At 39.6% G+C, this 126,488-nt stretch overlaps 1 protein-coding gene across 1 annotated transcript; it reads left to right on the forward strand.

Moving 5' to 3' along the window:
• Positions 1-12,196: 12,196 nt before the first annotated feature.
• SOGA3 (SOGA family member 3) lies at positions 12,197-93,243 on the forward strand. The gene is made up of 6 exons (XM_053710709.1): positions 12,197-13,012; positions 13,533-13,757; positions 59,070-59,228; positions 69,636-69,707; positions 84,416-85,591; positions 93,133-93,243. The coding sequence occupies exons 1-6, from the start codon at positions 12,236-12,238 to the stop codon at positions 93,241-93,243; spliced, it is 2,520 nt and encodes an 839-aa protein (XP_053566684.1). The 5' UTR covers positions 12,197-12,235.
• Positions 93,244-126,488: the final 33,245 nt, after the last annotated feature.

Below are 126,488 nucleotides of genomic sequence, written 5' to 3' on the forward strand. Positions count from 1 at the left end.
TAGTGAAGCCTTTAACGACTCACACTGTCTTTTTACTGCCTCAGTATTCCATTTAAAATATGCTTTCCACTCTTCTGATGTAGGGTTGTTCTTTTTTGAAACCTCTATTAAAACATTACTTAGGGTATTTATTTTATCCAGGTTCCAAGAGCCACCCTCTGGCCATATATTGGACCCTTTGTTTTGAGTTAGTCTGAACCATTTAGTATGATACGTATTACAAAAAAAGACCATGGTGTTGATTCATATATTCTGCTGGGGAACCCTTTGGCCATTTAGGATTAGTGGAACAGCCTTTAGAGGAACTATGTTCCATTTTAAATTGACTTTTTACTTTTTACTATTTTTTTTTTAATTTCACTTGGGGTTTTTACTTACAATTAACACAAATTCTTAAAAACTAAAACAACAAAAAACAACAAAACAGAACAAAAGAGAATTGTATTGTATCTGGGGAACCTCCACCCCAACCTGGCAACACTACCTCATGTGTTTGCCCTCAAAGGAACATTATACACTCATTTTTTCTTTGCATAAATGTTTTGTAGATGATCTATTTATATAGCCCATAAAGTTTTTTGTTTTTGTTTTTTTTAAATGTATAGTTTTGCTTATTTTCAAATAACACTGCTCTGACTTTCAGACTCCCCACAGTTTTATGAGAATACCATCAGTTACCTACTCCAACTTGCTCCTGTTTATGTCCTTTTCAACAGAGCAAACTGAGAGCTCTGAGTAAGTTTTTAAACAGTTTTATACTTGATTTTTATATCAGTACCTGTGCATCTTATTTTTTATAGTAGTGTCTATTACATACAGTTAAATGAAAATGAGTGTATATGAGTGTATACTGTCCCCTTAAATGACTGCTGCAGTCTTACATCTACCCAGGATAGCCCCTTCCTAATATTAACAATGTTTTCTTCACTGGGAATACTATCAGTGCTCACACAAGAAATAAAGCTGTCTAATCAGGACTTATCCAAGAGGTTTTCCTAAACATATAATCAGAACAGGTAACTATGTGTCCTTTTAGGGTGTCTGCCAGGTCACAGTTTCGGATATAGGTTTGTCACAGTTCCCCTTGCATTCAAACACTGACTGGTTAACGTCTGGTGGGACTTGCAGTCAGGTTGGGGCGGCTAGAACTGTAAACCCAGTCTCCTAATCCCAGTTGCCTTTAAATAGACACCCTCCTAGGTCACAAGTTTTAACTTTTTTACAAAAACTATTTACACAATACAACACATAACATTAATAAATCAATAAACAAAGCCTCTTAGGATAGCGTCACCCAGAACGCCAAACAGCTCTGACCCCTTACCCAGAGACACTCAATTACTGTTAAACTAAAAACAAAAATGTTCTTACCATTCAGAAGACCGGTCTAAATTGAGTGTCCCTGGAGCAGAAAGTCTTTGCTACTTGGACTGCTGTCTGAGATTTTGCCATCCTGCCGACTATGCCATGTGTTGGTGATATACTCACCCTGGACTGAATAACTCCTTCAGACCAAGACAGGTTAAAAAGAGTTTGTTTATTGATTAACACACTGCAGTATGGAGAGAAACAATACAAAGTTTTCTCTGAGGGGGTCAGTCCCCTTCCCAGGTATTTATACATTCCACATCTAGGCTATTTACAGTTTATGATTAACTAGCTAAAAAATGCAAGGGTTTTAACAAATATGGTTACATCATAAGTAAATAACAGTTACACATCAGAATTGTGTTTGACAATACATGAAAAAAAAAAACAAAGGTCAGGGATGAACTAGATACATTCCCAATGTTTACCATGAGTTGTGTACATACATTCATATATTTGGCATATCAAGATAACCAGGATTTAAGTATTTACTGATACTAGCTGGAATGCAAGAACTTAAACAAGGATAGAAAAAGATTAGATTTAGAAAAAACAAACAGACACACTCAGAACTAAATACATTTTATGGCCCCATTAACCAGAGTGGCCGCTCCTGACTAATAATGCCCACATACAAATTAACCCATTCAGACCTCACAAGGCACTGCAAAAAACAGAGACAGATATTGCTTATTATTTTCAACACAAAGAAGCAACTACATCAAAATGATAGAATTTAGTAAATGTATGCAAAGAAGACCAAGTTGATGCTTTGCAAATCTGATCAACTGAAGCTTCATTCTTAAAAGCCCACGAAGTGGAAACTGATCTAGTAAAATGAGCTGTGATTCTCTGAGGCGGGCCTGACCCGACTCCAAATAAGCCTGATGAATCAAAAGCTTTAACCAGGATGCCAAGGAAATGGAAGAAGCTTTCTGACCTTTCCTAGAACCAGAAAAGACAACAAATAGACTAGAAGTCTTCCTGAAATCTTAAGTAGCTTCAACATAATATTTCAAAGCTCTTACAACATCCAGAGAATGTAAGGATCTCTCCAAAGAATTCTTAGGATTAGGACACAAAGAGGGAAAAACTATTTCCCTATTAATGTTGTTAGAATTCACAACTTTAGGTAAAAACTTAAATGAAGTTCGCAAAACTGCCTTATCCTGATGAAAAATCAGAAAAGGAGACTCACAAGAAAGAGCAGATCATTCGGAAACTCTTCTAGCAGAAGAGATAGCCAAAAGGAACAACACTTTCCAAGAAAGTAGTTTAATATCCAAAGAATGCATAGGCTCAAAAGGAGGAGCCTGTAAAGCCTTCAAAACCAAATTAAGACTCCAAGGAGGAGAGATTGATTTAATGACAGACTTGATACAAACCAAAGCCTGTACAAAACAGTGAATATCAGGAAGCTTAGCAATCTTTTTGTGAAATAAAACAGAAAAGAATGCCAGGAGAATTTATGAAAAGAACACCATGAAATATAAGTCTTCCAAACTCGATAATAAATCTTCTTAGAAACAGATTTACGAGCCTGTAACATAGTATCAATCACTGAGTCAGAGAAACCTCTATGACTAAGCACTAAGCGTTCAATTTCCATACCTTCAAATTTAACGATTTGAGATCCTGATGGAAAAACAGTCCTTGAGACAGAAGGTCCGGGCTTAAAGGAAGTAGCCAAGGTTGGCAACTGGACATCCAGACAAGATCCGCATACTAGAACCTGTGAGGCCATGGTGATGCTACCAGAAACACAAGCAATTGTTCCATGATAATCTTGGAGATCACTCTTGGAAGAAGAACTAGAGGCAGGAAGACATAAGCAGGTTGGTAAAACCAAGGAACTGCTAACGCATCCACCGACTCGCCTGAGGATTCCTGGATCTAACCACCAAGTCAGAGAGAGTCGAACATTGAGATTTATGGATATTAATTGTGATATTCTTGTATAATCCCTGCACCATTGATTCAGCATACAAAAGCTGAAGAGGTCTCATATGAAAACGAGCAAAGGGGATCACGTCCGATGCTGCAGTCATGAGACCTAAAACTACCATGCACATAGCCACTGAAGGGAATAATTGAGACTGAAGGTTTCGACAAGCTGAAACCAATTTTATTTGTCTCTTGTCTGTTAGAGACAGAGTCATGGACACTGAATCTATCTGAAAACCTAAAAAGGTGACCCTTGTCAGAGGAATCAAGGAACTTTTCAGTAAATTGATCCTCCAACCATGTCTTTGAAGAAACAACACTAGTTGATTCGTGTGAGATTCGGCAGAATGTAAAGACTGAGCTAGTACCAAGATATCGTCCAAATAAGGAAACACTGCAATACCCTGTTCTCTGATTACAGAGAGTAGGGCACTGAGAACTTTTGAAAAAATTCTTGGAGCTGTCGCTAGGCCAAATGGAAGAGCGACAAATTGGTAATGCTTGTCTAGAAAATAGAATCTCAGAAACCGCTAGTGGTCTGGATGAATCGGAATATGAAGATATGCATCCTGTAAGTCTATCGTGGACATATAATGACCTTGCTGAACAAAAGGCAGAATAGTCCTTATAGTCACCATTTTGAAAGTTGACACTCTTACAAAACGATTCAAAATTTTCAGATCCAGAACTGGCCTGAATGATTTTTTTTTCTTTGGGACAATGAATATATTTGAATAAAACCCCAGACCCTGTTCCTGAAAGCTCTAGATCTGAAACACACTTCAGAAAAGCCTGAGCCTTCACTGGATTTGCTGGAACGTGTGAGAGAAAAAAATCTTCTCACCGGAGGTCTTACTTTAAATCCTATTCGATACCCTTGAGAGACAATACTCTGAATCAATTGATTTTGGACAGAATCTGCCCAAATGTTTTGGAAAAATTTTAATCTGCCCCCCACCAGCTTTGGTTTCTTAAAAGGCTTGGATTTATTCCAACTTGAAGGTTTCCAATTGGAACCAGATAACAGAGAACCTTTGAAAAGATTTCCTGTGAGGAAAACCATAGAATCAATAGGTGATACTCTCTTCACATCCCTCTGACAAACACTGTACTCTGAGAGGAATCGGGCTTCAAAATGCTGAGAAGCGCATGTCAACTTAGAAATCTTAGCACAAACTTACTTCACCAACTCTATAGTAGGCAAAGTTTGTAAAAACTGAATTGTGGGTGTGGTGAGGGGTGTATTCATAGGCATTTTGAGGTTTGGGAAACTTTGCCCCTTCTGGTAGGATTGTATATCCCATACGTCACTAGCTCATAGACAATTACATGAAAGAAAATAGCAATTAGAACAATAAGAAATTCTGTTTAATTAATTGATCTCAGCCAACAAGTTTAAAGTTTTTACTCTTTTTTTTTTTTTTATAAAACATGGTACCATGCTGCTGAATTTCCATGGTTAAACATAAGTTTAAGAGCAATAATATTGCAAGAGTGTGTCTCTAGAACAAAACAAAAAAACGCATAGCCCACAGACCACATGCTGTCAAAGATATGATGTATATGAACAAGTGAACCAGTGGCGGACCTAATGAACAGACATCCCTGGTGCAAGATTTTTTTTGGGCCCTCCTATAAAAAAAGTAATTTTAAGGGACATGAAACCAAATTTTTTTCTTTCATGGTTCAGAAAGAGCATGCAATTTTAAACAACTTTCCAATTTACTTCTATTCATTAATTTGCTTCCTTCTCTTGTTATCCTTTGCTGAGATGTTTATCTAGGTAAGCTAACAAGCAGCAAATAACCTAGGTTCTAGTTGCTGATTGGTGGCTGCATATATATATATATGCCAATTGTCATTGCTCACTCATGTGTTCAGTTAGAAACCAGTAGTGCATTGCTGCTCCCTTAAAGGGACACTGAACCCAAATTGTTTCTTTTGTGATTTAGATAGAGCATGACATTTTAAGCAACTTTCTAATTTACTCCTATTGTCAAATTTTCTTCATTCTCTTGGTATCTTTATTTTAAATGCAAGAATGTAAGTTTAGATGCTGGCCCATTTTTGGTGAACAACCTGGGTTGTTCTTGCTGATTGGTGGATAAATTCATCCACCAATAAAAAAGTGCTGTCTAGAGTGTTGAACCAAAAAAAAGCTTAGATGTCTTCTTTTTCAAATAAAGATAGCAAGAGAACGAAGAAAAAATTATAATAGGAGTAAATTAGAAAGTTGCTTAAAATTGCATGCTCTAACTGAATCAGGAAAGAAAACATTTGGGTTCAGTGTCCCTTTAACAAATGATATCGAGAGAATGAATCAAATTTAATAATAGAAGTAAATTGGAAAGTTGTTTAAAATTGTATGTTCTAGCTAAATCATGAAAGAAATTTTTTGGGTTTCATGTCCCTTTAATGGCGCATCTGCATATTCATGGATGCAAGCACACATACACACATATACGCTCACATGGATATACACAATCACATATTATTACTATTATTTAGTTAATTATAAATATTAAACTATAACATTTATACAATTATAAGTAACTGTTAATAAAACAAATATTATAAAAACACATACACTTATATTTATTTACATAATATTAAACAAATCCCAGCACAATAGTAAGAAATCTAGAAATAAATGTATCAATCTACTAATTTATTATTCCATAGACAAAAAAATATAATGTTGGAAGCAGAATAATTCACATGGGACCCAACCATTCACACTTTCACTCAAACAAAACACCAAACTTAGACCCCCAAGACGCACCAAGGGGGACCTCAGTCAACAGCTGTCCAGGGTTAATAGCAAAAGCCAGGCTTATTAGTTTAGAAGCAAGTGTTCAGACACAAGCATATAAGCAGTCACTTGTTCCAATCTGTTCTTGTTATGCATGCATCAGTCACAAATAAATAGCCTGCAATCTTTCTTATGTTTGGAGAGTCAGAGACACGTACAGGATTAAAGTAGCTCTCATCCTATTGGAAGTTTTCAGCCAATAGGAATGCAAGGTACCCCAATATAAAACCGGTACCTGCATTCAATCTTCAGTGTGCGGCGGACGATTGCATGAAGAAGACCCTCCACGCTGGATGTCTGCACGGCCGCCGTCCCAGCTCCGCTCTGCGCCACCTTTGCTCTGCGCCACCGGGATGAAGAAAGAAGATGGCCCCGCGCTGGATGAAGATGGATCCGCCTGGAAGAGGACCTTCCCCGCCAGACTTCAGGAATGGTGAGTACCTTTGTCGGGGTTAGTGTTAGTTTTTTTGTTTGTTTTTTTGGGGTGTTTTTTTTTTTTAGATTAAGGCTTATTTTATTTTTTAATGGGCAGCAAAAGAGCTGTTTGCCTTTGCCCACACAAATGCCCCTTTAGGGGCAAAGGGTAGCTTAGGTTTATTTTAGTTAGGTCTTTCTTTAGGGAGGGTTGGGTGAGTGGGGGTCAGGGCCGCCATCAGGGGGTGACAGGGGTGACTCCTGTCAGGGGCCCAATGGGCCAGGGGGCCCTATGAGGCAAGAACAACTAAAAAAAATTAATTTTGGCAGCCACCAGTGAGAACTACAGCTAATTGAGAATTGGAAATGTTATTACAAGGAGTAAAGTATTAGCATTTGAGAGGATTTCTGAGTGTGCACTAAACCACTATGCACAGTGTGAGACAGACTTGACACTTTGTTTGTACAGTGTGTGCCTGAGTCAGACAGCATTGCAGAGGAGGTAGGACTTACTTAGCAAATGTTTTTTATTTCTTTGTGCAATTTCGTATTGTAATTTCAGTGTGGTAGTAGTTGTATGGTGGGGCCAGGGCAGGGTCGGCTCCAGAACGAATGAAATGGGGGGGGGGATTTTTTTTAACGAGGGGGCACGCATTTACAAAGCATGTATGAGAGTCAAAATAAGAGCAGACCTACATATTCTGCAGGAAAGTGGCTGGCTTATCCCCCACTATTAACATTTGGAGAATATGTGCTAAATCACTAGGTAAAAGAATTAAGTCTAAATCCTATGCAGTGCACTAAAACAGAGCCATTAAAATTGAGACCCCCAGTGCAATAGCTCCTTAAAAACAATTCCCCCCTTAAACACCATGATCCAAAACCCTTAAAGGGACACTGAACCCAAAAATGTTATTTCGTGATTCAGATAGAGCATGCAATTTTAAGCAACTTTCTAATTTACTCCTTTTATCAATTTTTCTTCACTCTATTGCTATCTTTATTTGAAAAAGAAGGCATCTAAGCTTTTTTTGGTTCAGTACTGTGGACAGCACTTTTTTATTGGTGGATGAATTTATCCACCAATCAGCAAGAACAACCCAGGTTGATCACCAAAAATGGGCCGGCATCTAAACTTACATTCTTGCATTTCAAATAAAGATACTAAGAGAATGAAGAAAATTTGATAAAAGGAGTAAATTAGAAAGTTGCTTAAAATTGCATGCTCTATCTGAATCACAAATGAAAAAAATTGGGTTCAGTGTCCCTTTAAACTCATTCTCAAATCTCAATCATGTCCCCTAAACAGCCATGCACCTCAAACCCCCCTATGCAATTAACTCCTTTGTTTGCAATAGCAGTGAGGAAACTAGGTTTTCAGGTACTGAAAATTGTGTAGATTAGATTTAGCTATACCTGTTTCACAATAACGAATGGATATCAGGCTACTTAAAAAAAAAATGTACTGTGAACCTTTAAGAACCTATAAGAATATGATTGTATCATATAAATATAAGTCTATAAATGGCTACCGGCTTCTATCGATGCCTCAAAAGTGCACTGTGATCTTAGGCCCGGCACAGTGCACTTTTGACGCATCGATAAAAGCAGGTAGCCATTTACAGACTTATATTTATATGATACAATCATATTCTTATCATGGTCTATTGTTTAAAAAAATTAGTAACTCACGATGTTTAGGTAAAATTAATAGGGTTAAGACAAGTCCAAAAAGTCTCTAATTAACTTCCAATTCCAAATAAGAGGTTAAGACACCGAGCTCCTTGCAGATGCGTGATGCAACCTCACAGTTCGGCAGCTAACTCTGCCCCCAGCATGCAGCATTACATAACAATTCATTATTTTATTTATTATTTTTAAAGTGTATATATATATATATATATATATATATATATATATATATATATATATATATATATACAAAACACGGAAGGGGACTGCACTCTCATACCGGACCGGGTACACATCCCATGACCCTGTAACATGCTCAGCCCTGGGTGCTCACGGGCACTCACAGGAAGCTGTGCTGTCCCCAGAGTCAGGCAGTTAACTCCAGCCTGTGCACCCTTCCCTTGTTCTCAGTTTGTTTGGATTTGTGAGCTTGCATTGAGTGGCTGTTTTAGGGTCCCAGGTATTGGAAAGGACCTTGATGTGGTACCTGGGCTTGTCCCATTTGGCCAAATGCGGTAACTAACCTTTCCATGTTTGCTTTTAAATCTTAGCTGAGAGCTTCTAAGTGAGTGCTGGACTTTCTCTGTGTTATATATATATATATATATATATATATGTATGTGTGTGTGTGTGTATGTATGTGTGTGTATATATATATATGTATATATATATATATATATATATATATATATATATATATATATATATATATATATATATATATATATATATATATACACACACATACATACACACACACACACATACATATATATATATATATATATATATATATATATATATATATATATATATATACACATATATATATATATATATATACACATATACATACATACACACATCACACATACTTACACATACATAGTATACACACACATATTTACACATACATACACAAATTTATATACACACACATTTACACCCACATACATATTTACAGATACTCATGCACACATACTTACACACACATTTATACACAATACACATACATACAAAAACACACACACATGATGGTTGGGTTCAGGGTGGAGGAGGAGACTCCTAAGACTACCTACTGGCTGGGTAATAGAAGCACATTAACAGTCAGTGATTGACTGAAACAAGCAGCAGCCTATGTGCAGCTCCTCTCATGCAACTGCTCCACCTGACTTGTAGTTGCCTGCAGTCAGTGCAGGGCCTATAAAGTGTGGGGCCCTAAGCAGAAAGACAGAACAGGGCCCCTACCCAGAACAAAAAATACTTCAAAGAAATGAGACAATGCACTATGAGCACAGATATACATCCACACTCATATATATATATATATATATATATATATATATATATATATATATATATATATATATATACAGTATATATATATATATATATATATATATATATATATATATATATATATATATATATATACATACATACACACACACATATACATACACTCTATATATATATATATATATATATATATACACACAGATACAGACACACACATGTACACACAGATACAGACACACACAGTACACAGATACACACGTACACACAGACACAGACAGTACACAGATACACACATGCACACACAGATACACACATGCACACACAGATACACACATGTACACACAGATACAGACACACACAGTACACACAGATACAGACACATACAGTACACAGATACACACACTTCAACAGTACACATAGATACACATACCTCAAAGTTGTCCTGTTTTTTTTCCCACTGCCCTAAAAATACTGGAATGTATTGGCAGATCTACATGAGCTCCTGCAGTGATCCATCAATCACTGCGTAGAATGTTGCAATCTAGCATTTCTAGGGCAGTGGGGAGGCAGGAAAAATTGGAGGAAAATAGGCAAATCAAATAATGAAAAAAACATTGTCAGTAAATTGTCAGTAAAATTCATATATATTCATGTCCCTTTAATGAAATGTTCTAATCTAGTAATACATATTTTACAAATTGACACCTTTTACTTAAATCAACTAAAGCTGCAATAAAATATTTTTTTCTGATTGTAACCTATAAATAATTAATCTTGTGCCAGAGTGCTGTCAGATGTAGGCTCACTGGTGTTTATTTAAAGGGCAGTGAATGTTCACTTAAAGTAACATTTTTATTGTTAAGCTTTAATGGTGATAGTTTTCTTCTACATTAAAAAACAAAAATATTGAAATAAAGGGGAAAGAAGAAAGAAAAGGACTCCAGAGAGAATGAAGTGCATAAATCAAAGTAAATATGGTGCAGTTTGCCTGGCCCCCTGCATACTACATACTAATTTAGATAAGTGTAGGACCTCATTTATATTACAATCCTCTCACTGGCAACAGCAATGGAAAAATGTATAGATACTCAAGGAGATTTTCAAGTTGTATCCTTAGATGTGAGATTATATATTTTAAAACGAAAAGTATAGCTGTTTAGCTGCCAGTCATAAAAGCTTCCTCAATCCCACACCCACCCATAAAGTTAACTCAATTGATGCTTCAGTTATAAAATGAAATTTCTGAATAGATTTGCAAGAAATATTTCTTGCTTCAGGCTGTGGGTGCTGGCTGTCGTCAGGATTTCTAACTAAGCAGCTGGCACCAAAGCCTTAAAGGGACACTGAACCCATTTTTTTTTCTTTTGTGATTTTTTAAGCAACTTTGTAATGTACAGGTAGCCCTCAGTTTACGCCGGGGTTAGGTTCCAGAAGGAATGGTTGTAAATCGAAACCGTTGTAAATTGAAACCCAGTTTATAATGTAAGTCAATGGGAAGTGAGGGAGTTAGATTCCAGGTCCCTCTCAAAATTGTCATAAGTAACACCTAAACATTATTTTTAAAGCTTTGAAATAAAGACTTTAAATGCTAAACAGCATTTTAAACCTAATAAAATAATCACACAACACAGAATATATAATTAAACTAAGTTAAATGAACAAAAACATTTGCTAAACAGCATTATAAACCTAATAAAATAATCACAAAACACAGACTTTACTTGCATTTTTCTGCAAACAGTTCTTTCTATGCATTTTAATCTCGACTGATTTATAGACAGGAAGATCTTGTTCTTTTGAAAACCGCTCGATAGCTCAGGTCTAGTTACACAAATTAATTTCAGCTTGCTTGGCTTGCATATCTTTGCTGCAACACAAGCGGACAGCTCCACCTACTGGCTATTTTAATCAATGCACTGCTTCTCAATGCTTTTCAATAGCAGTCACATGACTGAGAAAAAAGGTTGTTATTCTGAAACGGCTTAAATTGAACCGTTGTAAACCGAGGGCCATCTGTACTTCTATTATCACATTTTCTTTATTCTCTTGGTATCTTTATTTGAAATGCAAGAATGTAAGTTTAGATGCCAGCCCATTTTTGGTGAACCTGGGTTGTCCTTGCTGATTGGTGGATAAATTCATCCAGCAATAAAAAATGTGCTGTCCAGAGTACTAAACTAAAAAAAAAAGCTTAGATGCCTTCTTTTTCAAATAAAGATAGAAAGAGAACGAAGAACAATTGATAATAGGAGTAAATTAGAAAGTTGCTTAAAATTGTATGCTCTATCTGAATCATGAAAGAAATAAAAATGGGTTCAGTGTCCCTTGCAATGAAGTGCTTCATTATGAATATACACTATGCATACAACAAATATCAATTTTAATTTTCCTTTAATTAATTCTCCTGCCATTGTTATGGTAACATAATATATTAAGAGGAGGTAAAAATAATTTGCATTGCTTAGATATGGTGGTGTTACTCATCTCTGGTGGTTTTGAACAATTGTACATTTTGAATCTATATTTATGTTCTCAGTCTCTGTAAAAATCAATACATACAGAAGCATTTCCTCTTCCGCTGACTCCTACTAACTGTCTGCGCCCCTCCCTTTATCTGCTTCAGCGATCTGGGTGGAGATTGACCTTTAGTGATGGATATCTCTCTGGTTCATCTGCTGTCAGCCTTGCTCTGATCCGGAGAACACCATGAGCCAGCCAGCCGGTGGCGCTGCTGCATCCAATCTGACTGCGGCTGAGCCTCGCCTGCATCCTGAGGGAAGCAGCACTGTCGGGAAACAACAGCGGGCTTCGTCACCAGCCAGACCCAGGGACATTACCGGCAAACCGGGAGGTACTGCCAGTGCCAGGTCCCCCACCTTATCTAAGAAGCAAGTGGTGAAGCCTGGCCGCTCTCTCAACCACAACATCAGCAGCAAAGGAGACAAGCATCAAGGAGCTGTCCAGGCTAGCGGTGGTGCTGAAATCTCAACATCCAGGGCGGAGGCCGCTTGCGGGGGGAAATCATTACCTGGGGAGCTGGAGGGCTACCGCGGGAACCCCTCCGACCTCTCACCTGCGAAAACGGAGCCTGCCAGGGTGGCCACCCCTGAGCAAACAGGGGAGGGATCCCCAAAGGCCACTAAGGCTAAAGGGAAAACCTCTAAGGGAGGGGATGGGGTACAGTCTTCCCAAGCACCCTCCGCTGCTGCAGTGGGCAAAAGCCCGAAAAAACAAACTAGTGGAGGGGGGTATTGGAAGGAGGGCTGTCTGCAGTCTGAGCTCATGCAGTTTCATTTAAAGAAGGGCCTGGCAGTTGCAGGACAAGCTAAAAGCAATGGGTCTAAGGCCAGCGAGGCCGAAACCCAGGCCCAATATGCTCAAGAGCAAGCTGAAGATGATGAATGCAACCCCGGTGGTGCAATGGGTTTTCAAGATATGCGAGATGAATTGGAGAAATTGAGAGATGAGAATGATTTCCTGAAGGTGAGGGGGCTGGTGGTGGTGACTTCTATTGTCTCTGCATGCGGTGATGTAATCTGTGTCTACACAAAGTAAAGCTCTCCGTGTAACAATGCAACAGAGTGGCATGGCTATGTCTATTCATTTACCTTATTGAAGTTGTTTTAGTTTTTGTGTTTTAGAATCTATCTAACTCTGCTTCCTTAACTTTTCATAAAATCGTTGATTATTGGGGATTTTCTGTGCATAAAGAGTTCCAGTTTATCACAGACTTTCCCTCCCTGAAAAAAAGGTTGCTTTTTAATATATCACCTTGTTTTAGTGCAGCCGGATGTGCACATCTTTTTGATAGAAATTGTTAGCAGACGCCATTCCCCTGAGTACCATAACTGTTAAAGTTTAACCATTTGGTTGCCATCAAAAGGGTAAAAGTTATTACTCTGTAAAATATAGTGCAAAATATGTTGAACCCTTCTGCATGCATATTGTCCTGTATGAGTATCCTGTTAACCTTCGTTTTTATTGTGTTACTTGCTTCGAGAAGACTGAGATAGAAGAGATGAGAACAGAGATGGACGAGATGAGAGACACCTTCTTTGAGGAAGATGCCTGTCAGCTGCAGGAAATGCGCCACGAGCTGGAAAGAGCCAACAAGAACTGCAGGATCCTGCAATACCGCCTCCGGAAAGCTGAGCGCAAGAAACTCCGCTATGCCCAGACAGGGGAGATTGATGGGGAGTTACTGCGTAGCCTGGAGCAGGATCTCAAGGTGACCACATCAGGAATAGTGGGGTAGTGTTTAAGCTAAAACTGCAGTCATTAAAGAAGTCCTTTTTATAAATAAAGTAGGCACTGATATGCTATGCTGACTAGCTCATGTAAAGTGAAAGTTCCATCAATTATTCAGTATACTCAATGTGAAGAGAGCTTTTAGAGCTATACTAAAATACCTATCAAACAACTGCAAATGCAATGCACAGTCCATTATTAATATATTATAGAATAGTATGTGTTTAGTAATGATTGATATACATCATTACAATGATTTTGTGCTGCAGTACCAGAGGGTGTTTTTTCAGCACAGGGACTCTCTTTTTAATAAAAGCAAGAAACTGCAATATATGATACCCCTTAAAGGAACACTAAACCCAATTTTTTTTCTTTCATGATTCAGATAGAGCATGCAATTTTAAGCAACTTTCTAATTTACTCTTATTGTCAAGTTTTCTTCGTTCTCTTGCTATCTTTATTTAAAAAGCAGGAATGTGATGCATAGGAGCCGGCCCATTTTTGTTTGAGAACCTGGGTTATGCTTGCTTATTGGTGGGTAAATGTAAGCCTCCAATAAGCAAGTGCTATCCATGGTGCTGAACCTAAAATGGGCTGGCTGCTAAGATTTACATTCCTGCTTTTAAAATAAAGATTGCAAGAGAATGAAGAAAAATGGATAATAGGAGTAAATTAGAAATTTGCTTAAAATGTCATGCTCTATCTGAATCATGGAAGAAAAAATTGTGTTCAGTGTCCTTTTAAGGAATTGTAGAGAAAAATATCACTCCATTTAAACAGAAATAGTGCCTTGTTTTTTATTTACCTATCAAAACTCTCTCTCTCTCTCTATCTATCTATCTATCTATCTATCTATCTATCTATCTATCTATCTATCTATCTATCTATATATATATATATTAGTAGGCAACCCACAGCATTGATCTAGGCCCATTTTGGAATATTTCATGCCATTAAAAACTTTGGGTTTCTCCCTGAAATAACTTACACACAACTTGTGCATTCATAAGACAAAAGGTTGTAAAAACTTCTATGGGATCCCCTTCAGAAATAGCAGACATGCATGGCTTTGCCATTGCTTTTTGTTATTTAAAAGACCCCTTATTGCAGCTGCACACCACACCTCTGATATTCTCGACAGTGACGGGGTTAATCAAGTAGCTTGTAAGGTTAATTTTAGCTGTAGTGTAGAGATTACCCTCCTACCTGACACCTCACACCTCCTGATCCCTCCCAAACAGCTCTCTCCCCCCCCCCCCTAACCCCCACTGGTCACCACAATCTTAGGTACTGGCAGTCTGCCAGTATGCAGTTTTAGGGCTTTTTTATTTGATTGTTTTAGTAATATTATTTTTTTTCACTGTAGGGATCCTTCCTCAATCCTCTCACCTCCCAGATCCCTCACAAGCAGCTCTCTAACCCTATATCCTCTCATTAGAATCCACCATCTTAGGTACTGGCAGCTTTCTGCCAGTACCCAGTTTGTAGCATTTGCCTTATTTTTTTTACAATTATTTATTAATGAAAACTTTTTTTCTGTAGCGTAGAGTTCCCCACCTCTTCATCCATACGATCATCAGATTATCAATAGGGCCTCCTCCCCCTTTTCTGTAGTATAGCAGCCCATCCCTCCCACTCCCTCAGCAATAGGTATGCTTGGCAAAGTACTCTGTGACATAGAATATTTGTCCATTTGGCTTACGGGGGTTAAATATAAATTAAATTTGACCCCTTTAGAAACAATAAAGGAAACAAACTACTTTAATATTACTTTATGAAGAACCCATTAATTCCATGATGTAATTTTGAACAGTTGCCTATATTGTCTAGTTCTAGTTCTTAAAGGTCAGATAGAGTATATCATTTTAAACTATTTTCCATTTAAACTATTTCTCTCTCTCTCTCTCTCTCTCTCTCTCTCTCTCTCTCTCTCTCTCTCTCTCTCTCTCTCTCTCTCTCTCTCTCTCTCTCTGTCTCTCTCTCTCTGTCTCTCTCTCTCTCTCTCTCTCTCTCTCTCTATATATCTATATATATATATATATATATATATATATATATATATATATATATATATATATATATATATATTAGTAGGCAACCCACAGCATTGATCTAGGCCCATTTTGGAATATTTCATGCCACCGTTATGCCACCAAATGCAACCATATTAAAATATTGTTAAAAACTTTGGGTTTCTCCCTGAAATAATTTATACACAACTTGTGCAGTCATAAGACAAAAGGTTGTAAAAACTTCTATGGGATCCCCTTCAGAAATAGCAGACATGCATGGCTTTGCCATTGCTTTTTGTTATTTAAAAGACCCCTTATTGCAGCTGCACACCACACCTCTGATATTCTCGACAGTGACGGGGTTAATCAAGTAGCTTGTAAGGTTAATTTTAGCTGTAGTGTAGAGATTACCCTCCTACCTGACACCTCACACCTCCTGATCCCTCCCAAACAGCTCTCCCCCCCCAACCCCCACTGGTCACCACAATCTTAGGTACTGGCAGTCTGCCAGTATGCAGTTTTAGGGCTTTTTTATTTGATTGTTTTAGTAATATTATTTTTTTTCACTGTAGGGATCCTTCCTCAATCCTCTCACCTCCCAGATCCCTCACAAGCAGCTCTCTAACCCTATATCCTCTCATTAGAATCCACCATCTTAGGTACTGGCAGCTTTCTGCCAGTACCCAGTTTGTAGCATTTGCCTTATTTTTTTTACAATTATTTATTAATGAAAACTTTTTTTCTGTAGCGTAGAGTTCCCCACCTCTTCATCCATACGATCATCAGATTATCAATAGGGCCCCCTCCCCCTTTTCTGTAGTATAGCAGCCCATCCCTCCCACTCCCTTAGCAATAGGTATGCTTGGCAAAGTACTCTGTGACATAGAATATTTGTCCATTTGGCTTACGGGGTTAAATATAAATTAAATTTGACCCCTTTAGAAACAATAAAGGAAACAAACTACTTTAATATTACTTTATGAAGAACCCATTAATTCCATGATGTAATTTTGAACAGTTGCCTATATTGTCTAGTTCTAGTTCTTAAAGGTCAGATAGAGTATATCATTTTAAACTATTTTCCATTTTAAGTTTATTATCAAATTTACTTATATCTTTTGGTATTCTTTGTTGTGAAAAAGCATACCTAGGTAGGATTAAGAGGAGCAATGGGAGCTGATTAATAGCTAAACACATATGCCTCTTGTCTTTGGCTCGCCAGATGTGCTCAGTTAGGTTGCAGTAGAGCACTGCTGCTCTGGAGCTGACCTTTTAGCTAGGAATGCGCATTCAGATCTTTTGTGAGGATCCGAATGTGGAAGTAGGCGGCCGCTCATATCTATATAGCCGGGTTGATTCTGGTGAAAGATCTCCACACTAACATCTGAATGCACATCTCTCTACCTTTAACAGATTTGCAGGGGTTAAATACACTGTTATATGCAAGGAACAGGGCAATAATAAAATGCTGTAACACAGAGAATTTTGTTTTTGCATTTATATGTTCCTTAAAGGGACACTGAACCCAATTTTTTTCTTTTGTAATTCAGAAAGAGCATGCAATTTTAAGCTCTTGCTATCATTATTTGAAAAAGAAAAGCTTTTTTTTGGTTTCAGTACTGTGGACAGCACTTTTTTATTGGTGGATGAATTTATCCACCAATCAGCAAGGACAACCCAGGTTGTTCACCAAAAATGGGCCGGCATCTAAACTTACATTCTTGCATTTCAAATAAAGATACCAAGAGAATGAAGAAAATTTGATAATAGGAGTAAATTAGAAAGTTGCTTAACATTTCATGCTCAATCTGAATCACGAAAGAAAAATTTTGGGTACAGTGTCCCATTAAGTGAACAAATATTTTGATACATTTAGTTTTTAAAAATGTATGTTTGAAAGGTTATTTAGGTTTTTCATGTTAGTTCATCCTTGGCTATATTGCGCTCAACAAACAGTGAAAGAAAAAATACTCTACTCTAATTTTAAGATGATGGAAAACTGCATGTTTATACATCAGATTAATATCAAGGGACTGGCTCCTCAGTTATGAAGCCAGAATACAATAAGGGTAACATTAGTATATAAGCTAATACTACATTTACATATTTTTTTTTTACTTGAGAGAAATGGTTTTAGTACTGCAGACATATATTAAAAACTTTAGCCTTGAGAGTCCCAATTAATAATTCTATTCCCACCACCTTGGCCATTTACACTTATTTTATTTTTTGGATAGACAAAAAGTAACTATGTACCAACTACAATAACATCAATGCAGACAAATGCAGCATTCATTTCACAATTATTTTTCTAAAGCAGTAACAAATCTATATGGACTTTAGGAGCCTGTTAAACATATTAAGGAGCCTGTTAAACATTCTTGTATATACTGAATCATTAAAAAAGGGAACCAGAAGTAACATTTTCAAATGAGGTTTTATATAATTATAATTGGACAAGAAAATTGGTTTCAGCATATACCAATATTATCAGTCTCATTTTAAAAAAGGAGATTCTCATCTTTCTAGCCTCATGGATAATTTGATTTATTTTTAATGGGAGAGAAGTTATCAGTGATATATAATTTTCTTTTAAATTAAGGTTTGTACTTGCCTCTAAGTTTTAAGTAGGGGGGGGGGCTCTATTCATGCCCAAAAGCAGGAATATAAAAGCTCCTGTTAAACCCCCTTGCCTCCCACTTTCTAAAGTTTCATAATGATTTTTTCTAAACCATTAAGTGTAACTTTCACTGAGATAAATATATGTATTTAGGCTAATAGTTGAAGAAGGGCTTCTTCCTCTGTTGTATAAGTAGTGAATTCCTGTCCTGTTTGGGATGATCCAGAATATATATTTATTTGGATTTACCAAGACCATATTTTAGAAAGGTCTGGATATATAAGAACAGGATTAATAGGAAATGATACATTTTTGACATTGGGCTAGATTCACAGAGGCTCATTAGGCTGCCAAGAATACTTCCCCGTAAAGTGAAGGTCAATTTTCATCAATGAGTGCCCGGTTTTTAAAATTATTTTTCAAAACAGGGGCACTTTCATTGATGAAAATTTACATTGCACTGGATTTGAAGAAATACTTACCTTTTACTTCTGCAAAACCGGATTGCCGATCTCAGCCTCAGTTCCTCTGTACTGACGTCAGAAATGTAAAAACCGGCTTCCTCTAATCATGGCTTGCACCCCAGAGCATCCAGCTCGTGATGCCCGGCTGTGATAGGAGGAAGCCAGTTTCGTCATTGCAATGTGGTCTACAGCAGGAAGAAGAAGGAGGGGGATCGTTGATCCGGTTTTGCAGAAGTAAAAGGTAAGTATTTCTACAAATCCAGTGCAATGTTAATTTTCATCAAAGAAAGTGCCCCTGTTTTTAAAAGTATTTTTAAAAACCGGGCACTCATTGATGAAAATTGACCTTCACTTTAAGGGATGTTCATGTTCAAGCTTCATTGAGGATCACAAATTTTCAAGCCAATCACCAGTGAATGTTCCTGCCATTAATATCTATAGTTATAGATATGATAAATGGCTCAGTACATGACTTGCACATTAAACATGAACCGCTAACAATACAGAAAAACAATAATTACAATTAATTAAATAGCAACATCTCTATTTTGGCAGATGATACAAAGTTGTGTAAGGTGAATAGTGCATGATGTAATTGCTTTGCAAGAGAATTTACAATTGGAGGAATGGGCTGGTTAATGTCAACTGATATTTAATACTGGTAAATGTAAGGTTCTGCATTTTGGAAGTAAAAATTTGCAGGATGTCTACTATTTAAATGTGACTATACTTAGCAAAAACAGAGGAGGAAAAGGATTTATGTGTACTAAATAAAAAACAAGCTATGAATCAGTGCGCAATACAAGGCAGCCACTTCTAAGTTTTTAGCATGTATTAAAAGAGGCATTGATGCAAGGGAAGAAAGCATAAATCTGTTGCTATATAGATCCTTGTTAAGACTCCACCTTGAGTATGGAGTGCAGTTCTGGGGATCAATTTAAATAACATTTTTTTTAAATTAGATATCTCTCACAATGTTTTTATAGGCTATTTGTGTATATCTAAGTATAAGAACATATTAAATTACAACAATATTCCATTGCAGATTGCAAAGTTACAGACACATAGGTTCCTTGGTATATGCTTGTATGTAGTATGGTGGGCAATCTCCTATATTTAGATACAGGTACTCACACTCTTCAGAGCTAAGTCAAACTCTAGGATTACAGCACAATATTAAATACTCTCAGGCATTCAGGTCCGCTTCTTTCAGCATTTATTTAAAGCAATATTAAAAATATATTATATATTAAAATAAAAGAACATACAGCCACTTTATATGGTCACTCAGTCAGGTAACGTGTATAGAACTCTGCCCGCTTTCGGGTTGTTTAACACAAGACTTGGTAACCAGTTCTGGTAAGTAAAACAGAGTCTATCGCGTGTCCTGTTTTTTAACCTGTAAATCCCTTTCTTGTGGCTATGTCCCTCACATCCAACGCCATTTTAATTGTGCAGAATAAAAGGTCTTTTGAATCCCTCTTACCTAATTTTTTGGTTTATATGTGGTATTTTGTTTGTGCACTGTGTGTAATAATATAACACTATTTGTATTCATAGTGTGAGGGGGAGTTAGGGTGTGTGGAACTCAGAATACAGGAACTAATAAACAGAACAGTGAACATCTTTTTAAAGCTTTACTGATTGATAAGCAAAAGAACAGTTGGTAGTTTAACTTGAAGTACATATTAACAGCCAAATTGAACATAGGCTTTATGCAAAACACTAAAGTCCAATACAAGGTTCAGAATACTTTAAGTACATTGCAGTATCTGAGTCCAATAGATACAGATGGTTGAATTGAACAATAAAGGGTGTTGTTGACACAGAATACCTGATAGGTGCAGCTGTTTTGCAGAAGGCGGTCACTAGTAAGGTAGACACAGGTTTCTTAACAGGCACAGGATACCCAGCAGGCATAACAGATAGGTACCGCTGTTTTGAAGAAGGCTGTTACTGGTAAGGTTGACACAGGTTTGTCAGCAGGTGCAGGATACTCAGCAGGTACTGTTGGTGAGATTGTCAGGGAATACGAGATAGGTACAGCAGGCACAGCTGGGTTGAGGAAGAATGTCACTGGTATGGTAGACACAGGTTTCTCAGCAGGCACAGGATACCCATTGGGTACTGTTGGTGAAACTGTCACGGAATAACAGATAGGTACAGCAGGCACAGCTGGTTTGAGGAGAGCGGTCCCTCGTATGGTAGTCACCCGAAACAGGTTATTCTGCTTGGCTTTCTGGAACCAGGTGAGCATACGTAGGTGCAAGGTAAGTATGCTTAGTCTTTGAAGCAAGGAGAACATACACAGGTATCAGGTAAATATTCTTGTTCTCAGGAGCAAGGTGAGCATACAAAGGTATCAGGTAAGTATGTTTTGGTCTCAGGAGCAAGGTGAGCATACACAGGTATCAGGTAAGTATGCTTTGTACTCTGGAGCAAGGTGAGCATTTATAGGTATCAGGTAAGTATGCTTCGGTAATGAGTTCCACAATTTAATTGCTGTTACAGTGAAAAAACGTTTACGTTGCTGGAGATTAAATCGCAATTCCCTCAGCCTTAAAGTGTGACTCTTGTCACAAGCAATTTTCTTGGAACAAACAGCTTCCATAATCTCTGTATATGGGCCTTAAATATATTTATATACAGTAATCATATCACCTCTCAAGCACCTTTTTTTCTAGAGAAAACAAATCTAATTTGGATAACCTCTTCTCATAGCACTGCAATGTATACCATACTCAAGGTGAGGTCTTACCAGTGATTTATATAGTGACAAAATTGTGCTTTCCTCCCTTGCATCAATGCCTCTTTTAATACATACTAGTATCTTATTAGCTTTAGATGTCAATGCCCTGCATTGTGCACCCATCTTTAGCTTGTTATCTATTACTACTCCCAAATCCCTTTCCTCCTCTGTCATGGTTAATTATGCTACCCTTCACTAGTGATGTTGCGAATAGTTCCCGGCGAAAATAGCATGTTCGCGTTCGCCACGGCGGGCGAACATATGCAATGTTCGAACCGCCCCCTATTCGTCATCATTGAGTAATACTTTGACCCTGTACCTCACAGTCAGCAGGCACATTCCAGCCAATCAGCAGCAGACCCTCCCTCCCAGACCCTCCTACCTCCTGGACAGCATCCATTTTAGATTCATTCGGAAGCTGCATTCTTAGGGAGAGGAGGGACAGTGTAGCTGCTGCTGATTAATAGGGAAATCGATAGCTAGGCTAGTCTATTCAGTGTCCACTACAGTCCTGAAGGACTCATCTGATCTCTGCTGTAAGGACAGCACCCCAAAAAGCCCTTTTTAGGGCTGCTTTTTTTTCTGTGTAATCTAATGTGTGTGTGCCAGGCTCACAGCATATACTGTGCCCACTTGCCCAGTGCCACCACTCATATCTGGTGTAACAGTAGTGTAAATTTAAAAAAAAAAAAGTTTTTGACTGTGAAACATCAGTCTGCTTGTGTAATCTAATTGCAGTTGCCTGCCTGCCAGCGTGTGTGCCAGGCTCACAGCGTATACTGTGCCCACTTGCCCAGTGCCACCACTCATATCTGGTGTAACAGTAGTGTAAATTTAAAAAAAAAAAACTTTTTTGACTGTGAAACATCAGTCTGCTTGTTTAATCTAATTGCAGTTGCCTGCCTGCCAGCGTGTGTGTCAGGCTCACAGCGTATACTGTGCCCACTTGCCCAGTGCCACCACTCATATCTTGTTTAATAGTAGTGTACATTTAAAAAAAAAAAACTTTTTTGACTGTGAAACATCAGTCTGCTTTTTTGTGTCAGGCTCACAGCGTTTACTGTGCCCACTTGCCCAGTGCCACCACTCATATCTTGTTTAATAGTAGTGTACATTTAAAAAAAAAATAACTTTTTTGACTGTGAAACATCAGTCTGCTTTTTTATGTCAGACTCACAGCGTATACTGTGCCCACTTGCCCAGTGGCACCACTCATATCTTGTTTAATAGTAGTGTAAGTGTACATTTAAAAAAAAAAAACTTTTTTGACTGTGAAACATCAGTCTGCTTTTTTGTGTCAGGCTCACAGCGTATACTGTGCCCACTTGCCCAGTGCCACCACTCATATCTTGTTTAATAGTAGTGTAAGTGTACATTTAAAAAAACAAAAAACTTTTTGGACTGTTAAACATCAGTCTGCTTTTTTGTGTCAGGCTCACAGCGTATACTGACCAAGCATCTTTTTCCATCTCCCGGTTCCTAAAATCCATGCCATATACACGTCCCCTGATAGGGGACGTAACAGGGATTAAACTGATAAGAATAGTACTACTTAACACACGACTCATATCTGGTGGCACAGTAGATTGCATGCGCAGTGCCCCAAATTTGAAGTAGGAGGACCGACCAAGCATCTTTTTCCATCTCCCGGTTCCTAAAATCCATGCCATATACACGTCCCCTGATAGGGGACGTAACAGAGATTAAACTGATAAGAATAGTACTACTTAACACACCACTCATATCTGGTGGCACAGTAGATTGCAGACGCAGTGCCCCAAATTTGAAGTAGGAGGACCGACTAAGCATCTTTTTCCATCTCCCGGTTCCTAAAATCCATGCCATATACACGTCCCCTGATAGGGGACGTAACAGGGATTAAACTGATAAGAATAGTACTACTTAACACACCTTATAATAACACAGAGAGAGGCAACGCAGAGAGAGGAGTCTGAAGAAGAGAAGTCAGAGGAGGAAGGTGGCTTTGAGGAGGTGGAAAACCAAACACAGTAGGCGTCCCAGGGGGCTTGTTGTCACCTTTCAGGGACCCTTGGTGTTGTAAGTTGCTGGGTGGAGGAAGAGACCTTCAATGACATCAGTGAGGACAAGGAACGGGACATGGCTAGCTTGGTATCCAACCTTGTGCAAATGGGGAGTTTGCGGTTGTGCAAATGGACTGTTTACGGTTGTTTGCGGTGCGTTAAACGGGGAGTTTGGTCTGTCACTGTGAAGCGTGCGTAACCCTTACACTACCTGATCGATACAACATCATACCTGATGTTTTAAAGCACGCTATTCCAAACAATTTAGGAATGTTAGGTGATTTATGCCCTTTATGGATTAAAACCAGACTCTGCATCAACTATGTAATTTTCCGTGGGAGTTTTGCCATGGATCCCCCTCCGGCATGCCACAGGGTGTTAGTCCCCTTTTAAACAACTTTTCCATCACTATTGTGGCTAGAAAGAGTCCCTGTGGGTTTTAAAATTCGCCCGCCTATTGAAGTCTATGGCGGTTCGCCCGTTCGCAAACGTTTGCGGAAGTTTGCGGTTTGCGAACGCAAAATTTTATGTTCGCAACATCACTACCCTTCACACATTTTAATGTACCTATATGTACTTCATAGATTTTCTGCCATTTATGTACTTAAAAAACCTTTTAGCCTCCTTTGCAATTAATCTTTCATTTTCCGTTTTGGCTGATTTAAAGGGATAATGAACCCACATTTTTTTCTTTCATGATTCAGATAGAGCATGCAATTTTAAGCAACTTTCTGATTTACGCCTATTATCAATTTTTCTTTGTTTCTTACGAGTTGGCCCATCTTTGGTTCAGCACCTGGGTAGTGCTTGTTGATTGTTGGCTAAATGTTAGATACCAGTGTTAAATTGCAGGAAAAGGGGCAACTTAAATAATGAAAATACATTGCAATTTTTTTCATTTCACACGATTAAGTATTTTATGTTTTTCATATCCCTTTAAAATACTCATCAGTTCTTATGTTTAGTATATTGGTTGCCTTTGTAGCCTAATAATTTTCAAGATCTAGAACCTCTTGTGGGGTAATATCAAATCTGATGGTGGGGACTCTCAACCCAATCTAAATACGAAAGGTGACTGTATTAAAGATGGATGAACAGCTAATTTTAAGGTCCTATCATGCAATAAGTCATTATAATACATATATTTATACTGGTACTGTAGCATTATAATAGGTAGATAAAAGTATGGTTTTATTCCTAAATACTGTATGAACATATTCAGTGTAACAGTGTTATATTTATTTTAGTTTTTACTAAGTATTTGAATCATAAAAGAGGACATATGTGTTTTATGTCTCTTTAACATTCCAAGTGTGGGGCAGTACTTGACAAATGTACATATCATTTAGGAGCCAGTAAGTATTTGAATACAGATGTGTAGAATAATCCAATGAGTTTGCAGCCAGGAGTAATAGTCTAGGAGCTGTGGTTCCTAGGATTTGTCAAGCTTGATTGTGCGTGCTGGACTCATTCTGCAAGAGAAGCAGGTTATATTTTTATGACATTTTGTTATATTTATCTTATATCCCAAAATTATTCAGTAAGTGTCCAGCATTGAAATATCACACAAATAGCAACTTTCTAATGTAATCCGCCTGAAAAAACATAATTTATGCTTACCTGATAAATTTGTTTCTCTTGTAGTGTATCCAGTCCACGGATCATCCATTACTTGTGGGATATTCTCCTTCCCAACAGGAAGTTGCAAGAGGATCACCCACAGCAGAGCTGCTATATAGCTCCTCCCCTCACTGCCATATCCAGTCATTCGACTGAAACAAGACGAGAAAGGAGAAACCATAGGGTGCAGTGGTGACTGTAGTTTAATTTAAAATTTAGACCTGCCTTAAAAGGACAGGGCGGGCCGTGGACTGGATACACTACAAGAGAAATAAATTTATCAGGTAAGCATAAATTATGTTTTCTCTTGTTAAGTGTATTCAGTCCACGGATCATCCATTACTTGTGGGATACCAATACCAAAGCTAAAGTACACGGATGAAGGGAGGGACAAGGCAGGAACTTAAACGGAAGGAACCACTGCCTGTAGAACCTTTCTCCCAAAAACAGCCTCCGAAGAAGCAAAAGTGTCAAATTTGTAAAATTTTGAAAAGGTGTGTAGCGAAGACCAAGTCGCAACCTTGCAAATCTGTTCAACAGAGGCCTAATTTTTAAAGGCCCAGGTGGAAGCCACAGCTCTAGTAGAATGAGCTGTAATCCTTTCAGGGGGCTGCTGTCCAGCAGTCTCATAGGCTAAGCGTATTATGCTCCGAAGCCAAAAGGAGAGAGAGGTTGCCAAGCTTTTTGACCTCTCCTCTGTCCAGAGTAAACGACAAACAGGGTAGATGTTTGACGAAAATCTTTAGTAGCCTGTAAGTAAAACTTCAAGGCACGGACTACGTCCAGATTATGCAAAAGACGTTCCTTCTTTGAAGAAGGATTAGGACACAATGATGGAACAACAATCTCTTGATTGATATTCCTGTTAGAAACCACCTTAGGTAAAAACCCAGGTTTGGTACGCAGAACTACCTTGTCTGAATGAAAAATCAGATAAGGAGAATCACAATGTAAGGCAGATAACTCAGAGACTCTTCGAGCCGAGGAAATAGCCATCAAAAACAGAACTTTCCAAGATAAAAGTTTAATATCAATGGAATGAAGGGGTTCAAACGGAACTCCCTGAAGAACTTTAAGAACCAAGTTTAAGCTCCACGGGGGAGCAACAGTTTTAAACACAGGCTTAATCCTAACCAAAGCCTGACAAAATGCCTGGACGTCTGGAACTTCTGCCGGACGCTTGTGCAAAAGAATAGACAGAGCAGAGATCTGTCCTTTTAAAGAACTAGCTGATAAGCCTTTGTCCAAACCCTCTTGGAGAAAGGACAATATCCTAGGAATCCTAACCTTACTCCATAAGTAACTCTTGGATTCACACCAATAAAGATATTTACGCCATATCTTATGGTAGATTTTCCTGGTGACAGGCTTCCGAGCCTGTATTAAGGTATCAATAACTGACTCGGAGAAGCCACGCCTTGATAGAATCAAGCGTTCAATCTCCATGCAGTCAGTCTCAGAGAAATTAGATTTGGATGATTGAAAGGACCTTGTATTAGAAGGTCCTGCCTCAGAGGCAGAGTCCATGGTGGAAGAGATGACATGTCCACTACGTCTGCATACCAGGTCCTGCGTGGCCACGCAGGCACTATCAGAATCACCGATGCTCTCTACTGTTTGATTTTGGCAATCAGTCGAGGGAGCAGAGGAAACGGTGGAAACACATAGGCCAGGTTGAAGAACCAAGGAGCTGCTAGAGCATCTATCAGCGTTGCTCCCGGGTCCCTGGACCTGGATCCGTAACAAGGAAGCTTGGCGTTCTGGCGAGACGCCATGAGATCCAGTTCTGGTTTGCCCCAACGATGGACTAGTTGAGCAAACACCTCCGGATGGAGTTCCCACTCCCCCGGATGAAAAGTCTGATGACTTAGAAAATCCGCCTCCCAGTTCTCAACGCCTGGGATATGGATCGCTGACAGGTGGCAAGAGTGAGACTCTGCCCAGCGAATTATCTTTGAGACTTCTAACATCGCTAGGGAACTCCTGGTTCCCCCTTGATGGTTGATGTAAGCCACAGTCATGATGTTGTACGACTGAAATCTGATGAACCTCAGTGTTGCTAACTGAGGCCAAGCTAGAAGAGCATTGAATATTGCTCTTAACTCCAGAATATTTATTGGGAGGAGTTTCTCCTCCTGAGTCCACGATCCCTGAGCCTTCAGGGAGTTCCAGACTGCGCCCCAACCTAGAAGGCTGGCATCTGTTGTTACAATCGTCCAATCTGGCCTGCGAAAGGTCATACCCTTGGACAGATGGACCCGAGAAAGCCACCAGAGAAGAGAATCTCTGGTCTCTTGATCCAGATTTAGTAGAGGGAACAAATCTGAGTAATCTCCATTCCACTGACTTAGCATGCATAATTGCAGCGGTCTGAGATGCAGGCGCGCAAATGGCACTATGTCCATTGCCGCTACCATTAAGCCGATTACTTCCATGCACTGAGCCACTGACGGGCATGGAATGGAATGAAGGACACAGAAAGCATTTAGAAGTTTTGATATCCTGGACTCCGTCAGGTAAATTTTCATCTCTACAGAATCTATAAGAGTCCCTAGGAAGGAGACTCTTGTGAGTGGTGATAGAGAACTCTTTTCCACGTTCACTTTCCACCCATGCAACCTCAGAAATGCCAGAACTATCTCTGTATGAGACTTGGCAATTTGAAAGCTTGACGCCTGTATCAGGAAGAGCTACAAATTGGTAATGCCTGTCTAGAAAGGCAAACCTTAGGAACCGATGATGATCTTTGTGAATCGGTATGTGAAGGTAGGCATCCTTTAAGTCCACTGTGGTCATGTACTGACCCTCTTGGATCATGGGTAGGATGGTCCGAATAGTTTCCATTTTGAATGATGGAACTCTGAGGAATTTGTTTAAGATCTTTAGATCCAAGATTGGTCTGAAAGTTTCCTCTTTCTTGGGAACCACAAACAGATTTGAATAAAATCCCTGTCCTTGTTCCGTCCGCGGAACTGGATGGATCACTCCCATTACTAGGAGGTCTTGCACACAACTTAGGAATGCCTCTTTCTTTATCTGGTTTGCTGATAACCTTGAAAGATGAAATCTCCCTTGTGGAGGAGAAGCTTTGAAGTCCAGAAGATATCCCTGAGATATGATCTCCAACGCCCAGGGATCCTGAACATCTCTTGCCCACGCCTGGGCGAAGAGAGAAAGTCTGCCCCCACTAGATCCGTTTCCGGATAGGGGGCCGTTCCTTCATGCTGTCTTGGGGGCAGCAGCAGGCTTTCTGGCCTGCTTGCCCTTGTTCCAGGACTGGTTAGGTTTCCAGGCCTGTCTGGAATGAGCAACAGTTCCCTCTTGTTTTGAAGCGGAGGAAGTTGATGCTGCTCCTGCCTTGAAATTTCGAAAGGCACGAAAATTAGACTGTTTGGCCTTTGATTTGGCCCTGTCCTGAGGAAGGGTATGACCCTTGCCTCCAGTAATGTCAGCAATAATTTCCTTCAAGCCAGGCCCGAATAAGGTCTGCCCCTTGAAAGGAATGTTGAGTAATTTAGACTTTGAAGTCACGTCAGCTGACCAGGATTTAAGCCATAGCGCCCTACGCGCCTGGATGGCGAATCCGGAATTCTTAGCCGTTAGTTTAGTCAAATGAACAATGGCATCAGAAACAAATGAGTTAGCTAGCTTAAGTGTTCTAAGCTTGTCAATTTCATTCAATGGAGCTGTCTGGATGTCCTCTTCCAGGGCCTCAAACCAGAATGCCGCTGCAGCAGTGACAGGCGCAATGCATGCAAGGGGCTGTAAAATAAAACCTTGTTGAATAAACATTTTATTAAGGTAACCCTCCAATTTTTTATCCATTGGATCTGAAAAAGCACAACTGTCCTCAACCGGGATAGTGGTACGCTTTGCTAAAGTAGAAACTGCTCCCTCCACCTTAGGGACCGTCTGCCATAAGTCCCGTGTAGTAGCGTCTATTGGAAACATTTTTCTAAATATAGGAGGTGGGGAAAAGGGCACCCCGGGTCTATCCCACTCCTTGCTAATAATTTCTGTAAGCCTTTTAGGTATAGGAAAAACGTCAGTACACACCGGCACTGCATAGTATCTATCCAGCCTACACAATTTCTCTGGAATTGCAACTGTGTTACAGTCATTCAGAGCAGCTAATACCTCCCCAAGCAATACACAGAGGTTCTCAAGCTTAAATTTAAAATTAGAAATCTCTGAATCAGGTTTCCCAGAGTCAGAGATGTCACCCACAGACTGAAGCTCTCCGTCCTCATGTTCTGCATACTGTGACGCAGTATCAGACATGGCTCTAACAGCATTAGCGCGCTCTGTATCTCTCCTAACCCCAGAGCTATCGCGCTTGCCTCTTAATTCAGGCAATCTAGATAATACCTCTGACAGGGTATTATTCATGATTGCAGCCATGTCCTGCAAGGTAATCGCTATGGGCGTCCCTGATGTAATTGGCGCCATATTAGCGTGCGTCCCCTGAGCGGGAGGCGAAGGGTCTGACATGTGGGGAGAGTTAGTCGGCATCACTTCCCCCTCGACAGAACCCTCTGGTGATAATTTTATAGATAAAGACTGATCTTTACTGTTTAAGGTGAAATCAATACATTTAGTACACATTCTCCTATGGGGCTCCACCATGGCTTTCAAACATAATGAACAAGTAGGTTCCTCTGTGTCAGACATGTTTAAACAGACTAGTAATGAGACTAGCAAGCTTGGAAAACACTTTAAAACAAGTTTACAAGCAATATAAAAAACGTTACTGCGCCTTTAAGAAACACAAATTTTCCCAAATTTTGAAATAACAGTGAAAAAATGCAGTTACACTAACGAAATTTTTACAGAGTATGTAATAAGTTAGCAGAGCATTGCACCCACTTGCAAATGGATGATTAACCCCTTAATACCAAAAACGGAATAACAAATGACAAAAACGTTTTTTAAACAGTCACAACAACTGCCACAGCTCTACTGTGGCTTTTTACCTCCCTCAATATGACTTTTGAAGCCTTTTGAGCCCTTCAGAGAAGTCCTGGATCATGCAGGAAGAAGCTGGATGTCTGTGCCTGTAATTTTTGCTGTGCAAAAAAACGCTAAAATAGGCCCCTCCCACTCATATTACAACAGTGGGAAGCCTCAGGGAACTGTTTCTAGGCAAAATTCAAGCCAGCCATGTGGAAAAACTAGGCCCCAATAAGTTTTATCACCAAACATATGTAAAAAACGATTAAACTTGCCAGCAAACGTTTTAAAATACACTTTTATAACAGTATGTATCTCTATTAATAAGCCTGATACCAGTCGCTATCACTGCATTTAAGGCTTTACTTACATTACTTCAGTATCAGCAGCATTTTCTAGCAAATTCCATCCCTAGAAAAATATTTTAACTGCACATACCTTATTGCAGGAAAACCTGCAGGCTATTCCCCCTCTGAAGTTACCTCACTCCTCAGAATATGTGAGAGCAGCAAAGAATCTTAGTTACTACTGCTAAGATCATAGAAAACGCAGGCAGATTCTTCTTCTAAATACTGCCTGAGATAAACAGTACACTCCGGTACCATTTAAAAATAACAAACTTTTGATTGAAGAAATAAACTAAGTATAAAACACCACAGTCCTCTTACGACCTCCATCTTAGTTGAGAGTTGCAAGAGAATGACTGGATATGGCAGTGAGGGGAGGAGCTACATAGCAGCTCTGCTGTGGGTGATCCTCTTGCAACTTCCTGTTGGGAAGGAGAATATCCCACAAGTAATGGATGATCCGTGGACTGGATACACTTAACAAGAGAAATTCTGTTTACACTTTTTTGTCTAACTCAAAGATTGGCTTCACAAAGCATGCACAAGGTACTAATCTAAGAGCCTTTCATTAGTATGTACATTCTAGGCCTCCATTTAACAATCCCCAGGCAGACATCTACACCCCTGTCTGCCCAGCATTGTGGCTAGCGGGCAGCAATACATTGCCTGCATTTATCATTACTCAAGCCGCTGCTTGTGTTAATGCTGTCCCATACTTGTGTGGCAGCCAATTGTATGCAAGCAGGGGCTGTCGATCGCCTTGGTCAGAGAAGTCCAGGGATTGAGAAATGCCACTTTGGGCAAAATGCATCATTCTGCGAACGGATAAGATTCACATGTTTTGAACCTGTCCACATTCCATCATATGTTCCCCATATTTACCATTATACAAACAAATGTTTGCCCCTTACCCTCATGCAATCAATTGCATGAAATTAGTGCTTCTCAATAACCCTGGTTGAATGAATCCAGGGTGCATTTCATTGCCATATCCAAGTTGGTGAGAGGGTTTATCAAGCTGCTTTATAAATATCAGTTGCAGGCTTGTACATTTGATTGAGGCATTTGCCGCATGATTAATCTTGCCCTTTATAGCTGGCATAGCAGGTTAAGAAGCAGCGGTCCCCTTAACTACCAGCTTCAGCCAAAGGGGGCTAGTTATCAAGCCGTCTACTTTTCTGGCTTCGCCGGCCCAATACGTCCGCCTAAGCTCGCCTACCTTCGCCGCCGCGGACCTTGAATACGTTCGCCTAAGTTATCAAATAAAGCTGTCAAAAAGCCGTGGGGCGATGAGCAGCGGACTGTGAGAGTTATCACTCATCCGATCTCGCTGCCCTTCGGCTTTTTCCCAGCTTTATTGCTAGCCTGTCACTAAGCACTCACACTAAACTACACTGTTCTACCCCCTATACCGGCGCCCCCGGAGCCCCCCGCAACTAAATAAAGTTACTAACCCCTAAACCGCTGCTCCTAGACCCCGCCGCAACTCTTATAAATGTATTAACCCCTAAACCGCCGCTCCCGGACACCGCTGCCACCTACAGTATACCTAGTAACCCCTATCCTGCCCCCCCTACACCGTCGCCCTCTATTATAAAATTATTAACCCCTATCCTGCTGATCCCGCACCTCTCCGCAACTAAATAAATAGTTTAACCCCTAAACCGCCGCTCCATGAACCCGCCGCAACCTATATTAAACCTATTAACCCCTATCCTGCCCCCCCTACACCGTCGCCACCTATAATAAATTTATTAACCCCTATCCTGCCCCCCACTACGCCGCCGCCACTGTAATAAAATTATTAACCCCTAAACCTAAGTCTAACCCTAACGCCCCCCTAACTTAAATATTAATTAAATAAATCTAAATAAATTAACTCTTATTAACTAAATGAATCCTATTTAAAACTAAATACTTACCTTTAAAATAAACCCTAATATAGCTACAATATAAATAAGAATTATATTCTAGCTATCTTAGGATTTATATTTATTTTACAGGTAACTTTGTATTTATTTTAGCTAGTTAGAATAGTTATTAAATAGTTATTAACTATTTAATAACTACCTAGCTAAAAGAAATACAAAATTACCTGTAAAATAAATCCTAACCTAAGTTACAATTAAACCTAATACTACACTATCATTAAATTAACTAAATAAACTACCTACAAATAACTACAATTAAATACAATTACATAAACTAACTAAAGTACAAAAAATAAAAAAAGCTAAGTTACAAAAAATAAAAAATTAAGTTACAAACATGTTAAAAATATTACAACAATTTTAAGCTACTTACACCTAATCTAAGCCCCCTAATAAAATAACAAACCCCCCAAAATAAGAAAAATCCCTACCCTATTCTAAATTAAATAAATTTCAAAGCTCTTTTACCTTACCAGCCCTTAAAAGGGCCATTTGTGGGGGCATGCCCCAAAAAGTTCAGCTCTTTTGCCTGTAAAAGAAAAATACAACCCCCCCCAACATTAAAACCCACCACCCACATACCCCTAATCTAACCCAAACCCCCCTTACAAAAACCTAACACTAATCCCCTGAAGATCATCCTACCTTGAGTCGTCTTCACTCAGCCGAGCCACCGATGGAACTGAAGAGGACATCCGGAGCGGAAGAAGTTAATCCTCCAAGCGGCGCTGAAGAAATCTTCCATCCGATGAAGTCATCATCCAGGCGGCGCTGAAGAAGTCTTTGATCCGGCCGATGTCATCTTCCAAGAGGCGCTGAAGATGTCTTCTATCCGGGTGAAGTCATCTTCCAAGCCGGGTCTTGAATCTTCCTTCCGCCGACGCGGAACCACCTTCTTCACCGACGGACTACGACGAATGACGGCTCCTTTAAGGGACGTCATCCAAGATGGCGTCCCCTCAATTCCGATTGGCTGATAGGATTCTATCAGCCAATCGGAATTAAGGTAGTAAAAATCTGATTGGCTGATGGAATCAGCCAATCAGATTGAGCTCGCATTCTATTGGCTGTTCCGATCAGCCAATAGAATGCGAGCTCAATCTGATTGGCTGATAGAATTTTCCTACCTTAATTCCGATTGGCTGATAGAATCCTATCAGCCAATCGGAATTGAGGGGACGCCATCTTGGATGACGTCCCTTAAAGGAGCCGTCATTCGTCGTAGTCCGTCGGTGAAGAAGGTGGTTCCGCGTCGGCGGAAGGAAGATTCAAGACCCGGCTTGGAAGATGACTTTACCCGGATAGAAGACATCTTCAGCGCCTCTTGGAAGATGACATCGGCCGGATCAAAGACTTCTTCAGCGCCGCCTGGATGATGACTTCATCGGATGGAAGATTTCTTCAGCGCCGCTTGGAGGATTAACTTCTTCCGCTCCGGATGTCCTCTTCAGTTCCATCGGTGGCTCGGCTGAGTGAAGACGACTCAAGGTAGGATGATCTTCAGGGGATTAGTGTTAGGTTTTTGTAAGGGGGGTTTGGGTTAGATTAGGGGTATGTGGGTGGTGGGTTTTAATGTTGGGGGGGGTTGTATTTTTCTTTTACAGGCAAAAGAGCTGAACTTTTTGGGGCATGCCCCCACAAATGGCCCTTTTAAGGGCTGGTAAGGTAAAAGAGCTTTGAAATTTATTTAATTTAGAATAGGGTAGGGATTTTTCTTATTTTGGGGGGGTTTGTTATTTTATTAGGGGGCTTAGATTAGGTGTAAGTAGCTTAAAATTGTTGTAATATTTTTAACATGTTTGTAACTTATTTTTTTATTTTTTGTAACTTAGCTTTTTTTATTTTTTGTACTTTAGTTAGTTTATGTAATTGTATTTAATTGTAGTTATTTGTAGGTAGTTTATTTAGTTAATTTAATGATAGTGTAGTATTAGGTTTAATTGTAACTTTGGTTAGGATTTATTTTACAGGTAATTTTGTATTTCTTTTAGCTAGGTAGTTATTAAATAGTTAATAACTATTTAATAACTATTCTAACTAGCTAAAATAAATACAAAGTTACCTGTAAAATAAATATAAATCCTAAGATAGCTATAATATAATTATTAATTATATTGTAGCTATATTAGGGTTTATTTTAAAGGTAAGTATTTAGTTTTAAATAGGATTCATTTAGTTAATAAGAGTTAATTTATTTAGATTTATTTAATTAATTATTTAAGTTAGGGGGGCGTTAGGGTTAGGGTTAGACTTAGGTTTAGGGGTTAATAATTTTATTACAGTGGCGGCGGCGTAGTGGGGGGCAGGATAGGGGTTAATACATTTATTATAGGTGGCGACGGTGTAGGGGGGGCAGGATAGGGGTTAATACATTTAATATAGGTTGCGGCGGGTTCAGGGAGCGGCGGTTTAGGGGTTAATACATTTATTATAGTTGCGGTGGGCTCCGGGAGCGGCGGTTTAGGGGGTAATAACTTTATTTAGTTGCGGCGGTGTAGGGGGGGTCAGATTAGCGGTGTTTAGACTCGGGGTACATGTTAGGGTGTTAGGTGTAGACAGCTCCCATAGGAATCAATGGGATGTCTGTCAGCAGCGAACTTGTACGTTCGCTATGGTCAGACTCCCATTGATTCCTATGGGATCCGCCGCCTCCAGGCTGGCGCTTTGAAAACCAGGTACGCTGGGCCGTAAAAGTGCCGAGCGTACCTGCTAGTTTTTTGATAACTAGCAAAAGTAGTGAGATTGTGCCGTACTTGTGTGCGGAACATCTGGAGTGACGTAAGAATCGATCTGTGTCGGACTGAGTCCGGCGGATCGAAGTTTACGTCACAAAATTCTACTTTTGCCGGTCTCGAGCCTTTGATAACTAAGGCGAATCAGCCTCGCCACAAATACGCTGCGGAATACGCAGCGTATTTGAGGTTGACGGCTTGATAACTAGGCCCCTAAGGCTCTCCAAAGCTACATTCTCAGCTTCTCAAATGGAGCCCATTTGTACTCTATTGCTTGTTAATCAGGTGTTTGCACCAATTAGCAGGTGGAATTGTCACCATGGGAGTATAAATGGTGTCAGTCTCAGAGTTTAAAAGGGCTATTGCTTACAAAAAGTATGTTTTTCACTAAAATGTGCTTTTATGCATTCATTTTTGTATCTTTTAAATGCAAAAGGTGCCACTAAACCAATATGTGATGTATTCATATCATTCACTAAACATACAACTAATTCCAAGCATTATTGAGGGTACCAGGGTGTTGTTGTTTTTTCTAATACCCAGTGGTCAGAAGCTGTTTATCCAGCACTGAATCATATTTGATTGTCCCACTTTGAAATCACTTTCTTGTGACTTATTTCATATAGAATATTCTCTTTGCATTGCATATAGTGTTCATTTTATGCTTGTTTTGCTCATTTTAAGATGCTGATAAATGCAAAGCCTTACTGTCCACATCACTGAGCAAAACAAAGCTTATCAATGTAATTTTCCTTACATGGATCACATGCTGTTTCAGAATCCTCATGAAAAGAAACTCAAGTAATATATTTTTTCTATAGTCCGTGGGAGACTAATGAAAATCACTTGCTGAGATTTCTACTGTTTTATTTAGTTTAGTAGCTTACAAACACAAAACCATGGGCAAGATGATGTAAGAAAATTATGTTAAGAAATTCTTTTGCCTGGTTTGTTCCTTTGCTGCAAGTTAAAATGTAACCACACCATTACACCATTTTCTGTAAGCACAAATCCCCCTTTACTTAAATGCGATTGTCTTTCAAACTCTAGCGTAAGAACTTATAATGCTATTATACCTTCTCTCCCAATGCAACCTTGTACCCAACCATCACACCAAACCTCTGTTCCAATGATTCGAACGTCTGTAATGTTGTGAATCCCTTGGGTAGGGAGGATCAAATTCTGCAGTGCCCAAAGGTGCATTTTAATAAAAAAAAATGATGTGGAGGATTCCCCAGTAAAATAATGGCTAATGTGTGCTGTTGAGGGAATAGCATAAAACAATTAATACTTCCTGTTTAACAGCAATACAAATATGTTAAGTAGTTTATTTATTGTTCTATTACTACCTGTCACAGCCTCACAAAGGGGCTGCGGTCTTTATAGGAAGGCAAATTAGTAGCTTCCTCAAGCCCTGTAGAGAACTTTTGATGCAAACTCGTGTCACAGTAGAACTTAAATTTTACGGTGGATCCCTTATATCACTGAAGTCAATGTAAACATGGATAATTTCTAAGTGCTCATTTTGCATGAACACAAGTAAGTTGATTGCTATTTTTAGCACAATCTGTGTTTTTTTATGTTTAAATTTTAACTTTTTTTTCACTAAAGGAGCACTTTTTCATATCCCTTTACAGAAAACAGGAGGTACCAGAAACAGTTAAACCTCAAGCATAGTTATGGTCTAATAAAAAAAAAAACAGCAACATTTTAAGCACAACAGACTATTTTGTCCATTACAAAGATAGCACTACAAACTGCACCACATCTCATCATCCAGTACACAAATGTTTAGAGGAGATCCTTCCAGCTGCAACACCACTCAGGGATGCAATTACAGTCTCTCAGTGTACAAACAAAATAATGTAAGGTGTGCATAAGTGATCTGGCTGTCACAGCCAACACTGCCACATAATAAATAAGATATACATGCTACAACCTAAGTTAAAACTAAAAAAATACTTTATTCATACAGCTTAAAAATGAGCACAGTGGTAAAAACTGCAGTTTGACATATTTCACTCCCTCTGCTGGGGCTTCCTAGTAGTCTATTCAGAGTAATAAAGTTTGTTCCTCTGCCCAAACACCAAAGATTAAAGCCTAAGGTAATATATTTTGCTTTAGGAATAGAAAAGAGTTACTCACCTTATCACTGAGACAAGGATGCTAATTAGAAAAATAATATATATTTTAGTTCTTGTATATTTATATATGTTTGTAATGGAAACACAATGCTATCCTGTTATGGAATACTCACTAGTTATAAGAAATTTATTAATTTTGTATTATTTATTAAATAATAATACGTAGGCTACAAGGAATTAGTCACCTAAACAAATGTATCAAAAGGTGGGTCCAACATTTAAATGTAGATTTCTCCATAAAAGAGGAAGCAAAATACACTGGGGTTTGGGGTGGACTATGGAAGGTCAGCATAAAGGTCACATTCCTGACAGATACAATAGCCGAATTACACCCAGCCCAGAAAGGATTACATAAAATGCCTCTTGTAGCATCTCACAAACTATCACTGGTATATTACTTTACACAACTCTACATATGGGCCTTACACAAGATTACCATTGAGAATATCTATCTATCCAAAATCTAGTAAACAGCCTCTTTGGGACTTTACTTGCATCCAAACACCTCCAAAAGTTAATATGCCCGACTTTCAGTAGCGGTTTTTAACTTAGCGTGGAGGCAAAATTTCTATAGAACTGTTGTGACCACTTTACACTAGTGGTATATATAAGGTGCTACCTACCACCAAGCCTCACCATATGTTATTGCACACTTAATTTAGTGCTCAAACAAAGCGTCCATCTGCATCTACATAGCAGACCTGATAATCGGGTTTAGCGATATATGATAGTAAAGTTCAGAGTACGCGGTACAATTATATACTTTGTGATTTAACTATATTGTGGGGCTAAGCTGTTAATTCCAATGATACTAAGGCTCTAGCAATGGTCAAAAGGAGTGGTTGATAATATAAAAGTTGTCAGTTGTGGGTAAACAGTAGACCTGATAATCGGATCTAGCAACAAAATATCACCAAGAAAGAGTAACACAGTGCAAATATGCACATCCAGATCTTATATTAATTCATGCAATACGCGTGTAACTCTTTAAATTGCTACGATCCTACTTACAGCTAAGACTTAACAGTGCTATTCACAGCCGCCTATATATGGTAGCTGCTCCAACAGATTATAAATCACCTATGCTTGGTATCACTAGTACTTTCTAATTATAACACAGTGCAACCTCGGGGTACACATTGTGGACATGTGATTTAAAACGTTACGTATACCTAATTTAAAGTGTCATATTATGATTGAGCTCATCGAAGAGTAAAACTATTATACCTGTGAGAAACTACATTAAACATTAAGTGAACCAGAGCTGACGTTAAAGCCAAAAAGCCACTTATATATTGTATATACCTTAATAAACCACTAATTATATATGTTCAGTATCACTAATAATTGAAAACCATAATACAGTGTAACCTAAGGGGACACATTTAGAGTATGTGTGATAGAAACCGTTACGTATACTGAATTCAAGTAGTCTTATTATGATTAGGCTTATCGATGAGTCAAATTAATATAGGCACTCTTCCTACGGCTGTATCAACCACTAAGTGTAACTATGCAAGTCACATTTCACTAGTCAATGTGTTTATTCTAACATATCTATACAATCATATTACCTTTCATTGATCGTATTTTTGGTTTAATTTGTGTTTGTGAACACTTCACTCTTGCCTATACAAATGGGTCTGTGTAATATGCTGAATGTATGGACTATGGGAATCTTGCTACCTACACTTCCCCTCTTAGTCACTATACTAATTTTGTCATAGGGAATATTTTGGACAGACCTACACCGGTCCAGTATTGCACTAGATAGTATAATTTTGTTTGAGGTCAATCCTCTTTTTTAGATAGATTTTGGTGCAATCCTTGAACCATTATTTGGTGTATATCTGCCTAAAAATCCCTCCTACTCTATTCTGAGTTTCTATGGTATACATTCTGGGGTCATTGTGGATATACAGCCGTTTATTATTTGTTTGTGTTTTAATCTAAGTATTAATCACTACTTATATAGTAGTTTTTTATCATTTTTTTTTTAATAATAAATGTTAAGTTTTAATATTATATACCCACTGAATAGCCACTTATACCAGTCTCCCTTTGCGAGTGCTCTATTTTCTGTTCGCTTGTCTCCTATTTTTTCTCAAATTAATATACCCTTACATGGGTTATATTGAGACTGAATTAAAAACACCAATTAAATACTACCAATCTTGAATTTCTATGTACAGGAGGGGTGCTAATTTGAAATACTTGGAATATTCCACGAATGACATACAAGGGGCATTGACTACAAAAATATACTATCATTTGATTTTTATAAAAGTACATGTTTCTTAATCCCCACAAGTGGGACTTTGGTACTTCCAAGTAACCAGGAAAACTTTAGAACATCAAATAAACCTTGTGAGAGTTGTACTCTATAAGCACTTATGTACTGATATAGGTTGTGAAAGTTCATCCTTGCAATTGAATGCGTATCACTAATAGAAGCTTTATATACACTATTTAACATCCAGTATTAGTCCAATACCAATATTTGAATTAATAACCCAGAGTGAATCTTTATGGGAATAGTGCTCAATGTTCCAAGCTAATTATGAGATAGTAATACCCTATAAGCACCCATGTACTTATATCTTAGTGATAGTTCATCTCTGTAATTGATGAGCATATACTACTAAATTAAGCCCTATGTAAATCTCCTAACATCTAGTTTATGGTAATATAAATATTTGAATCAATAACTCAGAGCTAATCTCTGTGGAAATAGTGATTTTATTATATAATACCAAACATACCATAAATAAGTGAGTTTTCTGCTTAGTCCAATTCTCTGATGGTTGATGATACCCCTTTCATTTGGCTTCTGGAGTCTTACAACAGTATGGTAATACCCTGTACACAATATATATGCACAACAGCCTAATAATATTATTTGGATAGACACTATTATTCTATTCCTATATTAGAATTTTGAATCCTCCACGTGTTTTTAAACTTTTCAGTGTGTTTTTTTTTTTTTAACATATGGTGTTAATAAAAGTTATGTTTTAACTGCACAAGCAGTTGCCTTCTGGAAAAGTACAGTTCTTACTACACGGAGACAGAAGTGCTATAAAGCGCAATCCTTTTCTTGCCTAAGAGACTCTTCTTCTCTTAGACATTACTTTGCAACATCCAAAACCCTGTTTTTTGTATTTCCAACAAATCAAATAAACAACAAGTGTTCAGCCTACACTCCAAGGGGTATATTTATTAATGTGCGAGCGGACATGATACAATGTAGCGTATCATGTCCACCGCACATCAATAAATGCCGAAAGCATACGCTGTCGGCATTTATCATTGCACCAGCAGTTCTTGTGAACTGCTGGTGAAATGCCGCCCCTGCAGATTTACGGCCAATTGGCCGCTAGCAGGGGGGTGTCAATCAACCCGATCATATTCGATTGGGTTGATTTCTGTCCGCGGCCTCAGAGCAGGCAGACAAGTTATTGAGCAGTGGAAACAGAGCTTGATAAATTGGCCTTAACACTCTGTTTCCAGTGCATTGCACTCCAGCACTTTTCTTCACCACAATAAAACACCTCCCTTATTACTAACTTATCAAAACCTTTATAGCCTCAGAAAACTCCATGTGAGCTTAATCAGACTCATTAACTCAGAGAGAAAGAACCCAGTAAAATCTGGACTGGATCCAGTACATTTACTCACCCTGATAGTGAAGTGGCGAATCTGCCCATCCTTTTATTTTTTCTGAATACTCCACTTCAGGCAACCCATAATAGACAATGAATAAACATGTTAGTTTAAACACAGTCTGTATATTCTGTCATATTAGGGCAGTGATTTCTTAAAACACTTGGTCCCAAATGCACCCCATCCACAACTCTGCGCAGTCACAATATATAAACATAACCATAAATATCTTCCTGATACCTGAAAATGGGTAGATTGTCCCTGAAACATCAATTCAAGAAAAATATTTTTTTTCTTTATTGTCACAAATCCAGTGAGTGCAGTAATTTTAATGATTAACTATTTTTGTACTGGCACCCTGGTGGATGCTATAGAGTTATGCCCCCCATTTATCAAAGCTTCAACTCTGAAATCGCCCAAATTTCGAGTCAAATTCCGTGCATCTTTCGCAATGCAAAGTTATGATGCTGTCAAATAATAAAAAATGCATGTGAATCCAGCAAGATCAAATGTTCATCGCCAAGCTTTAATCAGCGTCTTATTTCAGAGTATTTTCCGCATAACAATTGACAATCCGACAGATTTAGAAGTTATCAAGCCTTCAACTTGCTTGTCCACGTCACAATGCCTTGAAATCTACTACCTAAGAGCTTGCGAATACTAGGAAAATAATGCTAAGAGATACGTCCCCAAAGTAAACAGTAGCGTTGGCTATAAAAACCTAGCATCACATCTTTTATTGTCAGATTTTAGTAAGCAGCTATCTACAGTTAAGCAGTCTTCAACATGAATATTTTCATGATATTTTTTTATTCATGGATAATTAATTTTGTCGATGAGAAATCTTAAATGCGAATGTCTCACTTTAGTTATAAAAATTATAATAAATGTATATATATAATTACCTTAAAAATTGATAAGAAAGGAGAAACGAAGCTTCACACATTTGCATTATGAATAAACATTACAATATGGCTGATATAGTTAAAAATACATGTCATGTGGTAAATATCCGATTAATTTAGAATGTAGCGTTGATAAATTAGGTATTTGCGTCATCAATGTACCCAGAGTTCTCAAGAAATCGCTGCTCTTCACGTCTGAATTGATGTGAGGTAAAAGAGGCTCTTTTTTGATAACTTAGGGTGCTGAATTGGCACCTACTCACCGCGAATAACGGCTCAAAAACCTTAGCTCTATGCTCATTTAAATTTGACACTGATAAATGGGGGCCTTAGTGTGAGTGCCAACCAACGCTAATGAACTGTGCAGCATTAGTTATGAACACATACTCTCTCCTAGTTGCATTTCCATTCAAAGAAACATTCTAGTGTAAACATAAAATATACTTTATATCTGTATATGTGATTAAAACAATTAGTCCAACAGCAAAGACTGGTATAAATAGTATGAAGGTGTTGAATTAGATTTAGGGTAATTATCTTTTAATCTGAGACTTTTTTTGTATAAAGTTTTTATTATTGTGCGTATTTGGGATAATTAAATATCTTTTTAATAAGGGCCTTTAATGAATATATGTATTTATTTGTGCAACAGTTCTAAATTCATTAATTGTCTTTTTATCTTTTTTGGGTTTGAAGGGATCTCATTTTACCAATTATTTCCTCTCTTATCACCATTGTCTTTACATGTAACATGACTATACCTAATGTGCATTAACCAACTAACCCCTTTAAAAAGACTACATAAAACCTTGCAGTCCTCACATATACTTACAACTCTTAAAGTCCTCTTTTCTTCACAATTGCATATTATTATAATTTTCTGCTAACTTCAGCCCTTGACAAAATAGCCTTTTGTACTATAGCTAGCTCCCCAAGCCAAGCAGATTTTCCCAACAACAACACACGAAGCTTAAATGCTACTTGTGATAAATTTCCCCTTACTACTAAGTGACAGTGAGGGAAATCTTGCGCCTCAGCTTACTTTTTTTTCATACTAGTTTATGCCACTCTCTTACTCCTCACTACCATCTTCCTCCTAGCACAAGTTTTGCCATAGACTTCAATAATAATATTGACTCAATTTAATATGAAATTATTTGCTACCACTACAATTATGTCTTCTCCTTAACCCCTTAATGACCACAGCACTTTTCCATTTTCTGTCCGTTTGGGACCAAGGCTATTTTTACATTTTTGCGGTGTTTGTGTTTAGCTGTAATTTTCTTCTTACTCATTTACTGTACCCACACATATTATATACCGTTTTTCTCGCCACTAAATGGACTTTCTAAAGATACCATTATTTTCATCATATCTTATAATTTACTATAAAAAAAAATATAAAATATGAGGAAAAATTGAAAAAAACACACTTTTTCTAACTTTGACCCCCAAATTCTGTTACATATCTACAACCACCAAAAAACACCCATGCTAAATAGTTTCAAAATTTTGTCCTGAGTTTAGAAATACCCAATGTTTACATGTTCTTTGCTTTTTTTGCAAGTTATAGGGCCATAAATACAAGTAGCACTTTGCTATTTCCAAACCACTTTTTTCCAAAATTAGCGCTAGTTACATTAGAACACTAATATCTTTCAGGAATCCCTGAATATCCCTTGACATGTATATATTTTTTTTTAGTAGACATCCCAAAGTATTGATCTAGGACAATTTTGGTATATTTCATACCACCATTTCACCGCCAAATGCGATCAAATACAAAAAATCGTTCACTTTTTCACAAATTTTTTCACAAACTTTTGGTTTCTCACTGAAATTATTTACAAACAACTTGTGCAATTATGGCATAAATGGTTGTAAATTCTTCTCTGGGATCCCCTTTGTTCAGAAATAGCAGACATATATGGCTTTGGCGTTGCTTTTTGGTAATTAGAAGGCCGCTAAATGCCACTGCGCACCACAAGTTTATTATGCCCAGCAGTTAAGGGGTTAATTAGGGAGCTTTTAGGGAGCTTGTAGGGTTAATTTTAGCTTTAGTGTAGTATAGTAGACAACCCCAAGTATTGATCTAGGCACATTTTGGTATATTTCATGCCACCATTTCACCGCCAAATGCGATCAAATTGAAAAAAAAGTTAAATTTTTCACAATTTTAGGTTTCTCACTGAAATAATTTACAAACAGCTTGTGCAATTATGGCACAAATGGTTGTAAATACTTGTCTGGGATCCCCTTTGTTCAGAAATAGCAGACATATATGACTTTGGCGTTGCTTTCTGGTAATTAGAAGGCCGCTAAATCCTGCTGAGCCTCACACGTGTATTATGGTTAGCAGTGAAGGGGTTAATTAGGGAGTTTGTAGGGAGCTTGCAGGGTTAATTTTAGCTTTAGTGTAGAGATCAGCCTCCCACCTGACACATCCCACCCCCTGATCCCTCCCAAACAGCTCCCTTCCCTCCCCCATCCCACAATTGTCCCCGCCATCTTAAGTACTGGCAGAAAGTCTGCCAGTACTAAAATAAAAGGGTTTTTAAAACAAAAAAAATTTTTTTTTAGCATATTTACATATGCTAGGGTGTAGGATCTTCCCTTAGCCCCCAACCTCCCTGATCCCCCCCAAAACCGCTCTCTAACCCTCCCCTCTGCCTCATTGGGGGCCATCTTGGGTACTGGCAGCTGTCTGCCAGTACCCAGTTTGCAAAAAAAAGTGCTTTTTTTATTTTTGTTTGGCTTTTTTCTGTAGTGTAGCTTCCCCCCCCACACAGACAAACCCCCACCACCTTGCTGATCTTTTTTTTTTTTTTTAAATATTTAGACATTTAAACATTTAAACATTTTTTATTAATACATTTTCTGTAGTGTAGCGGTTCCCACCCGCTCCCTCCCCGTGCACGCGCCCGCCCTCCCGTGCACGCGCGCGCGTCCGTGCGCGCCCCCGCTCATCCCCGCCCACGATCCCGCCCCCCTGCACATAACCAGGGCCATCGATGGCCGCCACCCGCCTCCCGGTCCGGCTCCCACCCACCAACGCAGGGAGCCACCGATCTCCGGTGCAGAGAGGGCCACAGAGTGGCTCTCTCTGCACCGGATGGCTTAAAAAGGTTATTACAGGATGCCTCCATATCGAGGCATCGCTGCAATAACCGGAAAGCAGCTGGAAGCGAGCAGGATCGCTTCCAGCTGCTTTCCACACCGAGGACGTGCAGGGTACGTTCTCAGGCATTAACTGCCTTTTTTTTGAGGACGTACCCTGCACGTCCTCGGTCGTTAAGGGGTTAAAGGGTCACTGAACCCAAATTTTTTTCTTTCGTGATTCAGATACAGCATACAATTTTAAGCAACTTTCTAATTTACGCCTATTATCAATTTTTCTTCGTTCTCTTGCTATCTTTATTTGAAAAAGAATGCATCTAAGCTTTTTTTTTGTTCAGGACCCTGGACAGGACTTTTTTATTGGTGGATGAATTTATCCACCAATCAGCAAGAACAACCCAGGTTGTTCACCAAAAATGGGCCGGCATTTGAACTTATATTCTTGCATTTCAAATAAAGATACCAAGTGAATGAAGAAAATTTGATAATAGGAGTAAATTAGAAAGTTGTTTAAAATGTCATGCTCTATCTGAATCGCAAAAGAAAAAATGTGGGTTCAGTGTCCCTTTAAGAATAATTACAACCATTTAGAGTTAGGTCTTTTGCACCTGTTTTGGAGGATAAGCTCTATGTCCTCTTGCACCTACTCTTATGCCCATCCTCACTCACATTTAGCTTCTTTCTTAAAAGTCTCACATTTCCGTCATCCATAAAATATTCACTAATCAGAGCTATCTTTAAGAAACCTTCACTTGATCCAGTTCCCTCTTCCAGCTTCTTCTCAATATCTTTCTTCTGCCTTGCCTCTAAGCATCTTGAAAATTCTTTTTACAGTGTCTCTCTTCAAACCCTATTCTTCACTCTCTGCAATCTGATTTTCACCCCAACCACTACACTAGTTGACAAATGAATTCGTTTTACAGCCAAGTCTAAAGACAACCTCTCTCTATTAATCCTCCTATCCACAGCCTTTGATACAATTGGCCATCCTCTCTTCCCTCCAATCCTTATGTATTTGTGATACAGCTCTTGTTGTTTACTTCATATTTATAACTTCAGTGCATCCTTTCCCCTCACGCACTGTCCCTCTTTACCACTTTCTATTGGAGTGCTTTAAGGCTCAGTTATAGGTCACTTTCTTTTTTTTCAGTCTACACATCTTTACTAGTTTCCTTAAGCATTGCATATACGTTTTATTATCATCTCAATGATGAGGTCACTCAAATCAACTTATCTGCACCAGATAACATATCCTTTTCCTTGCTGTCTTGTGTCACCAATTAGTTATTTAATGTTTCATCCTGGATGACCTCGCATTACTTAAAGCTTGATGAAACAGCCTTGTTAGATGGCTGAGAAACACGTCACTGTGTATATTTAATAAAATATTTTAAATTAATGCTTGCTTGAGAAACTGTTGTCTCTAAGCACATTGGTTGAGCTTGCTGAACGACTTTTTGAATTTGTTCCTGCACCTATGATGCTGTAAGCTGGTTCCAATCCTGAACAGACGTGGGCCAGTCAGCTGGGTGGCTGAGAAGTCCCAGACTGTGTTTACAGCACCTGGAGGTGCGCTCCTAAAGTGAGTTTTATTCTTATATTTGCCCTAAAGATTTTACTAAGACTGTGCTAGGCCATGTGGTGCCCCTGTTTTGTCTAATTACAGTGTTTACATGGATGAGGTGGGCCAAAACCTTTTACAAGTAGCTGCCTGTGTTTAACATCATCAAAGAAGAATACATTTGAAGAAATTGTTTCCCTATAAGGACTATTTTTGATTTGTATATAAAAAGACTAGTAATAAAAATTTTGCTCATTTATTTTTTATTTTTTTCTTGGGAGAACAGCCCTTATGTATACATACACTTGGGTTTGATGTATATTCTATTAGAGATATTTAAAACTGAGCTTCTTCAATGTTGCCCTTCTTCCTGCACTCCAAATCTCAATTATTGTGGATATCATCATCTTAACTGCTGCCTCTGAACTTTTTTGCTTTTCAAGTTTGTAGATAATTACTAGTTCAAAGGTGGATTGTATTTTGATTGGTTGTAAGGGAAACAGAACAGCCTACCTCACTGGCTACACTTCTCACAAAAGAGCAGCGGTACTATGTGCTAATAAAAGGGAACTGATGGAGGTGGCGCCTACGGCAGTCTGGTGTGTATAAATAATTCAATGAGTTATAAATTCTAAATAAACGTCTAATACTCGTTAAAGTTCATACAAAAAGTTTAATTAATTGATTATACCAAAAACAGTAGTTAATAAAACAATATATTTAAAAATTGAGACACCGGTGTCTTAAATATTCTATTATTAATAGTTCATATAGTTAAGCATGTTATTAAGTATAAACATATGCACTCTCATGGTTGCATCTATAAAACGAGTTAAAACTGTGTTTAAAAGAACCATTCACATATACCAATTCATATTCTAATATAAATACAATGCTGAGGAACAGACTCACATATAAACACAATGAGGTGAAATATATACACTCTTATGTGTCAGCTTAAAGGCTCACAAAGTAATAAGTGACGGCTAATGAGTTCATACAATCATATGAGAGTAATCTGCACTGTTTATCTGATTTAACGAGTCTTTTGGTGAAAGTATTGTGTGTTTATTTCCCAAAAAGGTGAAAACTAAAGTTTTCGAGTTTCACTTGTTTCACTTTTTAGTGTTTAGTAATAACTCACCCAGCCTTCTGGCACAAACGGCACAGCTTTAGCTCACCTACTTTCTGTATGTGCGTGTTGGCTGGGACTTCTGTGTGTGTGGTCTGAGTAATCAATCAATTGGTGATCTACGCGTTTCGGCTCATAGAAAGCCTTTGTCAAGATGACCAAATTCCAGCTCCTCCTTCTTATTTAAAGGGTATTCTGTTAACCCTTTGATAGGTTTACTTTCTTGATGATGGTAATTGATACCAGCTGTTTATATTGTAGGATCCCTGTCTAATATGGTTACGCTGCAGTGGACTGATTAGCCTTACTGTACTATTGACACAATGTATAGTATATATAAATATGAGAATACAAGATTTAGTTACATATTTTTGTATCTGTATAACAACAATTCATCAACTTAATATCATTCACTTTTTTGTTACATAACCAGCTACAGTTTAGCAGAGTTTCTAACCTAGCGAATACACTGAGAACATGACATTTTATAATAAACTTTATAGATTAGAAGAAATTTAAACAAAATTAAAAAAAAAAATTGATGATAATTAATAAGTATTCTTGATAAAAACGAGTCATATAAATGCCATTTAAAAAAGAATCATATACGGGCAATTTAAAAATATAGGCAATTTAAAAAATATAGGCAATTTAAAAAGATTTTTTTTAAATACATCATTAGTAACATATAAATTGGTTTAAGTTTGCTGTGACAATTTTTTTTTTTTTTTTTTGTGCTGTGACAAAACATTTTTTTGCGGTGTAACTTCAATTTAATTTTTTTTTGGAAACTTTAAAAATGACCAAAATGTTACCAGGACAAGAAGGACGTTTAGGTATACTTATTGGAAATTCATTAAAAGTTGACTTTATATTCGATTATTAAATATATTAAATAAGTAAAATTGAGATCAAGCTCACTGTTAAGACCTGTGGGAGATAATGTCCCAAAATTATAAATTAACTCTGCCTCTTGTTTTTAAAGTTTCTGTTCCATATTTCCTCTCCTTCCATCTTTCAGTATTTTTCTGACACCCCAGAACTTCTTTGCTTGTACCCTCCCCTGATGCTTTTCTTTAAAATGTCTATATAAAACTGTATCAACCCTTCCCCAGTGACTGTATTAATGGGTCTTTTAGTAGGAGGTGCCAATGTTTATTGTTTATTCTTTTGAACATTTTATGTTGTATTAAATACGTTGTTATTATTGGTACTTCTAGATCTGTATGATTTCTTTTTTATATGATTCGGTTTATTATTTTCCTCTAATAGACTTTATCTATGTGTTTACTTTCCTCCACAGTTCTCTCGATCTTTCTAATATTTATAGCCCTTTTGTTCAAATCTCTGTACCAAGACTTTAGATTGTTCTTCATATTCAGAAATATCTGAGCATTTTTTTCATATTCGTAATAACTTGCCCTTGGGTATATTCTTTTTCCAGTTTTAGTATTGGCAACTTCTGGAGTCTATGTAATTATTTGAGTCTACGTTTTTAAAATTTTTTTCTTGTCTTTATCTGTCCATTCAATATCTCTACTTCTATATCCAAGAAATTAATATTTTGTTGACTACATTCATGCGTAAAACCCAAACCAAAATCATTACTATTCAAATCATCTATGAACATATTTAGTAGTTCCATGTTGCCTTTCCAAATCAGGAACATATTGTCAATATAGCGCTTATAGAGCACAAGGTTTGTACCCCATCAAGAACATCTCAGAAAATCATTCTCAAATGCCCCCATAAACAAATTCACATAGCTGGGTGCGAATCTTGTGCCCATAGCCGTCCCCTTAATCTATAAAAAATTGTTGTCTTCAAATTTAAAATAGTTTTTTTTAAATAAATTCTATACATTGTAATAAAAAAAATGCCCTGTGTATTTGTCATATTCTCATCATTCCCAAAGTATGAATTAATTGCTTTTATGCCTAAATTATAATCTATATTGGTATACAAAGAATTAACATTACAAGTGACCAGAATATAGTTGCTTTCCCATTTAATATTTCTCAAGACGTTAAGAAAGTGTGTGGAATCTGATAAATAAGATATAAGCTCTTTAACATAATTTTGTAAAAAAAAATCAATATACTGTGATAAATTGGATGTAATAGAATCAATGCCAGATATTATCGGACGTCCTGGTGTCATTATAGACATTCAAATTATAGGGAATACAACTATCCCAATTATAGCGAGTATAATTCACAATACCAGAGGTATGAACAAAGGGATTACCACAAAGATAGACCTAGACAATTCACTGAGGGATATCAAGGGCATAATGACAATAATAGATACAATAATAGAGATAGGGAGTACAATGAACATCAAAGAAGAGAGGTCAATAAAAAAAGGACAAACACAAAACAATTGGAGGGTTCCAATTCACAACAGGTATGAGGCATTACAATACGAGAATTAATATACTGATCATTCTCCTTCTAGACTAGGAACATCCGTGAGTTTTTTAGAAGGAGTTTGAGAAAGAGCCCACGACCCCTCAAAAGGGAAAAGGAGAAGAGAGGGAATAGAAAACTGACTAACAACAGATCAGAAAGAGAGACCCCAAATAAAGGTATCTTCAATATCAGTGATACCATAAGGAACAAGAGAGTATACTACACAAAGGATTATCATTAAAGATCTACAATCACAAACTGATATAGTAAGTAAACAAGCAGACAAAGGTGGAGGGGTAGTGATCATGAATAATACATATTATCTTAATGAAGCATATAGATTGCAAGGGGACATCACAACATATAAGAAATTGAGAAATGACCCAGGTGATTATTATCAATTACAACTTAAAGAACTGTTAGAGGGAGCTGTATCACAAAATCTAGTTACTGTTTCAGAATATAAGTTTCTACTGATCAAAGATTTCAGAACACCATTTTTTTTATTTTCTCTCCAAAATACACAAAAATCTAGAGAACCCACCAGGATGTCCAATAATATCTGGCATTAATTCCATTACATCCAATTTATCACAGTATATTGAATTTTTTTTCTACACAATTATGTAAAAGAGCTTCCATCTTATTTATCAGATTACGCACACTTTCTTAACGTCTTGAGAAATATTAAATGGTAAAGCAACTATATTCTGTTCACTTGTGACGTTAATTATTTGTATACCAATATAGATCATAATTTAGGCATAAAAGCAATTTAAATTTTGAGAATGATGAGAATGTGACAAATACACAGGGCAATTTTTTATTACAATGTATAGAATTTATTTTAAAGAAAAACTATTTTAAATTTCAAGACAACTATTTTTTATAGATTAAGGGGACGGCTATGGGCACAAGGTTCGCACCCAGATATGCAAATTTGTTTGTGGGGGCATTTGAGAATGATGTTCTTCCTGGGGTGCGAACCTTGTGCTCTATAAGCTCTATATTGACAATATGTTCCTGATTTGGAAGGGCGACATGGAACTACTAAATATGTTCATAGAGGATTTGAACAGTAATGATTTTGGTTTGGGTTTTACGTACAAATATAGTCAACAAAAAATTAATTACTTGGATATAGAAGTAGAGATATTGAACGAACAGATAAAGACAAGAACATTTTTAAAAAAATAGTCTCAAATAATTACATATACTCCTGAAGTTGCCATCACGAAAACTGGAAAAAGAATATATCTAAGGGCCAGTTATTATGAATACGAAAACAATTCTCAGATATTTCTGAATATGAAGAGGCAGAGTTAATTTATAATTTTGGGACATTATCTCCCACAGGTCTTAACAGTGAGCTTGATCTCAACTTTCTTATTTATTTTATTTAATAGTCAAATATAAAGTCAACTTTTAATGATATTCCAATAAGTATACCTAAATGTCCTTTTTATCCTAGTAACATTTGGGCCATTTGTAAAGTTTAAAAAAAAATTGTAAAAGTTGCATCGAATTAGTTACACCCAAAAAAATGTTTTGTCACAGCAAAAAATTTTTTTTTTTTTTGTCACAGCAAACTTAAACCAATTTATATGTTACTACTGAAGTATTTCAAAACTCCCCTTTTTTAAATTGCCTATATTTTTAAATTGCCTTTCTAAATGGCATGTATATGACTCATTTTTATCAAGAATACTTATTAATTATCATAAAAAAATGTTTTGTTTTTAAATTTCTAGTAATCAATAAAGTTTATTATAAAATTTCATGTTCTCAATGTATTCGCTGGGTTAGAAACTCTGCTAAACTGTAGCTGGTTATGTAACAAAAAGTGAATTATATTAAGCTGATGAATTGTTATACAGAGATAAAAATATGTAACTAATTCTTGTATTCTCATAGTTATATATACTATACATTGTGTCAATAGTGCAATAAGGCTAATCAGTCCCACTGCAGCGTAACCATATGAGACAGGGATCCTACAATATAAACAGCTGGTATCAATTACCATCATTAAGAAATTAAACTTATCAAAGGGTTAACAGGATAACTTTTAAATAAGAAGGAAGAGCTGGAATTTGGTCATCTTGGCAAAGGCTTTCTACGAGCCAAAACGCATAGATCACCAATTTAAGCTTAACATGTAAGGCCAGTGAGTGGCCACAGCACGACTCCCAGGACCTCATTATCGGCTAAGAAGTAACTCTAAAATACACAGAGGAAGCAGACCGATTGAGCGGTAGGAGCCTGGAGCCATCTGGCTTTTTTTCAGCAGACTAATCAAAACAGTGCGCGCACTTGGATACACGTGGTGATTGGCTGTTGAGCACCCACGTGTTTACTCAGACCACACACACAGAAGTCCCAGCCAACACGGATATACAGAAAGTAGGTGAGCTAAAGCTGTGCCGTTTGTGCCGGAAGGCTGGGCGAGTTATTACTGAACACTAAAAAGTGAAACTTGAAAACTTGAATTTTCACCTTTTGGGAAATAAACATGCAAGACTATCACGAAAAGACCTGTTAAATCAGATAAACAGTGCAGATTACTCTCATATGATTGTATGAACTCATTAGCCGGCACTTATAACTTTGTGAGCATTTAAGCCGACACATAAGAGTGTATATATTTCACCTCATTGTGTTTATATGTGAGTCTGTAGATTCCTAAGCATTGTATTTATATGAATTGGTATATGTGAATGGATCTTTTAAACACAGTTGTAACTCGTTTTATAGATGCAACCATAAGAGTGCATATATTTTATAATTAATAACGTGCTTAACTATATGAACTATTAATAATAGAATATTTAAGTTTTTAAATATATTGTTTTATTAACTACTTCTATTCGGTATAATCAATTAATTAAACTATTTTTTGTATGAATTTTAACGAGTATTAGACGTTTATTTAGAACTTATAGAAGTTTATTAAGAACGCATTAAATTATTTATACGCATCAGACTGCCGTGGGCGCCACCTCCATCAGTTCCCTTTTCTTAGCTTGTAGATAATTACTGTTTTTTAAACCTTAAAAATATCTCTAAAATCTGTAATTTCCTCACACAAAACTCACAAGATTCTAATTCATTCACATATCATTTCCCACCTTGACTATTGCAACTATTCCCTCTGTGGTTGCTCAAGCTGCTCCCTTCCCCACTGTAATTCATGATGAAAACCATTGCCAGACTCGTGTTCTTCATCCATTGCTAGTCCCTCTACTGGCTTCCTTTAGCAACAAGAATACAATGCAAAATATTGTCCCTAACTTAAAAACACTTAGCTAACACTGCACCCTCCTATATCTATACCTTTGTCTGCAAATACTTTTCTGCACACCCCCTCCACTCTACTCATATCCTACTTCTCTCCTCATCTATATTATTTCTTTCACAAACTCCTGTCTGCAAGGCTTTTCTACCATGTTACATGTTCTGTCGATTTCCTCGCTTACCAAGACTTGCCACCAACTTTAAACACATATCTTCAGTGATGCGTACAAGACGTTTATCTGCTTTTCTAAGCTCTGAATCCCCCCTCCCTCTCAACTTTGCCATATACTTTATTTAAAATGTAAGCTCTTGAGTATATACCTGTATGTACTAATGTACTAGCACTGCATACTATGGGCTACATTATGAGTGGAGAATTATTTTGCACTCCTGCTCACACGTTAACTTCGGTAGACGGACACAAAAAGTGGATCCTCGATTGTGTTTATGTATAGGTATATATATATATATTTATAGGTATATCTATTTCAAAATACTTAGAACATGTTCCCCTATGTGATAAACATTGGAATGTGAAATATTTACATTAAATGCACATTATAGCTCTTTAGTAAATATATATATACATAAACATATTTAGACAAGTGTTTGTATCTCTATGTTAAAGCTCTTTGCAGACCTCATATCTTTTATCCCTTTTAACTTTTTAATACATTAAAAAAAAAAGTTTCTATTAGACGGTGTTAATATGAGTGTAACTGTACTGTTAAATGTATTTTTGATGTATTTTGTGCAACTTTTTTTGTCTCGTTAACCAGAGCTCTGAAGTCATGCTAACCCAAAGCGTGTTAAATTTGATTGCGCTTAAAGGGACAGTCTAGGCCAAAATAAACTTTCATGATTCAGATAGAGCATGCAATTTTAAACAATTTTCCAATTTACTTTTATCACCAATATTGCTTTGTTCTCTTGGTATTCTTAGTTGAAAGCTTAACCTAGGAGGTTCATATGCTAATTTCTTAGACCTTGAAGGCCACCTCTTTTCAGAATGCATTTTAACAGTTTTTCACCACTAGAGGGTGTTAGTTCATGTATTTCATATAGATAACACTGTGCTCGTGCACGTGAAGTTATCTGGGAGCAGGCACTGATTGGCTAAACTGCAAGTCTGTCAAAAGAAATGAAATAAAGGGGCAGTTTGCAGAGGCTTAGATACAAGATAATCACAGAGGTTAAAAGTATATTAATATAACTGTGTTGGTTTTGCAAAACTGGGGAATGGGTAATAAAGGGATTATCTATCTTTTAAAATAATAAAAATTCTGGTGTGGACTGTCCCTTTAAGCGAATGCTTTTACTTTCAACTCGTAATACGCAAGCACAAAAAGCAGAGAAACACCCCATATCGCTTGCACGCTACAGTTAGTGGGCCACTTTTAATCTAGCCCTGTGTTTGCTCTTTATAAATAAATTCACATAACAATAATAATCATGCTAATAAAAATAATAAAAGACTTTTAGAGAAAAACAATTTCAGGGGTGATAGTTTGCATTTAAGCATATTTTTGGATCTGCTGAGTATGAACATAAATACCAATTAAATAGATACTGTACTCAGAAGATTATATTAAAGGGACAGTCTACACTAAATTTGTTATTGTTTAAAAAGATAGCTAATGCCTTTACTATCCATTCCCCAGCTTTGCACAACCAACATTGATATATTAATATACTTTATAATATTTAAACCTCTAAATTTCTGCCGGTTTCTAAGCCACTATAGACAGCCTCTTATCACATGCTTTTTTATTAGCTTTTCACAGCAGGAGACTGCTAGTTCATGTGGGCCATATAGATAACAATGTGTTCACGCACAAGGAGTTATTTAAAATTTAGCACAACACAGTACTAAATGCAAGTCAATAGATAATACATTAAAAGTCATGTGATCAAGGGGCTGTCAGAAGATTCTTAGATACAAGGTAATCACAGAGGTAAAAAATATATTAATATAACAGTGTTGGTTATGCAAAACTAGGTAATGGATAATAAAGCGATTATCTTTTAAAACAATAAACATTTTATTGTAGACTGTCCCTTTAAAGTGAATGTCAAGCTAACACTATTACCTAAACTGAAAGGATAGCAGTTAAAAAACGAATGAGTTTCATTCATCAAATCATTAGTAGATACTTATCTTCCGAGATATTTCACTCTGAACGCTATAGGGATAAGAGCCGAAGCTCCGGTCGCCATTTACAGCAATTGATTGACAGATGACTCATCTGCAATCAACAAATCGAAATCGGGAAACAACGATTTGCAGATGAGTCATCTGTCAATCAAATGCTGTAAATGGCGACCGGAGCTTTGGCTCTTATCCCTATAGCGTTCAGAGTGAAATATCTCTGAAGATAAGTATCCACTAACGATTTGATGAATGAAACTCATTCGTTTTTTAACTGCTATCCTTTCAGTTTAGGTAATAGTGTTAGCTTGACATTCAGTCAACACCAGAATTTTTGTTGTTTAAAAAGATAGATAATCCCTTTATTACCCATTCTCCAGTTTTGCAAAATCAACACTGTTATATTAATACACTTTTTACTTCTGTGACTAATTTGTATCTAAGCATCTTCTGACCGTCCCTAATCACATGACTTTTAGTTATTATCTATTGACTTGCGTTTTAGCCAATTAGTGCAGTGTCTGCCACTAGCCATGGGCGTGATCACAATGCTATCTATATGGCCTACATGAGCTTGCTCTCCCCTGCTGTGAAAAGCTAATAAAATAGAGGCAGTCTTCAAGGGCTTAGTAATGATCATATGCACCTTCCTAGGTTTGCTTTCAACTAGAATACCAAGAGAACAAAGCAAAATTGTTGATAAAAGTAAATTAGAAAGTTTTTTAAAATTACATGCCCTATTTGAAAAATTAAAGTTTTTTTTTGGACTTGACTGTCCCTTTAAGTAAAATATTTGTAAATTGAAATTTAAACTAATACAGCCATATCAGTTTTGTACTTCCTACTTTTGCTCGTTGGCTGATAGGCACTCCCTACTAATGTTCATTGGGTGATAGGTACCTCCTGCTAATGCCTATTAGTTAAAATGTACTTCCTGCTAATGCTCATTGGTTAAACTTCTTGCTTATGCTAATTGAGCATTTGTATGCAGTAAGTCAGAAACCAATGGTTGGATGTGCACAATTTAGGCCAGTATGTTATTTTAAATTTGATTTGATTTGACACTGATCTTAATTTATATTCATTCAGGTAATACAAATCTCAGCATGTTCTAATATTGCTCTTTCATATACAGGGAGTGCAGAATTATTAGGCAAATTAGTATTTTGACCACATCATCCTCTTTATGCATGTTGTCTTACTCCAAGCTGTATAGGCTCGAAAGCCTACTACCAATTAAGCATATTAGGTAATGTGCATCTCTGTAATGAGAAGGGGTGTGGTCTAATGACATCAACACCCTATATCAGGTGTGCATAATTATTAGGCAACTTCCTTTCCTTTGGCAAAATGGGTCAAAAGAAGGACTTGACAGGCTCAGAAAAGTCAAAAATAGTGAGATATCTTGCAGAGGGATGCAGCACTCTTAAAATTGCAAAGCTTCTGAAGCGTGATCATCAAACAATCAAGCGTTTCATTCAAAATAGTCAACAGGGTTGCAAGAAGCGTGTGGAAAAACCAAGGCGCAAAATAACTGCCCATGAACTGAGAAAAGTCAAGCGTGCAGCTGCCAAGATGCCACTTGCCACCAGTTTGGCCATATTTCAGAGCTGCAACATCACTGGAGTGCCCAAAAGCACAAGGTGTGCAATACTCAGAGACATGGCCAAGGTAAGAAAGGCTGAAAGATGACCACCACTGAACAAGACACACAAGCTGAAACGTCAAGACTGGGCCAAGAAATATCTCAAGACTGATTTTTCTAAGGTTTTATGGACTGATGAAATGAGAGTGAGTCTTGATGGGCCAGATGGATGGGCCCGTGGCTGGATTGGTAAAGGGCAGAGAGCTCCAGTCCGACTCAGACGCCAGCAAGGTGGAGGTGGAGTACTGGTTTGGGCTGGTATCATCAAAGATGAGCTTGTGGGGCCTTTTCGGGTTGAGGATGGAGTCAAGCTCAACTCCCAGTCCTACTGCCAGTTTCTGGAAGACACCTTCTTCAAGCAGTGGTACAGGAAGAAGTCTGCATCCTTCAAGAAAAACATGATTTTCATGCAGGACAATGCTTCATCACACGCGTCCAAGTACTCCACAGCGTGGCTGGCAAGAAAGGGTATAAAAGAAGAAAATCTAATGACATGGCCTCCTTGTTCACCTGATCTGAACCCCATTGATAACCTGTGGTCCATCATCAAATGTGAGATTTACAAGGAGGGAAAACAGTACACCTCTCTGAACAGTGTCTGGGAGGCTGTGGTTGCTGCTGCACGCAATGTTGATGGTGAACAGATCAAAACACTGACAGAATCCATGGATGGCAGGCTTTTGAGTGTCCTTGCAAAGAAAGGTGGCTATATTGGTCACTGATTTGTTTTTGTTTTGTTTTTGAATGTCAGAAATGTATATTTGGGAATGTTGAGATGTTATATTGGTTTCACTGGTAAAAATAAATAATTGAAATGGGTATATATTTGTTTTTTGTTAAGTTGCCTAATAATTATGCACAGTAATAGTCACCTGCACACACAAATATCCCCCTAAAATAGCTAAAACTAAAAACAAACTAAAAACTACTTCCAAAACTATTCAGCTTTGATATTAATGAGTTTTTTGGGTTCATTGAGAACATGGTTGTTGTTCAATAATAAAATTAATCCTCAAAAATACAACTTGCCTAATAATTCTGCACTCCCTGTAGATTATATACAATTTTTCAGTAAATTGCTCATTTAATATAATTTTAATTTCTTCAATGAATATTTTAAATACTAAAAAGAAAAAGAAGAATTAACCCCTTAACAAAAGTGACGTACCATGTACATCACCAGTCGTTTCCTTGTTTATAATAGTACAGGTCCCCAGGGTATGTTGCTGGTCCTTAAGGGGTTAAACAATTTTGCACATTTGCTACATCTATGTTACTAGTTTATTAATATGAAAACGTAAAGGGATATGAAACCCAAATATTTTATTTTGTTACTCATATAGAGCATATCATTTTTTTTAAATGTTTCCAATTTACATCTAGTATCAAATTTGCTTCGTTCCAACGATATTCTGTGTTGAAGAGATACCTAGGTAGCATCTGGAGCGCTACATTGCAGGAAATAGTGCTGACTTCTAGTGCTCTTGCAAATGGATCACATTCTTGCTGCCATATAATGATTCAGAAATTGGGAGGCTTCTAAGCTTACATCCCTACTTTTCAACATAAGACACCAAGAGAATGAACACAAATTGATAATGAAAGTAAATTAAAAAGTTGTTTAAAACTGCATGTTCTCTCTGAATCCTGAAAGAAAAATGTTGTTGTTGTTTTATTTTTATCTTTTTAAGAGATATGTAAGTTGCTATACTTTTATACAGCATTATTAAAGATATTTTTATCTCTTTTGTTTCTTTTAATTGAACACTTGTGCTAACCCTAACTGCAATGCATTTTCTTGTAGGTAGCCAAAGATGTATCTGTAAGACTTCATCATGAACTAGAAAATGTAGAAGAAAAGCGCACCAAAACTGAGGAGGAAAATGAGACTCTTCGTCAGCAACTCATTGAAGTAGATATAACCAAGCAGGCGTTACAGGGGGAATTGGAAAAACTGAAAGAGGTCAGCATTAAGCAGCTATACTGTGATATCTAATAATTGCTTCTGAATTACCATTACTTTGTAATGATCTTAATTGCAAAATCAGTTTGCTCCGTCCTCTGTTATGCTGGATCATGCATATTATTTTCATATTACATATAGCATTTGGTCGAAAAGTGACCATGAACTCTCAATTTTATTATGTTTTATTTTAAAACAGCATAATGAAAATGTAATTTATTTCTATTACATTTCTACTTTAAATCAATATCTTTATTCTAAAATTGATGTCATTACCAGGAACTTGAAGGTTTATAGTGTTGTGTCTTGACCCAGGTAGGCTTTCGTATAGTTCAATAATAACATAATCCTAAAGGATATCCAAACTGTTAGGAACTACAGATTCTTCCTTAAGAAAATTTGACACAAATGTCCAAACATGGTAAAAAAACACTTTAGCAGTTACTATCATACAACAAGAGGGGATAAATCACCTTGTCAGAGAACCCCTTGTTCTGTAGAATGAACTTTCATAACAATGGTCAGTGTAAATACTTTCATGCTTTGGTTATGAAATGGCCCCTGAGACAGAAGAATGAGGTATTGTGGAAGTAGTCAGTGATCCTACATTCTTTCCATCTAATCTCAAGGAAGGAACGAAGAATCTTTGTAAAATATTGTATATATGTTCCTCAGAGTCAAGTCAATGAGGTAGGGTGGTAAATCACTGAATTGTTTAATGACAGCCAGGGAAGATAAAACCATTGCCCTGTGTGGGTCACTGACATCCAAGGGGTAAAGCTCTTGGGTGTGACCAGCAGCCATTGAGTAAAATTACTGCTCTTTGTATTTGACAGAATCTGTGATGATCTTAGAGGGCCCTCTTCATACTAGTTTGCATGTCATTGAATATTTTTGCGGAGGGCAGCTGGGAAACCTAGTTTTGCCTTATTGGTTTTCTGGAAATTTGTACATATGCTTTAAAGGGGCAGTTTACTCAAACATTTTCTCCCCTTTAATTTGTTCCCAATGATCCACTTTACCTGTATTTCTATTGCCCTTATATTGGCATTTGAAATAGTTGATTTAGCCTGTGGTATCCCCACTTATCCTGAAAGTTTTTGGTCTTAAGGCCAAGCTGTGTAAACACAGCCAGCAGAAGAAATTACACTCCCAGTGGGTTATAGAAGAGATAAGGTAATAAAATGTTAATTTTCCATGATTCTCTCCAAGTACTGGCGATTGGTGTATGGACAGATATAAGATAAAGAAGCATGTATATGTACACAATGTGATAAAGTAATGAGATCTGATTATACCTACAAGCTCAACCCATTTTATTAGGTTGTGGCCTCAAAACATAAAATCAGATATTTCATATACACAAATAAACCTTAAAAAGTAATGTCTGTAAATAAATAATTATGCAGCAGCAAAATGTTATATGATTAAATTAATGGGGTCATATTTATCTAAAGACTGCTGCTCCATAACCTGTTCGCCTGCTCTGAGGTGGCGGACAGAAATCGACAGAAATCAACCCGATCGAGTTGATTGACGACCCCAGCTAGGGGCTGATTGGCCGCAAAGCTGCAGGGGGCGGCATTGCACCAGCAGTACACAAGAACTGCTGGTGCAATGATAAATGCCGATAGCGTATGCTGTTGGCATTTAACGATGTGCAGCGGATCATGTCCCCTTGCCCCTTAATAAATAGGCCCCATGGTCTTAAATGCAAAATAAAATTGTTGACAATCCCTCTACGTAAACTAAAGAGGTGGAATTAGAAATGGGCTATTGAGCTGTTTCATAATGATTACAAAATCTTTGTAATGGGCTTCACCTTGGATCTTTTTGGTTTACAGCAAAAGGATTATAAAAACGTTGTATCTGTTAAATTAATAATAGATAACCTTCTGTATATTTTTACCTACTCTGGCCAGTGTTTATACACCACATACATATCTAACTTTCACTTAAAGGGACAGCATACGCTGTCAGCATTTAACATTGCACAAACATTTCTGGTTAAATGCTTGTGCAATGTCAGCACAGGGGATGTCAAACATCCCGATCAGATTGTGATGATTGCAGTCCAAAAAGGTTTGCGGACGACCGATGCTTAGATTGCAGCATCCGTTGCATGATAAATCTACCCCTTAGTGTCTATAAAACAATGGGAGCTGCCATGTTATAACTTAGGTTACCTTCGCTGCTGTGGCCAATTAGGGACAGTTATAAATAGGTCACTAGAGTGTGCAGCCAATGGCTATGTGTAATATGTAATATAGCAGTGATCATCACTTCCTTTTCTAACAGCAACTGAAAATCTCACACTTTCAGAATGGAATTACAGGAAAATGGGACAAAATAAATAATGCAAGTATATTGCAGAGTTGTTTTTATTTATACAGTTTACCATTTTATATTACCATCTCAAAGTGTTTAATGTCCCTTTAAGTTTGAGCATGATACATACATACTAGTGAGACTGATTGTATGCTCTGTGATTTGCTTCAGGGAATTTTTAAAAGAACTGATATATTATAAAATGTTATATAGTTGCAGGCATTGTTAAAATGAATATCTTATAAGTTTTAATATCATTATGCTGCAGGCAAATAATGATACTTTTCTACTGACGACTATACTGACAATTTTATCTATTTAAAATACAGACTAAAACTGACAAACAAAACTGTTCTTGGAAATTCATACTATTTTCTATTGTCTTGCCTTTTCCCTCTATTTCTTTGTCTGTCTCAATTACCTACTTTACTCTGTTTCTAACTTTATCTGTTTTTCACTCTTATCACTAAGTAATCCCTGAGTATCTGACTCTCTGACCCTGTATCTTTCTCATTATTACCCATAACTATTTATCTCCTTCCTGTTTCTTGTGTCATTCTCTTGTGTATTTATTCCTGTTCACTTCCATGGCAACTACCTAATATTACAGAATCACGAAATCCCTCATGCGAACAAAGGATGTCTCTTTCAAATGATACATTTACATAAAATGAATTGACTGTGGAATACATTTATATTTATAGGCAATGAGAGCTATTTTTTTCTCACAGAGTTTTTTAGGACACTGTTTTCACTGCAGCTATTAGTTCTAGTTATAACATGCACATTAGACACAGAAAGGAACTTTATCACTCTTTAATTCAATTTTGACACGGATTCCATTATGCATTTAACAAGTTGGTCAAGGCATGCTGGTTTAACATGAAGAAACAGCAGTCATTTTTACTGGTATTGGAATTCTCATTTGTTCTGTGTTTAAAAGCTGGGGATCCAAATATAAAATGCAGGAATAAGCCAGAAAGTAAGATATAAATCTATGTTACATGTCCCTTACTAGAATTTCCTAATAGCTGTACACATGCCTTCCTTGTAGATTTTTTTCTACACAGCTCAGCTTTTCTCCGGGAGCAGAAAAGAATACTAGTCCCAAATTTTATGCCACATATTACCCACACTCCAACTATACATCTCCCTCTTAAAGGGATACTAAACACAATTTTATTTTTCATGATTCAGATAGAGCATGCCATTTCTCCTGTTAAGTGTGGTCAGTCCACGGGTCATCATTACTTCTGGGATATTATCTCCTCCCCTACAGGAAGTGCAAGAGGATTCACCCAGCAGAGCTGCTATATAGCTCCTCCCCTCTACGTCACCTCCAGTCATTCTCTTGCACCCAACGAATAGATAGGATGTGTGAGAGGACTGGTGATTTTAATTAGTTTATTACCTTCAATCAAAAGTTTGTTATTTTATAATAGCACCGGAGTGTGTTATTCATTCTCTGGTAGAATTTGAAGAAGAATCTACCTGAGTTTTTTCTATGATTTTAGCCGGAGTAGTTAAGATCATATTGCTGTTTCTCGGCCATCTGAGGAGAGGTAAACTTCAGATCAGGGGACAGCGGGCAGATTAATCTGCAAAGAGGTATGTAGCAGTTTATTATTTTCTGACATGGAATTGATGAGAAAATCCTGCCATACCGTTATAATGTAAACTCAGCCTTAAATACAGTAGATGTATCTGGTATCAGGCTGTCATGTATGTATATTTTACACTTCAGTATTCTGGGGAATGGTACTTCACTGGATTTATACTGTATGCATAGACTTAACCTAATTTGCAGGGACTTGCAATAGGTTTTTAAATAACAATTAATTTATTGAGGTTAAACGTTTTTTGCTGGCATGTAAAATCGTTTATTTCTCTGAGGTACTGGGTGAAAAAATGTTTTGGGCACTGTTTTTTCCACTTGGCAATAGTTTTGTTTAAATTTAAACAGTTTACTGATCTCTCTCACTGTTATGTGTGAGGGGGAGGGGCCATTTTTGGCGCTTTTACTACGCATCAAAAAACTCAGTCAGAGGTTCATTTTCTTCCTGCATGATCCGGTTCATCTCTACAGAACTCAGGGATCTTCAAAGCTTGTTTTGAGGGAGGTAATCATTCACAGCAGAGCTGTGAAGATTGTAGTTGACTGTGATAAAAAACGTTTATTTGTGTATTTTTTCTGCTGTCAGGGTTAGTTATCCTTTGCTAATGGGAACAATCCTTTGCTAAAATTGTATATTTCTTACAAAGATTTGATGCTATAATTTATTTATTTCAACTGTCATAATTTTTTCTGTGCTTCTTATAGGCACAGTTCGTTTTCATATTATTGTAAATTACTTGAAAAGCATTTCCAAGTTGCTAGTTAATTGCTAGTGTGTTAAACATGTCTGATTCAGAGGAAGATACATGTGCTATATGTGCTAATGCCAAAGTGGAGCCCAATAGAAATTTATGTACTAACTGTATTGATGCTACTTTAAATAAAAGTCAATCTGTACAAATTGAACATATTTCACCAAACAACGAGGGGAGAGTTATGCCGACTAACTCGCCTCACGTGTCAGTACCTGCATCTCCCGCTCGGGAGGTGCGTGATATTGTAGCGCCGAGTACATCTGGGCGGCCATTACAAATCACATTACAGGATATGGCTACTGTTATGACTGAAGTTTTGGCTAAATTACCAGAACTGAGAGGTAAGCGTGATCACTCTGGGGTGAGAACAGAGTGCGCTGATAATATTAGGGCCATGTCAGACACTGCGTCACAGGTGGCAGAACATGAGGACGGAGAACTTCATTCTGTGGGTGACGGTTCTGATCCAAACAGACTGGATTCAGATATTTCAAATTTTAAATTTAAGCTGGAAAACCTCAGTGTATTACTAGGGGAGGTATTAGCGGCTCTGAATGATTGTAACACAGTTGCAATACCAGAGAAAATGTGTAGGTTGGATAGATATTTTGCGGTACCGGCGAGTACTGATGTTTTTCCTATACCTAAGAGACTTACTGAAATTGTTACTAAGGAGTGGGATAGACCCGGTGTACCGTTCTCACCCCCTCCGATATTTAGAAAAATGTTTCCAATAGACGCCACCACACGGGACTTATGGCAAACGGTCCCTAAGGTGGAGGGAGCAGTTTCTACTTTAGCTAAGCGTACCACTATCCCGGTGGAGGATAGCTGTGCTTTTTCAGATCCAATGGATAAAAAAATTAGAGGGTTACCTTAAGAAAATGTTTGTTCAACAAGGTTTTATATTGCAACCTCTTGCATGTATTGCGCCTGTCACGGCTGCAGCAGCATTTTGGTTTGAGTCTCTGGAATAGACACTTGAATCATCTACACTAGATGAGATTACACACAAACTTAAAGCCCTTAAGTTAGCTAACTCATTTATTTCAGATGCCGTAGTACATTTAACTAAACTTACGGCTAAGAATTCCGGATTCGCCATTCAGGCACGCAGAGCACTGTGGCTAAAATCTTGGTCAGCTGATGTTACTTCTAAATCTAAATTGCTTAATATACCTTTCAAAGGGCAGACCTTATTCGGGCCCGGGTTCAAAGAGATTATCGCTGACATTACAGGAGGTAAAGGCCATGCCCTGCCTCAGGACAAAGCCAAAGCTAAGGCTAGACAGTCTAATTTTCGTTCTTTTCGTAATTTCAAAGCAGGAGCAGCATCAACTTCCTCTGCACCAAAACAGGAAGGAGCTGTTGCTCGCTACAGACAAGGCTGGAAACCTAACCAGTCCTGGAACAAGGGCAAGCAGGCCAGGAAACCTGCTGCTGCCCCTAAGACAGCATGAATCGAGGGCCCCCGATACGGGACCGGATCTAGTGGGGGGCAGACTTTCTCTCTTCGCCCAGGCTTGGGCAAGAGATGTTCAGGATCCCTGGGCGTTAGAGATCATATCTCAGGGATACCTTCTGGACTTCAAATCCTCTCCCCCAAGAGGGAGATTTCATCTGTCAAGGTTGTCAACAAACCAAACAAAGAAGGAAGCGTTTCTACGCTGCGTACAAGATCTTTTATTAATGGGAGTGATCCATCCAGTTCCGCGGTCGGAACAAGGACAAGGGTTTTACTCAAATCTGTTTGTAGTTCCCAAGAAAGAGGGAACTTTCAGGCCAATCTTGGATTTAAAGATCCTAAACAAATTCCTAAGAGTTCCATCGTTCAAGATGGAAACGATTCGAACAATTTTGCCCATGATCCAAGAGGGTCAGTACATGACCACAGTGGATTTAAAGGATGTTTACCTTCACATACCGATTCACAGAAATCATTACCGGTATCTAAGGTTTGCCTTTCTAGACAGGCATTACCAGTTTGTAGCTCTTCCATTCGGATTGGCTACGGCTCCAAGAATCTTCACAAAGGTTCTGGGTACTCTTCTGGCGGTACTAAGACCGCAAGGAATTTCGGTAGCTCCGTACCTAGACGACATTCTGATACAAGCTTCAAGCTTTCAAACTGCCAAGTCTCATACAGAGTTAGTACTGGCATTTCTAAGGTCGCATGGATGGAAGGTGAACGAAAAGAAGAGTTCTCTCTTTCCACTCACAAGAGTTCCCTTCTTGGGGACTCTGATAGATTCTGTAGAAATGAAGATTTACCTGACAGAAGACAGGTTAACAAAGCTTCAAAATGCATGCCGTGTCCTTCATTCCATTCAACACCCGTCAGTAGCTCAATGCATGGAGGTGATCGGATTAATGGTAGCGGCAATGGACATAGTCCCCTTTGCACGCCTACATCTCAGACCACTGCAATTGTGCATGCTAAGTCAGTGGAATGGGGATTACTCAGATTTGTCCCCCACTCTGAATCTGAATCAAGAGACCAGAAATTCTCTTCTATGGTGGCTTTATCGGCCACATCTGTCCAGGGGGATGCCATTCAGCAGGCCAGACTGGACAATTGTAACAACAGACGCCAGCCTACTAGGTTGGGGAGCTGTCTGGAATTCTCTGAAGGCTCAGGGACTATGGAATCAGGAGGAGAGTCTCCTTCCAATAAACATTCTGGAATTGAGAGCAGTTCTCAATGCCCTTCTGGCTTGGCCCCAGTTAACAACTCGGGGGTTCATCAGGTTTCAGTCGGGCAACATCACGACTGTAGCTTACATCAACCATCAGGGAGGGACAAGAAGCTCCCTAGCAATGATGGAAGTATCAAAGATAATTCGCTGGGCAGAGTCTCACTCTTGCCACCTGTCTGCAATCCACATCCCGGGAGTGGAGAACTGGGAGGCGGATTTCTTAAGTCGTCAGACTTTTCATCCGGGGGAGTGGGAACTTCATCCGGAGGTCTTTGCCCAAATACTTCGACGTTGGGGCAAACCAGAGATAGATCTCATGGCGTCTCGTCAGAACGCCAAGCTTCCTCGCTACGGGTCCAGATCCAGGGATCCGGGAGCGGTTCTGATAGATGCTCTGACAGCACCTTGGACCTTCAAGATGGCTTATGTGTTTCCACCCTTCCCGATGCTTCCTCGATTGATTGCCAGAATCAAACAGGAGAGAGCATCAGTGATTCTAATAGCACCTGCATGGCCACGCAGGACTTGGTATGCAGATCTAGTGGACATGTCATCCTGTCCGCCTTGGTCTCTACCTCTGAAACAGGACCTTCTGATCCAGGGTCCATTCAAACATCAAAATCTAACTTCTCTGAAGCTGACTGCTTGGAAATTGAACGCTTGATTTTATCAAAACGTGGGTTTTCTGAGCCAGTTATTGATACCTTAATACAGGCTAGGAAGCCTGTTACCAGAAGGATTTACCATAAAATATGGCGTAAATACTTATATTGGTGCGAATCCAAGAGTTACTCATGGAGTAAGGTTAGGATTCCAAGGATATTGTCTTTTCTACAAGAAGGTTTAGAAAAGGGTTTATCCGCTAGTTCCTTAAAGGGACAGATTTCAGCTCTGTCCATTCTTTTACACAAACGTCTGTCAGAAGTTCCGGACGTTCAAGCTTTTTGTCAGGCTTTAGCTAGGATCAAGCCTGTGTTTAAAACTGTTGCTCCGCCATGGAGTTTGAACTTAGTTCTTAATGTTTTACAGGGTGTTCCGTTTGAACCCCTTCATTCCATTGATATCAAGTTGTTATCTTGGAAAGTTCTGTTTTTAATGGCTATTTCCTCGGCTCGAAGAGTCTCTGAGTTATCTGCCTTACATTGTGATTCTCCTTATCTGATTTTTCATTCAGACAAGGTAGTTCTGCGTACTAAACCTGGGTTCCTACCTAAGGTGGTCACTAACAGGAATATCAATCAAGAGATTGTTGTTCCATCTTTGTGTCCTAATCCTTCCTCGAAGAAGGAACGTCTGCTACACAATCTAGATGTAGTCCGTGCCCTGAAATTTTATCTACAGGCAACTAAGGATTTTCGTCAAACGTCTTCCCTGTTTGTCGTTTATTCTGGCCAGAGGAGAGGTCAAAAAGCTTCGGCTACCTCTCTCTCTTTTTGGCTTCGTAGCATAATACGATTAGCCTATGAGACTGCTGGACAGCAGCCTCCTGAAAGAATTACAGCTCATTCTACTAGAGCTGTGACTTCCACTTGGGCCTTTAAGAATGAGGCTTCTGTTGAACAGATTTGCAAGGCTGCAACTTGGTCTTCTCTTCATACTTTTTCCAAATTTTACAAATTTGACACTTTTGCTTCTTCGGAGGCTGTTTTTGGGAGAAAGGTTCTTCAGGCAGTGGTTCCCTCCGTATAAAGAGCCTGCCTGTCCCTCCCGTCATCCGTGTACTTTTGCTTTGGTATTGGTATCCCAGAAGTAATGATGACCCGTGGACTGACCACACTTAACAGGAGAAAACAAAATTTATGCTTACCTGATAAATTCATTTCTCCTGTAGTGTGGTCAGTCCACGGCCCGCCCTGTTTTTTATGGCAGGCTAAAAAATTTTTGGATTATACTCCAGTCACCACTACACCCTTGGGCTTCTCCTTTCTCGTTGGTCCTTTGGTCGAATGACTGGAGGTGACGTAGAGGGGAGGAGCTATATAGCAGCTCTGCTGGGTGAATCCTCTTGCACTTCCTGTAGGGGAGGAGATAATATCCCAGAAGTAATGATGACCCGTGGACTGACCACACTACAGGAGAAATGAATTTATCAGGTAAGCATAAATTTTGTTTTTAAGCAACTTTGTAATATATTACTATTATCAATTTTTCTTCATTCTCTTGCTTTCTTTATTTGAAAAAACAGAAATGTAAGATTAGGAGCCAGCCTATTTTTGGCCTACATTTAGCCACCAATCAGCAAGCACTACCCAGGTCCTGAACCAAAAATGGGCCGGCTCTTAAGCTTACTTTCCTGCTTTTTAAAATAAAGATAGCAAGAGAACAAAGAAAATTGATAATAGGAGTGAGTACATTACAAAGTTGATTAAAATTGGGTTTAGTATCCCTTTAATCTACTTTATCCAATACATGCTTTTTTATGGGTTCATGAGCTAGCTTTTTTTGTGGCCGTTAAAGTACTTCTAGTTACCAACCACTGCCGTAGCTATGATGCAAACATTGGGTTCTATGTAAATCTGTTGAAAACCAGAACACAAACTCTGTGGATATGTAAATGTGCACAATAAGTTATGTTACTTCATCACTACTATAGTGGAAGTATTTTCTCCCTTTTTTTTTTATAAATCTTTTTATTGAGAGTAAACGTGAATACATCCATCATCACGACCAAACCTTGCCATGATAATTACAATCAAAGATACAGTAATACATTGATCTTTACAGATACCTTATTAGTCATGACATATAAGGAGTCAAGGATACCATTATATAGCAGGTTTTCAGCACAAGTGCAATACTTTTCTTCTCTTAAGTGCATATAACATTCATATCTTCACATGTTTCTCCCTTTTTTTTTAGTTTATTATTTCTCAAGTGTGTATACTGCTGAGAAAACAGATGAGTGGTAAATTTAGATGACTTATTTAAGTTGGTAAAAAAAATTAAATATGTGACAAACTAGAAGAGAGGCACAAAGTTTATTGTTATTTTTTAATTTGTGTATATATATTAGTTGTCACTCAAAAGAAGAGGAAGTAAAGATGCACCAAAAATAGAGAAGAAGTCTCAACAGACTCCAACAGAGGTATGTAAAATATGAAGTTTTCATTCTTTATTGTTGTCTTTTAAACATACCTACACAATGTTCCTTCCTTGTGTCTTGTATTATATGATTGTATGGTAAGTTATATAATTAATATACTTTGTACAAGGAATTGATGAATGTCTGTCATATGATATTAGAATTGTAGTACAAATGTTTCCTTGACATTAGATATATCATTTGAATGTTTCTAAAGAACAGATGTTGACATTTATATACTGCATTTGAATTGTTATTGATTTAGATCAGGGGTTTTCAAACCTGTCCTCCCTAACAGACCAGATTTTCAAGATATCTGAACTGGAGCACAGGTGAAATAATCAGCTGATTAATAAATATGGTTACTAACCTGCTCTCACTCAAGGTAATCCTGAAAATCTGGCCTGTAAGGGAAGCCTACGGATAAGTTTGAAAACCTCTTATTTATATGTATATTGAAGTATATTAGAACCAACTTCTAACAAATCTGCTGCAACATTTGCCTATTCCCACGGTGTGTGCTGCAGAGATACTAGTGGTACAGTAGTATTAGATGTTCTATAAATGTGCATTGCTACAATTTTTTCATTTACCCTTCTAATTTTTCCAGCCCAGGTACATTTGTGTATATTTATATCTGCTATATTTCTTGGCTTAAAGTTTTGCATTATTTAAATGTGCCCATGCATTTAGTCTGTAGTAGCTCAAAATAAATTAATTTGGCTAGATCAGGGATGTTTAAGCTTTTCACTTGGGGGGAGGGGTGCACAGGGGCATTTGTTTGCCATCAGAGAGCCAGATATAAAGGCTGTACCCCCTAGTTCTATCTGCTAAACATATATACTTTATTTAGTTTGTAGAAGTGCAAAGACAGATACAATGCATTGAATGATTAAATTAAAGGGACACGGAACCCAAAATAAAAAAATTGATAATAGAAGTAAATTAGAAAGTTGCTTAAAATTGCATGCTCTATCTGAATCATGGAAGAACATTTTTGTGTTTAGTGTCCCTTTAACCCTTTGAGTGCTAAGATTTTTTAAGTTTTTTTTATTTTTTGAACAAATTTCTCCAACATTGGTGTGTCCGGTCCACGGCGTCATTCTTACTTGTGGGAATATCTCTTCCCCAACAGGAAATGGCAAAGAGTCCCAGCAAAGCTGGCCATATAGTCCCTCCTAGGCTCCGCCCACCCCAGTCATTCTCTTTGCCGTTGCACAGGCAACATCTCCACGGAGATGGTTAAGAGTATGTGGTGTTTAGTTGTAGTTTTTTATTCTACTATCAAGAGTTTGTTATTTTAAAATAGTGCTGGTATGTACTATTTACTCTGAAACAGAAAGAGATGAAGAATTCTGTTTGTGAGAGGAAGATGATTTTAGCAGACAGTAACTAAAATCCTTTGCTGTTTCCACATAGGACTGTTGAGATGAAGTAACTTCAGTTGGGGGAAACAGTTAGCAGACTTTTCTGCTTAAGGTATGACTAGCCATATTTCTAACAAGACTGTGTAATGCTGGAAGGCTGTCATTTCCCCTCATTGGGACCGGTAACCCATTTTCTTAGTCTCAAGCAGAATAAAGGGCTTAATATGGGCTATAAAACTGGTAGACTCTTTTATGGGCAAAATCGATTGCTTTATTTGGGCATTTTATACATGTTTATGCTGGTATTTCACATTTATAAACTTGGGGAACGTTTTTTAACGTCAGGCACTATGTTAGACACCTTTTCCAGTCAGGAAGGGCCTTCCCAGTTGTAGGCTGAGCCTCATTTTCGCGCCATTACTGCGCAGTTGTTTTTGAGAGCAAGACATGCAGATGCATGTGTGAGGACCTGAAATTAGTTGGAAAAGTTCCTAGAAGGCGTCATTTGGTATCGTATTCCCCTCTGGGCTTGGTAGAGTCGCAGCAAAGGCTGTAGCTGGGACTGTAGAGGGGTTAAAACTGTAACCGGCTCCGGTTTAGTTATTTTAAGGGTTAAAGCTCTGAAAATTGGTGTGCAATACTTTTAATGCTTTAAGACACTGTGGTGAAATTTTGGTAAATTTTGAACGATTCCTTCATATTTTTTCACATATTCAGTAATAAAGTGTGCTCTGTTTAAAATTTAAAGAGACAGTAACGGTTTTGTTTTAAAACGGTTTTTGTGTTTTACTGACAAGTTTAAGCCTGTTTAACATGTCTGTGCCTTCAGATAAGCTATGTTCTATATGTATGAAAGTCAATGTGTCTCCCCCTTCTAAATTATGTGATAATTGTGCCAAAGCGTCCAAAACAAGTAAGGACAGTACTGTCACAGATAATGAAGTTGCCCAAGATTATTCATCAGATGAAGGGAGTAGACATGGTTCTACATCATCTCCTTCTGTGTCTACACCAGTTTTGCCCACGCAGGAGGCCCCTAGTACTTCTAGCGCGCCAATGCTTATTACCATGCAACAATTGGCGGCTGTAATGGATAACTCCATAGCAAATATTTTATCCAAAATGCCTGCATATCAGAGAAAGCGCGATTGCTCTGTTTTAAACACTGAAGAGCAGGAGGGCGCTGATGATAATTGTTCTGTCATACCCTCACACCAATCTGAAGGGGCCATGAGGGAGGTTTTGTCAGATGGGGAAATTTCAAATTCAGGAAAAATTTCCCAACAGGCTGAACCTGATGTTGTGACATTTAAATTTAAATTAGAACATCTCCGCGCACTGCTTAAGAAGGTGCTATCTACTCTGGATGATTGTGACAACCTGGTCATTCCAGAAAAATTATGCAAGATGGACAAGTTCCTAGAGGTTCCGGTGCACCCAGACGCTTTTCCTATACCCAAGCGGGTGGCGGACATAGTGATTAAGGAATGGGAGAAGCCCGGCATACCTTTTGTTCCCCCTCCTATATTTAAGAAATTATTTCCTATGGTCGACCCCAGAAAGGACTTATGGCAGACAGTCCCTAAGGTCGAGGGGGCAGTTTCTACTCTAAACAAGCGCACTACTATTTCTATTGAGGATAATTGTGCTTTCAAAGATCCTATGGATAAAAAATTGGAGGGTTTGCTTAAAAAGATTTTTATACAGCAAGGTTACCTTCTTCAACCCATTTTGTGCATTGTTCCTGTCACTACAGCAGCGTGGCTCTGGTTCGAGGAACTAGAAAAGTCGCTCAGTAGAGAGACTCCATATGAGGAGGTTATGGACAGAGTTCACGCACTTAAGTTGGCTAACTCTTTTATTTTAGAAGCCGCTTTGCAAATAGCTGGATTAGCGGCGAAAAATTCAGGGTTTGCAATTGTGGCGCGCAGAGCGCTTTGGCTAAAGTCTTGGTCAGCGGATGTATCATCCAAGACAAAATTGCTTAATATCCCCTTCAAGGGTAAAACTCTCTTTGGGCCAGAATTGAAAGAGATTATCTCAGACATCACTGGGGGAAAGGGCCACGCCCTCCCACAAGATAGGCCTTTCAAAGCCAAGAATAAGTCTAATTTTCGTTCCTTTCGTAATTTCAGGAACGGACCGGGCTCTAATTCTGCATCCTCTAAGCAAGAGGGTAATACCTCACAGACCAAACCAGCCTGGAAACCGATGCAAGGCTGGAACAAGGGTAAGCAGGCCAAGAAGCCTGCCGCTGCTAACAAAACAGCATGAAGGAGTAGCCCCCGATCCGGGACCGGATCTAGTGGGGGGCAGACTCTCTCCCTTTGCTCAGGCTTGGGCAAGAGATGTTCAGGATCCCTGGACGCTAGAAATAGTTTCTCAGGGTTATCTTCTGGAATTCAAGGAACTACCCCCAAGGGGAAGGTTCCACATGTCTCACTTATCCTCAAACCAAATAAAGAGACAGGCATTCTTACATTGTGTAGAAGACCTGTTAAAGATGGGAGTGATACACCCAGTTCCAACGGCGGAACAAGGAATGGGATTTTACTCAAATCTGTTTGTAGTTCCCAAAAAAGAGGGAACTTTCAGACCAATCCTGGATTTAAAGATCCTAAACAAATTTCTCAGAGTACCATCGTTCAAGATGAAAACCATTCGAACGATTCTACCCACAATTCAGGAAGGTCAATTTATGACTACCGTGGATCTAAAGGATGTGTATCTACATATCCCTATCCACAAAGAACATCATCAGTTCCTAAGGTTCGCCTTTCTGGACAAACATTACCAGTTTGTGGCCCTCCCATTCGGGTTAGCCACTGCTCCAAGGATTTTCACAAAGGTACTCGGATCCCTTCTAGCGGTTCTAAGACCAAGGGGCATTGCAGTAGTATCGTACTTGGACGACATTCTAGTACAAGCGTCGTCTCTTTCAAAGGCAAAGGCTCACTCAGACATCGTTCTAGCCTTTCTCAGATCTCACGGATGGAAGGTGAACATAAAAAAAAGTTCCCTGTCTCCGTCGACAAGAGTTCCCTTCTTGGGAACAATAATAGATTCCTTAGAAATGAGGATTTTCTTCACAGAAGTCAGAAAGTCAAAACTTCTAAACGCTTGTCAAGTTCTTCATTCTATTCCTTGTCCTTCCGTAGCTCAGTGCATGGAAGTAGTAGGATTGATGGTTGCAGCAATGGACATAGTTCCTTTTGCGCGAATTCATCTAAGACCATTACAACTGTGCATGTTGAAACAGTGGAATGGGGACTATACAGACTTGTCTCCAGTGATTCAAGTAGATCAGAAGACCAGAGACTCACTCCGTTGGTGGCTAACCCAGGATCACCTATCCCAGGGAATGAGCTTCCGCAGTCCAGAGTGGGTCATCGTCACGACCGACGCCAGCCTAGTGGGCTGGGGCGCGGTCTGGGAATCCCTGAAAGCTCAGGGACTGTGGTCTCGGGAAGAGTCTCTTCTCCCGATAAACATTCTGGAACTAAGAGCGATATTCAATGCTCTCAGGGCTTGGCCTCAGCTAGCAAAGGCCAGATTCATAAGATTCCAATCAGACAACATGACGACTGTTGCGTATCTCAATCATCAGGAGGGAACAAGGAGTTCCCTGGCGATGAAAGAAGTGACCAAAATAATACAATGGGCGGAGAATCACTCCTGCCACCTATCTGCGATCCACATTCCAGGTGTGGAAAACTGGGAAGCGGATTATTTGAGTCGTCAGACATTACATCCGGGGGAGTGGGAACTCCACCCGGAGATCTTTGCCCAGTTGACGCAACTATGGGGCATTCCAGATATGGATCTGATGGCGTCTCGTCAGAACTTCAAGGTTCCTTGCTACGGGTCCAGATCCAGGGATCCCAAGGCGACTCTAGTGGATGCACTTATAGCGCCTTGGACCTTCAACCTAGCTTATGTGTTTCCACCGTTTCCTCTCATTCCCAGGCTGGTAGCCAGGATCAAACAGGAGAGGGCCTCTGTGATTTTGATAGCTCCTGCGTGGCCACACAGGACTTGGTATGCAGACCTGGTGAATATGTCATCGGTTCCACCATGGAAGCTACCTTTGAGACAGGACCTTCTTGTTCAGGGTCCATTCGAAACATCCAAATCTGGTCTCCCTCCAGCTGACGGCTTGGAGATTGAACGCTTGATTCTATCAAAGCGTGGGTTTTCAGATTCCGTGATAGATACTCTGGTTCAAGCCAGAAAACCGGTAACTAGAAAGATTTACCATAAATATGGAAAAGATATATCTGCTGGTGTGAATCCAAGGGATTCCCATGGAATAAGATAAAGATTCCTAGGATTCTTTCCTTTCTACAAGAAGGTTTGGATAAAGGATTATCTGCGAGTTCTCTAAAGGGACAGATTTCTGCTTTATCTGTCCTACTACACAAACGACTGGCAGTTGTGCCAGATGTTCAAGCATTTGTTCAGGCTTTGGTTAGGATCAAGCCTGTTTACAGACCTTTGACTCCTCCCTGGAGTTTAAATCTAGTTCTTTCAGTTCTTCAAGGGGTTCCGTTTGAACCTTTACATTCCATAAATATTAAGTTGTTATCTTGGAAAGTTTTGTTTTTGGTTGCTATTTCTTCTGCTAGAAGAGTTTCTGAGTTATCTGCTCTACAGTGTACTCCACCCTATCTGGTGTTCCATTCAGATAAGGTTGTTCTGCGTACTAAGCCTGGTTTTCTACCAAAGGTTGTTTCCAACAAAAATATTAATCAGGAGATAGTTGTACCTTCTTTGTGTCCGAATCCAGTTTCAAAGAAGGAACGTTTGCTACACAATTTAGATGTAGTCCGTGCTCTAAAATTCTACTTAGCAGCTACAAAAGAGTTCAGACAAACTTCTTCTCTGTTTGTCGTCTATTCTGGTAAAAGGAGAGGTCAAAAAGCAACGTCTACCTCTCTTTCCTTTTGGCTTAAAAGCATCATCCGATTGGCTTATGAGACTGCCGGACGGCAGCCTCCTGAAAGAATCACAGCTCACTCCACTAGGGCTGTAGCTTCCACATGGGCCTTCAAGAACGAGGCTTCTGTTGATCAGATATGTAAGGCAGCGACTTGGTCTTCACTGCACACTTTTGCCAAATTTTACAAATTTGATACTTTTGCTTCTTCGGAGGCTATTTTTGGGAGAAAGGTTTTGCAAGCCGTGGTGCCTTCCGTTTAGGTGACCTGATTTGCTCCCTCCCTTAATCCGTGTCCTAAAGCTTTGGTATTGGTTCCCACAAGTAAGGATGACGCCGTGGACCGGACACACCAATGTTGGAGAAAACAGAATTTATGCTTACCTGATAAATTGCTTTCTCCAACGGTGTGTCCGGTCCACGGCCCGCCCTGGTTTTCTAATCAGGTCCGATGAATTATTTTCTCTAACTACAGTCACCACGACACCCTATGGTTTCTCCTATTTTTTCCTCCTGTCCGTCGGTCGAATGACTGGGGTGGAGAAAGCAATTTATCAGGTAAGCATAAATTCTGTTTTTTTTTAAGTTTTTTTTTTTTACCTTTCCAATGGTGGGTCTTGGGGGTTTGTAGCTGCTTAGATGCCTGAGATACAGGTTTCTAAGCAGCATGCCCCCTGCTCCTATACATTGTTAAGTATAAATAAAGTTGCGCGGTGACGTCATCACGTTATTGTGCGTGACATCACCACACAAAACGGGAAGCCCCGGCGATGCCTGTCACTCTACAGGCACGATCGCCGGGGTAGGATCGGGTGGGAGCCCCCTGATCTCTCTCAAGGTGGGAGAGTGCTAGTGACGGCTCTGAGCCGTCATTAGCACCAGAGTGGGAAACTCTGTGACTGCTCAGAGCCGTCATTAGCACCACAGTGGGAAACTCTGTGACGGCTCAGAGCCGTCATTCGCACTCAAAGGGTTAAAGGAACAGTCTAGTCAAAACTAAACTTGATGATTCATAGTTTAGATAGAGCAGGCAATTTTAAGCAACTTTCTAATTTACTCCTATTATCAATTTTTCTTTATTCTCTTGGTATCTTTATTTGAATGTAAACTTAGGAGCCGGCCCATTTTTGGATCAGCACCTGGGTAGCGCTTGCTGATTGGTGGCTATATTTAGACACCAATCAGAAAGTTCTACCCAGGTGCTGAACTAAAAATAGGCGGGCTCCTATGCTTACATTCTTGATTTTTCAAATAAAGATAGCAAGAGAACGAAGCAAGATTGATAATAGGAGTAAATTAGAAAGTTGCTTAAAATTGCATGCTCTGGGGCCGATTTATTAAGTGTCTGGCGGACATGATCCGCTGTAGCGATCATGTTCACCAGACATCGATAAATGCCGACAGCATACGCTGTCAGCATTTATTATTGCACAAGCAGTTCTAGTGAACTGCTTGTGCAATGTGCCCCCTGCAGATTCGCGGCCAATCGCCTGCTAGCAGGGGGGTGTCAATCAACCCGATCTTATGAGATCGGGTGGATTGATGTCCGCCGCCTCAGAGGAGTCCTTAACTCCTTTTTGCGGCGAGCCTGAAGGCTCGTGCGGAAACGGAGGTATACAGTCCCATTAGGGCAGTGATAAATCGGCCCCTCTATCTGAATAATTAAAGTTTAATTTTGTCTAGATTATTCCTTTAATGCTCCTCGTCTGGGCAAGATTCTGTAACAAACAGATATATCTTTAAAAGATTTGGAACATCAAAATTAAACTTGCATAATTCAGATAGTGTATGTAATTTTAAGACAATTTTAAATTAACTTCTATCAAATTTGCATTGTTCTATTGGTATCCTTTGTTGAAAAACATATGTACATATCCTCAGCAGCTGCAATGCACTACTGGGAGCTAGCTGATGATTGATAGCTACACACATTTTATCTCTTGCCTTTGGATCACCAGATGTGTTCAGCTAGCTCCCAGTAATGTACTGCTGCTCTCTGACTTATTTTGACTGTGTGTTTAATCCATTTAAATGGGTTAAACACATGGGGGTGACTCATAATCTTTTGGCTGAGGCCAAAATCTTTTTTTTTTCTTTCATAAAAGTAAGAAACGTGCTCCTGTGCTTTTGTTTGTCTAATGCCCTACAGGAGACAAAGTGGCAGCCCAAAGGCTAGGGGGCGCTAGCACTATGAGTATAAGTACTGCAGTGCTTTTAAAATATTGCAATATTATGTACTGTCCCTTTAACATTGTTCTGTTCTACTGCTGTTCTCAACAGATTACTAGTTTAAAATCTCAGACACTAATAGATTTAGCAGTCTAGATAATTAGTAGCCAGCTCTATTACAGTTGAAATGTATCACATTTACCAGATAAGTATTTCTGTCCCCCATCCACTCTGCTCTGTTTTCTCTTGCAAGATGTATCGAGTCCACGGATTCATCCAATACTTGTGGGATATTCTCCTTACTAACAGGAAGTGGCAAAGAGAGCACCCACAGCAGAGCTGTCTATATAGCTCCTCCCTTAGCTCCACCCCCCAGTCATTCTCTTTGCCTACTCTAAGTACTAGGAAGGTTAAAGTGAGTATGGTGAGATAAATGTTAGTTTTTATTTTCTCAAGCAAAAGTTTGTTATTTTAAATGGTACCGGTGTGTACTATTCACTCTCTGGCAGAAAAGGAATGAAGATTTCTGCAAGGAGGATGATGATCTTAGCACTTTGTAACTAAGATCCACTGCTGTTCCCACAGAGGCTGAGGAGTACAGGAAAACTTCAGTTGGGGGAACGGTTTGCATGCTATGCTGCATTGAGGTATGTTCAGTCAATTTTTTTCTAGACAGACTGTGATAATTCTAGAAAAGGCTGGCAGTATCCCCATGAGGGAAGGGTAAGCTGTATTCAGACACTTAGTATGGAATCCCAGCTTGCATTAAGGGCTCAGTTGTTACTCGTGACACTTATAGAAAAAACGTTTTTTTATTAAAAGATTAACGTTTTGAGGGACTTTGAAGGGTCATTATGGCTTATTTAAGGGTTATTAACCCACATGGCTAGTTTTGAAACACTTAGGTGTGTTTCTTTTAGGCCCCACTAACATTGAGTGAGGTGGGAGGGGCCTATTTTCACGCCTCGGTTGCGCAGTTTCTTTTACACACAAGACATCCAGCTGCTTCTCCAGAGGGTCCTACTGTACTTGAAGGCCTAAAGGAAGCTTTCCCCCCACAAATCTATCCCTAAGGGCAGGTAGGCGCCACAGCAGAGCTGTGGCAAGGTGCTGAACGTTTTTATACCGGTTTTTGACGTTTTGTCAATCCGGTTTTTCCATTAAGGGGTTAATCGTTTATTTGACTGGTGGGGCAATCTTACTAAGGCTTTGTGATTCCACTGTAAAAATTTCGAAAAGTTTACTTCTTTTTTTAACTGTTTTGCAGAGTTTGTGCATCTTTTTTTCTCTTAAAGGCACAGTACCGTTTTTTTCTAAGTATTATTTACTTTGAATAAAGTGTTTTCCAAGCCTGCTTGTTTCATTACTAGCCTGTTAACATGTCTGATATCAAGGAAACTCCTTGTTTAATGTGTTTAGAAGCCATTGTGGAACCCCCTCTTAGAATGTGTCCCACTTGCACTGATATGTCTATAGATTTTAAAGAGCATATTATAGCACTTAAAAATATAGCAATAGATGATTCTCAGACAGAAGGAAATGAGGTTATGCCATCTAGCTCTCCCCAAGTGTCACAACCAGTAACGCCCGCTCAAGTGACGCCAAGTACCTCTAGTGCGTCGACTTCGTTTACTTTACAAGACATGGCCACAGTTATGAATACAACCCTCACAGAGGTTTTGTCTAAACTGCCTGGGTTACAAGGAAAGCGTGACAGCTCTGGGTTAAGAACAAATGCTGAGCCTTCTGACGCTTTAGTAGCCGTATCCGATATACCCTCACAATGTTCTGAAGTAGGGGTAAGGGATTTGCTATCTGAGGGAGAGATTTCTGATTCAGGGAAGACGCTCCCTCAGACAGAGAAAATTTTTGTTCATCAAGGTTTTCTTCTCCAACCTATTACGTGCATTGTTCCTGTAACTACTGCAGCTGCTTTCTGGTTCGAGGCTCTAGAAGAGGCTCTTCAGATGGAGACCCCATTAGAGGATATTATGGATAGAATTAAGGCCCTTAAGCTGGCTAATTCTTTCATTATAGATGCCGCTTTTCAACTGGCTAAATTAGCTGCAAAGAATTCAGTTTTTGCCATTTTAGCGCGCAGGGCGTTATGGCTTAAGTCCTGGTCTGCGGATGTGTCATCAAAATCTAAACTTTTAAACATCCCTTTCAAAGGTAAGACCCTATTCGGGCCTGAACTGAGATTATTTCAGACATCACTGGAGGGAAAGGCCATGCCCTCCCTTAGGATAAAACAAATAAAATGAGGACCAAACAAAATAATTTTTGTTCCTTTCGGAACTTCAAGGGTGGTCCCACTTCAGCTTCCCCTGCTGCAAAGCAAGAGGGGAATTTTGCCCAATCCAAGTCAGTCTGGAGACCTAACCAGGCTTGGAACAAGGGTAAACAGGCCAAGAAGCCTGCAGCTGCCTCCAAGACAGCATGAAGGATTAGCCCCCGATCCGGGACCGGATCTAGTAGGGGCAGACTCTCTCTCTTCGCTCAGGCTTGGGCAAGAAACTCCCCCTCCCAAGGGGGAGATTTCACATTTCTCAATTGTCTGCAAAGCAGACAAAGAGAGAGGCTTTCTTACGCTGTGTAGAAGACCTACATACCATGAGATTGATCCAACCAGTTCCAAAAGCGGAACAAGGGCTAGGGTTTTACTCAAACCTGTTTGTGGTTCCCAAAAAAGAGGGAACTTTCAGACCAATCTTGGATCTCAAAATTCTAAACAAATTCCTCAGAGTACCATCATTCAAGATGGAGACTATTCAGACTATTCTGCCTCTGATCCAGGAAGGTCAATATATGACTACCGTGGACTTAAAGGATGCGTATCTGCACATCCCTATTCACAGAGATCGTCATCAATTCCTCAGATTCGCCTTTCTGGACAGGCATTACCAGTTTGTGGCCCTTCCCTTCTGGTTGGCCACGGCTCCCAGAATTTTCACAAAGGTGCTAGGTTCCCTTTTGGTGGTTCTAAGACCGCGGGGCATAGCAGTGGCGCCTTATCTAGACGACATCTTAATTCAAGCGTCGACTTTCCAGCTAGCCAAGTCTCACACGGACATCGTGTTGGCTTTTCTAAGATCTCATGGGTGGAAGGTGAACATAAAAAAGAGTTCTCTCTTCCCTCTCACAAGAGTTTCCTTCCCAGGGACTCTGATAGACTCGGTAGAAATGAAAATATTTCTGACCGAGGTCAGGAAATCAAAACTCATAACCACCTGCCGAGCTCTTCATTCCATTCCTCAGCCATCAGTGGCTCAGTGTATCGAGGTAATCGGACTTATGGTAGCGGCAATGGACATAGTTCCTTTTGCCCGCCTACACCTCAGACCACTGCAACTTTGCATGCTCAAACAGTGGAATGGGGATTCTGCAGATTTATCTCCTCAAATACATCTGGATCAGGAGAACAGAGATTCTCTTCTCTGGTGGTTGTCTCAGGACCACCTTTCTCAGGGAATGTGTTTCCGCAGGCCAGAGTGGCTCATAGTAACGATAGATGCCAGCCTGCTGGGCTGGGGTGCAGTCTGGAACTCCCTGAAAGCATAGGGCTTATGGTCTCGGGAGGAAACTCTCCTCCCGATAAACATTCTAGAACTGAGAGCGATATTCAATGCGCTTCAGGCGTGGCCTCAGTTAGCTGTGGCCAAATTCATCTGATTTCAGTCGGACAACATCACAACTGTAGCTTATATCAATCATCAAGGAGGAACACGGAGTTCTCTAGCGATGATGGAGGTGACCAAAATAATTCGATGGGCGGAGACTCACTCTTGCCATCTTTCAGCAATCCATATCCCAGGGGTAGAGAACTGGGAGGCGGATTTCCTAAGTCGCCAGACTTTCCATCCGGGGGAGTGGGAGCTCAATCCGGAAGTATTTGCCCAGCTGACTCAGCTATGGGGCACACCAGAATTAGATCTGATGGCATCCCGTCAGAACGCCAAGCTTCCTTGTTACGGGTCCAGGTCCCGGGATCCCCAGGCAGTACTGTGAATCCAAAGGTTACTCATGGAGTAAGATTAGGATTCCTAGAATATTGTCTTTTCTCCAAGAAGGATTGGAGAAGAGATTATCAGCTAGCTCCTTAAAAGGACAGATATCTGCTTTGTCTATTCTTTTACACAAACGTCTGGCAGATGTCCCAGACGTTCAGGCATTTAGTCAGGCATTAGTCAGAATCAAGCCTGTTTTCAAACCTGTTGCTCCGCCATGGATCTTAAACTTAGTTCTTAAAGTTCTTCAAGTGGTTCCGTTTGAACCTATGCATTCCATAGATATTAAGCTTTTATCTTGGAAAGTTCTGTTTTTAGTGGCTATCTCTTCGGCTCGAAGAGTTTCTGAGTTATCTGCTTTACAGTGTGACTCACCTTATCTTGTTTTCCATGCAGATAAGGTGGTTTTGCGTACCAAACCTGGATTCCTTCCTAAGGTTGTTTCTAATAGGAATATCAATCTGGAAATTGTTATTCCTTCTCTGTGTCCTAATCCTTCTTCCAAGAAGGAACGTCTGTTACACAATCTTGTTGTGGTTCGTGCTTTAAAGTTCTACTTACACGCAACTAAAGATTTTCGTCAAACATCTTCGTTGTTTGTTGTCTATTCTGGTAAGCGGAGAGGTCAAAAGGCTATGGCTACCTCTCTTTCTTTTTGGCTGAAAAGCATCATCTGTTTGGCTTATGAGATTGCTGGCCAGCAGCCTCCTGAAAGGATTACTGCTAATTCTACTAGAGCAGTGGCTTCCACATGGGCTTTTAAAAATGAGGCTTCTGTTGAACAGATTTGTAAGGCGGCAACTTGGTCTTCGCTTCATACTTTTTCCAAATTTTACAAATTTGATACTTTTGCTTCTTAGGAGGCTATTTTTGGGAGAAAGGTTCTACAAGCAGTGGTGCATTCCGTTTAGGTACCTGTCTTGTCCCTCCCTTCATCTGTGTTCTAAAGCTTTGGTATTGGTATCTCACAAGTATTGGATGAATCCGTGGACTCGATACATCTTGCAAGAGAAAACAGAATTTATGCTTACCTGATAAATTTATTTCTCTTGCGATGCATGGAGTCCACGGCCCGCCCTGTCTGTTTAAGACAGGTAGTATATTTTTATTTAAAAAACTTCAGTCACCTCTGCACCCTATAGTTTCTCCTTTTTCTTCCTAGCCTTCGGTTAAATAACTGGGGGGTGGAGCTAAGGGAGGAGCTATATAGACAGCTCTGCTGTGGGTGCTCTCTTTGCCACTTCCTGTTAAGAAGGAGAATATCCCACAAGTATTGTTTTTTATTTCAACTACATTAGTTCCTATATTTATTCCTGCAGTGTTAGTTACTTATATCACTAAGTATTTAGGAATAATTATTTGTATTTATTTTACATGTGAAAGAGTAAAATGTATTTATTTTATATGTGTATTAACTTTTGATAAACTGTCTAGAACTTGACTTCATTCACACCCATAAGGTGATCTCTACTATCATCCAATGACATAGTACAAATTCCAAGAACTCTCTGATTGCCCATATGCTTTGTTTTTTCAAGTACACCCAGAAACATATGGTTACAGTTACTTACACTGAAGTTGGATACAGATGTCGCCTCACTTTCTTTTGACATCATATTATAGTTGACCTTTATATTACTTGCACAAGGCATTTTTTCAGTACATAATTCTAAAAATCTGTAATTAATAACAGAATTCTTCTTTTTTTTTTTTTTTTGCAAATAACAGTTTGTCCTAAAATAGGACACATTTTTTTGTGAGAATGTTGAGATATCAGTATTATGTACACATAGATGAAATTTGCACATTTTAAACTAGTATGCATATATTAACCCCTTGGTGACATCCACCCTACCCTGTAAGTTGGCTGTTGTTTTCACTGTAAGTGCTTTCTTGAGACCATGATATTGCTGAATGCCACCTGCAAAATCCCTTAAAGTGATGATAAACAAGAGAAAAAACAGTTACTTTGTGCTTGTAGTTTTAATATGTTTATTTGCTGCATTTTCAAATTAGGATACAAAAATATCGGTGTTTAATGTCCCTTTAATATTATGTAAATTAATGTACCAACGTGAGTAACCAGGACAGTATATTAAAATGATCTTGTATAAATGTACAATATAAAGAAGGTCATTTAAAATACTGCATGTCTAAACTTTAAGGTGTTCGAACTTCATAGACGTTATATATGTTTATATTGAGATTTTACTTATTTATTTTTATAACAAGGAGGACAGTGAAGATTTGAAGTGTCAGTTGCAATTTGTCAAAGAAGAAGCAACATTAATGAGAAAGAAAATGGCCAAAATTGACAAGGACAAAGACAGGCTTGACCATGAGCTACAGAAATACAAATCACATTATGGAGATCTTGATAGTCCTTTGCCAAAAGGAGAAGCCAGTGGACCTCCTACAACGAGAGAAGCTGAACTTAAACTCCGACTTCGATTAGTGGAAGAAGAAGCTAATATACTTGGCAGAAAAATAGTGGAACTAGAAGTAGAAAATAGGGGTCTGAAAGCAGAACTGGATGATCTCAGAGGAGATGATTACTCTGGAACTTCAGATTCACTTGTGAGGGAGCAAAGTGAGTCAGTCTCTGAGTTAAGACAACACCTTCAGCTAGTAGAAGATGAGGCTGAACTTTTGAGACGGAATCTTGCTGACCTAGAAGAGCAAAACAAACGAATCAATGCTGAGATGAACAAGTACAAATTTAAATCTGGAACCCATGAAACCAATCGACACAATGACAACATCAAAATGGAAGCACTACAGGAAGAATTAAAAAATGCACGCTTGCAAATTAATGAATTGAGTGGAAAAGTGATGCAACTCCAATATGAGAACAGAGTACTGATGTCCAATATGCAACGGTATGATCTTGCTTCTCACTTAGGCATCCGAGGGAGTCCTAGGGACAGCGATGCTGAGAGCGATGCAGGAAAGAAAGAAAGTGATGATGATTCCCGCCCTCCTCATAGGAAACGTGAAGGGCCAGTTGGTGGTGAAAGTGATTCAGAGGAAGTCCGCAATATTCGCTGCCTCACTCCTACCAGATCTTTTTATCCTCCAACAAGTGTGTGGCAAAAGAACTTTGCTGAGAGGCAGCAGGTTAAAGACATCCGCTCTGAAGCCGAGCGCCTAGGCAAGACAATTGACCGTTTAATTTCAGACACAAGCACCATCATCACAGAAGCCAGGATTTATGTAGCAAATGGAGATCTCTTTGGACTGATGGATGAGGAGGATGATGGTAGTAGGATAAGAGAACATGAGCTTCTTTATAGGATCAATGCTCAAATGAAGGCTTTCAGGAAAGAGCTACAAACATTCATTGACCGGCTAGAGATCCCAAAATCCTCAGAAGACAGAGGTGCAGATGATCCTCTCTCTGTTAGCCAGGTATGTGACTACATTTTTATGGCATATATTTTCTAAGATTTGATATGCCAGGGCCTATTTTAATGTTCTTCTAAGCATGAATGTGCAGTCATAATTTACTGTCTGCGCTCTAAATTCCTATAATGCCATCATAATACATTTGAAAAATAATTTTAATCCTTTAGAATATGTCTACAGCAGATCATGTTTACATTATTCTATACAATCATCAATTTAATCAAATATATTCTCAAAGGAAAGTAGGTTGTAGAGACCTCTTTTCTTGCTGGCTCAAGGCTAGACTCCCACGCACAGACATTCTGCTGAAATGGAAGCACTACGTCAAAAAATAGCACTATTTGGTGTACTACATCAGTTTACACTAAAATTTCACACTCTGCATAGCGATAGAAGTGAGGTTGCACCACTTGCATGTCAGTAAAAGTAGCCCTGTTTAGTTTAAATAGTTTAAACACAGTAAATATAAACAGCTTTTACAAGGGGGTGTTGTTCCTTTCACCCAGTAAGCAATAGATACTTAAGTAGTAGTTGTACACAAACATACCTCTCATGTTAGTTTATTTATAAATGCAATCAGTTTTCGCTTAACCCTTTTTCATGAAAATATATATTTTAACATTTCATCTGCAGTTCTTTCATTTACTTAATATAAAACATTTGAGCACTATGTCCCTTTAAAAACAGGTTAATTATATCAGTAATATGGCCAGATGATCATGCACAAAAAACAGTTAAATTACATTTTATTAAATTCAAAATGGTACACATAATATTATATCATCATTAAGCCTTGCTGAAAATTAATTTAGATAAAGATGTGACACATTCAGACAGCCCATAGCTTATATGTAGTGCTGTAGCTTGTGCTAACATGCGTAGTGCACCAGGTATCCCTGATAATGTAGTACCTGTAGTGCCCACTGACATGGCATCCAGGCTTCATACTGTAGATTTAACCAAACTGGTTAAAGTTGTCTTTGTCAGAAAATCAGCCAACTTTCTAGTACAAGTATAGCACGATAACTACCCACATAGGGGCCAATTTATTAAAGTGCGAGCGGACATCATCCGCTGTCTGCATTTATAATTGCACAAGCATTTCACTAAAAATGCTTGTGCAATGCCGCCCCCTGCACATTCGCGGCCAATCAGCCGCTAGCAGGAGGTGTCAATCAAACTGATTGTATACCATCGGGCGGATTGCTGAATTTTTCAGTGATTTCAAGTCACATGTTCTTCTTCTACAAACTTGCTGCATGTAATACTTAGGAATATACCTGTCGCCTAGATTACAAGTGGTGCGCTAACTGTAAATATCTTTTTTTTTTTTTTTTTAGGCTACCTAGAGCGTCTTCAGCCTCTCTAGCATCACCAGTCCTTATGTTATGAAATACTATTTAATAACATAAGGACTGGTAAGGCTAGACAGGCTGAAGATGCTCTAGGGAGCCTAACAAAAACCCATACTGCACTTGTGCTACAGTTAGCGCACCACTCGTAATCTAGGCGTGTGTGAGTGATGATATTTAACACATACAGATGTCAAGTTAATTTGTGCAGGGAGAGCAAGTTACAAACAATTATGACATTGTTAATACATTCTGACGCAATCAAATACTTTTTTTAAATTAATTAAAATGCAACAATAGTATACTTAAACGCAATCATAATATTACAGTTAAAATGACATAGCATGAAATAAAAAATAAAAACTTAATGAAATAACAACATTACAAATATAATTTTTACTATATGATTTTTTAAAATTTTATTTTTGCTGTGTCCTAAAGGCTTTGTGCAAATGTTAAACTGAGCAAACGCTTTTTAGCACTTATAAGTCACAATAAGGTTAATGTAAGTCTGGTTAATGATCAGTCAATGTCAGATCATTTTAAAGTTGTTTTTAGGTTTTATTTGGGGCATATCTTTGGCTGACTTCATCTAAATTTTCTACATTTTGTTTCAAAAGCTCATTCAGGAAGTCGGAGGGAGCACATCCCTTAGTTTATATACTTTGAGACTCCAAAATTTGAGGGCATAGTTGCAGAATTGCAACAGAAATAATAATATGTCAGAGTTGTTTTGTTGTTATTTTTTTGGGGGAGTTTTTAAACCTCCACCCAGTGTGTGGTTGCCTTTCTCCTACATCAAAGTAATATTAGGTTTGCAAAGAAAAAAACGTTTCAATCAAAATGACTGAAGCAAAATAAGGCCTAGATTTGGAGTTCGGCGGTAAAAGGGCTGTTAACGCTCCGCGGGCTTTTTTCTGGCCGCACCATAAATTTAACTCTGGTATCGAGAGTTAAAACAAATGCTGCGTTAGGCTCCAAAAAAGGAGCGTAGAGCATTTTTTACCGCAAATGCAACTCTCCGATACCAGAGTTGCTTACGGACCGCGCCGGCCTCAAAAACGTGCTCGTGCACGATTCTCCCATAGGAAACAATGGGACTGTTTGAGCTGAAAAAAAACCTAACACCTGCAAAAAAGCAGCGTTCAGCTCCTAACGCAGCCCCATTGTTTCCTATGGGGAAACACTTCCTACGTCTGCACCTAACACCCTAACATGTACCCCGAGTCTAAACACCCCTACCCTTACACTTGTTAAGCCCCTAATCTGCCGCCCCCGCTATCGCTGACACCCTGCATATTATTATTAACCCCTATCTGCCGCTCCGTAAAACGCCGCCACCTACGTTATCCCTATGTACCCCTAATCTGCTACCCCTAACACCGCCGCCCCCTATATTATATTTATTAACCCCTAATCTGCCCCCCACAACGTCGCCGACACCTACCTACACTTATTAACCCCTAATCTGCCGAGCGGACCTGAGCGCTACTATAATAAAGTTATTAACCCCTAATCCGCCTCACTAACCCTATCATAAATAGTATTAACCCCTAATCTGCCCTCCCTAACATCGCCGACACCTACCTTCAATTATTAACCCCTAAACTTCCGATCGGAGCTCACCGCTATTCTAATAAATGGATTAACCCCTAAAGCTAAGTCTAACCCTAACACTAACATCCCCCTAAGTTAAATATAATTTTTATCTAACGAAATAAATTAACTCTTATTAAATAACTTATTCCTATTTAAAGCTAAATACTTACCTGTAAAATAAATCCTAATATAGCTACAATATAAATTATAATTATATTATAGCTATTTTAGGATTAATATTTATTTTACAGGCAACTTTGTATTTATTTTAACCAGGTACAATAGCTATTAAATAGTTAAGAACTATTTAATAGTTACCTAGTTAAAATAATAACAAATTTACCTGTAAAATAAATCCTAACCTAAGTTATAATTAAACCTAACACTACCCTATCAATAAAATAATTAAATAAACTACCTACAATTACCTACAATTAACCTAACACTACACTATCAATAAATTAATTAAACACAATTGCTACAAATAAATACAATTAAATAAACTAGCTAAAGTACAAAAAATAAAAAAAGAACTAAGTTACAGAAAATAAAAAAATATTTACAAACATAATAAAAATATTACAACAATTTTAAACTAATTACACCTACTCTAAGCCCCCTAATAAAATAACAAAGCTCCCCAAAATAAAAAATTCCCTACCCTATTCTAAATTAAAAAAGTTACAAGCTCTTTTACCTTACCAGCCCTGAACAGGGCCCTTTGCGGGGCATGCCCCAAGAATTTCAGCTCTTTTGCCTGTAAAAAAAAAACATACAATACCCCCCCCCAACATTACAACCCACCACCCACATACCCCTAATCTAACCCAAACCCCCCTTAAATAAACCTAACACTAAGCCCCTGAAGATCTTCCTACCTTGTCTTCACCATCCAGGTATCACCGATCCGTCCTGGCTCCAAGATCTTCATCCAACCCAAGCGGGGGTTGGCGATCCATAATCCGGTGCTCCAAAGTCTTCCTCCTATCCGGCAAGAAGAGGACATCCGGACCGGCAAACATCTTCTCCAAGCGGCATCTTCGATCTTCTTCCATCCGGTGCGGAGCGGGTCCATCTTGAAGCAGGCGACGCGGATCCATCCTCTTCTTCCGATGTCTCCCGACTAATGACGGTTCCTTTAAGGGACGTCATCCAAGATGGCGTCCCTCGAATTCCGATTGGCTGATAGGATTCTATCAGCCAATCGGAATTAAGGTAGGAATTTTCTGATTGGCTGATGGAATCAGCCAATCAGAATCAAGTTCAATCCGATTGGCTGATCCAATCAGCCAATCAGATTGAGCTCGCATTCTATTGGCTGATCGGAACAGCCAATAGAATGCGAGCTCAATCTGATTGGCTGATTGGATCAGCCAATCGGATTGAACTTGATTCTGATTGGCTGATTCCATCAGCCAATCAGAAAATTCCTACCTTAATTCCGATTGGCTGATAGAATCCTATCAGCCAATCGGAATTCGAGGGACGCCATCTTGGATGACGTCCCTTAAAGGAACCGTCATTAGTCGGGAGACATCGGAAGAAGAGGATGGATCCGCGTCGCCTGCTTCAAGATGGACCCGCTCCGCACCGGATGGAAGAAGATCGAAGATGCCGCTTGGAGAAGATGTTTGCCGGTCCGGATGTCCTCTTCTTGCCGGATAGGAGGAAGACTTTGGAGCACCGGATTATGGATCGCCAACCCCCGCTTGGGTTGGATGAAGATCTTGGAGCCAGGACGGATCGGTGATACCTGGATGGTGAAGACAAGGTAGGAAGATCTTCAGGGGCTTAGTGTTAGGTTTATTTAAGGGGGGTTTGGGTTAGATTAGGGGTATGTGGGTGGTGGGTTGTAATGTTGGGGGGGGGTATTGTATGTTTTTTTTTACAGGCAAAAGAGCTGAAATTCTTGGGGGCATGCCCCGCAAAGGGCCCTGTTCAGGGCTGGTAAGGTAAAAGAGCTTGTAACTTTTTTAATTTAGAATAGGGTAGGGAATTTTTTATTTTGGGGGGGCTTTGTTATTTTATTAGGGGGCTTAGAGTAGGTGTAATTAGTTTAAAATTGTTGTAATATTTATATTATGTTTGTAAATATTTTTTTATTTTCTGTAACTTAGTTCTTTTTTTATTTTTTGTACTTTAGCTAGTTTATTTAATTGTATTTATTTGTAGCAATTGTGTTTAATTAATTTATTGATAGTGTAGTGTTAGGTTAATTGTAGGTAATTGTAGGTAGTTTATTTAATTATTTTATTGATAGGGTAGTGTTAGGTTTAATTATAACTTAGGTTAGGATTTATTTTACAGGTAAATTTGTTATTATTTTAACTAGGTAACTATTAAATAGTTCTTAACTATTTAATAGCTATTGTACCTGGTTAAAATAAATACAAAGTTGCCTGTAAAATAAATATTAATCCTAAAATAGCTATAATATAATTATAATTTATATTGTTGCTATATTAGGGTTTATTTTACAGGTAAGTATTTAGCTTTAAATAGGAATAAGTTATTTAATAAGAGTTAATTTATTTCGTTAGATGTAAATTATATTTAACTTAGGGGGGTGTTAGTGTTAGGGTTAGACTTAGCTTTAGGGGTTAATCCATTTATTAGAATAGCGGTGAGCTCCGATCGGAAGTTTAGGGGTTAATAATTGAAGGTAGGTGTCGGCGATGTTAGGGAGGGCAGATTAGGGGTTAATACTATTTATGATAGGGTTAGTGAGGCGGGTTAGGGGTTAATATCTTTATTATAGTAGCGCTCAGGTCCGCTCGGCAGATTAGGGGTTAATAAGTGTAGGCAGGTGTCGGCGACGTTGAGGGGGGCAGATTAGGGGTTAATAAATATAATATAGGGGTCGGCGATGTTAGGGGCAGCAGATTAGGGGTACATAGGGATAACGTAGGTGGCGGCGATTTGCGGTCGGAAGATTAGGGGTTAATTATTGTAAGTAGCTGGCGGCGACGTTGTGGGGGGCAGGTTAGGGGTGAATAAATATAATACAGGGGTCGGCGGGGTTAGGGGCAGCAGATTAGGGGTACATAAATATAACGTAGGTGGCGGTCGGCAGATTAGGGGTTAAAAATTTTAATCGAGTGGCGGCGGTGTGGGGGGACCTCGGTTTAGGGGTACATAGGTAGTTTATGGGTGTTAGTGTACTTTAGGGTACAGTAGTTAAGAGCTTTATAAACCGGCGTTAGCCAGAAAGCTCTTAACTCCTGCTTTTTTCAGGCGGCTGGAATTTTGTCGTTAGAGCTCTAACGCTCACTTCAGAAACGACTCTAAATACCAGCGTTAGAAAGATCCCATTGAAAATATAGGCTACGCAAATGGCGTAGGGGGATCTGCGGTATGGAAAAGTCGCGGCTGTAAAGTGAGCGTTAGACCCTTTAATCACTGACTCCAAATACCAGCGGGCGGCCAAAACCAGCGTTAGGAGCCTCTAACGCTGGTTTTGACGGCTACCGCCGAACTCCAAATCTAGGCCTAAGAGAATTGTTTAAATAGAGTTATTGTATTTCCCTTACTTAGACTGGAAAATAAGTTATTGCTGCATTAGTCCCACACAGAATATTCCTTTCAGTAGTCTTTGATATCTTTTAATGGATCAACATATTCATAAATTAAGGTTTTGTATTCCATAAGCTTTCAAGACTGCACAGGTCACTTCTGCCTCCATTTAACCTACATCTGAGGACCTTCAATGCTTGAAAGATTATAGAATACAAATCCTTGATTTATGGATAAGTTGATCCATTAAACCGTATCACAGTCTTCTAAAATGAAAATTCTTATTTAGAATGGATTTAAATTACAGCACTGTGAAGGATTACTTGCTTAATATTATTAGTGCATTTTAGTGTTTTGGCCAGATATAATATACAGCTCTGCAACCCACTTATGTGGGCTCCTTAGCTTCCAACTCTAAACCTATTTATGTAGTTTCCCCTTATTTGTAGAAATGCATACATTAATGCACACTAGCATACCATTTCTGTAGATACAGCACCACAGTCTTTGAATGGATGTACTTGGTGCTACTATGTATTACAAAGAGAATATGCAACATGGAGGAATTGATTGCACAGCTGCATCATTTGTTATGCCATCCATGCATCTAAAAGAAAGGACCCTTAGGCAGCGGCCAACGTTGCTTGCACAGCTACATCATTTGTTATGCCATCCATGCATCTAAGAGAGAGGACCCTTAGGCAGTTGCCAAAGTTGTTAATAACATATTTGCCCCTTGGTACAACAATTAGGCTTTATAATTATGATTAACTGAAACAAAGGGATTTGTTTAGGATTAGGTCTTTTTTTAACAGACCGATGTGTTTATACATTGAGGTTCCATTCAGATCTATTTCTTATGTCAGGCACCAAGAAATCAAATATATCAGGCAAATATTCAAGTATTTCTTATGTGTATGAATGATATATATTAAACAATATAATTGCCTGTGATTTTTCCTGCAGCAGCTTAACAGGTCATGTCCATTGCATTACTGTTCTCTTGTACATGTGTATAATCGTTTTCTGACAGTACTGTAAGTGAATAAATCTTTTCTGTTTCTGTATTTACCTTTCCAGATGTTCCAGCCTATCATTTTACTTATCCTCATCCTAGTATTATTTTCTTCCCTTTCCTACACCACTATATTTAAGCTTGTCTTCCTCTTCACTCTATTTTTTGTCTTGTAACCATCGCATTTCGTGTTTTTTTTTGTGTAGTTATTGTTTTCAGTTTTGTTTATTTTGTCCATTCACAAAGATAAGAAGTAAAAGAAATATAGTTTCTGCAAGAGCTACTATTAAAGAAAACACTGAAGACTTATTTGTTCAACTCAAAAATACAACCTTGCTTCTGCTGTTACAGGTAAGTTATCTAAAATGTCATGTGCTATATAAAATGAGATGACTGTTGTTAGTAATGGAATTTATTTGCAACAAAACCGGGTGGGGCAGAAATGACAACCCCTCTTTTTTGTCATAATAATCTATACATTGGAAGAATATTGAAAACAGAAATGTATTCAGTTGATATGATTTCTCTGCTATTGTCTATCAAATAAAAAATAATCTTTAACCCCTTAATGACCACCGCACGTTTCCATTTTCTGTCCGTTTGGGACCAAGGCTATTTTTACATTTCTGCGGTGTTTGTGTTTAGCTGTAATTTTACTCTTACTCATTTACTGTACCCACACATATTATATACCGTTTTTCTCGCCATTAAATGGACTTTCTAAAGATACCATTATTTTCATCATATCTTATAATTTACTATAAAAAAAATTATAAAATATGAGGAAAAAATTGAAAAAAACACACTTTTTCTAACTTTGACCCCCAAAATCTGTTACACATCTACAACCACCAAAAAAACACCCATGCTAAATAGTTTCTACATTTTGTCCTGAGTTTAGAAATACCCAATGTTTACATGTTCTTTGCTTTTTTTGTAAGTTATAGGGCCATAAATACAAGTAGCACTTTGCTATTTCCAAACCATTATTTTTCAAAATTAGCGCTAGTTACATTAGAACACTAATATCTTTCAGGAATCTCTGAATATCCATTGACATGTATATATTTTTTTTTAGTAGACATCCCAAAGTATTAATTTTGGTATATTTCATGCCACCATTTCACCGCCAAATGCGATTAAATACAAAAAATTGTTCACTTTTTTACTAATTTTTTCACAAACTTTTGGTTTCTCACTGAAATTATTTACAAACAGCTTGTGCAATTATGGCTTAAATGGTTGTAAATGCTTCTCTGGGATCCCCTTTGTTCAGAAATAGCAGACATATATGGCTTTGGCGTTGCTTTTTAGTAATTAGAAGGCTGCTAAATGCCACTGCGCACTACACGTGTATCATGCCCAGCAGTGAAGGGGTTAATTATGGAGCATGTAGGGAGCTTTTAGGGATACTTTTAGCTTTAGTGTAGTGTAGTAGACAACCCCAAGTATTGATCTAGGCCAATTTTGGTATATTTCATGCCACCATTTCACCGCCAAATGCGATCAAATTAAAAAAAACGTTAAATTTTTCACAATTTTAGGTTTCTCACTGAAATCATTTACAAACAGCTTGTGCAATTATGGCACAAATGGTTGTAAATGCTTCTCTGGGATCCCCTTTGTTCAGAAATAGCAGACATATATGGCTTTGGCGTTGCTTTTTGGTAATTAGAAGGCCGCCAAATGCCGCTGCATTTCACACGTGTATTATGGCTAGCAGTGAAGGGGTTAATTATGTAGCTTGCAGGGTTAATTTTAGCTTTAGTGTAGAGCTCAGCCTCCCACCTGAAACATGAGACCCCCTGATCCCTCCCAAACAGCTCTCTTCCTTCCCCCACCCCACAATTGTCCCCGCCATCTTAAGTACTGGCTGAAACTCTGCCAGTACTAAAATAAAAGCTATACTTGGGCTTTTTTTTTGTTTGTTTTTTTGGCATATTTACATATGCTGCTGTGTAGGATCCCCCCTTAGTCCCCAACCTCACTGATCCCCCACCAAACAGCTCCCTAACCCTCCCCCTCTGCCTTAATGGGCGCCATCTTGGGTACTGGCAGCTGTCTGCCAGTACCCAGTTTAGTAACAAATGTGCCTTTTTTTTTTAAAAAAAATCCCTTTTCTGTAGTGTAGCTTCCCCCCCCCCAAGACCATCCCCCCACCCCTTCCAGATCCCTTAGATGTTTATTTGTAGCATTTATTTTATTTTTTATTTTAACTTTTCACACACAACTTTTCCATAGTGTAGCGGTTCCCTCCCGCTCCCGCCCCGTGCACGCGCCCTCCCGCCGCCCCCCGTGCACGCGCGCGCTCCCGTGCGCGCTCCCGATGCTTCCGCCCCCGATCCCGCCCCCCTTCTCTTCATTGATCACATCGATGGCCGCCCACCCGCCTCCCAGACTTGCTCCCACCCACCAACGATACCGGCCACCGATGTCCGGTGCAGAGAGGGCCACAGAGTGGCTCTCTCTGCATCGGATGGCCAAGGGGGGTTATTGCAGGATGCCTCCATATCGAGGAATCACTGCAATAACCGGAAAGCAGCTGGAAGCGAGCAGGATCGCTTCCAGCTGCTTTCCAGACCAAGGACGTACGCCACACGTCCTCGGTCATTAACTGTATTTTTTTTGAGGACGTGTGGCATACGTCCTTGGTCATTAAGGGGTTAACATGAGATAAGCTTACCAACAAGATTGTTTGCTAGGATTGTAATTCTGCATAAAGCGTATGCAGTACTATTATTATATATTACTACTATAGTGCTGATACTATATTATTTTGCTAATTAACATATTTACGCTTATAAACTATTAAAATGGAAGTTGGTTATAAATTGTTAAACTGTAACAACTTTCAATTTTAATAAAATATTTATATAGGCAAAGTAGTTGGATTTATTCTTTAGCCACATTGGTTTGGAACCGTAAGAGGCATTTCCTTCTCATGTGCGCTTCATTTATTAGACCTAAATGCAAACATGATGTGCTGCTTAAAGGTATATGGAAGTCAAAATTAAGTTTTCACTATTCAGAAAGAGTATACAATTAAAAAAAACAAAAACATTTTATTATATTATCAGGTGTATCTCTTTCTCTTGGTATTTTGTTACAACTGAGTTCCCTTTTGATTGACATTCACATATTACTGACAGATGTTTAAAGGGACACTGAACCCACATTTTTTCTTTCATGATTCAGATAGAGCATGCAATTTTAAGCAACTTTCTAATTTACTCATATTATAACATTTTCCTCATTCTCTTGGTATCTTTATTTGAAAAGCAAGAATGTAATTTAGATGCCGGCCCATTTTTGGTGAACAAACTTGGTTGTTCTTGCTGATTTGTAGATAAATTCACCCACCAATAAACTAGTGCTGTCCAGGGATCTGCACCAAAAATTGTCTCCTTAGCTTAGATGCCTTCTTTTTCAAATAAAGATAGCAAGAGAACGAAGAAAAATTGGTAATAGGAGTAAATTAGAAAGTTGCTTAAAATTGCATGCTCTATCTGAATCACGAACAAAAAAATTTGGGTTCAGTGTCCCTTTAATTTACACTGCCACTCCGTCTTAGCAGTTTATAATGGGTAAGATAATAAAGGACCAACCTGAAGTATAATTGCCCACTGCCTGATTACTTAGATAGTCCTGAAAGAGACTGTGTTTTGCTTTGTAATAATGATTTCATTTCAACTTATTTTGAGGGCCATAGCTGCTCATTTCAAGGGATAATAAGAATGCCTGATGTGCTACAGTTTTATATAGTGATAGTAGTAGACCAGACAAGGTTAAGAAGGCAGCTAAGGAAGAGGAAATGCAAACAAAATTCATGTTGGGTTAAAAATGATGAAATATAGGGAATATGCTGTAATTCCACATCAAATTAAGCACAAAACTGATATGCCAAAGTTAACAATGCATCAACATAGTAAAATGTAGGCCAAGTCGCTGTAACATACTCTCTGTTGAGATTAGTTTGATGCAAATCGATTCTTGTGTTATTTGAGTGTACTACTGGTAATCCGCCTTACAACTCTATTCGACCAAATTAAAATGTATGAAACATTCAACTGGTTCGCTTACGTCTCAACTGATGCAGTGAACCTGATTTTTAATCTGTCACCTTTGAGCATGCGAATGCCATAGGATTTAAAGGGATGTTACTAGACTATAAAAGGGTGTGTCTAACAACACAGAAAGATTTAGTTATATGCGCTTTGTCCTCTCATACAGCCATTAACAATAAACATCATTAATGCCTTTAGATTTGCAATACTCCTTTAATAAATATATATAATATATATACACAAAAGTAAATTTATGTAAGATTTATTGTTTATACTTGTGTAAAAATAGCTATTAAAAGGACACAACACGTTAACCAACTAAATATTACCTTAAAGGGACAGTATACTGTAAAATGTTTTTCCTTAATGTGTTTACAATTGCTTTTTTTACCAACTGCAGAGTATAAAATGTATGAAAATTAGCTTTTTAAGGTTTATTTGTGTATATTAAAGCTCTGATTTTGTGTTTTGAAGCCACAACCTAATAAAATGGGTTGAGCTTGTAGGTATAATCAGATCTCATTACTTTATCACATTGTGTTCATATACCTGCTTCTTTATCTTATATCTGTCCATAAACCAATCACCAATACTTGGAGAGAACAATGGAAAATTAACATTGTATTACCTTATCTCTGCTATATCCCACTGGCAGTGTAATTTCTTCTGCTGTCTGTGTTTACAAAGCTTATCTATAGCTTGGACCTGCGGCCACAAACTTTCAGCATAGGTGGGGATACCACATGCTAAATCAACTATTTCAAATGCCAATATAAGGGTAAAGGAGCTACTTGTAAACAATTTAATACACCCCAGCAGGTAAAGTGGATAATTGGGAACAAATTAAAGGGGAGATCATTTTTGAGTAAACTGTCCCTTTAAAGGGCCATAATACCCAAATGTTTAAACACTTGAAAGTGATGCAGTATAGCTGTAAACAGCAGACTAGAAAATATCACCTGAACATCTCTATGTAAAAAAAAAAGTTATTTTACCTTAAAAGTTCCTCAGTAGCCACATTCCATTGTAAAGGACTTCTTAGCAGCATATTAGTATGTCTGTCCTGGGACAGCTAAGGGGATGAGCCTTGTGCACTCTCATATTATTTCCCTATTCAGGTTAAAGGAAGCTTACTATGAAATCTCATGAGAGTTAAGTCAAATCTCATGAGATCACTGTAAAATAGTTCATGACCTCAGCACTGCTGATGCTGATTGGCTGCTGTTCATTTCTTCATTTATTTATTTTTTTTACCTGCAGCTGGGAGCAGCTGAGTATAACTTTTTACACAAAACTTACTCTGCTGAGCTGAGGAGATTGTGAGGTAAAATATCTTCCTTTTTTACATAGAGATGCTCAGGTAATATTTTCCTGTCAGCTTTTTACAGTTATACTGCATCAGTTTCAAGTGATTTAGCATATGAGTATTATGTCCCTTTAAAGAACTGTTCTTATTCATAAACAAGAAAAAAACGTTGTAAGTAAAATGGCGTACAGAGTAAAAACTGTATGAATACACGAGTCACGTGATGAGGACCATACACAAAGGGGCCTATTTATCAAAGCGTCAACTATGTTGCATTCGCCGGCGTCAATACGCTCACCAGATATCGCCAAACATAGCTGCCGCGGACCTGAATACGATCTCCTTATTTGTCAAAAACACACGCGTCAAGTACGGTGCGAAGAACATCAGACTGGTGTTAACTAACAGTCATCAATGTTCGGGTTTTCCCAACTTTATTTTTATACCATTTCATTACTGTCCATGAACAAGCACATTTCTCTAAAGCTAATCTTTTATTTTTCATCTGTTAATGTACAAGAAATAGCTACATTTATACCTCAGCAAACAATATCTCAAAGAAAGTTATTTTTTTTATTTTTTTTTAATCCTTTATTTATACAAAGAACACAACATATACAACCAATGTCATCTATGCTTCATGAGGACAAATCAAATAAAGGTGAGAAATAATCAGATCTTTAAATATTTGTAATTCGTGTCCTCTGGCATCTCACTTGTCCAGGTCTCTCATATTGGTGCTGGTGCTTAGGCTGCATATTTGCACTCTCAGGTTTTTATATTTAACTCTACAACACAGTCCCTTACATTTAGGGACAGAAAGAGGGGGCATGGGGAGAAGAAAAATAAAAATAAAAAAATGGAAAAATAAAGAGGAAAGGGAAAAGCAATATTAATGTACAAACTCCAACAACAGTATCTTAGGGATGAGGAACTCGTAGACTCCCCACCCAACTTGGGGTCTTTCTTCTCCATTCCCTCAAAAACTAAATTTGTCATTGCCACCGCGTTGTTCCCCAGGGCACCGCACCGCAAAGAAACTCTCCACCCCTACAAGGCAATCACCCTCCCGTCTATAGCCCGTCTCTTTGAGCTTGGTCTATCAGCCATTCCCCCCGCAATTGGGCCTGCAAAATGTATTCAGTGTTCCTTATCGGGTAGATCAACTGCCTCTGTTGTAATTTGCTTAGGGATAGTATGTATGGTTCCCACTTTCTCATGATATGTTCTGTTTTACCCTGAAGATCTCCCAATATGTCAGCTTGCTCATATACTAGTTGTTGATACAGTTTGTGTTTGAGCTGTGTTAGAGTTGGGGCTGAATCCCTCAACCAGTGTTGCAAAATGAGGGTTCTAGCATGGAGTACTGCATTGAATACGAATAGGACAGTGTCTGACGGGAGGTTGCAGAAGTCTAGAAATATTATTGCCCGTACCGAGAAACAAATTTGTGTAGTTGCTATCTGAAACCCATCTAGCTAGCATGTCCCAAAATTTGTACAGTCTGGGGCAATCCCAGAGCATGTGTAATAAATCAGCCTTCGGGAGGGAGCATTTAGGACACCTACCCACATAGTCAGGTTCCCAGGTCATGTGTATCTTTGGAGTGATGTAAGCTATTTCCAGGACCTTAATGTGTGATTCTCTAACGTTAGCAGATAGTGTGGCTTTTCGTGTTTTTGCTATGCTGTGTTGTACCAGCTTGGCAGGTATTTCCTCATCTAGCATGGTGGACCACCTGTCGCTTACATGTTTTAGCGTATGTGTGTTCTCCAGTTCTAACAGCATCCTATAGGTTATTGATATTGATTTCTGGCCCTGGGTGTAAAGGTTGAGTAGGGAATTGAGTCTACAATCCTTCTTAAGCATCAATTTAGATTTTAGTAGATCAATCACATAGTGTTTAGCTTGAAGGTAGGCGAAATGGTGTTGTAGTGGGATGTTGTATTCATATCTCAAGTGTGCAAACGTGTTTATGGTTTGGTCATCCTCTCCCAAGAGCTTGTCAATCTTATCTATACCTACTTTTCCCCAGATTTTGAATGCCTGAGTAGTGAGGCCTGGGATAAAAGAAAGTTATTTTTATATTGATTTGTTATACAAAAAAAATCTGTTATGATACTTTCACGTAAATTAATGTGTATTTGTATCTCTAGAAGTCATGATATGCTTTTATCTCTTTTTTTTTTTTATAAATAATTATTAATGCTAGAATTTGTACATATATCTTTGTACATACTTGTGTGTGTGTATATATATATATATATATATATATATATATATATGTGTGTGTGTGTGTGTCTGTAAGTTACGTCAGAAATCTTTTGCAAACATATTTACATGTCCCTAAATTCCTTTTTTTTGTTCTAAACAATGTTGTCTTTCATATTTCTGTGTTTATTTATACCACTATATGTATATAGTGTAAATGTATTATTATTCTGAGCAGGAATAATTGTGAATATAACATGTAATCAGGGTAGCATATGTATTTATTTGCAATCAATGGATATTTTAAGAGCTGGGCCAGTTTTCTCTCTGTATCTGTGTAACCCCTCCTGATTGCAATCTATTTTTAAAAAACACCACTTCACAGGTGTTATAAAATGGGCTGGCATATAAGATGACATTTCTTACTGAAAAAGAAATTCAAGAGAAGGAAAAAATACACTGAAAATAGCATGCCAGATAAGAGGTGGTTTTAATTTCTGCTGTATCTAAATCATGACAGTTTAAAGTTAGGTGGGCTATCCCTTTGAGCGATCAGTTTAAGATTATATTTAATCAAACATCAATTCAAATTTTAAAATCCTTGTCTAAAATATTACACTGGGTGTCCTAATGTCAGCATCAATGTCTATCTTTAATACTAATTTCACATATACATACTTTGAAAGTATAATACACAATGTAACAAATGGCACTTACAAGTTCTGATGAGTGATCAATGACACAAGTGTCGAGCAATTTGATTAGTTATTGATAGTTTATAATGTGTATTTGAATCAGATTGGCTGATGTCATAAATCATGTGATTATGCATATTCCAATCAAAAGTGGTGGGAAAATTCACTAGTGTGTGGGTTATTTAGGGGTTTGTGTTATAATTGGTGCGAAAAGTGTTGAGTCAAATATGGCGCGAAGTGGAGAGTGGGACCTGTATTATATGACTTAAACATGGTGCACATAGATTTTTCCAAAAAATAAAAAGGAAGTTAGCTATATTATGTTGTGTATTTATTTCATTTTTATCTCTATATCTATTAGTGCAACAAGTTTGGGGCAAAACTTTGCACCAAATTTGTAGAAATAATATTGTCCCCTTGCTTTGTAATGAGAGACAAAGTTGTAACATAATCTATAAGAAGTAATGTATTTTTTCATTTTTATCCCTTTATCAACTAGTGCACCAAATGTGGAGTAATAATATTGTTTGATTTAGAAAGGGTATACAAATTTAATAAAGTTTCTAATTTACTTTTATTATGTCATATGCTTCATTCTCTTGCAGCATCGAACATATGCTTTCTGTGTTTTCAGACTACCATTGAGTTCTATGGCATCCGCGACCTCAAGGGTGGCAGATTCAAAACCAGGTACGCTGAGTCGGAAAAGACACGAGCGTAAATGTAGAATTTTTGATAACTTAGCGAGAGGTTCAAATAGTGTTGATTAGGAAGGCGAATGAACACGATTCCGCTCGAATACCATTGTTTTCAACTCGCATCGATCTGCGTCGGATTGAAATTTGCGGGATCGTATTTTACGTCACAAATTTCAACATTTGCCGATCTTGACGCTTTGATCACTACAGCGGATCAATCTCGCGACAAATACGACGCAGAATGCCAGCGTATTTTTAGTTGACGCTTTGATAAATATGTCTAAAATAGTGAAATCCGCTCCATCAATGCTTCATATTTATCAACAGTATGATGTTCTTCGCGTCATACTTGACGCGCGTGAGTTTGATGTTTTTCAGCACTGCAGAAGATTTGCATTAAGGCATTAAAACCTGACATTATGTATTGTTTTACAGTCCAGGTACATAGCCTTTAAAAAACATGTTTGTTGTGTTTATTTTATCTGGTTTGGCCAGTTAAGCAAATATATAAATTAGCTTCTGCCGTGATCAAGCAATCACTGTGTCAAATAAATTAAATATTTTATTATTCAGAATTAAACATTTTGGGGACTAATTATCAAGCTCCAAATGGCTGTGGGCTGGGATCTTGCTGTACATTCTTCTTCTGATATTCTGTATCACCTACCTCATACAAATTCAAGGAGCCAGACTTACAGGATAAAAACTAAAATAGGCAAATATAATAACTACATTTATAAAAATGTTATTACATCACCACTGTATATCTCTTAAATGTACAAACTTACTGCATTAATCTGAGATAGAGCATCCATTTTTATTTTTAAAGATCCACATACAAACAGATTTACAGTAGAACTTATTTATATAAGACTAGTCCTAAAGCCCGTTCACACGGGCCATTTTTTGCAGTACAGTGGTCCCACCCCTTGCGTTCTCTCCCTCTCACTCTCTTTTGCTTTCTCTCTCTCCCCCTCTCTTTTGTGCTCTCTCTCCCCTGTCTTTTGCGCTCTCTCTTTCCCCCCTCTCTTTTGCACTCTCTCTCCCCCCCTCTTTTGCGCTCTCTCTCTCCCTCTCTATCTCCCCTCTCTCTCTATCTCCCCTCTCCCTCTCTCTCCATCTCCCCTCTCTCTCTCCCCCTCTCTCTCTCCCCTCTCTCTCTCTCCCCTCTCTCTCTCTCTCCCCTCTCTCTCTCCCTTCTCTCTCTCTCCCCTCTCTCTTTCTCTCTTTCCCCTCTCTCTTTCTCTCTCTCTCTCCCTCTCTCTTTCTCTCTCCCCTCTCTCTTTCTCTCTCCCCTTTCTTTCTCTCTCCCCTCTCTTTCTCTCCCCCCTCTCTCTCTCTTTCCCCTCTCTCTCTCTCCCCTCTCTCAACCTCTCTCTCTCTCTCCTCTCTCTCTCCCCTCTCTCTATCTCCCCCCTCTGTCTCTCTCCCCTCTCTCTCTCTCTCCCCTCCTCTCCCATCTCTCTCTCTATCCCCTCTCTCTATCTCCCCCCTCTCTCTTTCTCTCTCCCCTCTTTCTCTCCCCTCTCTCTCTCTCTCTCCACATCTCCCCTCTTTCTCTCTCCATCTCCCCTCTCTCTCTCTCTCTCTCCCCTGTCTCTTTCTCCCCTCTTGATCTCTCTCTCCCCCCTCTCCCCTCTTTTGAGCTGTTTCAGCTCTCTCCACGGCCTTTCACAGCCCTGCCCCCGGCCCGCCCCCTTCACGGGCCTTCACGCTAGACCCCGCCATGCCCCCTTCACGCTCGGTCACGCCCACTTCTTCTTGCGGCAGTCGGCAGATCAGGTAGGGAATCCAAGGCCAGGTGTGTTTGTCCTCGTGCTGTCTCTACTGCGCATGACAGCTTCGGACAAATACACTTGGCCTTTTATAGTATAGGATTTTCAAATCAAGGGTCACAATAAATTCTATTTTTCATTTGCAAAACCAGTCAATACATTTTAGAATTTCTAACCAGAAGAACAAGCATAGATACTTATATACAACTATGCTTGATACAAGCAATATATTTCTAGGATAAGTGTTACTAACATAAATACCTCTATATACATGGACCCAAAAACATAAATTTGACCCACATGAATAAGCCAGGTGCAAAGGGGAGAAGTAGGACAGTATTATAAGCTTTTATAAATATATAAAATGAAAGACTGTTTCTGGCCGAAGTCAATCGTCTGGGCAACCCCTGTTTGTAGGAGAATTATCCAAAAACTTGAACAGCTTTCAATCTGTCCTGAAGCCAAGGTTTACACGTGGGCTCTGCATGAATCCCGTTTTTCTTTTGGCTCTCTGAAAGTGCTGGGTGTGGAAGTGATTCAGAGTCTAATGATTTCATTACTGTGGCATGGGACACATATTTAATCTGTGTCACCATTATGCAAGGAAGATATTCAGGAAGCACATAAAATGCACATTTTGTTCACAATGTAATTGTAAAATTTTTAATTGCATAGATTGGTCCAAGGTTATGTATTTGGTATAAAGGTGCATTCTTGTTGTTCTTTGCTATCTGTAAGAAATGTGGAAGACAAAAAAGTTTGCGTTTAAGGACTTAAATACCATATTATAGAGTGACAGACTTTAGCAGTGAAACAGTATTGTGTCTCTTTTATTACACAAGGGTAAAAAGTCATATTTATGAAGTAGTTATAAAACAAACATTTCAAGAATCTGTATATAGAAATGAGGTAAATTTATGAAAATGTAAATGACCCTTGCAATGCAGGCTCATGCAAGCTTGTGACAGCAGTTTAAGAAAAGCTGTCTTGATCACTGTTTCCTAACATTTCCTCCACCTCAGAGGTGGCAAATTAAAATCATCCTGGTCTGATTTGACTGTTGAACAAGCTCTGCTCTTGCTAGACTGGTTGTACAGGAGCAAGAGAGTGATGTTGCACAAGCACCCTGCTAGTGCAATGATAAATACAGACAGTGAATGCTGCTCATTTCTTGGGAATTCGGGCTGACCCGTCCCATAACGGCAAACCTTGTCCACTGGGAGAATGATAAATCTGGCCCTATATGTTTTCAAATATGTGCTTATGAAGTTTTGTTGCTTAATACAGCTTTTATTTGATACATTCCTTAATAAATTCTATTTTGTTAAATATTTGTGTAAAATAAATTTAACAATTCTATTTAGCTAGCGAATTTTTTTTTAATAAAAATACATTTTTAGTAGAACATTGCAGCACTTTGTATTCTATGACATATGTATAACACATGTGACATTTCTTTAATAACAATTCAAGAAACAGAAAGTCCAAGTATAGAAAAAGAGTTAATGGAATGTTTTAGTTTACATAATTCAGAATCTATGTTCCTTCCAATAGGTGCATATTCTTAATACCATTCTGTTATAAAAAGCCTTTCACTTTTCCAGTAAAAATTAGCCCATATACCATAAAGTGTATTTAATTCTTTAATACATTTGTTTTTTGGCTTAATTTTTGGAATTTGTTATTACATGTTCTCAGGAGTATTTTGTAAATCTTACATAACACATGACTTATAAACATATTTTTGTTCAGGGACTCATTTATATTTGCTCCTAAAGAGCCACAGCAAAGTAGATCACATAAACATTCTCTTAAAGTGAAAGTAAATCCTAGCGTATTACAAACGCTAGGATTGACTTTAGAAACAAATAAAGGGGACTTTCATTCATGAATTATAAGATACTTCATGTAGAAAGCTCCTTTATTTGTTTTAACTGATCGCCATTCTTAACTGCTACAGCAGCCCAAGGCTAAAAAATTTTTTTGCTAAGAGGTGACGTTTTCACCTCTTAGCCAATAGCCGTGCAGTAAATCCGGCTTGGCGACCCATGGGAGCCGTATTTACCGCACAGCTATTGGCTAAGAGGTGAAAACGTCACCTCTTAGCAAAACATTTTTTTAGCCATGGGCTGCTGTAGCAGTTAAGAATGGCGATCAGTTAAAACAAATAAAGGAGCTTTCTACATGAAGTATCTTATACTTCATGAATGAAAGTGCCCTTTATTTGTTTCAAAAGTCAATCCTAGCATTTGTAAAACGCTAGGATTTACTTTCACTTTAAGGCTTTAAAAAAAATGCAAATTGTCATAACACAACAACAGTTCCAAATGTTTTTAAAATATCCATTTCCCCAACATTGGTGTGTCCGGTCCACGGCGTCATCCATAACTTGTGGGAATATTCTCCTCCCCAACAGGAAATGGCAAAGAGCACAGCAAAAGCTGTCCATATAGTCCCTCCCAGGCTCCGCCCCCCCCCCCAGTCATTCTCTTTGCCGCTCTGAACAAGTAGCATCTCCACGGAGATGTGAAGAGTATGTGGTGTTTAGTTGTAGTTTTTATTCTACTATCAAGAGTTTGTTATTTTAAAATAGTGCTGGTATGTACTATTTACTCTGAAACAGAAAAAGATGAAGAGTTCTGTTTGTGAGAGGAGTATGATTTTAGCAGCAGTAACTAAAATCGATTGCTGTTCCCACACCGGACTGTTGAGATGAGATAACTTCAGTTGGGGGGAGCAGTTGGCAGACTTTTCTGCTTAAGGTATGACTAGCCATATTTCTAACAAGACTGTGTAATGCTGGAAGGCTGTCATTTTTCCCCTCATGGGGTTCGGTAAGCCATTTTCTTAGTCTCAAACAGAATAAAGGGCTTAATATGGGCTATAAAACTGGTAGACACTTTTATGGGCTAGATCGATTGCTTTATTTAGGCATTTTATATAGTTTGATGTTGAAATTCACACTTTATAACTTTGGGGAACGTTTTTTTACGTCAGGCACTGGTTTAGACACCTTCCCAGTCAGGAAGGGCCTTTCTCTGTAGTAGGCAGAGCCTCATTTTCGCGCCATTACTGCGCAGTTAATTTTGAGAGCAGTACATGCAGCTGCATGTGTGTGGGTCTGGAATTAGTTGAAAAGGTTCCTAGAAGGCTTCATTTGGTATTGTATACTCCCCTGGGTTTGGTGAAGTCGCAGCAAAGGCTGGGGCTGGGACTGTAAGGGGGTTAAAACTGTAAATGGCTCCGGTTTCCACATTTTAAGGGTTAACAGCCTGAAATTTGGGGTGCAATGCTTTGAATGCTTTAAGACACTGTGGTGAAAATTTGGTTAAGATTGAATAATTCCTTCATAGTTTTTCACATATTCAGTAATAAAGTGTGCCCTGTTTAAAATTTAAAGAGAGAGTAACGGTTTTGTTTTAAAACGGTTTTTGTACTTTATTGACAAGTTTAAGCCTGTTTAACATGTCTGTGCCTTCAGATAGACTATGTTCTGTATGTATGGAAGCCAATGTGTCTCCCCCTTCAAATATGTGTGATAATTGTTCCATAGCGTCCAAACAAAGTAAGGACAGTACTGCCACAGATAGTAAAGTTGCCCAAGATGATTCATCAGATGAAGGGAGTAGACATAGTTCTACATCATCTCCTTCTGTGTCTACACCAGTTTTGCCCACGCAGGAGACCCCTAGTACTTCTAGCGCGCCAATGCTTGTTACTATGCAACAATTGACGGCAGTAATGGATAACTCCATAGCAAATATTTTATCCAAAATGCCTGCATTTCAGAGAAAGCGCTATTGCTCTGTTTTAAACACTGTAGAGCAGGAGGGCGCTGATGATAATTGCTCTGTCATACCCTCACACCAATCTGAAGTGGCTATGAGGGAGGTTTTGTCAGATGGGGAAATTTCTGATTCAGGAAGAATTTCTCAGCAGGCAGAACCTGATGTTGTGACATTTAAATTTAAATTAGAGCATCTCCGCACACTGCTTAAGGAGGTGCTATCTACTCTGGATGATTGTGACAACCTGGTCATCCCAGAAAAATTGTGCAAGATGGACAAGTTCCTAGAGGTCCCGGTGCAACCCGACGCTTTTCCAATACCCAAGCGGGTGGCGGACATAGTGAATAAGGAGTGGGAGAAGCATGGCATACCTTTTGTCCCTCCTCCTATATTTAAGAAATTATTTCCTATGGTCGACCCCAGAAAGGACTTATGGCAAACAGTCCCTAAGGTCGAGGGGGCGGTTTCTACACTAGCCAAACGCACGACCATTCCTATTGAGGACAATTGTGCTTTCAAAGATCCTATGGATAAAAAATTGGAGGGTTTGCTTAAAGAGATTTTTGTACAGCAAGGTTACCTCCTTCAACCTATTTCGTGTATTATTCCTGTCACTACAGCAGCGTGGTTCTGGTTCGAAGAACTAGAAAAATCGCTCAGTAGAGAGACTCCGTATGAGGAGCTTATGGACAGAATTCACGCACTTAAGTTAGCTAATTCCTTTATTTTAGATGCCGCTTTGCAGTTAGCGAGATTAGCGGTGAAAAATTCAGGGTTTGCAATTGTGGCGCGCAGAGCGCTCTGGCTAAAGTCTTGGTCAGCGGATGTATCTTCCAAGACAAAATTGCTTAATATCCCTTTCAAAGGTAAGACCCTCTTTGGGCCAGAATTGAAAGAGATTATTTCAGACATCACTGGGGGTAAGGGCCATGTCCTCCCACAAGATAGGCCTTTCAAGGCTAAAAATAAGTCCAATTTTCGTTCCTTTCGCAATTTCAGAAACGGACCGGCCTCCAACTCTGCAGCCTCTAGACAAGAGGGTAATGCTTCCCAGACCAAACCAGCTTGGAAACCGATGCAAGGCTGGAACAAGGGTAAACAGGCCAAGAAACCTGCTGCTGCTACCAAAACAGCATGAAGGGGTAGCCTCCGATCCGGGACCGGATCTAGTAGGGGGCAGACTCTCTCTCTTTGCTCAGGCTTCGGCAAGAGATGTTCAGGATCCCTGGGCACTAGAAATAGTCTCTCAGGGTTATCTTCTAGAATTCAAGGAACTACCCCCAAGGGGAAGGTTCCACATCTCTCGTTTATCTTCAAACCAAATAAAGAGACAGGCATTCTTACATTGTGTAGAGGACCTGTTAAAAATGGGAGTGATACACCCAGTTCCAACTGTGGAACAAGGACTGGGGTTTTACTCAAATCTGTTTGTAGTTCCCAAAAAAGAGGGAACCTTCAGACCAATTCTGGATTTAAAGATTCTAAACAAATTTCTCAGAGTGCCATCGTTCAAAATGGAAACTATTCGAACGATTTTACCTACAATCCAGGAGGGTCAATATATGACTACCGTGGATCTAAAGGATGCGTATCTACATATTCCTATCCACAAAGATCATCATCAGTTCCTAAGGTTCGCCTTTCTGGACAAACATTACCAGTTTGTGGCTCTCCCATTCGGGCTAGCCACTGCTCCAAGGATTTTCACAAAGGTGCTCGGGTCCCTTCTAGCGGTTCTAAGACCAAGGGGCATTGCAGTGGCACCTTACTTGGACGACATTCTAATACAAGCGTCGTCTCTTTCAAAGGCAAAGGCTCACACAGACATCGTTCTGGCCTTTCTCAGATCTCACGGGTGGAAGGTGAACATAGAAAAAAGTTCCCTGTCTCCGTCGACAAGAGTTCCTTTCTTGGGGACAATAATAGATTCTTTAGAAATTAAGATTTCACTCCGTTGGTGGCTGACCCAGGATCACCTGTCCCAGGGAATGAGCTTCCGCAATCCAGAGTGGGTCATCGTCACGACCGACGCCAGTCTATTAGGCTGGGGCGCGGTCTGGGATTCCCTGAAAGCTCAGGGTCTATGGTCTCGGGAAGAGTCTCTTCTCCCGATAAACATTCTGGAACTGAGAGCGATATTCAATACTCTCAAGGCTTGGCCTCACCTAGCAAAGGCCAGATTCATAAGATTCCAATCAGACAACATGACGACTGTTGCTTACATCAATTATCAGGGGGGAACAAGGAGATCCCTGGCGATGAAAGAGGTGACCAAAATCATCAAATGGGCGGAGGATCACTCCTGCCACCTATCTGCGATCCACATCCCAGGAGTGGAAAACTGGGAGGCGGATTATCTGAGTCGTCAGACCTTCCATCCGGGGGAGTGGGAACTCCACCCGGAGGTGTTTGCCCAATTGACCCAATTATGGGGCATTCCAGACATGGATCTGATGGCGTCTCGTCAGTACTTCAAGGTTCCTTGCTACGGGTCCAGATCCAGGGATCCCAAGGCAACTCTAGTGGATGCATTAGTGGCGCCTTGGGCCTTCAACCTAGCTTATGCGTTTCCACCGCTCCCTCTCATTCCCAGGTTGGTAGCCAGGATCAAACAGGAGAAGGCCTCAGTGATTTTGATAGCTCCTGCGTGGCCACGCAGGACTTGGTATGCAGACCTGGTGAATATGTCATCGGCTCCACCATGGAAGCTACCTTTGAGACAGGATCTTCTAGTACAAGGTACATTCGAACATCCAAATCTAGTTTCTCTCCAGCTGACGGCTTGGAAATTGAACGCTTGATTTTATCTAAGCGTGGGTTTTCGGATTCTGTGATAGATACTCTGGTACAAGCCAGAAAACCTGTGACTAGAAAGATTTACCATAAAATATGGAAAAGATATATCTGTTGGTGTGAATCCAAGGGATTCTCATGGAGTAAGATTAAAATTCCTAGGATCCTTTCCTTTCTCCAAGAAGGTTTGGATAAGGGATTGTCAGCGAGTTCTCTAAAAGGACAGATTTCTGCTTTATCTGTCTTGTTACACAAACGACTGGCAGCTGTGCCAGATGTTCAAGCTTTTGTTCAGGCTTTGGTCAGGATCAAGCCTGTTTACAGACCTTTGACTCCTCCCTGGAGTCTAAATTTAGTTCTTTCAGTTCTTCAAGGGGTTCCGTTTGAACCCCATAGATATCAAGCTGTTATCTTGGAAAGTTCTGTTTTTGGTTGCTATTTCTTCTGCGAGAAGAGTTTCTGAATTATCTGCTCTGCAGTGTAATCCGACCTATCTGGTGTTTCATTCAGATAAGGTTGTTTTGCGTACTAAACCTGGTTTCCTTCCAAAAGTTGTTTCCAACAAGAATATTAACCAGGAAATAGTTGTGCCTTCTTTGTGCCCGAATCCAGTTTCAAAGAAGAAACGTTTGTTACACAATTTAGATGTAGTCCGTGCTTTAAAGTTCTATTTAGAAGCAACAAAGGATTTCAGACAAACGTCTTCTCTGTTTGTCGTTTATTCTGGCAAGAGGAGAGGTCAAAAAGCTACTGCTACCTCTCTTTCCTTTTGGCTGAAAAGCATCATCCGATTGGCTTACGAGACTGCCGGACGGCAGCCTCCTGAACGAATCACAGCTCACTCTACTAGGGCTGTGGCTTCCTCATGGGCCTTCAAGAACGAGGCTTCTGTTGATCAGATATGTAAGGCAGCGACTTGGTCTTCTCTGCACACTTTTGCCAAATTCTACAAATTTGATACTTTTGCTTCTTCGGAGGCTATTTTTGGGAGAAAGGTTTTGCAAGCCGTGGTGCCTTCTGTTTAGGTAACCTGATTGGCTCCCTCCCTTCATCCGTGTCCTAAAGCTTTGGTATTGGTTCCCACAAGTTATGGATGACGCCGTGGACCGGACACACCAATGTTGGAGAAAACAGAATTTATGCTTACCTGATAAATTACTTTCTCCACGGCCCGCCCTGGTTTTTTAATCAGGTTTGATAAATTTCTTTCTTTAACTACAGTCACCACGGCACCCTATAGTTTCTCCTTTTTTTCTCCTGTCCGTCGGTTGAATGACTGGGGGGGCGGAGCCTGGGAGGGACTATATGGACAGCTTTTGCTGTGCTCTTTGCCATTTCCTGTTGGGGAGGAGAATATTCCCACAAGTTATGGATGACGCCGTGGACCGGACACACCGTTGGAGAAAGTAATTTATCAGGTAAGCATAAATTCTGTTTTTAGATGCAGATATCTTACAATGATGTGCTTAGTTACTGATTTATACAACAGGTATCAATGCCTTTAATGTCCCTTTATTGCCTTTATGTAATGGTTGCAGGATAACTTAAAGGGACAGTAAACACCTTGAGCTTTGTATATTTGTATATTTTTTTTTACGTAAGCAAAAACTCCACTAAGATTTTTAAATAATAATAAAAAAAAAAAACAATAAGAAATGCCTAAGAGGTATCTGGTTCTATATAGCTTTATTTCAGACATTTAAAAAAATGTTTTTTTTTTTTTTTTGTTTTTTTACATTTCTTACAGCCATATTAACTGACAGAAGATATTAAGCATTTAACCACTAAGAGCCCAATGATCTTAAACGCTCTGAGCTTGTGAGATTCTCTAAGAAATCTTGCCAGTACTATAAAGCCCCTGTAATAAATGTGTAAAAGTAATTTTTATTTTGACAAGTGTGTCTCGTAAAAGGGGCATTCACTGCATTTAAGTATGTAAAGGAGATGCATATATTACAATAGGACAAAAAAACTGTCATTTAGAAATATAATAAAACAAATGAAATATTGAAATAAAAATATTTGTTACAACCTCTCTAATTGGTTCAGGGGGCTGTAGGAGCAGTACACAGTAAGGGCTATAATACAGGTGAGGCTCAAACGGTTTTGCCCTAGCGCAATCATGTTTTTGCAAGCCATTTTTATTTCGCTGATATTACAAGTGGAGCAAAATCGCCCTTTACGCTTCAATCCTTACCGCCATCTCAGAGCTGTGGTTAACTGTTTTCCGAAACTAAAAAGTTTCAGAAAACAATTAAAAAATACATGACATAAAAAAATATTGCACAGAAAAGTTATAAGGGCTCAAAGATACGAGATTTTTGGTTTTAGAAAACAAACGGGAGGTAAATTGCTTTAACATTGAGACACATACATATACATTGCTAAATATGTATTTGTATGTATATATATACTGTGTGTGTGTATATATATATATATATATATATATATATATATATATATATATATATATATATATATATATATATATATATATATATGTGTACATATATATTGATGTATTTATATGTGTATATATGTATTTACAGTCATATATACAAACATAAAAACATTAATACATATACACACATATAAATATATAAGTGCATTATAGACCTTTTCCATTAAGCAGATCAAAACATGATAAAACATATTTATGCACTATTCATATTTAATAAAGATTGTATCTATGTATTTACTGTAAATATTACACATTTGCTAATGCAAATATGCAATGTTGTTTGCGCAATGGGTGTGTTTTTTTGTTTTGTTTTTTGTTTTTAATTCCATTGACTTTTATGGGGAATGCGAAAAGGTGATGGCGTTTGCGCAATCTCAGTGTGTTAGGTGTTTTTCAATTTTTTTTTATCTCCATTGATCTCTAAGGGGGAATACATGCATGCGAAAACGTAAGTTTGGTTTTTCGCGCTATTTGGGTTAACGCTAGCGCAAAATACACACTGACACACAGGAGGGGAAGCACACTGACACACAGGAGGGAAAAGCACACTGATACACACAGGAGGGGAAGCACACTGACACACAGGAGGGAAAAGCACACTGACACACACAGGAGGGGAAAGCACACTGACACATACAGGAGAGGGAAGCACACTGACACACACAGGAGGGAAAGCACACTGACACCCACAGGAGGGGAAAGCACACTGACACCCACATGAGGGGAAAGCACACTGACACCCACAGGAGGGGAAAGCACATTGACACACACAGGAGGGTAAAGCACACTGACACACACAGGAGGGGAAAGCACACTTACACACACAGGAGGGGAAAGCACACTGACACACACAGGAGGGGAAGCACACTGATACACACGGGGGGCACACTGACACACACAGGAGGGGAAAGCACATTGACACACACACAGGACAAAATACTTTTTTTTTAAAACTTGTAATACAAAAAATTTTTAAACTTGTAATACAAAATACTTTTTTTTTTTTAAACTTGTAATACAAACGCAACCCGAAAAGCACAACAATAAGGCAGGGAGCTGGCTCTCTGAAAATAAACAACTGAGGATTTGAGAAATAGCTTAGGTTTTCGAAAGAACTTTGCACACTGACACACACAGGAGGGGAAAGCACACTGACCCAGACAGGAGGGGAAAGCACACTGACACACACAGGAGGGGAAGCACACTGACACACACAGGAGGGGGAGCACACTGACACACACAGGAGGGGGAGAGCACAGTGACACACACACAGGAGGGGGAGCACACTGACACATCAGGAGGGGGAGAGCACACTGACACACACAGGAGAGGAAAGTACAGTGACACACACAAGAGGGGAGCACACTGACACACACAGGAGAGGGAAGCACACTGACACACACAGGAGAGGGAAGCACACTGACACACACAGGGGAGGGAAGCACACTGACACACACAGGAGGGGTAAGCACAATGACACACACAGGAGAGGGAAGCACACTGACACACACAGGAGAGGGAAGCACACTGACACACACAGGAGAGGGAAGCACACTGACACACACAGGAGGGGTAAGCACACTGACACCTACAGGAGGGGAAAGCACACTGACATAAATAGGAGGGGAAAGCACACTGACACACACAGGAGGGGAAAGTACACTGACACACATAGGAGGGGAAAGCACACTTACACACACAGGAGGGGAAGCACACTGACACACACGGGGGGGGGCACACTGACACACACAGGAGGGGAAAGCAGATTGACACACACACAGGAGGGGAAAGCACACTGACACACACAGGAGGGGGAGCACACTGACACACACAGGAGGGGGAGAGCACAGTGACACACACAGGAGGGGGAGCACACTGACACTCACGAGGGGGAGAGCACAGTGACACACACACAGGAGGGGGAGCACACTGACACATCAGGAGGGGAAAGCACAGTGACACACACAAGAGGGGAGCACACTGACACACACAGGTGGGGAATTACACTGACACAGCATGCTGACACACACAGGTGGGGGGAGCACACTGACACACTCATGAGGGGGAACACACTGACACACACAGGAGGGGAGCACACTGACACACACAGGAGGGGAAGCACACTGACACACACAGGAGAGAAAAGCACACTGACACACACAGGAGGGGAAAGCACACTGACCCAGAAAGGAGGGGAAAGCACACTGACACACACAGGAGCGGGAAGCACACTGACACACACAGGAGGGGAAAGCACACTGACATAAATAGAAGGGGAAAGCACACTGACACACACAGGAGGGGGAGCACACTGACACACACAGGAGGGGGAGCACACTGACACACACAGGAGGGGGAGAGCACAGTGACACACACACAGGAGGGGGAGCACACTGACACATCAGGAGGGGGAGAGCACACTGACACACACAGGAGAGGAAAGTACAGTGACACACACAAGAGGGGAGCACACTGACACACACAGGAGAGGGAAGCACACTGACACACACAGGAGAGGGAAGCACAATGACACACAGAGGAGAGGGAAGCACACTGACACACACAGGAGGGGTAAGCACAATGACACACACAGGAGAGGGAAGCACACTGACACACACAGGAGAGGGAAGCACACTGACACACACAGGAGGGGTAAGCACACTGACACCTACAGGAGGGGAAAGCACACTGACATAAATAGGAGGGGAAAGCACACTGACACACACAGGAGGGGAAAGCACACTGACACACATAGGAGGGGAAAGCACACTTACACACACAGGAGGGGAAGCACACTGACACACACAGGGGGGGCACACTGGCACACACAGGAGGGGAAAGCACATTGACACACACACAGGAGGGGAAAGCACACTGACACACACAGGAGGGGGAGCACACTGACACACACAGGAGGGGGAGAGCACAGTGACACACACAGGAGGGGGAGCACACTGACACTCACGAGGGGGAGAGCACAGTGACACACACACAGGAGGGGGAGCACACTGACACATCAGGAGGGGAAAGCACAGTGACACACACAAGAGGGGAGCACACTGACACACACAGGTGGGGAAGCACACTGACACAGCATGCTGACACACACAGGAGGGGAAGCACACTGACACACACAGGAGAGAAAAGCACACTGACACACACAGGAGGGGAAAGCACACTGACCCAGAAAGGAGGGGAAAGCACACTGACACACACAGGAGCGGGAAGCACACTGACACACACAGGAGGGGAAAGCACACTGACATAAATAGAAGGGGAAAGCACACTGACACACACAGGAGGGGAAGCACACTGACACACAGGAGGGAAAAGCACACTGATACACACAGGAGGGGAAGCACACTGACACACAGGAGGGAAAAGCACACTGACACACACAGGAGGGGAAAGCACACTGACACATACAGGAGAGGGAAGCACACTGACACACACAGGAGGGAAAGCACACTGACACCCACAGGAGGGGAAAGCACACTGACACCCACATGAGGGGAAAGCACACTGACACACACAGGAGGGGAAGCACACTGATACACACGGGGGGCACACTGACACACACAGGAGGGGAAAGCACATTGACACACACAGGACAAAATACTTTTTTTTTTAAACTTGTAATACAAAAAAATTTTAAACTTGTAATACAAAATACTTTTTTTTTTAAACTTGTAATACAAACGCAACCCAAAAAGCACAAAAATAAGGCAGGGAGCTGGCTCTCTGAAAATAAACAACTGAGGATTTGAGAAATAGCTTAGGTTTTCGAAAGAACTTTGCACACTGACACACACAGGAGGGGAAAGCACACTGACCCAGACAGGAGGGGAAAGCACACTGACACACACAGGAGGGGGAGCACACTGACACACACAGGAGGGGGAGAGCACAGTGACACACACACAGGAGGGGGAGCACACTGACACACACAGGAGGGGGAGAGCACAGTGACACACACACAGGAGGGGGAGCACACTGACACATCAGGAGGGGGAGAGCATACTGACACACACAGGAGAGGAAAGTACAGTGACACACACAAGAGGGGAGCACACTGACACACACAGGAGAGGGAAGCACACTGACACACACAGGAGAGGGAAGCACACTGACACACACAGGAGAGGGAAGCACACTGACACACACAGGAGGGGTAAGCACAATAACACACACAGGAGAGGGAAGCACACTGACACACACAGGAGAGGGAAGCACACTGACACACACAGGAGGGTAAGCACACTGACACCTACAGGAGGGGAAAGCACACTGACATAAATAGGAGGGGAAAGCACACTGACACACACAGGAGGGGAAAGCACACTGACACACATAGGAGGGGAAAGCACACTTACACACACAGGAGGGGAAGCACACTGACACACACGGGGGGCACACTGACACACACAGGAGGGGAAAGCACATTGACACACACACAGGAGGGGAAAGCACACTGACACACACAGGAGGGGGAGCACACTGACACACACAGGAGAGGGGGAGCACAGTGACACACACAGGAGGGGGAGCACACTGACACTCACGAGGGGGAGAGCACAGTGACACACACACAGGAGGGGGAGCACACTGACACATCAGGAGGGGAAAGCACAGTGACACACACAAGAGGGGAGCACACTGACACACACATGTGGGGAAGCACACTGACACAGCATGCTGACACACACAGGTGGGGGGAGCACACTGACACACTCATGAGGGGGAACACACTGACACACACAGGAGGGGAGCACACTGACACACACAGGAGGGGAAGCACACTGACACACACAGGAGGGGAAAGCACACTGACGCAGAAAGGAGGGGAAAGCACACTGACACACACAGGAGCGGGAAGCACACTGACACACACAGGAGGGGAAAGCACACTGATATAAATAGAAGGGGAAAGCACACTGACACACACAGGAGGGGAAGCACACTGACACACAGGAGGGAAAAGCACACTGATACACACAGGAGGGGAAGCACACTGACACACAGGAGGGAAAAGCACACTGACACACACAGGAGGGGAAAGCACACTGACACATACAGGAGAGGGAAGCACACTTACACACACAGGAGGGAAAGCACACTGACACCCACAGGAGGGGAAAGCACACTGACACCCACATGAGGGAAAAGCACACTGACAGCCACAGGAGGGGAAAGCACATTGACACACACAGGAGGGGAAAGCACACTGACACACACAGGAGGGGAAGCACACTGATACACACGGGGGGCACACTGACACACACAGGAGGGGAAAGCACATTGACACACACACAGAAGGGGAAAGCACACTGACACACACAGGGGGGAGCACGCTGACACACACAGGAGCGGGAGCACACTGACACACACAGGAGGGGGAGAGCACACTGACACACACAGGAGGGGGAGCACAGTGACACACACAGGAGGGGGAGAGCACAGTGACACACACAGGAGGGGGAGCACACTGACACATCAGGAGGGGGAGAGCACACTGACACACACAAGATGTGGGGCACACTGACACACACAGGAGGGGGAGCACACTGACACACACAGGAGGGGGAGCACAGTGACACACACAAGAGGGGAGCACACTGACACACACAGGAGGGGGAGCACACTGACAAAAAAAAACCTAACACTAATCCCCTGAAGATCTCCCTACCTTGAGTCGTCTTCACTCAGCCGAGCCGAATTCTTCATCCAAGCGGGGCAAGAAGAGGTCCTCCATCCGGTAGAAGTCTTCATCCAAGCGGGGCAAGAAGAGGTCCTCCATCCGGTAGAAGTCTTCATCCAAGCGGGGCAAGAAGAGGTTCTCCATCCGGTAGAAGTCTTCATCCAAGCGGTGTCTTCTATCTTCATCCAACCGCGGCTCCATCTTGCAGACCTCCGACGCGGAACATCCTGCTGGCCCGACGACTACCCGGCGAATGAAGGTTCCTTTAAGGGACGTCATCCAAGATGGCGTCCCTCGAATTCCGATTGGCTGATAGGATTCTATCAGCCAATCGTAATTAAGGTAGGAAAAATCTGATTGGCTGATCCAATCAGCCAATCGGATTGACCTTGCATTCTATTGGCTGTTTTTTAGTGTGTTTTAGAGTAGGGGTATGTGGGTGGTGGGTTGTAATGTTGGGGGGGTATTGTATTTTTATTTACAGGTAAAAGAACTGATTACTTTGAAGCAATGCCCCACAAAAAGCCCTTTTAAAAGAGCTGATTACTTTGTAATTTAGGATAGGGTAGGGCATTTTATTATTTTGGGGGGCTTTGTTATTTTATTAGGGGGCTTAGATTAGGTGTAATTAGTTTAAACTTCTTGTAATTCTTTTTTATTTTCTGTAATTTAGTGTTTGTTTGTTTTTGTACTATAGTTTAGTTTATTTAATTATATTTTAGTTTAGATAATTGTAGTTAGTTATATTGTAGCTATATTAGGGTTTATTTTATAGGTAAGTATTTAGTTTTAAAATATCTTTTTTCATTGTAGTACATTTATTTTGTTTAATTTAAATTATATTTAACTTGGGGGGGGTGTTAGGGTTAGACTTAGGTTTAGGGGTTCATAACTTTATTATAGTAGCGGCGACGTTGGGGTCGGCAGATTAGGGGTTAATAAGTGTAGGTAGGTGGCGGCGAGGTTGGGGGGGGCAGATTAGGGGTTAATAAATATAATATAGGTGGCGGCGATGTTAGGGGCAGTAGATTAGGGGTTCATAGGGATAATGTAGGTGGCGGCGATGTCCGGTCGGAAGATTAGGGGTTAAAATTTATATTATAGGGTTTGCGATGTGGGGGGGCCTCGGTTTAGGGGTTCATAGGTTGTTTATGGGTGTTAGTGTACTTTTTAGCACTGTAGTTAAGAGTTTTATGTTCCGGCGTTAGCCCATAAAGCTCTTAACTACTGACTTTTTTTTGCGGTTGGAGTCTTGTCGGTAGAGGGTCTACCACTCATTTCTTCCAAGACTCGTAATACCAGCGTTAGGCAAATCCCATAGAAAAGATAGGATACGCAATTGACGTAAGGGGATTTGTGGTAGCCTCGAGAAAGTGAGCGGTAGACCCTTTCCTGCCTGACTCGTAATACCAGCGTTAGATAAAAAGCAGCGGTAGGACCCCTTAACGCTGCTTTTTAAGGCTAGCGCAGAACTCGTAATCTCGCCATTAGATAGCTAAATAGATAAGATGGACCTGCAACCTGCACTAATAAAGCCTCCCCTGTATTAGAATTGTACACATTATGCACACTCCTATGTATCGACTGGCTGCTATGGGCCCCCCACCCAAGCACTTGGGCCCTGGTGCCACCGAACCTGCTGCACCAATGGTAGTTCAGATCCTGCATTGCATGATAAAATATATTATGACTTTATATGTATAATTTATATTAGGGCCTAAAGATTAATGGATCTTAAGTATTTATATTAGAGCTAATAAACTGTTTTCAGTTATAGAAATTCTGATTGGCTGTAAAACATTTGTTTGGTTTTAGCCATTTTGAAACCATATTTTTAAACTATTCAAAGATGGTTTTACCAGCTTCAATCCAATCAAACTTGAATGAAACAGATTTTTACACCAATGAGCTTTTCATTTGATATACTGTATAATAACTATATTTATTCCTAATCTTTGTCTAAATTGGCCTAAAAACAACTGACACCTGCATTTGTTCAGTCAACCGAATTTAAATTTGCTGCAGTTATGGACTTGATTCCTAAAGTCATGAGTTTGTACACCAAGATCACACAACATGATATCACAAACCTGAGTCATAGGCGCCGATTTATGTAGCTGTGAATGCAACTGTTTCCGCACCAGCCCTCACACCAGAAACTAAAGACCGCTGCTCCATAACTCATCCACCACCTCTGAGGCGGCGGACAGCAATCTTCCCGATCAGAAACGATCAGGATGATTGACACCCCCTGCAAGCGTGAAAATGGCCGCAAATCTGCAGGAGGCGGCATTACACAAACAATTCACACAAAATGTAGGTGCAATGATAAATGCAGACAGCCCCATAAAGTCAGATGAATTTTGCAAGTCTATCTCAAGTTGGTGCTTTATGGATATAGCTAACTTGTAATATCTGTACTAGCAAATAAGCTGATTTTCTTCTTAAATGGAAAGAGTCCACAGCTGCATTCATTACTTTTGGGAAATAAGAAACTGGCCACCAGGAGGAGGCAAAGACACCCCAGCCAAAGGCTTAAATATTCCTCCCACTCCCCTCACCCCCCAGTCATTTTTTGCCTTTCGTCCCAGGAGGTTGGCAGAGAAGTGTAAAAATGTAATTGTCTCTTAGGAAGGGTAGTACTCTTTGACATGGGACAGGAGTTTTAAGTAATCCTGTCAGTCTCTCAGTGAGGGCTTGGATGAAAGTTAGAGTCCGGAGATGCAGGAAGAGTCTTTCTGCGAAACCATCCTGACTCATTTCAACAGCTCCTCAAGCAATCGGCATTGTCTAACTTTGCTCTGCTGCCTGCTTTCTTTTCTCAAGTCCATGGCGGAGGCGATGCTACTATCCGTCACACTTGAAGGGACGTGTTCCTGTTCGTTGCCGTAGATTTCGGTGATCATTTAATTTTCTTTCTTCGTGAATGTACTGTATTAATGTTCAGTGAGTCTCCTTTAGTATCTTGGAAGCAAGGGTAATATCTCCTGAGGGGAGTTATTGAACATGGGTTTTTTTTAATCATGTTTGTTATGTGATTCAATCTGCTTATGTGTAGTGTTAAACGGGCTCATGGCTGGAACAAAAAGGGCTTTTGAAGTGACGTGACCTTATGGTTGGTCGCGCTTTTTTGGACTATACGGTTTACCTTCTGGTCGGGCGTGATTACGTTCTGTCCTCCATTCCGCATTCCTGACTGTGTGGCGACGGAGAAACTAGTTTGCAGGGGTCTGGTTCATAGGAGGTGGTGAGTGCCCCAGCCATTGTGGGTTCAGGTGCCATTTTGTTTTGTCTTAAAATAGTCCATATTGGCATATTCTCTATCCAGTTATGGAGGATTCTGATGCTGAGACTATTGTAATTTCAGATTCCGATTCTTCGTACGGAGAAGAATCCGGATTGGCCTCGTTGACACATGTCAATCAGTTATGTTCGGTGTTCCGTATTAGAGCGCCTGGTTCCTCAGGCTCGGGGAATCAAGGGTCAGCTGAGTTATCCGCCTCTGGGGGTCCTGTCCTCCAAGAGGCGAGTTCCCTACTGCTCCATACTTCTACACATGCGGGAAACTCAGATTTTGATTATTCCTCCATGCAGGGCCGCTTGTCCCCCCCCCCCCCGGAGGTTGCAGCACGTTTTCGCTTCCACATATTCTTGGCGATTATGTGCGATTGTGCTCGTGTCCTATTGTCCCGGATCTACTGCCTTGGGGAGGATCTGTACAGTTCCCTGCGGGTGTAACTGTCCCTGAGGATTGTGCCTTTCGTTACAGAGTGGGGCGCCTTTGCATCTTACTCAGACATATTTTTCAGTTATTAAATGACCCTATCCTTTTCGGATACGCAAATTTTCAGTCTGCTTCGAATGGTGCGCCTCATTAGACATGTGGTGATGATGTAATCTCCTGACTGTTCCTTTTTTAGATCCTTCCCAGTTTTTTTGGAAGATTAGGGCTCCGTTTGGCTGGTCCTGTGGTAGGCCTGTTTTCTTATTGGGCGTTAACCTACGGGTTGCCTTTCAATTTATCCGATTAGGATGTCTTTTAATTTGTTTATTATTTTCCTTCGGGAATCTTAAACTGGGATCAATACTCTGTTACTTCTGCGGAAGTGTTTTTGGGGACATGTTAGTCCTCTGTCTGTTTTCGCTTCTTCCCCTCTAAGGGAGGATTTATGCAGCTTGATGTTTAGGACCCGGGTGCAGGCTGGTCCTGTTGGGTTCGGTTCTGGCACCGTTTTGATAGTCTGGTCCGGTCGAGGTGCCGAGTGCTTATGTTATCATTTGTTTTACATTCAACTAAGCATTCTAGAGGACCTGTGGGTCTACAAGGCAGGAAGGATTGTCTCAGTCCTTATAGCCTTTAATTTGGATGACTGGGTCAGTGGAGTTTCTGCTGCGTCATTATCTCTGGTGTCTGGTATTGTCGGACCCTAGAGTTCCTCCCCCACATGGTGGAGAGTTGGAGGGCTTAGCGCCTTCTTACCACCGAGTGAGTGGTTTGGCCTTTTTTCTTTTGAGGCTCGGGGATTGTCCTTTGGACTTCGTCCTCAGCAGCTAATAGTTTGAAGGGTAGTTCGGCTGCCTTGCAGCGGTTAGGTTGCAGATGTAATCAGCTTCAGCTATTGCACATCAACTGTGTACTGTCTAGCTGTTTTTCTGAGACTTTTTGGTCTTCCTTTGTGATCTCCATGTTAGATCTCCTTTCAGGGGCCTGGGAGATGTTTGTTCCCTGTGGACACTGGGTGTGGTCTCCTTGGGTCTGCTTGGGGTTCCCCCGGAACGGGGGTTGGTTTGCGCCCCTTTCTCCCTGTGATCATCCGCTTGTTCGGAGGTGATGTGGATACCAGCCTATGCTCGAGTGGTTTTGACCTCGAGGCAGGGTGGATTTGATTTAAATCAAACTGATTTAATTCTTGATTTAAATCATAGTTTTCTACATAAAGACTAATTGTTGCTGGTATAACTTTAATATGCAAGTAGATGAAGATTTTTAGAATAACAACTTTTCATATTAGTTTTTTTATCCCCAGTTTAATATGTTAATCAATATAATTCATATTTGGACAACTTTTATGTTGTACTTAGGAAGGAGAAAAATAATCATTACCTTAATAATAACGATTTAAATAGATTTATTCAACTGAAACAATAACATTACAGCATATGTTATTTGCTTAAACAAACATCCATGTTTGTTAACTAATTTGGCTAAACAAAATATATATATTTTAAGAAACTTTCACCTAGATTTAGAGTTTTGCGTTAGAAGGGGTGCGTTAGCTACGCATGTTTTTTTCCCCCCGCACCTTTTAAACAACGCTGGTATTTAGAGTTCTCTGAAGGGCTGCGTTAGGCTCCAAAAAGGGAGCGTAGAGCATAATTTACCGCCACTTCAACTCTAAATACCAGCGTTGCTTACGGACGCGGCCAGCTTCAAAAACGTGCTCGTGCATGATAGCCCCATAGGAAACAATGGTGCAGTTTGAGCTGAAAAAAAACCTAACACCTGCAAAAAAGCAGCATTCAGCTCCTAACGCAGCCCCATTGTTTCCTATGGGGAAACACTTCCTAAGTCTGCACCTAACACCCTAACATGTACCCCGAGTCTAAACACCCCTAACCTTACACTTATTAACCCCTAATCTGCCGCCCCCGCTATCGCTGACCCCAGCATTTTATTATTAACCCCTAATCTGCCGCTACGTACACCGCCGCAACCTACATTATAGCTATGTACCCTTAATCTGCTGCCCCTAACATCGCCGACCCCTATATTATATTTATTAACCCCTAATCTGCCCCCCCAACGTCGCCGCTACCTAACTACACTTATTAACCCCTAATCTTCCGACCGGACCTCGCCGCTACTCTAATAAATGTAGTAACCCCTAAAGCTAAGTCTAACCCTAACACTAACACCGCCCTAAGTTAAATTTAATTTAAATCTAACGAAATAAAATAAATCTTATTAAATAAATTAATCCTATTTAAAGCTAAATACTTACCTGTAAAATAAACCCTAATATAGCTACAATATAACGAATAATTATATTGTAGCTATTTTAGCATTTATATTTATTTTACAGGCAACTTTGTATTTATTTTAACTAGGTACAATAGCTATTAAATAGTTAATAACTATTTAATAGCTACCTAGTTAAAATAAGTACAAAATTAACTGTAAAATAAATCCGAACCTAAGTTACAATTAAACCTAACACTACACTATCAATAAATTAATTAACTAAACTATCTACAATTAAATCAACTAAACTAAATTACAAAAAATAAAAAAAGATTACAAGAATTTTAAACTAATTACACCTACTCTAAGCCCTCTAAAATAATAACAAAGCCCCCCAAAATAAAAAAATGCCCTACCCTATTCTAAAATAAAAAGTTAACAGCTCTTTTACCTTACCAGCCCTTAAAAGGGCCTTTTGCGGGGCATGCCCCAAAGAAAACAGCTCTTTTGCATTTTAAAAAAACATACAATACCCTCCCAACATTACAACCCACCACCCACATACCCCTAATCTAACCCAAACCCCCCTTAAAAAACCTAACACTAAGCCCCTGAAGATCTCCCTACCTTATCTTCACCACGCCGGGTATCACCGATCCGTCCAGAAGAGGGTCCGAAGTCTTCATCCTATCCGGCAAGAAGAGGTCCAGAAGAGGGTCCGAAGTCTTCATCCTATCCGGCAAGAAGAGGACATCCGGACCGGTAGACATGTTCATCCAGGCGGCGTCTTCTATCTTCATCCATCCGGCGCGGAGCGGGACCATCTTGAAGCAGCCGACGCAGATCCATCCTCTTCTTCTGGCGACTCCCGACGAATGAAGGTTCCTTTAAGTGACGTCATCCAAGATGGCGTCCCTCGAATTAAGATTGGCTGATAGGATTCTATCAGCCAATCGGAATTAAGGTAGGAAAAATCTGATTGGCTGATTGAATTGCACATTGGTTGCATGTTATCGTGCTAGTTTTTAGGGGAATCGCCTTCAACAGGGCTTCTGAGTTGGGGATTGATCTCTCCTTTAGCCTGTGGCTTCTTGGCTTGTGGAAGGTGCTGCTTTTTAGCCCTTTCCCCTTCTTGGGTGAGAGCTTAGTCTTCCTTTTATGGAGATGTGGTCCCTTTCTTAAGGCTTCTGCTGGATCAGGAGATGGGACCTGTGAGTTCCCTAGCTGAGAGGGATATTCTCTCTGGATTGTTACGTTCCATTTGGAGTCTTGCTGGCTCTGTGTCAAGACTAAGTTGGACCTTTTTTGCTAGATCCTTTGGGTCTACGGTCCTGTTGTCTGTTCTAAGGAGTCGGGTAGCACCCGTGCTCTGTTGGATTGGCTGTGGCCATTCTTCTGCTCGTTTTTGAGCTGGTTTTGGGGTTCTTCTGTTCCCCTGTTTTAGACCTGCCGTTGCTGGGGCTGGCCCGGCTGGGAGTGGGTTCTGAGAGACGGTGTCATCTACACGATCTAGGTGGGCATAGTAGATAGCTAGCTACCTAAACTTACAAGCAGAGGGTCTAGGATTGCTCCACCTCGGATTCTGGGTGTCACTTCTCTTTCTTGGGGGACCTTGTGGAGGTTATGATTCCCCCTTTTTTGGAAGACCTGTGGGTAGGTCTGGTGGCTTGGATTGCCTAGAGCGTGCCCTCTGTCTGGGAGTTGTCCTTTGCAATCTGTTCTTTTGCTGGCCGCTTTTGCTCTCAGCAAGTATTCTCTGTGTAGCGGAATACTTCAGTGTTCCAAGTTCGCACTATGTGAGGACTCCGTCTTCTGTTGTTTTTTGGTGCTTTTGCATGACATTTGAGAGAAAGTTTTCTCTGTTTCTATGCACGGTCCTATACCTCCGTTTTCTCCTGGTCTAGGTGTAGTCTCCCCTTGTCTGTCGGGACCCATTTGGGCCCTTGTGAGCTGGGCTCGCTCGGGGGGGT

Source organism: Bombina bombina, chromosome 4 (genome assembly GCF_027579735.1).
Source record: "Bombina bombina isolate aBomBom1 chromosome 4, aBomBom1.pri, whole genome shotgun sequence".
Lineage (NCBI taxonomy): Eukaryota > Metazoa > Chordata > Amphibia > Anura > Bombinatoridae > Bombina > Bombina bombina.

Coding starts and splice junctions, on each gene's coding strand:
- SOGA3 (XM_053710709.1), top strand. CDS start 12,236: ATGAGCCAGCCAGCCGGTGGCGCTGCTGCATCCAATCTGACTGCGGCT. Junction 69,708..84,415: donor CTCAACAGACTCCAACAGAG/GTATGTAAAATA, acceptor TTTTATAACAAG/GAGGACAGTGAAGATTTGAA. Junction 85,592..93,132: donor ATCCTCTCTCTGTTAGCCAG/GTATGTGACTAC, acceptor TTACCTTTCCAG/ATGTTCCAGCCTATCATTTT.